Here is a 144,179-nt window from a genome sequence, read left to right on the forward strand (position 1 = left end):
GTTTTTGTTGTTATGTGTGTTGATTTTGTCTTTTGCAGAGACGGTTGGTTACAGACTACAATAAGCATCAGAAGTTAGGCCCAAGAACAGCCTCTCCCTGCTCAGTACCAACCCATCAGGCTACCCCTGCAGTCAATGTCTGGCAAGTGTGTGGGTTCAGTTTTAGTCTGTAAGTGTTTACATGTGCCAGTGTTTGTAACCACACTTTGCCCTTTCTTCATTTTTGTGTAAAATAGGATCCAGAAAGGAAGAGCCCAGGGATTCCTCCGCTTCTGCAAGGTTCTGCCTAATGCTGCCCTACTGTGTTCCCGACTCCTTGAAGTCTCCACTTTCCCTCGCTCTGCTGCTGCTCTAGGCCTTTCTCTTCCAGCCTAAGGCTCAGTGACGAACCTTCTTTGTTTCTGTTGTCCAGGACACTTGGTGTGATTTTGATTTGTATTTAATGTTTTCATTATTACAACCTCTACCCAACACATCTAAAATCTCTCAACACATGTCTGTTCCACCAGTGTTATTTCTAACTTAGATGTTGTGCATTATAAAAACCCTCCAAATTGGGAGTATGTTAATGAAGTCATTAGTTTTACAATAATAACAATAACAAAATACATTTATTAAGTACTTGCTTTGTGCCAGGCACTCTACCGCTTTTAATGAATTATCTCATTCTGTCACATCTAACTGCAAACTAAGCAAATGCTTAAATTTGCTGGTAGCACTTAAAATTAATTATTTAAAATTAGAATATTTTTGGTCATCTTTGAAAGAAAAGTCCCAATAGACTGAAGAAGTGAAATCCATAGAGTAAAATATTTTAAAGTCTTATAAAATGTACATTAAGTTATCACAGAGTACTCTTAAATTCATATTTCTACCATGGAAAATAAAGCTATGCCTGGTACATTGTACCCACTGTCTTTTTACCCTATTTCTTATACTTTTCTCAAATTTCTAGAAACCACAGCTTCTGTCAAATAAATACAATCAGATTCATACAATTAAATCTTCTATGAAAGTAATATATAAAGTGAATATTATGTTCTTGCATTAACTCTCAAATTGTTTTCCATAATAACAAACCAGCCTTACATAAATTGTGGCATGAGGGCTGAAAAATAACAGGAGATAGGATTTTTACTAATCCTTCACATTCCATTTTGAAGCTGTATGCTGTTCTTGATCAAAGCTTATTTATTAACAAGAATTACATTATTCTCTGAATGAACGAATTTTCCATTGGAGACAGGAAATGAAGGACTGCTAACACTGGGAATGTATTTTTCCTGCCTCAATATTCATACATTATATATATTCATATTAATAATAACTCTGAAAACTAGTTTCATTTCTTTGACACATAAGCAATAAACAGTATGTGCAAAAATATGAATACTAGCTGCAGTGATGTGACTATATAATATGGGGTTTCTTTTGAATGTACAGCCATTTCTAGTATTTCATTAGTGCATGTGTACAGGCAACTGTCACAGACGTCCATCAAAGCTGGCTTAGATGAAGACAAACAATGCAGGCTTTGAGGATAAACTGAAGCTGCAGCTCAAAAGTTTCCGTTTTCATCCAAGGGCACTATAGGACCATTGTCTTCCTCCTTTAGGCAAAAAGAATGAACCAATTATGTTACTGACGTTCCTCCGCAGTAGACTGAAGTCTTCTTACATTACAACAAGAGAACTGAAAACTAAAAATTTCTTTAGAGAATGTGGAAATTTCAAAAATATCCTACTTTTCTAATTTTTTTGTATTTCTAATGCTGGGGTATATTTTTCCAAATTACATTTCAAATAAGATGAATCATAATCAAACCTTCATGATTATGCCTCAAAGATATGATTCTGAAGGTAAAAGAGGACATTGTTTATGTATATATCTGATAATTATAACCCAACAAGTTATAAATCAATGACTAATGATCAAAATTGTAAAGCCATAGTATTTCAGAGCTAAAAGGAACCTAAGGTCACAATGTATGGATTTTCTGCCAAAGGAACATAACCTGGAGTCCCCGTTTTCCATGCAATTCTAAAAGTTGGTTAGAAAAATGAACACGTTTGAAAATTGTGGAAACTGTAAACATGTTTCTTTCATACAAAACCATCTCAGAGTCTCTAATATTCTGATACGCATTGTAAATCTCCAAAAGGAGGAGATTATATACAGGATTCTCCAAATTATGTGGACAGTCTCCTCTTGACTTAACAATCATCTTAATGAACCAAAGCTCTGCAGGATGCTTCTGGGAAAGGCTAGTCTAGAGGTAAATATTCCAAGTTCATTAAAGTTGTAAGAATGAATTTAAGAACATAGGTTGACCATTCTAAAATCAAGCTACCATGGTCCAAACCATCAACTAAACAAAAGTTGAGCAAATATGCAGTCTCCCTCATAAGAGGTCGTATCTTACCTCAAAGCATTTTAACATTGAACAAACATCCACAGTGCAACAGATGTATGTGCTCCTTGGTGTCTTGCTCATTTCTGAAGCTCTAAGGGTTTGAGTTAGAGGGTTCCCAATAAATGCCTAATGAATTCTAGTTTACCTAGTGTGGACTCTGCTGGTGAATTCAGGTACTCAACTGTGTTAAATTCTCCCTCACAGAAGAAATTAAAGATAATATCTTTTGCTTATTTAACATTTTCTCCTCTGTATCTTTCAAACAAAGAAAATGTCATCTCCCAGTGTCAAGGTACCCTTAACAATCTTTGTATCAGCTTCCCTGAAAGACAGATGTTTGACCTTGTTCATAGCAGATACCAGGTTACCTAGAAAAATGGTTCAATTGATCACAACCTGGGATAGTTTTGGAATCTGGGAAACCAAAGTTCTAACCTCAGCCACCAACTTGCTGTAAGATTTTAGGCAGTCTACTTGCCCCTTCTGATCCTCAGGTAACAATATTTACTTTGTAGTTTGTGTGAGAATATAATATGACAACAGATGTAATGTGACAAGAGTGTCTCCCAAGTGTGTTAACTACTAGTGACGATTTCAGTTGACTTTACAGACATCTCACTAGCTGAAAATTGAACTATAGATGACCTATTATTTTCCATAGTATCTGTTGGGAATTTGCTTTTCAGTATTTCATAGAAAGTTTTCATGGGATGGATTCTCTTCTGCACTGTGTTCCCAAGGTCAACCACAGCAAACATTCCAAGAAAACGTATGTGTGTGTGTGTGTATACACAAAGAAGTGTAACAAAGTCACTGTAGCAATTGCTATTTTTTAGTTAACTTTTTTTGTATCAAAATTATACATGCACATAATTTAAAGAGTTAAATAATTCTAAAAGGTTTGCTATAAAAACTATCAGACCCCCTGTTCTCCTATGTCATCAATTTCCTCCTCCTCAACTCTTGTAGCTTATTTTTCTTAACACCAAGGAGCTAAGCATGAATGTACTGCTTCTTTTCAATTTTCAATGTATTGTCTGTTCACTTTCCTTAAGAATGAAGATGTGACCCTCTTTCTTCCTGTCAGAGACCCACACACACCCATATACATACAAACCCACCCCTTCATTCATCCTCTCATCCTCCTAACATGGTTATATAGTAATTTTGGCTGAACCAATATTCAGTTTCTATTCTCATGAGGGTGTAAATATTATTCAGAGCTGTACTATGGGTATTAATGTGTCACTAATTTTCTTTTACTGCACAACAGTTTGCTCTGGTGTGAATAATTGTTTTTTTCCACCTTAGTTTTCTATGTACTCAATCCAAAACCACCTACCAACTGTCTGACTCACCTCTCAAGAAGTTAAGACATATATCGTGCAGTCTACCAATTTCATCTTCCTGGAGGAAGCCCTTCTAGAACCTTCTCATCCACTCACATCTGGATTCCTCTATCCCCACAACCTCACTTCACCATCAGTCTGAGAATCCCCTTTGCCATTCTCCTTTGCTGGAACTCCTGTTTCCTAAATTCCACATCTGTTTTTCCTGGCTTACTCCATTTTGGTGAAGCACATCGAGTAGCTTCCTGTGGAATAATTTTCAATGACCTTGATGTCTAAAAATGACTACTGAAAGTGGCTAAGTGAAGAATTCTAGAAGGCGAGGGTTGCAATTTTCCCTCAGAATTCTGAAAGGCATGCTTCACCGACTTAGCTTTCAGTACTGCTACTAAGGAGGCTAATACTCACAATCCAGGTTCTTTGGTTTTAGCTGGTTTGGTTGTTTTCTCCCTGTAATTTCTCCCTCAGTGTTCAGAAATTTCACAGTAGTAGTACCTTGCTGTGAGTGTATTTTGTTTCATCTACATCCTGGGAATTCAGTGTCCTTTTAATCTGTAAATTTATGTTCATGAGTTCTAGAAAAAATTCCTTAAAAATTTTTGTTACTGGGTTCCTCTCCTCCATTTTTTGTTTTCTCTAGTTTTCCTACTATTTAGACCTCCTAGACTGGTCCTCTAATTTTATTTTACTCTCTCCTCTTTTGGCTATACTTTCTGAGAACTTTCTTCAATTCCGCCTTCTAATTCTGCTACAAAACTTTTCATTTTTGCTATCATAGTTTCAATATCCAAAAGCTCTTGTTTCTAGAATATTCCTTTCTTAAATAGCATCCAATCCTGTTTCATGGTTGCAATTTCTGTCCTTACCTCTCTGAAGATACTTTTTCTGCTACAAAACTTTTCATTTCTGCTATCATAGTTTCAATATCCAAAAGCTCTTGTTTCTAGAATATTCCTTTCTTAAATAGCATCCAATCCTGTTTCATGGTTGCAATATACTTTTTTGTAGTTTTCCTTCCTTGTACCTTACTTTCTTCTGCTTATTTAGGCTCTAACACATTATAGGCTTTCTTCAAATACCCTTAATTGCTCACACCTAAGAATGGGAACTACAAAAAAAAACAAAGTGGAGGCTCTGAGCACACAGGGAGCACTTCTCTGTCATGCCCTCACCACAGTGTGAGCAGTGGGGCTATTTCATTAGAGAAATCTCTGGGGTTGTTCAGATTCTACAGAAAGATCCTTCCAGCCCTCTGTCTGGAGAGCAGAAGCCGACTTTGTCAGTGTATTGGAGGCCAAGTGGCTGAGGAGGGGAACATGAGGTGTAAGGTTGTTATTTAATCACCCTGCACCTTTATTTTCTGTGAGGTATTCCAGTCCTCAGTTGTGCCAATGTCCCCTCATAGACTTGCTCTTCATTATCTCCAGAGAGTAAGCATCTCTGGGCATCTACCAAATATTGGAAGAAGATTTGGAGATATAAGTGCTTCTCAAACAGTTTTTAACCTATACAAACGATTTTAGCCTCCTTTTATTCCAACTTCTAGAGATTTCTGTTGCCACCAATTCCTGAGACTGAGAGATTCTGTCACGTAAACTGGCTGATTCCTCACATCTGCTAAATGCATTACCATATGACCATCTGTTCCCAGCTTTCAAAATATTTTTGCTGCTGTCTGTTTTCTCGATCCTTGTAGTTTGTGCACTTAAAAAAATACCTTTCCTGTTATTTTAATGCAACTTGTGGTGGAAACAAAACTAACTGCCTATGTTCAATGCATTATCATTATTTGACAACAAACTTCCTTTTCATACATTTGTGTATTGTCTAAAATCTCTGCAATAACTATTCCTTGGTAATCAGAATACAAATTTATCTGGTAAAACAATCTAAAGAAAACATTGAATACACAAAAGTAAACCGGCATTCTCCTCTTAGGGCTTCCTCCAAATACCCATTATCTATGTATAAAAATAAGAAAGCTTAAGTGTAAAAGGAAATGCTCTATTATATAATGATCATTGTTTATAATGAGGTCTTGATGTATGGCCATATCTTAAGAAATCTTCTAAATCATCAGCTACTTCAATATACGTAACACATGCTCTCTTTCATGTGACTATTTCTGAACCTTTATCTTCTATGAAGAGATCTTAGGGAATGAGTGCAAATCAAATCACGATTGAAGAATTTCCTAAAATGCTCTACCAGAGATTAAAAAGCACGTGGCGCACACGTCCTTCTTCTCAGATGCCACTGCACATCCCAGCACTGACCTAAGTTCTGGTGAGTTTGGCTCAGCTAATGGATAACCTCCTAAGGCATCACTCTTTAGATAAGGTAATTCCCTGCAAAAATCTCCAAACCAAGAGTCTTTTAAGAAAAGTAATAAGCAGCCCCTAGAATACTACCATACACAAAACAGAAAGTTAAAAATAAATATCCTTCCATAACAAGCAAGAGCATTTATAGCCACCTTTTTTTTATAGCATACTAACTACAAACAGTGTAACATCATAAGGAAGGAAAATACAGAAAGAAGAAAGAGAAAAGAAGAAATCAAGAGGGTCAAATGCTTTTGAAGATTCAAAGGAAAGACAGTGGGAAAGATGCCACTGGATTTGGAAATACAAATCCAAGCATATCAGGTAAATAAGAAAGGGGAGCCAGAAATCTCTATTAACATTTAACATTATTCTGGAAGTACTATAAGGGGCAATAAAATAAGCATTAAAATTAGAAAAGAGGAAATAAAATTGTCACTATTTATAGATGTGATCACAGTCTACTTGGAAAATTCAGATCAACTAGTTATTGGAAATTTCAGTGAACGGTTAGTAAGAAAGCCAAGCACAAGCCTAAGTAATTAACTTTTCAATGAAATAATATTAACCAATAAGTGATACTAATCAAAATTGGGAATGATAGCAACAGTAACAGCTCACATTTATTGAAATGCTAACCCTCTGGTACACCCTGCACTATGCATTTTACTATATTTCATTTCATTCTCAGAATATTTCTAGGAGGTATGACTCTCAGTATCTCCACTTCACAGGTAAGAAAACTGAGGCTGAAAGCATACCAGTAATTTGCCTAAGTCACAGGGCAGGAAGTAGAGATGCTGTGTTGCCCATCGAGCCACAGCCCAGGCTGACTCCAGAACCCAAATACACATCCTGTAGTAAATTTAGCAAAAACAGAGAACTACCCAATTAATGAAGAACAGAAAAAAACTTCAATGAACACACACCTATGCACTGTGCCTTGAGAAAGATTCAGTATTATAAAGACATCAATGCTTATTAATATATTCACTGCAATCCAAATGAAAAATTCTAGCAAGACTCTTTTTTCTCTTTCACCCTCTCTGTCCTTATTCTTAATTTCAATCCTTCAAATAAAATGATCCTAACGTTTTTCTGGAAGAATTAAACATGTGAAAAGAGCCAGGAAAATTCTGCAAAAGGTCTTGTCCTACCCAACACTGAAATATACACTAATGTCACAAATTTTGTGGTTAATGCTCATGAAAAGCCAGGTTGCTGGAACAGAACATGGACTTAAGGAATAGAACCAAGTATTCACAGGGCTTAATACTATAACTATTTTTATCATTTTTAGTTAGACTGGCAGAGATGTGAACATTAAAAATACTTAATGTTGGCAAAGGAGAAAAGAACTGTGGTTAGTAGCAGGAACATAAACTGATACAAGTCTTGGGAAGAGCAAATTATATATTACAACTAAAACTCTGTAACTCAGGAATCTCCTAAGAATTTTTTAAGGAAACAGATTAATAAATTACCACAGTATTGTTGATTAAAGCAAAATACTGGAGATAACCTAAAGGTACAATAATAGAGGGACAGTTGAATAAAATTTTGGCACCTACTTAAAGGTAATTTATATATAATCATTTAAAAGTATGACATACTCTTATGACAGATTCAATGACATGAAAATATGTATCATCAAGCAAATTAAAAAATACCCTGTACAGTATAATCCCATGAGGAACAATATGTGTCTACCCATCTGTATGAGATCTATGCAGAGAGATCAAATGGACAAAAATCATGAAAGGTAACATTTATTGAATACTCACCTTCTGGACTAAAAACATGTCACACACTTTAATTACATAATCTTATTCTATCTTCACAACCACCTTATAAGGTAGGTACTACTATGGACTTTTTTAAATGGTGAAAAAAGAGACTTAGAGATATTAGTAACTTTCTCAAGGTCACACAAATAATTAGTGGTGGAGTTGGAATGGAACCAAGCCATCCCCCACTGTGCTAAGGGGCCCCCGTGATCGCCCAGAGCTGGCAGTGGCTGTCATTGACAGGAGGCTCTGAGAGCTTTGCTGCTTCTTCATTTTGTTCTGTATTGTTTGAGTTTCTGTCATGAAAGTGTATTATATTTAGAAACATGGGAATAAAGAACAAAAAGAGAAAGAAATCAAAGGTGACTCTTGTCACAGCAATTTCAACAGGTAGACAGAGATGAACGCATTTCAAGAAATTGAGTAAAAAGGAGATGAGAAAGAGGTGGAATGTAAACAGTGACTGATTTAAAAAAATGGCAAAACGCTTTCCACAAAATATTCGATCAATGGTTAATACATTAGCATAAACCCTTATAGAGGGCATTCTGGCAAAATGTTACCAAAAATGAAAACATTCATGTCCTTTACTCTCAAAAATCTCATTCCCAGGAATTTATCTAAAAGAAGGAGGCACAGATATACAAGGACTTCATGATGTTCTGCCTTTTCTTATTTGAAATGTGGTGTCCTGAAATTGCTCAGTTTGCAGTTAAACCTACCCAGGTTTGAATCTTTGCTTTGCACTTTTCTGGCTGTAACCTTGAACAAGTTACTCCACCCCTCTCAGTCTCAGTTCATCTCTAAAACGAAAATAAAAACACATGCCTCACAGGACTGTTGTGAGGACTGAATGAGATAAAATCCAGCAGTGTCTGAAATACAAAAAAAGCATTCATTCTTTTCCTCTCATTGCTTACTAATATGTGTAACAGAGTGAATACATAATCTTTAAGCAGAACTCTAGGATAAATTACACTGCATGGTAGTTCTATATTATTCTTCATCAAAGTATCATAAAATATTAAACTGAGTTTTATACTTTTTCAGAAATAAACCTATGTTATGATACTTTGACACTTTCTCAATCTCAATTAGCACTAAACTAATTAACAAAACTTTTATATACTACAGTGAATCACATTTTTCTTCCTTTTTCCCTAATCCCTGGTGTGTTGTTAGGGTGATTGAGTATGTAATTATTTCCTAATTGAATGCACATATTATACATTTTTCACTAGTTCAAGTTTAATGCTTTTAGTCCAGAAATCAAAGTCAATGAAATTAAGTTGAACTGGGATTTAGGCAACTATTATAATGAGAAAAGGTTTGTATTATGACTAATTATAAGTAAATGTGGACTTTAGCACTATTTCCTATGGAAATATTTCAGGTACAGGCATGTGCCATAAATGACTAATTTAGATGATAAATAAGATTTTTATTCTTATTTACAATCTCCTATTCCTCATTAGTGATTTTATTGCTGGGACCCACTAATATAATCATTCTTTAAAGGAAAGATACCATTAGAGAACCATTGGTTGTACCCATACTAAAATCAGAATAAGCATACATATCTGTGAAAAATTACATGAGTTTCTTTGCAGCATAAAGGTTATAGGAATTCTCACAGAGTGCACACAGAAGAAAAACATAAATCTTGGTGTACTAGGAATGTAACAGCTACATTAATCAAAAAAAATTATTTATGGCAAACCATAAAAATACTAATATCAAAATAGCATTCCAATTCAATTAATACTTTACAAAGAGTATTATTTCATGACCTTTTTTTCATTTTTGTATTATGCAGAAGTAAAAAAAAAAGACAACAAAGATTTGTTTGTTTGCTTGTTTCTATATATGGGGTGAAACCATGTAGAATCATTTTAGCTAAAGACTTCTTCAGGCAGAAGACTAAATAACTTTTTGAAGTCCAATGCAACTCCATGCCTCTAAGATGTTAGAGGTATGGGAATATTTTCTGTAGACAAGCCATGAAGACCTTTATGAGTTTCTAGCCACTAAAAATACAATGAGAATTCAGAAATTTTGAAGGGGTTTAATAAAGAAGCACTGTGATGGAAAACAGACCCATAAAAACCAATGTCACTTTATTGTTTTAATAAATCATTTGGAGAATCTGTTACCTAGTGGCAAATGTCTTGATTGGAGAAACATCCATATTATCCAATAAATATTTAGATTCTGCCCAAGATATTGGGTATTATCTAGATTGTTTTAGCTTTGTTATTAAAACAAGTTTTCCCTGAAATATTTAATTAAAACTGAAGGAGGCAAAGGAATAAGGCAAACTTATTTGTACTATCATATGTAATTATAGATATATTAACTATTGTACTGACAGTTGAATCTATAGTACAGATGGTACAGTTCTAGATTTCTCTGAGACTTATATAGTTAAATGAATAATTCTCTGGTATGGCATATTTTTATTGAAAATATTTTTAGAATGCAGTGTTTTTCACCCTTGTGAAGGTCGTGTCACTATCTATCCTTCCCTTACATGGTTCCTTCTCTAACTTACCCTTCCCCTTCTTCAGGAGAACAAATGAGGTCTGGGGTAAGCTCCTCCACACTACCAAGCCATAATCCTCTCCTCACCCTTATGCCATTTCATTTCTATGTGAACATTTCATATTTTGCTATATGAAAGCAATTTGCTGTATATAATCATCAGGACCATAACCATTACATAATAAAATAAAAATATTAAAATGAAGATAGATGAAGGAACTTCAGTAATTCCATTGTATTTCTGTATTTCCTTGATAATTGCTAACACCAAGCTACATATCAGTAGATTTAATGGAGATAAATTTTCCAAAGCCCATTTTCAAGACTTCACACCCCCATAGCTGAGACATTAAATCAGATGCACAGACCACCTTTCATTGCAGATGGCAACAACAAACTATGAAACCATCACCAACCTGCAATGGCAGATGCTGACTATTAGTCACGTCATTCTTTCCCACTGTGCTCAGATGGGGATTCAGCATCCTTCTCAACACTCTCAAGACAGCTCCTATTGATCAGTCAAAGCTGACCAACAAATTTGAGAGCTCCATGACATCCACATCATTTATTTTTATAAATCTTCAATGATCCTGTGTAGAAGATGGGGAGACACTCTTGCAAAAGTCTGGGTGAGAGATGATGCTGACATGACGGGCTTTGATGATGGAAATGGAGACACACAGATGGATCAGGGAGCTATCAGAAAGCAAATCTGCAGAACTGGATGATAAATTGGAAATGTGAGGTGAGGTGAGGAAGAGAGGTATCAAGTGTGACTCAAGAAAACTGGAAAAAAGGCATGTCTGTGAAGGAAGATCATGAATTCAATCTTGCATATATTGAGTCTGAAAGGCCTCTGTCTCATCCAAAACCAGTCACACAGACAATTGGGCATTTGATTCTAGAACTTAACAGAAAGCCCTGATCTGGGAATACAACTAAGTGGATCATTTGCATTTAGTGATAACAGAGGCTATGGGTGTAAATTAGTCACCCACAGAGAGAGTAGACCCTACGGCTGAGCTCTGAAGACCTCAAAACAAGTGGCCTTCTGGAAGGTCCATTTGAGTAATGAGCTTTCATAGTTCTCCAGCTCTGTGATGACTGCTTTCCTAAGTCTCTGTGAGCTTTATCATGGAAAAGAGAAACTAGAAAGAACAGACAGCAGATAAATGAAGAGGAAATTGAAATGAAGCCTGATTATGAATAAGGTTTTTTTAATAAATCTCCAAGTGGAAAAATAAAGTTAAAAATTGAGTTGAGGAAATTTCCAAAAATAAACATCCATGAGATAAAAAGGCATATTAGAACATGTTTAGATGAGATAGCCTGATCTCAGTGGTTTTCTTACAGCAATATGTTCTTTAGGTTTAGAATCATGGAACCTCCTAAATTTAAGGTATCAGAATATATTAACATTCAATGTACAGGTTTGCTCATAACTGCAAAATGTTATGTTTTCTTCTTCCCAAACACAATTTTGTTTGAATTCATGGGGGACAAAAAAACTAAACTAGGAATTTTTATCCACAATAAATTATTAACACTTCTAAGATATAAAAAGGAAAAAAGGGTAGATGATAAGGAAGCAGGGATTATTTTCCTTGTTCAGCAATCTTGAAGAAATGCCTAGACAGCTTTGATGCTTTTCATTCTTGGGTTAGTTACAATTTTTATATCATATAATCAAAACACAACAGATAGGTTGAACACCCCCCGGTATTTTGGCGTTTTCCTGAAATCATTTGGATTTGAAATCCATTCCATTTTCAAGAAATTCTGTATGATATAGTAAATAGAAAACTGCTATATCCATCAAGCTTTCATTTCTCACCCTAAGGCTGTGCATCATGTTAAACTATTAGAGTGAGGCAAGTCCACACTTGTTGACTGGAAATATGGCTTTGAGCTTTCCATTTATTAGGGAGGAATACTAACTTTTCCAACATGGTCATTCAGAGTTGACATTCTCCCTTTCCCTATGCAGCTCCCTCCTTTTTGCCAATGTCTTATCCTTTTCTAACCTAGAACTCTTTAAGGTTCTGGAAGAAAACTGATAGGAAATTAATGCTAGCTATAGCTTTATTAAAGCTAAGACAACATTATTAATTGCTCAAGTGTATGTGGGGAAGAGTTCAACACAGTAAAGGATGACTTCAAAGACCCAGAAAGAAAAATGAGGGCATCTGACAAAGGATCAGTCAGAGATGCTTGATTAATATTAACAATCCCCCTTTTTCCTTTTCCTTTTTTTCTGTTTTTCTTTTTCCTAATTTACTTGTGGCATACTAGTTTTCCCCCTTTGAAGCAGAAAAAAATTAAACAATGTAAAAAGCCTTGTGGCATTGGTATTTACAGAAAATAATTATGATTAATTATAATTTACTAAGTAAATTACTGTAAACATATACAGTTTAATAATATTTGAGTCACAGGAAACAGGCTCTGGATAGTCAGAATAGCTTTTATAAGTGAGCTAATACTTCATGAAACAAATAGGCAAATAATCATTTTGTCAGAAGATTAGTAACATTACTATGGTACCAAGAGCAACAAGTAAAGTGGACCTGATGATTGGTCTTGTTCTTTTGTGTGTTACTAAGATCTGGTTCTCCTATGTCACCGAAAAAATTTAGTGGGTAAGAGATCATTTTATGTCAATAGGCCACTAGAAATCTGAAGTAGCAATGCTGAACTAAAGAATTTCCAGCATCTGGGTGAGTTATATGCTTATTCTTTATATGAGTACAAAGCCATAATTCATACTTCTTAAATGGTAATATAAAAAGTCACAGATTATTCATGGGACTAATAAGGTCTTGGTTATCAAAGCCCTCCAGATGCCTAGACATGTCATGCAAAAAAAATGTCATTTAAAGTCCAAAAGCTAAAGTTATTTTAGTAAAACATAGCTAAAATAAATCTGAAGTATTTTAAACATTTTTTAGAGAACCACCAGATATTTCTTTTTCCCATCCAGTTCCAAGAGCTTAAATGAAACATTCATGCATTAAATTCAAAGTCTGACTGTCAAATCATTTCACTTTAATAAAAATTTGAATTACCTGCCTTAGGGCATTATTAAATATCAAATAAAAAGCACACATCCATAAATCTGATTTCCCAATATAATTTTATGTAGAACTATAACTAAATTTGTATTACACTTTTCAAGATAAAAGGATCAAAAATGTATTCATAAAAGGATGAAGTCAGAATTGGAGTTACCTTTAAAAGAATTCCTGAACCATTCTTTGGAATCTTGGAAAAAATTAGTCCCTTTAAGTTATCTCAGCCACCAAGGACACAAATCCATCCTCCTTTTAATATTCCTAAATTGTAGTTAATTGAAAACTTTGAAAAATTACACATTATCCTATTATAATGAATATGAAGTACTCAAAATATAAATACTAAATACTCCCATAAAAAATGTTTTAGTCTGTGTAAATAAGAAAGAGATGAAACAGTGATGGTTATATAGATATTCAGAGAGATCTAGGGTCAAATATGGATCAAAAACTCAAGGCAATAATCTCATTTCATAAAAAGTATCATCTTTAGTTACTGATATTCACAGAGAAATGTACTAAGCCTAGACTGGAAAAATTCATAAATTCACAGCAACCACACCCCACTGCACCTCACTACTTGCCCTTCCTGCTGGGCTGCTCCTGGAAGCCCACCCTTCACTCTGCCCCAATCCCCCATCTTCTCTGCTGCTCTCACCCCTCCTAGCTACTCCATTTTTCCTTGAATAATAGAAATAAGTCATGGAAACATGAAATCTATAAGCCACTACATCCTTCCTTCCCATTACAGCATAGAAAGTGTCTACTCTCTTAACAACTGTCTCCACATTTACTTAGAATTGCATCTCCTTTAACTTTTTAAAGCCTTCATTTGCTAGGATTAGCCCCTCTGAGGAACAGTGTCAGCCCCTCCCATCTACTGGCTCAATCTCCCCAGCATACAGAAAAGTTCCAGTATTCTCTTGTTTAAAAAGAAAAGCCTCCCTCAATCCCATTCCTCTCTTTTGCTCCCCTCCCACCCCAGCTTTGCAGAGCTACTATTCCAGGCATCTCGGCCTCCTCCCTTCGCACTCAACTTCAGCCTGAAGCCTACATGCACCCATGCACCCACCCATCAGCATCATGCCATCCTGACCTCGGCCATGTAGTGATTAAGAAAAGGGCTCCACCAGTCAGGTTGTCTGGGTCCAATTTCCAGCTCTGCTGCTCAATGACTGCATTACTTTGGGCAAATGATTGAGCTTCTCTGTTTTTCAGTTAATTCATCTGTAAAGACTCACATTAAATTTTGTGAGCACTTGATGAGGTAATCCCTATGTAGCATTAGAACATTACATACACACACAAGGTGTATATACATGTATTGTGTGTGTGTATATGTGTGTATATATAAACTCTATTCCAACAATTCCCATATTCAGTTCAGACGCCTTTTTCTGATCTCCACTCTAAATTCCAGCCACTTTCATGACAGGACCACAGTCGTGATTAACAGGCATCTCTCATTCAATGTGTTCCAACTCAGCTATCTTTCCATCCCGGAACCTCCTCCAGTTTCCCTGCTGTCATACAATGGCACCCTAGCCACACAGTTTCTAAAGTCCAAAATCCCAGGAGTTACCTTTGGTATTTCCATCACCCTCCACTCTCATGTGTCACTAAGTATCACGCTCCTGTCTATTTCACATGTGGTAACTTCTCTCCTCCACGGTTTCTATTCTAGAATCTGAGCCACATGGCTTTCACCCTGGCTCCCCAGCACACTTCCAGAACACCGTCCGACTCCTGCCCCAGCCCACTGAAACCTGACCCACTGTGATCTACTGAAAGCCTAGATCAGGCCGCTCCCCTGAGTAAAGGTCTTTACAGGTTCTCAATGCTGTACAAGCCCTCTAAGATCTGGGCCCTGCCTGACTGTACTCTTTGATTTCCACACCCAGACCTATGGGGCTTCTTTCAGGTACCTCAGTGCATCAAATCCTTGCCTCCTCCACAGGGAGTAACCCCTCGAGGTCTTTGCAAAAGATAATCTATCTGAAATCTCCTTCCCTACGTTTCTTTGTCCTTCTCATTCACGGAATGTATTACAATTTGCCATGGTCTATTTTTGAAGTGTTTATCTTCCCATTGTCAGGCTCCCCACCTCAGACTCCAAGTTCCACAAAGGCAGAGACTACATCTCTTCTCCTCACCTCTGTATGCCAGGAATCAAACACATCGTAGGTGCTCAATAATGATTTTTGATTGAGTTTATTGTTTTAATTCTTTAGCTCATCCATTATAAGGCTTAACTTAAAGCACTCTTGGATTTTCTCCAGTGTTACCTTGTATGAATTACTGGAAGTTTCTTCTCACTCCTACCAAGGCACATTTGCCTGGACCTCATCAACTCCAAAATTAGAAGAAGCAGGAGTAAACTGTACTGGCTAACTCAGAAACTGAGAATGAATGAATCATTAGAATATGGTTGACTGGTATACAACAGTTATAGTTCAAAGGATCTTCTAATTGGCCCAAAGACATTCAAAATACAGAGTATTACGTGTCATGATGAATTCGAAGTAAAAAAACATATTTTGATCCTTAAGAAGCTTAAAGCCTAACAGAGAAAATGAGAAATACACAAATAGCTAAGTGGGAGAGAGAATGTGAAATGAAACGTACCATTAAGAAAGAAGCAGAGAATTCATGTTGAGAGTAGTATTAGAGTTGGGTCTGCAGGGGACCTAGGATTTCAACAGGCAAACAGAGGGGCAGCAAGGACTGAATAAGCAAAGCACATTCCCAGAAGAAAGGACAATCTGGCTGGAGTATTGGGTACATCCAGTATAGTAATAAGAGAGAGGCAGGAAAACCGGATTAGGAAACATTTGGACAACATGATGGCCTTTGAAAATTCTGTGTGGACCTCATGAGACTGTGAGCTCTCTGAGGCCAGAGATCTCTATTCATCTGTGACTCCCAGTCCATTGTACCACTTATATAGTAGGTGAGTTCAGATTCACAATAGTCTGTTAAACAGAACAGTCAGAGCTCTGTCCTGTGTACTGAGGAAAGCGTTCAAGCAGATAGTGTCCCCTGTGGAAGCAGTGGTTTGCCAGCTATGTGCACTGACCTCCACATGCATGCTGTGGCAATAGACAGGGTAAAGAAATAATCCAACATACAGTCATTCATGTATATTTTGTCTTTCCCATGTTTTTGATATTTTATTTGGTAAGCTCCTTAACAGTAAGAAATACATATATTGAATTCAATATATTAAAATGTATAGATTATATTTCAATCAATAGAGAAATGTACCACATTCACGTAACTAGTATCTTGGCCTATCAAACAAAAATACTTCCAAAGGACAAGCATTTTAATTTATGCCAGATCTGCCCCCACCTACTCTAAGAAACAAGATGACCAGATCTGCATTAGATGATGAAGGCCAACTCTGAGGCTCACATATGCCTCTGGTCCCTTCCTTTATGCTGCTCAGTCATCAGCAGGTGACTGAAATAGTTTCAAGGGTGCCACATAGTAAAGTCCTCAAGAGGTACTTTACATTTTACCTCACATAAAGAGGTACCATTTCTGTGCATCAGAAAGAGTCAGGGTGCCTTACCTTATGAAAGCCAGTATTGAAGCAAAACTTGGATTTAGGGGCATTTCTAGTGGGAAAATTATACATTTTTTTAAACATTCCACTAATTTTTAAAGACCAGTTGACTTGTAATGGGGTTTGAGAATGTGTCATAAGTTTTATCAAAATGAAGGGTGCTGATATTGCTGAATTATCAGGATTCCCATGAGAATAACTGGTAGGACAGGTTTACATAACTGTAACTGCGTGCCCCATTTTCCTTACTGAATCTGCACATACCCAGATGAAGACAGACTTGCTCCTGTTCTCTCTGGCTACTGAAATGCAGCTCTAATGACTCTGTCACTAAGTGGCTGAGTGGGTCTAAAATTGTCTCCCAAAATCCCATCACAGCCTTCCACAAGTTCTGCCCCCTTAACATGTGTCCTCAGCCTTCGAAATTCTTCAATCTGAAAATAAAAGCAGAACAAAAGAGACGAATCATTTACGAGCCACAAGACTGAAGTTTCATAAATGACTTAAAATATGCATAAAGTGTAACAATTAAAAAAAGAAAATTAAAATTTAACTTCAAAGAGTAAGGCAGACTTCAGTGCCTCCCAAGTATATCCTAAATTCATGATGTTATTGTAGGTTAACACTGATGACATGCTAGATTTACTAAGAAGAGGTTTCCTTCAAAAGACTCTCTTTGCTGCCCTCCTAGCCACTTGGAGAGCACAAGTCCAAAGAATGCCTCTGATTTTCCAAAACATTAAGCCCACCTTCCTCCCTTAGCAATACCAATTTTCAGGTTCATCTCCCTTTCTGAGGTGGCCTCTCCAGATCCTGTGGCTTCCCCTTACATGTTAGGAGGTTCCCACAGTTCTGAGGATCTGTTTCCCCTCCTTGGCAGGTCTGCACCACCTAAGAACCGTTAGCATGCCATGACTCATATGAACTAGTTAAGCAATAAGCATTCGATGAATATTCACCAACCTCATCCCCATCTACTAGCTGATTTACCTACAGAGCTCACTGTCCTTTATTTCATTGAAAGGACACACAGTCACAGGACACATGCACCAAAAGGGAAACTGAGGCTGGAGAGGTTAAGAAAGTTTCCAAATCAGCTGGGTCTGATAAGTCTAAGCCATCTGCTCTTTTCCCAGCTCCACTGCCATCTCTTCAGAAATTCTACCCTGCATCTATCCCAGGATGGTAAATGTATATGACCTGAATGGCATCAATCCACCCAAAGTTCACCATCTGCATAACAGAGGGTTGTATCTACAAAGGTTCTTGATACAGCACAGCCATAGAGTTCTGCCATTCATAAAGTGAAATGAAATGCAAGAGATCAACTTACCTAGTTCAGGGGTTCTAGTAAAAGTCCAGAAATCCAGGGGCCCATGAAACCCCCGAATGATGTACAAAATTTTACATATGCAAAATTTCCTAAGGGGAGGTTCCCTGACCCCAAAAGAGTTGATGCTCATCAGATTCTAATTCAATCCATTCATATACATGTCAGGAAGCAGAATTGGGGAAAAATCAAATGGCTTGTTAGATTAGAAATGCCCCAGATTAGAAATTTGACTTCTAAGGTTTCATTTTTCCATGTCTCTAAATGTTATCTGAATTGCCTAAATGGAATACGTCTGGCCTAACTGGTATTATTTTATTTTTCTTACAATAGCTACATGCTGTATTTGTAAAGCTGTGCCAGGCAGATAAGCAATTAGCTGTTTAATCTACACAATGGTTTTTCAGTAGACCATCTCAGGGTCTTAGAGTGGGGCTCTGGGTAGCACCTACTGCTTGCTGCATCTAGAAAATTTCTAGAGCCAAGGCTGCATGAGAATCCCCTATAATTACGTGTGGAATGTATTTTTACTTAGTTTTCTTGAACATGGAATGGAAAGAAACTTGGCCCATCAGAAGATCCTATACTTTCCAAAAAGAAAAATAAGAAGGTGAAGGTCCATGCATTCTGCATCAAAAGGCCGTTTCTCATCCTGTTTATGACCCAAGACCCAAATGACCTAATTGTTTCACTGCTTTAAGCCTTCGTTTCACCACCTATACAACAGATATGATACTAACAGTATTTGCAAGGATAGTGTAAGAAGTAAATAAGTAAATCATGAAAATCACTCAGCAAAGTTCCCAGCACATAGGAAGTGTTTGACAGATACTAGCACAACTTCTTTAGAAATCAACCTTTAGCATTTTGAGGTAAATATTTAACTACAATTTTACTTGCAAAAAGTAGACTGGAAATAGTAAACCAACTGGCTGAGGAAGCAGAAAGTCAGCTCTCCTGCGTTCATCTTACATACAATCACACATAATAACGGCAACTAGAATCTATAAACCATTTTCAAGGTCACTGAAGAGCAATAGGGACTAGAAACTTTTACTGCCTAAACACATATTAAGAAATCTTCCATTTTTATTGACTTTGAAGCTCTTTTTAAAGTGAGGTTGATTTTCTGTTTACATATTCTAAACTAAAGATAAATCTTTCAAGCCTCAGGCCTCAGCCCAAAGCACATTCTGTCTGTGAAACAGCTTCATCTTGAAGACAAGATCTGAATCAACAGCCAGCCAGTTCCAAATCACTGTGTTCTTGGAGAAAACTATTTCATGAGGAATGTTTTTCTCTGATCATAGCAACACTTTGAAAACTTCAGACATCAACAGATATCGAGGGAAAACCACGTCTTTCTGAAATGCCAATTTTTCTGAAGTAAACACCCCTCAAAACCCTTTCAGTCACTTCAAGTGGGTTCAAGCGCATACTGTGCTATCGCAAACCGAGGGGGAGGGCAAGGAAGGAACTGGACTGCACGTCAGGATAAAAGCCCTCAGCAAAACTCAAATGTCACACCAGTACAGAGACTATCATGATCACACACATGCGGATGATTTCGTCAATTTTTAATGCTTCTCTACTTAAAGGATGGTATTTGTTTTTAACCAATTTAAAAGAGAGAGAGAGAGGGAACACAGGAACCTGACACTTCAGGGAGAAATTCTCGACTTTTGGGGATAGGACAGTGGAACAGCTCTGTCCTCTGAACCCAGGCTGCATTCCAGTTGGTCTAAAACATTTATTCCAGCCTTCACGAAGTCATGACCCAGATTATTCACTCAAGTTCAGTTTTAAAACTGCCTAATTAAGAGTGTATTTAAAGGGCTGATTTCAGAGTTTGAGGTTCAGCACTAATTACCTGAGGAGTTCGCACGTTCCTATACATAAGTTCCAACAGACTTATTTTGACTACATTGTATGTATCAATCATGTTAAAAGAGAAAAATAATACATGAAATTCAGTGTTCTCATTCTACTTTGTTTTGTCATCAGGCAATGACAATACATAAACTAGAATAATATAATTCCTTATAGAAACAATCAACTAACAAAGCTAACAGCAAACTGCACTTAAACAGTCCATACATATGTATATATGTATCTATGACTTTCCACCTTTCATGTACTGCAGCCATGTTTTTATTTCATATTCTTGTACCGTTTTCTCTAAAATCATTGCTCTGTCTTTCTTCCTGACCTCTCACCTATAAACCAGTTCTTATCCCTCGCTGACTCCTTAAGCAGACCTTTCTAATTTTCTTGAGGAACAGTTTAGGGAAGAGAATATCCTTTCCCCAGTAGCACCAATGTAAACTGTCTCCTGTTCCAATCCCCAGCCCTAGTCTCTGCCACTTTCTTCCCATTACCATTTTAGGATAGCTACTGATGAACCACACACATAGAAACTTACTCAAGAATTACAGATTACAGAGTTCAAGACCACAGGGGAAGCGCTCTCTATCATGGAAAACACCGAGGACGTGGGTACAAAATTTCCCACAGAAGCCTAAAAATAATACTTAAGGAAGGGAAGAGGGAATCTCCCAGGGAGACAATCCTGGAGCTGCACCATCCAGTAGAGCAGCCTCCAGCCCCGAGTGGCCCCTGAGCACCTGAAACGTGGCCAGTCTGAACTGAGATGTGCTGGAGGCACAGAAAACACAACGCAAGTCAGATTTAATATGAAAATAAAAATGTAAACAATCCCATCGAAGATTTTTTACATTGATTACATGTTAAAATGGTCTTCTGGATACACTGGGTTGAAATACACTACTTGAATTAATTTTGCCTGTTTAGACTTTGTTACTGTGGCTACTGGAAAGTTTAATCTTACAACATGATATACACATTTTCCACTGGACAGGGCTGGTCTAGTGCCACCCAGACACACTCTCCTGCAGAAACCTGGTATTCTGGTGTTAGAGTGCTGATCTAAATCATAAATGGAGATGCACACAGGCAAATAAGGAACAGCAGTTCTGAAAGTATGCTTCCTGGAAGAAGTCTCTACCCCAGACCTACTGATTCCGCAACGCTGGGGTGCAGTCCAGCAATCCAGGTTTAACAAGCCCTCCAGGGGATTCTGTTGCACACTAAGTTTGAGAATCATGGACAGAGAATAACACTCACAACAAATGCTTCAAATTGTCTGAAATGATCTTCAAACATGATCACTCTGTGGCCCCACAGCAACGTGGTCATTTAGATTAACAGGCCCACAGAACCCATATAGGGCACGGGGGCCAGGAAGGCATGCTATGGAGTCCTGGATGTGATCGACCTCCTCGGCCGCCCAGTGCCATAGGCTCCCGGACCCTGTGGGCCAAGCACACCCCACGGCCCAACACAGGCTGTCAGGGCCATGACGGGCCCCACTATCAGAACTACAGAATCAGGAAAGATGAAAAGGCAGTGAAACTGAGATGAAAAGAAAATGAAAAGTATTTTTCCAAGTTCTAACAGACATATCCACCCAGGGAGAAACAATAAACATTCATATCCCTTTGTTTCACCTGTATTACTTGAAGTTGAAAGCAAGGAACAAATCTAATTCGAGAAAACAGATAAGAAATAACAATAAGTAAGTAAAATAAGGGGAAACACAGAAAAAGAAAAAAGGAAAAGAGTAAAATTAAATGATCAATCATTTCTCTATGTATGTGTGTTTGTGTGTGCGCACATATTTGTATACATGCCATTACATCAAAATACCACGTTTTATCAATTCTGAGTATCATTCACATTTCAGTGTCTCTGTGAAATCAGGATGAGTCTTATCTCTGTGGGCAGAGTGAATGAAACTTAGCATTTTCATTCTGTTCTTGGAATCTCATTTCCAAACATAATAATCCACCTTAAAAAATTTTTTTTTTACTTCAGCTTCCTAATGCTTAGATCGCTGTTTACCTTAAAGTAATTTAATGGTTATAGATCATTTTAAAAAAAGAGAAAATCACACTCATTCAAATACATCCAATCACATGCTTCTTTTCCCTAGCACACGGTATGCTAACCAAGAATATGAAAAATTTGACTGTGCAGGAGCTTCCTCTTCAGTATTCTAGAATTCTCCGTACTCGGGAGATGTAAATGTCTCACAAAAGGCTTAACTGTCACCCCTACCCTTCAGCAGGAAGCTACTCCTCCTTGAATCCAGCTGCTGTGCCTGTCATGGGAAAGCACTATGATCTGGAGCTTTTCTTTAATGTTGTAGAGCAGATATCATTATCCTGTGGCAAATGATGTATTTCAAGATAACCAATTATTTCCATAATAATGCCCACCAGCTAAATTACGTATGTCAACCCTATGATATAAGAAACAGTTTTTTTCAATGCAACGTTCTCTGTTTCTCAATATAATAAGCTATAAAGACACCACCTATCATCAAGTATTCCTTTTATTATTTTACATATCAACCTCCCCGCTTTCTCTTCCTTATTAAAGACAATAATAAGAGGTTTCTCAATTTTTCTTGGTCTACCTTCTAGAACTCCATCCTCTCACTTTGGTTCCTCTCATTTTACTGCCTTCTTTAGACCTTTTCTATTTTTACTCCGTTTTCTCTGAAATTATATGAGCAGCAACAGTGAAACATTCAAGTCAAGGACAGACTGGTTTATATTCTAAGATTAAAAATTTTTTCTAAATTTATGAAAAAATTATTTAAAATTTAATTAAAATTAAATTTCATTTTAATATTCATGTGTGTGATTGTACATTTTAACATCGCTGCCCTCTGAACAGATGCTCAAAGGAGCTTTGTACCAACAGCACCTAAAGTTTTTTTTTTGAAAAGGTACAGCTAATTGGAAAGTCATCTATTTTCAAGAGCAACTGAGATTATTCCTTCCAAAGCACATTCCTTTAGCTTTGGCTCCCCATTAGGAAGATAACAGCCGATTTCCCAATAATCAAGGAGTATGACTTAATGACTTAGTGACTTTGTCACTGGCCTCACTCAGAGAGACAATACAAAGCAGGATGATTTGTCTACATTTTAGCGTAACACACTGGACAACATTATAGCTCATGTTTACGGAAGATCGGTGACATCAACAATATAGTGCAACACTCATGTACGCAGTGCCATGCAGCCAAGGGAAACCTCAGTGGAATCTAAGTGGAGTTGAAAATGTTCTTTTTTGTGCTTCAAAAAGGCTAATCCTAACTGGCTTTCCATAAGTAGAAAGTGGCTCTAGAGAAAACTTTTTTTTAAAGCTTCTTATATTTTTATTTACTTACTTATTTATTTATTTATTTATTTTGGACAGCCGAGACTCAGCTTTATTGTCTTCTCATCTTCAGGCTTAGCAGGATACCTGGTGCACAGTAGGTGCACATGAACTCTCAACGGATCTGTGTCTCTACTTACACAGCCACCTGTCAATGAGCTCTACCTAGCTTCGCCTCTATGGATGACACACACTGAAATTTTGTTGTTGTTGTTATCATTAATCTACAATTACATGAAGAACATTATGTTTACTAGGCTCTCCCCTTCACCAAGTCCCCCCACAAACCCCATTACAGTCACTGTCCATAAGCATAGTAAGATGTTGTAGAATCACTACTTGTCTTCTCTGTGTTGCACAGCCCTCCCCTTTCTCCCACCCCCCACATTATACATGCTAATCATAATACCCTCTTTATTTTTCCCCACCCTTATCCCTCCGTACCCTCCCATTCTCCCCAGTCCCTTTCGCTTTGGTAACTGTTAGTCCCTTCTTGGATTCTGTGATTCTGCCGCTGTTTTGTTCCTACAGTTTTTCTTTGTTCTTATACTCCACATATGAGTGAAATCATTTGGTATTTGTCTTTCTCTGCTTGGCTTATTTCACTGAGCATAATACCCTCTAGCTCCATCCATGTTGTTGCAAATGGTAGGATTTGTTTTCTTCTTATGGCTGAATAATATTTCATTCTGTATATGTACCACCTCTTCTTTATCCATTCATCTACTGATGGACACTTAGGTTGCTTCCATTTCTTGGCTATTGTAAATAGTGCTGCAATAAACATAGGCGTGCATCTGTCTTCTTCAAACTGGGCTGTTGCATTCTTAGGGTAAATTCCTAGAAGTGGAATTCCTGGGTCAAATGGTAAGTCTATTTTGAGCATTTTGAGAAACCTCCATATTACTTTTCACAATGGTTGAACTAATTTACACTCCCACCAACAGTGTAGGAGGGATCCCCTTTCTCCACAACCTCGCCAACATTTGTTGTTGTTTGTCTTTTGGATGGTAGCCATCCTTACTGGTGTGAGGTAATACCTCATTGTGGTTTTAATTTGCATTTCTCTGATACCTAGCGATGTGGAGCATCTTTTCATGTGTCCGTTGGCCATCTGAATTTCTTCTTAGGAGAACTGTCTGCTCAGCTCCTCTGCCCATTTTTTAATTGGATTATTTGCTTTTTGTTTGTTGAGGTGTGTGAGCTCTTTATATATTTTGGATGTCAAGCCTTTATCAGATCTGTCATTTATGAATATATTCTCCCACACTGTAGGGTACCTTTTTGTTCTACTGATGGTGTCCTTTGCTGTATAGAAGCTTTTCAGCTTGATGTAGTCCCACTTGTTCATTTTTGCTTTTGTTTTCCTTGCCCAGGGAGATATGTTCATGAAGAAGTTGCTAATGTTTATGTCCAAGACATTTTGTCTATGTTTTTTTCTAGGAGTTTTATGGTTTCGTGACTTACATTCAGGTCTTTGATCCATTTCAAATTTACTTTTGTGTATGTGGTTAGACAGTGATCCAGTTTCATTCTCTGACATGTAGCTGTCCAGTTTTGCCAGCACCATCTGTTGAAGAGACTGCCATTTCCCCATTGTATGTTCATGGCTCCTTTATCATATATTAATTGACCGTATATGTTTGGGTTAATGTCTGGAGTCTCTAATCTGTTCCACTGGTCTGTGGCTCTGTTCTTGTGCCAGTACCATATTGTCTTGATTACTATGGCTTTGTAGTAGAGCTTGAAGTTGGGGAGTGAGATTCCCCCCGCTTTACTCTTCTTTCTCAGGATTGCTTTGGCTATTCGGGGTCTTTGGTGTTTCCATATGAATTTTTGAACTATTTGTTCCAGTTCGTTGACGAATGTTGTTGGTAATTCGATAGGGATTGCATCAAATCTGTATATTGCTTTGGGCAGGATGGCCATTTTGACGATATTTATTCTTCCTAGCCAAGACCATGGGATGAGTTTCCATTTGTTAGTGTCCACTTTAATTTCTCTTAAGAGTGTCTCATAGTTTTCAGGGTATAGGTCTTTTACTTCTTTGTTTAGGTTTATTCCTAGGTATTTTATTATTTTTGATATAATTGTGAATGGAATTGTTTTCCTGATTTCTCTATTGGTTCATTGTTAGTGTATAGGAAAGCCACAGATTTCTGGGTGTTAACTTTGTATCCTGCAACTTTGCTGTATTCCGATATCAGTTATAGTAGTTTTGGAGTGGAGTCTTTAGGGTTTTTTATGTACAATATCATCTCATCTGCAAATAGTGACAGTTTGACTTCTTCCTCACTAGTCTGGATTCCTTGTATTTCTTTGTTTTGTCTGATTGCCATGGCTAGGACCTCCAGTACTATGCTGAATAACAGTGGGGAGAGTGGACATCCCTGTCTTGTTCCTGATCTTAGAGGAAAAACTTTCAGCTTCTCACTGTTAAGTATGATGTTGGCTGTGGGTTTGTCATATATGGCCTTTATTATGTTGAGGTACTTGCCCTCTATACCCATTTTGTTGAGAGTTTTTACCATGAATGGATGTTGAATTTTGTCGAATGCTTTTTCAGCATCTATGGAGATGACCATGTGGTTTTTGTCCTTCTTTTTGTTGATACGGTGGATGATGTTGATGGATTTTCAAATGTTGTACCATCCTTGCATCCCTGAGATGAATCCCACTTGATCATGGTGTATAAGCCTCTGATGTCTTTTTGAAAATCGGTTTGGTAATATTTTCAAAGTATTTTTGTATCTATGTTCATCAGGGATATTGGTCTGTAGTTTTCTTTTTTGGTGGGGTCTTTGCCTGGTTTTGGTATTAGGGTGATATTGGCTTCATAGAATGAGTTTGGGAGTATTCCCTCATCTTTTATTTTTTGAAAAACTTTAAGGAGAATGGGTATTATATCTTTTCTGTATGTCTGATAAAATTCTGAGGTAAATCCATCTGGCCTGGGGGTTTTGTTCTTGGGTAGTTTTTTGATCACTGCTTCAATTTCTTTGCTCGTAATTGGTTTGTTTAACTTTTGTGTTTCTTCCTTGGTCAGTCTTGGAAGGTTGTATTTTTCTAGGAAGTTATCCATTTCTTCTAGGTTTTCCAGCTTGTTAGCATATAGGTTTTCATAGTAGTCTTTAATAATTCTTTGTATTTCTGTGGAGTCTGTCATGATTTTTCCATTCTCATTTCTGATTCTGTTATGTGTGTTGATTCTCTTTTTCTCTTAATAAGTTTGAGTAGAGGCTTATCTATTTTGTTTATGTTCTCAAAGAATCAGCTCTTGGTTTCATTGGTTTTTTCTATTGTTTTTCTTCTCAATTTTGTTTATTTCTTCTCTGATCTTTATTATGTCCCTCCTTCTGCTGACTTTAGGCCTCATTTGTTCTTCTTTTTCTTGTTTCAATAATTCTGATGTTAGACTATTCATTTGGGATTGTTCTTCCTTCTTTAAGGATGCCTGGATTGCTATATACTTTCCTCTTAAGACTGCTTTCACTGCATCCCACAGAAGTTGGGACTTTGTATTGTTGTTGTCATTTGTTTCCATATATACCTTGGTCTCTATTTTAATTTGTTCATTGATCCATTGATTATTTAGGAGCATGTTGTTAAGCCTCCATGTGTTTGTGAGCCTTTTTGTTTTCTTTCTACAATTTATTTCTAGTTTTATTCCTTTGTGGTCTGAAAAGTTGGTTGGTAGACCTTCAATCTTTTGGAATTTACTGAGGCTCTTTTTGTAGCCTACTATGTGGTCTATTCTGGAGAATGTTCCATGTGCACTTGAGAAGAATGTGTATCCTGTTGCTTTGGGATGTAGAGTTCTGTAGATGTCTATTAGGTCTATCTGTTCTAGTGTGTTGTTCACTGCTTCCGTGTCCTTACTTATTTTCTGTCCAGTGAATCTATCCTTTGGGGTGAGAGGCATGTTGAAGTCTCCTAAAAGGATTGCATTGCATTCTATTTTCTCCTTTAGTTCTGTTAGTATTTGTTTCACATATGCTGGTGCTCCTGTGTTGGGTGCATATATATTTAGAATGGTTATATCCTCTTGTTGGACTGACCCCTTTAGCATTATGTAATGTCCTTTATCTCTTGTTACTTTCTTTGTTTTGAAGTCTATTTTATCTGATACTAGTACTGCAACACCTGCTTTTTTCTCCCTGTTGTTTGCATGAAATATCTTTTTCCATCCCTTGACTTTTAGTCTGTGCATGTCTTTGGGTTTGAGGTGAGTTTCTTGTAAGCAGCACATAGATGTGTCTTGCGTTTTTATCCATTCTATTACTCTGTGTCTTTTGATTAGTGCATTCAGTCCATTTACATTTAGGGTGACTATTGAGAGATATGTACTTATTGCCATTGCAGGCTTTAGATTCGTGTTTACCAAAGGTTCAAGGTTAGCTTCTTTAGTATCTTACTGTCTAACTTAACTTGCTTATTGAGCTGTTATAAACACTGTCTGGTGATTCTTTATTTCTCTCCCTTCTTATTCCTCCTCCTCCATTCTTTATATGTTGGTTGTTTTATTCTGTGCTCTTTTGTGTTTCCTTTAACTGCTTTTGTGGGTAGTTGATTTTATTTTTTGCCTTTAGTTAGTATTTGGTTGGTCTGCTTTCTTTGCTGTGATTTTATTTTCTCTGGGGACATCTGTTTAGTCTTAGGAGTACTCCCGTCTAGAACAGTCCCTCTAAAATACCCTGTAGAGGTGGTTTGTGGGAGGCAAATTCCCTCAACTGTTGCTTGTCTGGGAATTGTTTAATCCCTCTTTCATATTTAAATGATAATCATGCTGGAAACAGTATTCTTGGTTCAAGGCCGTTCTGTTTCATTGCATTGAATGTATCATGCCATTCTCTTCTGGCCTGTAAGGTTGTTGTTGAGAAGTTTGATGATAGCCTGATAGGTTTTCCTTTGTAGGTGACCTTTTTCCTCTCTCTAGCTTCCTTTAAAACTGTGTCCTTGTCCTTGATCTTTGCCATTTTAATTATTATGTGTCTTGGTGTTGTCCTCCTTGGGTCCCTTCTGTTGGGAGTTCTGTGTATTTCCGTGGTCTGTTCAATTATTTCCTTCCTCCAGTTTGGGGAAGTTTTCAGCAATTATTTCTTCAAAGACACTTTCTATCACTTTTTCTCTCTCTTCTTCTTCTGGTACCCCTATAATGCAGATACTGTTCCTTTTGGATTGGTCACACAGTTCTCTTAATATTGTTTCACTCCTGGAGATCCTTTTATCTCTCTCTGCTTCAGCTTCTATGCATTCCTGTTCTCTGGTTTCTATTCCATCAATGGCCTCTTGCATCTTATCCATTCTGCTTATAAATCCTTCCAGAGATTGTTTCATTTCTGTAATCTCCCTCCAGACATCATCCCTTAGCTCTTGTATATTTCTCTGCAGCTCCATCAGCATGGTCATGACCTTTATTTTGAATTCTTTTTCAGTAAGACTGATTAGGTCTACCTCCTTCTCAGGGGTTGACTCTGTGAATTTGGTCTGTATCAAATTTTCTGCCTTTTCATGGTGATAGAGATAGTTTGTGTGACAGCTGGGAGAACATCCCTTCTTGCTGGTTTGTGGCCTTCCTCTCCTGGGAGAACAGTGACCTCTAGTGGCTTGTGCTGGGCAGCTGCACACAGATGGGGCTTCTGATTCTTGCCTGGCCGCTATGGAGTTTAGCTCCATGGTTGCTGTGGGCTTGACCTGCCTCAGGCTGCTGCTCTGATATGGCAGAGCCACGTCAGAGGGGAAATGGCAAGGAGGCTGTTTATCTCCATGAGGGGCCTCCAAGCTGCGCTGCTACCCAGGGGGTTAGGGCACCCGGAGTTCCCCGAGATTTCCAGCTGCTGGGCTAAGTGTCCCGGAACTCTTCCGTCCAGCTGTGAGGTCACTGTACCTTTAAGACTTTCAAAAACACTTGCTTTTCTTTGTACTGGGGCGCCAGCTGCGGGGACCCACTCACAGGTCTTACTGTCCTGTTTCCCTAGTTTCCAGAACCCCACGCACGCATTGTGTCTGCGCTCTGGTGCAGATGGCTAGGGCTGGGTGTTTAGCAATCCTGGGCTCCCTCTCCCTCCCCGCTCTGACTCCTCTCCTCCAGCCTGGAGCTGGGGTGAGGGGCGCTCAGGTCCTGCCGGGCCGCAGCTTGTGTCTTTCCCCCTTCGCAAGGCACTGGGTTCTCGCAGGTGTGAATGTAGTCTGGCTTTTGTCCTGTGTCCTCTGGTCTCTCTTTTAGGAAGAGTTGTATTTGTTGTATTTTCAAAAATATATATGGTTTCGGGAGATTTCCACTGCTCTACTCACGCCACCATCTTGGCTCCGAGAAAAGTTTTATTTTGCACTACAAGGTCTGACCTCTTTTTAGAAAACTACCCCTAAATGCAGCAATGCTGAACAAATGGGACTACAGACCCTCAGCTTCTTCTGCTTCAGCTCCAAGTGAGACCCTCTCCTTGTGGCTAAACCCAATTAATACTTCTCAGTTTTTAACTGAATGTGTATGCAGAATCTGATGCTTTTCATCTCTCTGTTCCTGCCTTCTTGCAGTTCACATCTCCCTTGGTTTCCAGGCATGACATCAACCTCCTGACTTTTCCCTTTTCTTAAATCATCCCTTGGGACAACTCTCACTGCACACCCCTCATCAGTGTCACCCCCATGCTCTGCATCACTTCTTCTCTCTCCCTGAAGGGTCTCCTCTTCTCCACTTCCAGGTTCAACACTACCTACCTGTTACCCCTTCCTTGGATGTCTCACAGACATCTAGACTCTCGGTATTTACAACCATGATATTCTACATAAAGCCTGTTCTTCTATTTTATCCCCTATTACAGTGAAGAGCACTATCTTATAGTCACCTATCACCTGAGCCAAAATCCAGGGAATAATGTGAGGGTCCTTCCTCCCTAAGTCCCCCTCCCTGAACCCCCTCCTATGTTATCAGTTGCCAAATTCTCCTCATTCTGCTTCTTTATTATTTCTGAAGCCACTCTCTTCCTTTCATCTCACTACCAAAATCTTACCTCAGATCTACATCTTCATAGTGTAGCTTACACAGACATTTCTCAAATTCAAACTTGGACGTATCTTTCCCTTTCTCCCAACCTTCCAAGAATTCCTTGCTGCCTTCAGGAGAAAGTCCACCCTTCACAGCACAACATCAAGACTCTTTAATGAAGGTCAGGCCCCTGATACCCTCTCCAATCTCATCTCATGTCACGGCTCTTAACACTAACTGTGCATCCCTGAAGGTCATTTGCACACACCTCTTCCCGTGTTGGCAGTGCCCTCTAACACCCACACCACATCCCACTACTTGGCTTGGGGAAGATTTCCCAGATGACTAACCTCATCCAGGTGCCTTTCCCAGGTGCAGTCACAAGACCATATTCATGTCATACCATGTTCACATGAAATATTGTATTTTAAAGTGAATATACTTGCCATTAGCCCCCAAGAAGGTGAAGTCTTTGAAGACAAAACCATGTCTTATTGGTCCTCCACTTTTAGTACCTACTACAGTGCCTGGCACATAGAAAATGTCAAGTAATTACCAAATGAATCAATGAATGCATGAATTAATGAATGAATTATCCACATCCGTTTCAAGGGAGCAATTCCACCTGCAAACATTCTGCCTATGACAAGGATAAAGGAAGACAGGACTAGGATATATATAATCATATCAGTAAACTGCTTGTTTTAATAGGGTCAATGCCTACTGACCTATGAATGGTAAAGACCAATGAATGCATCCCCAGCATCTCAAAATATACTGTGTATTAAGCCTCAGTGCCTTGAAACCTAGTCATCTAAGCCATCTTTAAACCTGAGTCATTTATGCCACCTGCAGCAACAATAAGGAAATCTGTATCATTGTCTTAGGATCAAGTAGTAGGAAAAGTAAATGAAGAGAGATGTTTGCTCTTTGGTGTATGTCATTCACAGAACAAAAGCAACTGCACTATCCCAGCACAGGACAGCTCAGGTTGCAGTCTCTTACATCTGACCTAAACAGGGCAGCCAATAGCAAGCATGGCCTTCACATGCCCTCCTGCTAATCCCAGAACTTCTTCCCTTTTTCAGAAATACAGCATCAATGAGGGAAGTGACTCGGAGCAATCAGATGGCAAATGGATAGTAGTAAGTCCCATGGGACCCTGCTGGCTAAGAAGAGTTTTCTTAGAAAACAAAGGTTACCCTCAGGAAAATGACCCAGGAGATTGTCTTCTCCCATCTTCTCTGCTCCTCATTGTCCATACTCCTTTCTTGGGCATCACATTTGTTTGTGTCATTTGGCTCCTTTTATGCTGAGGATGCCTAAATCTGTACATCCACCTCAGCCTCTGAAGGTCTCATTTTGTGTTTTAACTATTTGGAAAAAACAAACTCCTCCACTCCAACTGGGGACACAAAACATATGCATGAAAAGACAGAAACCTCTAGCACTACTAAGATTGTCCTAAGAAGCCTTTTATAGAAAAAGGGTCTCAAAGGAACTACAGAGTTGTAAAGAGCAAAGACTGAAAGCAGGCAATGGCTAAGCACCTAGCACTCAGATCACACAAAACCAGGTTGGATCCCCACAACTACCCTTACTACATGTGTGGCCCAGGCAAAGTTTTCTTTCTCTCCCATCCCTCAGTCTCCCCATCTAAAACCTAGGACTAACAGCAATCCCTGTATCATGAGACTGACTGCTCCATTCTCTGGCTCCTTCTACTGTGCCCACAAAGTTTCTATTGTCTCCCAAATCTTAATTAAGAAAAGAAAATACTGCCATGTGATGGGAGAAGCATGTGATAGGAATAAAGAGGTACAAACTTCCCATTATAAATAGAAATTTCCAAGGATGAAAAAAGTACAGCAGAGTAAATTCAATAATATTATAAAATCTTTGTATGGTGGCAGATGATAACTACACTTACCATGGTGAGCATTTTATAGTTTACGTAATTGCCGAACCACTATGTTGTTCACCTGAAACCAACAATAAATCAACTATATTTCCATAAAAACAAAAAAAACAAACAAAAATAAAAAATAAAACACTTTGCTATTCTCTAACTATTGTCCCTAAATCCTTGCCTTTCCCATAAAACTTCTTGGAAGATAGTCTGTGGTCAGTATTTATCCTTGTTCCCCTTCTACTTTTAGCTCAACATTCTTTGGAAACTTCTCACTTTGGTTCATAGTGACCTAATTGTCAATTATAGTACCTGTTCATGCATCTTGTTTGCAATGATGAGGCAAATCTGCAAAGAAAGGTGGGCTTTTTCCCTGGTAGGAGCCTCAAGACAAACTGGCTGGATGGGCTAAGGTGTGTACTAGAGCAGCCAAAGCAGCATGATGGAAGGGATGGTGAAGGAATGGTAGTGGAGCGGGGAGCCAAAGATCAGTGGCAGAGGAGATGTACTAATATCAGGATCAAGCAGTGAACACACAGAGCTGAGAAAAACAAGAATAAAGGGCATGGACCCTGCAGTGGCATCTGGGCCCCTTTTTATTAGATGTGGTTATTTGCCACTTGGGGAGGTTGCACTTCTACTTACTTTCTCTGTAGCATTTGTCACTATTAACCTCCCTTCTCTACATCTTGGAAATACTCTCTCCGGGCCTGGATCCTGGGAGTCACTCCCCCTGGGCTCTCCTCCAAGGGGAGTCTGGTCCTTCTTAGCTCACGGTCCTCTCCTCCACCTGCACTGAGGTGTTGCAGTCAGCTGGGCTAACATGTCTCCTCCTCAACTTGAGCTGATCTGATCAACGAATTTACTTCTCCCTGGACATGATGCTAGAAAGTACTTTCCAGCCTCCCCTGCAATTAGATGTGGCCATGTGCCTGAGTTCTAGCCAACAGAAGGCAAGCACAGGTGTTGTTCACTATTTCTAGAACTTAAAAAATCCCCTCTGAGATCCTTCACACCCTTCCCCGCCCTGCTAACTACATGCCCACACCTAGAGCAACTTTGCCAACGAGACGTTAAGAGACAGCAGAGCACCTTTCAGCCTACCTCCCTGATGCCTGTACAGAGAAAAGCCTTCCCTGTGAATCAGAAATGCATTTATTGGATTTTATTTGAGCAAGAGATACCTTCTGCAGTAAGTCACTGAAATTTTTAGGATTATCTGTTACAGCCGCTACCACCTTTACCGTTAAATGCCGAACGTACATATCATTTCCAATCCTTTATTCTTAACATTAGATTCAAATTTCTAATTTCTTCCCTTTCCATTACAAGACTAATTCCTAATTATTTTTCACGAATTATTCCCTGGACTTCCCAGTCTGCGTTGGGTTTCTTTCCTGTGTGCTTCCAGAGCACCTCACTTATTAACATAACTATAATTAGCTGCCTCCCCAACTCTATGGTGAACATTTTAAAGGGAAAAAATGGGTTTTAATCTCTGGATCCTTTATCCCTGGCTGGCAGTCAGGAATAGTTTCTTGTAAAAACAATGGGATGAATGAATAAATAAAGGAATTTGGATTTGCCATATTAAATATGAAGGTCCAAAGGTACTGTGTTCAAAGTTTATAAAAAAATGAAACGATGAAGAAACTAAATGAGGAACTTTTAAAATTAATCCTCAGAAAAGACATATAAGAAGAAACTGTTAAAGGTTAAAAGAAGAATTTTTAAAGATTTGATTTTAATCCTTAAAGATTTAAGAACAAACAAAAGAAGGCTTTCTTGAGCACTCAGTATACTGAGACTTCTTATAAAATGATAGGAGGAATAATAAAAGTCTGTAAGAAGTTACTACAGGATACTTGGTTTATTTAGAGTATTGCCTGAGCTTTCTGAGCTTGATAGTGAAGAAAAGACATAGCCTTCTCGACATACCACTTAGATCCCTGGAGGGGAGGAGACCTTTTTTTTTTTAAAGCAACTCTTTTGTAATAATATCAAAATTGTTATTTGGCACTTTAGAGTGAGGCTTCCTCATGTTCCACCAGCTTACATCCTGGTGACAATTCAACTGCACGCCACAACCCACGGGACAGTGGCATTTGGAGTTCCTATGCAGAACCCAAGTGAGAGGTAGGTGACCAAATGTGGGGCTAGAGAACAAACCAGAACATCCCAGGGCATTTTTTTTACCTCCTTCACCCCTTTGCATACAGCATTTTCCTTGCAAGCCAAGGAAGAATTACTACAAAAGCCCACGTGTGACTTACAGAAATAACCAGCACTCTCATTTTGCTTTCAAGGCCTTTCTCCTCTCCATTCCTGGGAAAATTCCATAAAGGAGTAACTAGCTTACTCAAAAGACTATTTCAGTGACTTCTGTTTACTCTATAAAGGCTAACTTTTAAATTACAGATCATAAATGATAGCTAGATTTTGTTCATCCTTGACCTTTCCATTGCTTTCACTGGCTCAAGACATTTAACTTGCATCTGCAAAGATGTGACTGATCTAAAGGGAGCTGCAACATGAAACAGACATTTTCCTTTTACAGAAACAATATTTAACCTTTAACTCAGAACTTCATTCTGAAAGATGTAAAGTATCGCACTCACCTGGAGCTGCGATATAGTCAGAGGGTATCGGAATAATATCCAGGTAACACCTTCACTGCAAGGTGGAATAGTGAGAGAGCCTTCATATACCCAATAATCCCGCAGCAAAGGATCTGTGGACATGTCATGAAAAAGCCAGTTAATTAATAATCATTTTGCAGACTCCAGCAATAATTTTCACAATTACAAATTCTACAAACACTTCTCAGACTGAGACCATTTTAAACTAGAGCCTCACATATATGTATTCTTCAACTAATCATCATGAAGAAAATAACCAGTGGAAACCATGACAAACCCTCTTTCTATTACTTACAGTGATTTCTATCACCAGATTACTGCGCAATCCAAATATGGCTACATAAACTTGATAAATGTAAACTTTTAGAAGTGTATCCATATTTTTTTAATTTACTGAAGGCAGTACTTGACTTATTCGTATCTAATATTTATTGAATGCTTACTACATGTGAGGCTATTCTAAGCTACTATTCTAAGCATTTCACATTTTAACCTTCACAACAAGCCAATGAGATAGGTACTATTAGCCCCACTTCTCAGGTGGGGAGACTGAGTCACAGAAGGTTACATAATTTCTCAAGGTCACTCAGCTAATAACTGGCACAGGCAGGATTTGAACCCACACCATTTGACTTCAAAGTCTGTTTTTAACCATTCTGTTCTAGCTAACTCTATACTGACTGCCTCATCAACAGCAAAATATTAAAGTCATATTATGATGGGACGAAAGAAATCATTCCTATGGAATATTTTAGCTCTGCACCAGAGGAATTCATGATTAAATATGATGGGCAAATGTTCAACACATGGCAAAAACAGGCTTGTTGCAGAACAAATAAATGTAGAAAGTAGAAGATACAATGCATCAACTGTTTTTGTTTAAAGCACTAAAAAACAGCATATAATTTAGGCAGAGAAATGTGAAAAAACAAAATTTTGTACAAAACAACCTTTAACAACAAATTATATTCTGAATACTTTATACACAAGAGTTACCTTTTCAGGTATATCTAAATCATTAGAATATCTAAATAATAGTATCATTGCAGAGAGTCTAGGATTGATCAAATTCTTATTAATCTCCAGATGAAATATTCTGTATCTAATTATATAAGGTAGACTCTTGCATTATGTTGTTACACTTGTGCTTTACACAGAGGTAGCCAATTTTACAAATGAAAATCCAAAGGAAATTCTTCATGGATTAATGGAGGTTGGTGGCAAAATGTTCATTTTCAAAAGGTTTGCTCCCATTTTAGAGCAACCTGAAGCTGGCACCTACTACAGAGAATTTAAGTTGTAAAGAAACTTTATGAACTAATAATATATAGTTAGATATATTCTGAGAAAAACAATGCAGCCTATATCTATCCATTTTAACTGTATTACTCTTACCTGGTAATAAAGTGTTAGGATTAAAACAGGGTATTGTTTTGGACTTCCCCTGAAAAAAAAATTTATCCCATGTTAACATTTCTAAATTTTAGAATAAAAATTAATTATCTTTAGAAATTCAGGCTGAAGTCTTTTCTGAATGGCATCATCAGACCCCATAGATTTGTGGATGTCACATTCCATCTTCTCATTGGAGCAATGGTGGCTGGTTCCAACAAGATACTTCTGCTCTGCGTCTAGAGTTATTTTCTTTGCTACTGCAGTTCAAATTTCCCTGTAATTCCTGATGTGAGATTTACAATTGTCTGTCTAGCATGGGTCCCATGCCAGCTGCCTTTCCTGTTCCTAGCACACCTGTAAGGGAGATTTGGACCTTGGTGTAAAACATCCCATGCCTGGCTCAGGAATTCTTTAGAAATGACTTTCTCCTGCTTGCTTTCATCTCAACTCCTAACCTTCTCCACATTACAACCTGCCACCCAAATTCTTTGTCCCATTTGGTTTTGGTAACTTAGCTCTAGGATCAATTCTGGAAGCTCTCCTCCTCCAGAGAGGGAGATCTGACACTTGAATTAAAATACTCAATTTTAATTAACTTTTGTCAAAGCTAAATTTAAATTTCAGTAAGATACTTTGGACAGTATTCAACAATTCACAGTTGTGATCACTATTTTAAATAGTGCCATTTAAATTGCTCAGGTCTTAAAGGCAGACAGACCTGTCCTGGCAGTTGGATTCTCTTATAAAATTATTCTACTGATGCAGAATTAAGAGAGAAAGTTAAGGCATAACCTCTTAGTCTCTTCCTTACTTGTATGGACTATTTGACACACTGAAGAATCCAGTTTACTTGATTCCCATCATCTTCCTGATTCCATGAGTAACGTCATTTTAGCTGGAGCAATAAAGGAAAATATCTCAACTAATTTCCACTGGACAAATGTCAGTCAGAATTGTCCTTGCCCCCTTTCACCAGCTTCTTGGACTAGTCTGCTCTCCCTTGGTAGCCGGATTCATTCTGAGCCTGATGGTAGAGGTCCACACTGAGTTCAGGAAACCCTGGGCCTGTGCAAGCACACTGCTGATCACTCTTCATTCCAGACTGAGTTTAGGACTGGCCCTGGGTCTTTGGATGCCTGTGTTACATCTCCAGTAGCCATACAGGATTAAACTAGACCACCCCCAAGCTCACTCAGATTCAACAGACTCAGTCTAAATATAAATGTACTGTTTACTCTTTATAACTGAGCTTGGCTTCCCAGCAATGCTGGGCTGAATCACTATAGGGTCACACCAACCTAAGTCACTTTTTCTAGCATATATTTATTTATCTTATGGCTTATGTATACTTGTCCTTTTTTGCTCATTTGTTTTGTTTTTTACAGTAATGCTTTGAAGTATGGTTGCCACAATTTTTATTTCATTTATGCAACTTTCTAGTTGTCTATTATTTTATTTACATAGCTTTCCTATGGTCAATGGGTAGAAAAACTCAGTAGAGGCCTGGGTTGCTCAAAAAAAGTACTGAGAGTTCATCTCTGAGCTCATGGAATAGTTTGCCTGATAAGAATGTTTTTGCACACCTGAGGCCTTGGGCCCTGCTGTACCAGTTGGTACACACCTAATCACAATGTGATTTAGGTGAATGCTGGTCTTGCTCAGGGTCGGGGTGAGGGCTGGAATCAGAGTAGCTCAGTCACCCAGGCACTTCATGCTTCCATAACTGAGCCCTCACGACGTCCCTGCACACCAAGGTTCAGGAAGCTTTCCTGGTTGGTAACACTTCACACACGTTGTGACATATCATCACTGGGAGAAACAGATACATGCCAGACCAGTTCACCAGGAGGGACACCTGGAGGCTTGCAGCTGGTTTCTCCTAGGCTTCGCTCCCTGCCCCTTTTCACTGTGCTGATTTGTGCTCCATATCCCTCCCCTGTAATAAACCGCAATCATGAGAATAACAGTGAGTCCTTTCAGCCACTCATCAAGCCTGAGAGTGGTCTTGGGGACATCTCACACAACCAGTATTTTTATTTACTTTTATTAAATAATGACTTACCTTATACTGGATATCCTGGAGGATTTCAGTTACAGCCTTCAGGCCTACATGTTCTTTTCCTATCTGAAATATATAAAGCATACACCGTAACCACAAAACTTTTAAATACTTAGCTTTTACTCAAAATTTACTAACAGAAGTGAAGCTCAAGTCCACCTGTATATCCTTCTTGGGGAATAATTAAATAACCATTTTATTAATAACCAGGTCAACATCTACTAAAGGTAATTCAAGTTGGAACAGAAACTAGTAAAATAAAGTCTTAGATATGTTCTTAGACATTTCCAAGAATCCACTCTAAATTTACCTTCCTTAGTATAGGTATATAAAATGATACAATAGTATAATATAAACATTTCAAGACTAATTCTGAAATATGATTTATCACATGCCCAAAGCCTTCCATTCTCCTCGTTGGCATTTCTAGATCATTGTTACAAAGATGTTATCAAGGTTGAAAAAATTTTATTAACTAAGGAAAAGTGGGTATGTGACTTCATATGTTAAAATCACCAAATCAGGACATTTCTTGATTGTCACTGGATAGAATTCTATAATCACCTTTGTATTCTTCAGTAAGTCAGATTATGCTATATATAACTTTTTATTTTAAAGCATTACATATTGTTACATATTTTTGGTCTATAAAATGTTCCAGAGAATTTGAGACTTCAGAAACTTGATATTAGGTAACCTTGACTTTAACTTTAAAATTTATGAATGCATTCTGATTTCTACTTTTCTACTAGGTTTCAATGGTCCATGATGGTGGAGAAGAGCAAGAGCATGAGACAATTGATACCTCAGATACCCAATCACTGTTATCGTTTGCTTTTTCTCTTCCACATAAGTTTTTGGAAAACGGCCTACGAGGAGCTAGACTAGTGGTCAACATGTTCACATTCTCTGTCTCTCTGCCTATGAGCTAACTGAAATATACTCAGTGAGTGGGCAGCAGAGAGGAGAGAAAAGAGACAGGAAGCTTACATAGTTTAAGAGAGGCCAACCAGTTCAAAACAATCAAGACTTCATCTATTTTCCAAGTGTTTGCAATTCCTGAAACAGGCTGTAAAAACAGAAAATATATTCTCCGGAGTTCAAAAAAAAAAAATCTAAGGCAAATATACTCATGAGTGCAAAAGCCTGGACCACTAGGCAGAAAACTTCACCAGATCTCCAGGCAAATGGACCCCCTCTTGGTTGTATTTGTTTACTGGTGATGTAGCAACCAACAGTTGAGGTCTGTTTGCACTTCATGCATCTCCTGTCAGATTATGACTCTCTGAAGAGTCCACATCTGAATGCTGCAAGGCCACATAGTACGTAGTGGTTCAGGAGGAAGGTCCCATGGGTTGGATGCCTAGGTTCTGATCCTGACTCACTTTTCAGTCTTCAGCAAGTTTATTTACCCTGCATATCCCTCAGCTGCCTCATCTATACAGTGGGGGACACAAGTGGAAGGGTTCAAGGGAGGCTGAATCAAAGACCTTAGAACAGGGCCTTCACGGTGCATCAGAAACCAGTTAATGTCACCATTGTTATTCATACTCAGAATCCCATACAGCATCAAATACAGTGTTCACATAGGGGAGCACTTAATGACTATTTCTGGCTCCTTCTGTTTATAAAGATTCTTTGCTTTATGGGCAAAACTTTATATTCTGCCACAAATTCCAGCTGTTGCTCTACCTCCTTCTTTTCCTTGACAAATCTGTGTTTGCAGTGATGACACCACCAAAAGTTAGTAGAGATGATCCTTTGTGTCCCCCGCCCCTAAAATCCCACAGCAGTCAGCTGACAGCACAACCTGCTGCCAAGGGTCCACCAGGAGCCGTGAACTAGTTAACTTCTCACATCCCACCTTTGTGACTTCTCACTGCCAGCCACAATGCACACTTCTGACTAGTGTGTCCTCCTAGCACCTTAGCCCTGTGTGGCCCCAGGTTTCCACTTCTAACTCTAACCTGCCCTCATTTTCCGCTGTGCCTTCTTCCAAAACGGGTGATGCACCATCTTTGACAAGCTCTCCCACCACCTCCTGGACTGTGAGCCCCTAACGTCTGCTCTCCAGGCCTCCCAAGTGGACGCTGTGCAGTCTACCTCAGACACAGGACAATGAGCCGTGGTCAGCACCCTGCCGTCACCGTCAGATGGGTACTCTGACCCACATGCGCAGGGCCATCCTCCCGAGTGGACTCTCATGCTCTACTGTTGCAAAGGTAAACCACTGCAAAGCTGAAAAAAAAAGAAGGCTCTTCTTTCTGCCTTCACTCTGGAGGACTTCAGCATCCATGTGGGTGACCAGTCCCACCCTGGCCTGTCTCCTCACCCCTCAGTCCATGGCTTTCCATCCCATTCCACTTCAGCAAACCAATCCTGAGAATGCTCCCTGGGTTTGTTTTCACTCTGAGACTTCAACTCCCAAGACCATTGCCCCTGACCATTCCCCGCCATCCAGCCTGCCCTCCTTTTGCTTCCTCTCCCCACTCATGATCACAAGGAGCCAAGGGGCTCTCCTGGGTCGCATGGCTTTGTCACCTTCCGCTCCTGCCTATGCTGAATGGCATCCCTTCAACCACCTCAATTCTCTAAACCTGCCTTCCTCCTAAATCAGATGTTTTGCAATGAAGAATGCAACACTTGGCTAGAATTCTCTACTCCTCTACCTCCATAGAGAAAAACCCAATACACATTATCCTGTCTGATCTGTGATATCCAGTCACCAGTGGGGCGCCCATGCTGACTGTGAAATCTATTACCATACCCTTTATGGGCTATTTCAAAACCCAACCCCACACCCACATTTCCCTTGTCCTATAATTTTGCACGTATGTCTCAGAAATAATAAAGGTCATCAGGCACGAATTCCCCTACTTTCCTGCCTTTCTTCACCTTTCATTCATCCCTTCTGCACCTACCCTTTCCTCTGACTTCCTATTTCAGAGAAAGGGTGGGTTCCCTCCTATCCAAGGTTAGTCTGTCCACAAAAGTTCTCCATCCCATGCCTTCCTCTCTCCTCCAGGACTTACTGTATCAATTATCCCTTTGCTTTCCAGGATTTTAAAACTCTAAACCTGCTCTAGCTCTTTTTGCTCAGAATAAAAACACAGGCAGATCTCAGATCTCAAAACAAAACAAAACAAACAGAACTTCACCATACATCACCACTAGTTATTACCCCATGTTTCTTTCTTTGAGTCAAACTTCTAGAAAGGGATTTCCACGCCTCCAGCTTCCTCCCACTTCCCACTCCTCTTGCTCAAGTGCCAAGCCTCCGATGACTCTGCTTCAGCTAACACTCCTGATTAGTCCTTTCTTTCATGAAATTTTGCTCTCAGAAGTTATTATACTCTCTCCTGGAAGGCATTTTCAACAGATGACCTGATTTTTTTCCTTCCAGCAAACTCACGGAAAATTAGGTCAAGTGTGCATGCTTTCAAGCATCCCCTTGCTATCATGAGCAGTTACTGTAGATACTGACACTGATTCCAAGAATCCTGACTTGCTCTATTAGTTCACATTACCAGTGATGTACTAAGAATCAGCAGATGAAAATATTAAGTTATATTTAATTACATTCACAAATATTGAGTACTAACTCCAAAGATGAAAGTAACACATTTCCTTCCCATCTATATATGACCATTCAGTTATTTGCATTCTAATTTTTATTTTTTATTATTACTTCTATTCTTTTTTTAAATAAAAAGATATTTACTTCCACTTCTACTGCAACTTGTCAAATGTGTATACTTGAACATTTTTCAGCTTATGAAAAAAATGGACTTAAATTATTATTACCTCAGTATATAAAGATCACCAAAAGGTACTTGTACAACTAAATACATTTTTATCAATGTTTTGCATTGCAGTTATAAAATAAAAGGAAATGATGGCCACTATCCAAAAGACAATAGATAACAAGTGTTGGCAAGGATGTGGACAAAAGGGAACCTTCCTACACTGTTGGTGGGAATGTAAATTGGTGAAGCCACTGTGGAAAGCAGTACAGAAGTTCCTCAAAAAGCTAAAAATAGCAATATTATATGACCTAGTAATTCCACTTATAGAAATTTACCCAAAGAAAACAAAATCCCTGTTTCAGAAAGATGTATGTTCCACTATGTTTTTTGCCACATTATTTACAATAGCCAAGATATAGAAGCAACTAAAGTGTTCATCATTAGATGAATAGATAAAGAAGATGGGGTACATATACACAATGGAATATTACTTGCTATAAAAAAGAAAGAAATCCTGCCACTTGCAACAACATGGATGTACCTCGAGCATATTAAGCCAGGTGGAGAAGGACAAATACCATATTATTTCACTTATATGTGGACTATGTAAACAAAACAAAACAGAATGAACAGAACAGCAATAGACTCACAGACACTGAGAAGTGACTGGTAGTTACCACGAGGGAAGAGATGGGGGTGGGTGAAGTAGGTGAAGGGATAAAGAGGCATAAAACGCAATCATGATATAAATTGGTCATGAGGAGGAAAGTGCAGCATAGAGAATATAGTCATGATTCTGTAACATCTTTCTATGTTGACAGAAAGTAACTATACTAATTGAAGCGAGCATTTAATCATGTAGATAACTGTAAATCACTGTTTTTTTTACTTGAAACCAATGTAATATTTTTTTTGTTTTTTACTTGAAACCAATGTAATATTGTTTATCAACTGTACTTCAACTTAAAGGAAAGGTTTTAAGAACTCACTAGTGGAAAATAAAATAGAAGGAATATTAGGGTCCTGCCTATGGAAAAACCACAAATAGTGAGAAGAGGATTAATTTTAAAATGTAATGATATTTTTTTAAATTCTGCTATGTGTCATACTTTCAAGACACTGATATTAAAGTATTAAAAGATTAAAACCAGATGTCTACTTTCAAATATCAATAGAGAAATATTTTAGAAATAAATTTATAGTAGAAAATTATAATTAATACTACTATTGAAATATATGCCACAAAAAAAAGCAAGTCCAAAGGCCTCTTGTCTAACTCTCTTTAGAAAATTTAACTCAGTAAAGACCACTATGCTAACATTACTCCTCTAATCCCAGGTTATCCAAGAGGCAACCAGGCACTACACAGAGATGAACAATGGTTTCTGGTCTTGACTGGTGACATGAAATTCCTGGGTGACTGTAAACAATGACTTGACCTCTCTAGCCCTTGGTTTCTTCTGTAAGATGGGAGACAGGGGGCCCTAAAATTTCCAGGGTCTCCTTCACCTGTGAGTCTTTTATCACATCAAGCAGAAGATAAGACAAAGTTAAAAAGATTGGCCGTAGGAACTAGAATAAATTTTTACCTTTGAAAGTATATGGTCTGCTTTTGTATATTTCACCAAATTTAAATATACTGTCTGCCACAGAGCTCAACTCTAAACTCTATATTGACCATACTCACCAGTAACTTTGCCAGTCTTATTTTATCAGAATTTTCTATAAGGTGTTTCAAATCAACTTGCAGTGAAAATTACTAATAACATAGAGCTTAAGGAATCTACTACATAATTATATTATTGATTTCTCTTAGATTTCACAGTAAAGCCAGGGTCCAAAAACATTTTCTGAAATTCTTTTCCACTAATAAAATGAACTCTGCCTTCAGGAGACATTTTCTGAATCATTTCTCTGATTCTGAATGCCACTCTAAGGAAAATTTCTACTAAGTAAAAGAACCATTTCCTACCCATGAGTATGGGCTGCTCTGTCATGACCCACAAAGGTGAAGTTTTCTATTTTTAAATTTTCAATGTTCTCCGTGTATAAGTTTAGTGTCACCTCTAAGTAATAAAAGTGAGAGTGAACAAAAAATATTCGGCAAATGAATTAGAAATAAGCCACTCTGAACAATATGACAATCACTACAGGAGACCATTTACCTGAACAAACAAAGCAATGATGGCGATTCCATGCGGCTTCCCCACGGCCTCATCAATATTGCCAAACAAGGTGGAGTTCCAGTGGATCAGATGCAGCTGGGTGAGCAATGAGAGACAGGTCACCTCATCACCTAATGTACTTTTCTCTTCAGGAAAATGAAGATGTATCAACTTCTCCTTAACTGTTTCTGTACAGTAACATATGCAACAAGTGTGTCACAGACAGGCACAAACAAATGACTGCTTTAGTATAGGGTATCTGTAGGAATCTTTTATCTCTGGACGGAAGCACTGCTTAGTGGATCACTGCCTCTCAAGTTCTGCTTTAGTCCTGATCAGGAGCAAATCTAAAGGACTGGGAGAATTCACATTGATTCAGTTGCCTTTCCTTAAATGTCATCCCCCGGATTTCAATAGAATACAACTCTAGGTCTGGGCACAAACACTCATTCAAAGTATTAGTACCTGTATAATCAAATATGTGTCCCCCCTCTGGGTTCCCACCAAGAGGATAAGACAAAGCCAGTCTCAAGTTCTGGTAAATTATTTCACCTTTCCAAGGATATCCAGAGATAGCATCCTATAATGCTGCATCTTTTTAAAGCCACGGTAATATAATGAATTCTGATGTACAGTTCTAAAAGAAAGCTATTTCCTGCACTGGAGATAAAATTTTATCTGTGAAGGAATGACAAACAATGCTCTAGAGGGCTCCCTCACTCCTAGTCTCATAAAGCTTTGTAGCTTTCAAGTTTATCTAGAATATGCACTTGCTCCTACAGCACTGATAAAACACTTGCAAGAAGCCAAATTCAATTCCCTGCTTAAAATCAAATGGCCTCTGAAGTTCTTAGTTAAACAGCAGCTTGGTATAAATCTTCTGCCTAGAATGCTATCGTCATCAGTAAAGCTTTTGATCAAGTTGTAAGTACTTACCACCTTAAAACTGCCTCATTTAAATATTAGCTCTAATCCAAAAAGCATAGCTAAAATTCAATCACCATGCCATTTTAGCATTCATATTAAAATATTAAGGAAAATTATCATGAGGATTGCCACTCATTTGTTTTTTCTACTACCGAAATAGTCTAACTAGAATTTGAGATTATAAAGCTGACCACTAGGGGGAGGTAATGAAGTCCTCTGCATACAACAGAAATGGTAACCTAGGGAAAAAACTGTACCCAATGTCAGGCTCTGAAAAACCCACATGGCCTCTGACCACCCAGTGACTATATCTGTCAAGGCACTGCCTTTAAGAAAACAATGTTCTATAACCTTTTAATTAGTAACGAAAGACAGACAGACCAGTTTTAATGTTTCCTTTTCTGGCTGCAACAATAGCGTGAGTCCCAGAGGTACGGATAAGAACCAGTTGCCTTAGTTAAATCAACAAATAAGGGCCCAAGGTCAAAATCTATTTTTATTCAACAAATTACAAAGTTCAAATCAACATTTTTCTTACTCCTCATAGCAACATTATGGGGTATTTTTTCTGAAACAAAATAAAGCCAAAAAGCAGTCTTCTTTTTTTTCTACCCTTCATAGTGGTACATCATTACTGTCACCTTCGAAAGTTCTTCAAAAACTGCTTCACATGTTTTCGTATTTAAAAAACTGAGGGCCCCCACTCCTTCAGAGTATACCACACATGACGACTTCATTTCAGAGAACAGTACAGCAGAGCATGTTTACAGGAGAAACCCGACACATACTCCCTGAGCCAGGTGATTAAGGTCAACTCCAACAGCCATCAATCATGTGGATCGTCTGCACCTATGATATGCTGCAATGAAAATGACATTTCACCTCTGTCGTCTCCGTCCCAGTAGCCCACAAGCCCAGTTGAGTCATGAGAAAAATATCAGAAAAATAGGTTGGGTGTGGCCATTCTACAAAGTAACAAAGCTCAGTAGAGACCATTCTACAAAATACCTGACCAGGACTCCTCAAAGCTGTCAAGGTCATCAAAAACAAGGAAAACCTGAGAAAATGTCACAGCCAACTGGGGCCTAGGGAGACATGAGAACTCAGTGTAATGTGAAATCATAGGTAAGATCTTGGAACAGAAAAAGGGCATTAGTTTAAAATGAAGAAAATGGAATAAAATTAAAACTTAATGTATAGATTTTGGCCCACTGATTACAACCAATGTAACATGCTAATGTAAGATGCTAATAACAGGGGAAATGGTGTGGGTTATATGGGAATTTTCTGTGCTAACTCCATGATTTTCCTGAAAATCTAAAACTGCTCTAAAAAATACAGTCTATTAGAAAGGAAAAGAAAAATTAAGGGAAATGCTGGCACATCAGCCAACCCAAGCTAAAAAGGACAATGGAAGATCACTCCAACCCTGTGTGACTACATGGCAGGAAAGGAGCTAGAATCCCCCTACCACCTGCTGTTCATTCTGCTCTTCGGGTCTTCAGTGATCACCTGGAACTTGATTCAGCAGCAGAAGAGATTCTTCCCTCACAGACAACAAAGGACCCATGCTTTAAAAAGAAAGCTCTATCCCGGTACTTACTGAGAAAGCACCTTCTCTTGGAAGCTCTTCCTCTCACTTTAAGACCAAACAACACACCATTAGAGCTCCCCTTTCCACACCATTAGAGGAGAGTTCATTCAAGTACTAAGCAATCTCCAACACATTGTGGAAGCCAGCTGTATCTGAGTAGTAGTAACTCGGATGCACGGTCCACAAATACAACACTACATTTTCACTGCCTCTCACTTTTGTCTCACTCTTGAGTTCCCAGAGCCCTTCCTCACTACACCTGGATTAGTTTGCAGGGGACATAACAAAGTACCATAGGTTGTGTGTGCAAAGAACAGAAATTTACTGTCCGCAGTTCCAAAGGCTGTAAGTCCAAGATGAAGGTGCCAACAGGCTCAGCTGCTTCTGAGGCCGTCCTGCTTGCCCACAGAGGCCTGCCTTCTCCTGTGTGTCCCCACATCCTCCTTCCTCCATGCGTGGCTGTGTCCCAATTTCTGCTTCTTACAAGGACACCACCATTCACACCTGCCCTAATGATCTCATTTTAGCCTGATTACATCTGTAAAGATCCTGTCTCCAAACTTGGTCACATTCTGACATACCAGCACTTAAGACTTCAACATGAATGGGGGAGTCACGATTCAGCCTGTTTCACCATCCATCTCAGCCCTCTCCTTTCTCCCCAACTTAAAAGTTTTTCCAGATTTCAACAGCTGGAATTAGTCACACTTACTCCTGTTCTCCCGGACCCTTCTCTATTTTTACCATGTTATATTTTGCCTCATATTAGTATTGTTTTTGCTTCATGAAGCAAAGCCATAGAGACAGGAAAAGTATGAGTGCATTTGATGAATTAAGAGTCCCTTTGTGGGGAGCTAGAGTGTATGTAAGTCACACAGTGGCAGGAAAGCTGAGGCTGGGAAGCTGGAAGGGTTCAGACTGCACAGAGCTGTACACTGTATCATAACTGATTTGGGAGAACACTAAAGCAATATATTATTGTCACAAATGTTATTATTACTTATACTGCTTAGAGTCAAACTCCCCCATACTAATGACTTTCCTTCAAAAGTCCTTTCATATATATACATATATATCAAATGAGTGAGAGAGAGAATGGTGCATAACTGTAACTTATTAATAAATATGAACATATTAAGGATATGTGTTCCAAAACTTGTTTAGGAACAAATAGATTTGAATGGAAAGGCATATGGTATTAATGAATCATTTAGAAAATAGCGAAGCAGCCCATCAAGTCCAAAGGAGGCTTAGCTGAGGTCTGAGCAGACAGGTCACCTCAGTCAAGGGGACTCAGAAGACCAGCTTCAAAGCCTAACAGTGCAGGTGTGGCCGGGGTGTCTGCCTTCAAAGAGCACAGGCTAGAGCAGCAGAACACTGCACACTTTGGCGACTCTGGATAAATTCTCAGAGGCAACATGCTCTCATAAAGGTCCCTGAGCTGGGCGCCACAAGTCTTCATGATTCTTGTTTCGGCTCCAAGACTCTTGAGTTCTGTGAACTTGGCAAGTCACTAACTCCTCCAAGCATTAGTCTCTCTATGACAGGGAGCACTGTTATCTTAATAGCATGGCCTCCTCACTCCTTCTCTGCCCTTGCAGGGCACCCCGTATTCCGCTCTCCCTATCACATCTGCTGTCATTAGCATCAGCTGTATGCAGCCAGCAAAGGCACAGAGGCAGGGGGATGAACTCTGAGACTGGAGAACAGCAGACCAATTTAGAGCGAAGGCCAAGTATATGAACAGCTCCCACCATTTCTAAGGCATCTAGGGGTTTAGCAGTTCTAGACAGTGTTGTTACTACATCCGCTGCATAGACTCAGATGGTCCGACTCTGAGAGGTCACCTCACCCCTGCAGGGTCCCCTGGGACTAAAAATGACCGCAGGCAGGACTCAGCCTCACTCTACCGTCTGGAGCTAGACCATCTTTGCCTGTAAGCGCACAGTCCCACAGGTGGCAGAGGCACTGACTTCTGCAGTTTGAACCCAAACTCCAGTGTGATTATCAACAATAGTAGCTGAAAACTGAGGGGACGAGATTTCTTCAACTGAAACCAAGGGCAGTCCTCTGCTCTGCCCTCACTGACTCTCCCTCTAAAGGCAAACGCTGTTGGTTTTTGCCCAACTCAGCATGTCAGAGCTGAAGAAAGTGGTTTTCTGTAACAACCAAAGCTGAGCTTTCCTCACTTCTCACTGTTCTTCCCCACCCCCACCAAACCCCCACCACGCAAAGCTTCTACGTCTCTATGTATTAACAACACGTGTTGCAAAGAAATAAAAAAGCAAAGAGCCATTATTACTCTATCAGCATCATGACTATCATTACTTCTGATTAAAAATATCTGACCACAGGATATAAAAACTGTGAAGCATCTGCTTACAGTTTTAGAGAGAATCTTTGAGCTTTTGCTATAGTGCCCACAAATCTGAATTTCCTGCAACTGACGGCGCTTGCTATGCCATTAACACCTGTGAAATGTTCATCTTAATGTACTTAACTCACAGCACTAGACACATTTGTCCAAAGTCAGGAAGCTATGGCAAACCATAGCCTTCTAATCATTTATTTGTCACTGAGAAAAATAAGTTTGAAGATTTCATGGCAGCCTAACAGAAAGCTTTCCTCAAGATAAATAAGATTTATTATTAACATAAATAACATAACAACATTGGAGTACAAGAGAATGAATCGGGAGGAATGGAAAAAGCAGTAAAAGCTGAAAAGGCAATTATGACTCACAAATGTCTTTCCGCAGTTCCGTGCACTGACACAACTTCTGGGAAGTCTCCTACCTTCAAATGCTTAGTGGACATTTTCTTTCAAATGGCTTCATGTCACCCTAAGCTGAGTATTTCTGGAACTGACATCAATTCCCTTCTAAGGTGCCTGTTACTGTCTCTCCATGGAGCCCCCAAACTCCCAGGCTTGAGACCCAGGGCCCCCCACCTCTTTATCTCCAATTCACCCTGGCCTTTCCAGGTCCCTACTTGTTTGCAGTACAAAGCCCAAACAATCTCTCTTTAAAGCAGCTTTCACCACATCTCTGTTCAAAATGCCTCATTTCCATTACCTCCCACTCATAATCAGGCTTGAATTTCTCTAACCCCATCCCTCCCCATCCTAACCCTCCCCAAAATACTCAAGTGTGACTCCTGACCCCTTACAACACCCTGCCCATTCTGTTTACATTCTACTCATTCGGAAAGCCATTCCCCACCCTGTCCTGCCACTTACCCAAATTCTACCTATCCTCCTAGGCTTGACAGGCAAAATTTGAGATAGATGGATTAAGGAGGAAGATGATGGAGATGGACAGAGATATAACTTGGACCATGAGATATGAGAAAAAGGAATAAGTGGGGTTTCCATCCTAAATCACTTACCAAAAGGAAGAGCAGTTCAGTTTTAGAAAGCCGTTGGAAGTTGCAAAAGGAGAGTCAAGCTGGCGTCCATAAGCAAGAGACGCAGACCAGAAGGGGCTAAAGGTATAGACTGCAAATAGCCTTAATATCTAGAGACAGCCTTACAGAGTCAGCTCACCCACAGATCCCATCACGAGAGGCTGACAGAAGGGCAAGGACTGAGCTTTGGGGGAACGGTGAGAGAGGAAAAGGGAAATATCGAACACACAGGAGGAAACCCAGAAAATTCCAAAACCCTGCTTGGACAAACGAGAAAACACTTTCTGGCAGAAAGTGTGGCCAACAGTGTCAAGGCTCCACCTGCAACAGAGCCACAATAGCTTCAAAAAACAAACTAACAAAAGAAAATTAGAACAAAAAGAGATTTAGGGTCTACTCTTTAAAGAATTATTCAGAAGGCAATTGCCATGCAATGAAAGGAGCAGAGGCGGAATGTAAAGGCATCAGAACAAAACAAACTGGGCCAGGCCACTCATCCTAGAAGGCGGTCAGTGAACATCAGAAACAGCAAAAGGTAGCCGAAGTGAGTGTTCAGTGTTTGTTTTTTTTTAATAAGGAGAATAAGTATGCTTGAGTTGAAGCAAATTCACCTTTCACTTTTAATATACCTTTAATATAAATGCACAAAAGGAAAACTGGAAAGAATCACAGGCGGCTCTAAATCTTGATAAATTGGGAGTATTCAATACACCTATGAATTCAGATGTAACTGAACCTGAAAACCATTTTTCTGCCCAGCTTTGGTCATCAGAACTTTCCTCTGAGCCAAGTCACTATGTGGTATGTTACAGACCCATGGAAGAAAGGTGTCATCAAGAACAGGCCCTGGTTTCTTGGCCTGCCTTTGCTTAACTGCTTTCCTCAGTCCCGACGAAATTCATCTATGGAGAGCTACACCAGGAACCCAACCAGGTTCTGAGTTTCAGAAGCCAAGTAGCTCCCTCACTCAGGCTCACCACACCCAAAACATACATTCTCGGAGCCCACCGAAAGAGCAATGAAATCAGAAAAAGGAAAAAGTTAATGTCTCAATTTGCTTATGATGCTCAGGGTTGAAAAAAAGATATTAAGTATTGGAATTTTAAAAAAGGAAAGGAAACTGGAAGTGAAATGTTTGAGTAACATAATGGGAGCATTAAATAACTGAAAAGCAGCAGAGAAAGCACCCTCTCTCTCCAGATCCCCTCTTAATTACATGAAGCAGCCACTCATCTGTAAATAAATTGGGATTTAGTGTGTATTATTTCCAGGTGCTGCTGCACTTTTAGATGTCACTGTTAATATATTATGCAGCTATTATTCAGGGAAGGACATTCAAGGTGTAGACAGATATAACCGTGATAAAGCACTGTAAAGCATGGAATGGAAAATAAATTATTTGAAATTCTATCTCTAACTGTCACCTACTTGTTATGTTTGCCTAAACTTAATCATGTATTTTCTTATACGGGCAACAGAGAAATAGAGGAATGTGTCAGAGCACTTCAGAGCAACTTCATCTATTAATATGTTAACATCCAAAAGAATTTATAGTGTTATTAGGGTTCAGAATCCTCAATTCTAAAGGAACTAGAATTTATAAAAAGATTTTTTTCAAAGCAGAATGATTTCTTCTTTGAATGCTAATTTCTTTTTGTTTACCTTGATATTGCTACCTCTTACGAACAAGGCATTGTAATATTGTTAGGACTCTTCTCCCCCAAAAATGAAGCTTCCTTTAGGAAATTCACTATGAAAAGTTGGAAAAGACTTGTTTGAACAGTCATATGAAACAAAGAAGAAAGTACATCATTTCAAAATATTTTATATTTAATATAAGATCCAAAGATATTAAAACTTATTTTTTGACCTTGTTTTTTTGGTTTTCCAAGAAATAGCCCATCTTATTTTCTAAAAAAGAAAACCTGAATTGTGGGTTATGGCTGCAATTAAATTGCAGTCACTTGAATTCTCTATATTTCATTTGTTTTCCTCTAAAATAAAGAAGGTAGAGAGATTGTCAAAGGGTCTTGGTGTTATAGAATGTAAGTCATTCATAGACTGCATGTTCTCTCTGCACATGAACCAATGAATTAACGGCTGTACTCTGGCCTCCTCTGCCCCCAAATAGGAACCATATTTAACTAAAGAGTTCTAAAATAATGGCAGCATTCAATAAAACATTGTTTGAGCCTTATAATATCTGGGTTTTAGTATTCACTGCTATCCACATTGGAAATACAAAGACCTCCAATCTTTGTATAAAAGAATCCAGGGTGTGAAAAATAAAAATAACTTTAAAATAAGTAAATAAAAATATCAAAAGAATGGATACTTCAATTTCAAGAAAAAGTGGGAAAAGGGTTACTCTGAAATATAAATGATAGAGGATGCTTTGGGTATTCCTATTTCTTGAATGAACACTGGCTGCACTCTCCCACCAGGCACTGCTCTTCATAAACACCGCCTCCCTTGGCCCACCATCATCATGATAGTGGGAGACACTGAGCGTTACCAACACCACATCCTAACAAGAAGGCAGCGGGGGCACAGAAGGTGAACTGGCCTGCTCAGAATCGCACAGTTAACGAGTGAGAGCCAGGGTATAACCAGGCTGCTTGGCCCCACCACCTCTCTGCCAGCGCTCTACTCCAAACAGGGAGGGCAGAAGAAGACTGAAGAAGACTGATCAGGGTAGAATTCACAATTCACAGTGCCGATTTTCACACAACACGAGAGAAGCAACAAACAACATACCCTATGGGGACCAAAAAAAAAAAAAACAGGAACAGGGAAAATGGATGGAGTGTGCAATCCAAGAAAGAGCTAAACTAATCAGGCTGTGCCCAAGGCCAGAAGCACAAGTTGCTAAGGTGCAAGCTGATGGGAATGAGCACTGTACTCAATAGAACCTCCTGGGAAAATTACACAAGCCCTCAGAGTCTCCACTGTAAAAGAAAAGATCATACTATCTACCATGTAAGGTCATCACAAGGACAGGAGATACTATCTGGAAAGCTCCCGGAAAATATCAACAAAGTACTAGCTCAAGCCAATGAGAGCGGAGAGAAGCAGGTGGTGCCAGCAGAGGGTAGGCAGGCTTGTATTTAAGGCATCAGGTCTGTAGCAAAGGTGGGTACCTCTACCTTCAGTTCTGTTATTTTCTCACTATGCTGCCTGAACTCACCTATTTACTTTGCTAAACTTTAGAGATAACTAATACTGCTTTCCATTATGGAAAGCCAAATCTTCCATCAGACATGTGACTTCCATCAGAGTCAAAAGTCAAATGCCTCCAGGAACTGGGCTAGTAAATGGAAAAAGCAGGGGATGAGCAGGATGGGGAGGGCTGTGAGGCTCAGAAAATCAGCTCCCTGCCTGAAGGTGTTTCAGTTCCACAATTCAAAGAACATAGTGCCAGCTGGATCCATCCCTAAATCCAGCCGCACCAGTTTGCAACCCCTCACGAACATCCATAATATTCTAACACCAAGGTCTCCTGCCTCGAATGGAAAATCAAACTATCAGAAGGGAACTATCACTGCATCCTCCCGGGACCTCCGTGTCCTTTCCGGCCTCTTGTCCAGGAGTCAGCCTCTGCCTCTGCTCTATGTCAGGCTTCCTTCCCCTGCCCACTCAAGGGTCTTTTATCTATCAGTTCTCCCTTCTCCTGAGCCTTTGACCAGACACCTCCTTCTCTATTAACTCCTTCACATCATCCTTCAAGTATGCACAGATTTTTCTCATCTTTTTTTTTAAACACTTCTTCAGCCTTACATACCCTCCTCACCTGCACTCCCGGTCACCACCTACCTCCTCACCTGTTTCCTCCTAACCCACTGAAATCTGTTTCTCATCCCCATCAATTTCTTGAAGCTGCTCTCCCCAAGTTTACCAGGAACCTTCCGCTACACCTGCATTTCTGGCTTCAGCTTCCTTGACTGCTCTACAGCACCTGAGCCTCCTGCCCCTTCTCTGGAGCACCCCCTTCTTGTAGGTTCCATGGCATCCCTCTTCCTCAGCAGCTGTACTGCCTCAAGCTCCTTTCCTGGCTTCCTGCCCTGAGCCCTCTCAGCTGGTGATTTATCAGAGTTCACCCCCTCGCCTCCTATCCCACTGAGCACATTCTGGTTGGCAGACCTTACCCACTCCCTTGTTTTTATCCATCATATCCAGATGCCCATGATACCAAAATCAACATCTTGAACCAAAACTTGTGTTCCAGGCCCAGATCCCTTTACTAAACTGCCTACTGAAATATGTTAAAGTTACCATTTCATCACTGAAGCCCTCCACCACCCTCAGACCTATGTCTCTATCTCTGCACCTAACTCTGTAAATGGATCCGAGCCAGTATCTCTCCACCATCCTCTTCCTTTACAAACAACCAAGAGCTGTGCCTGCCATTTTCCACGTTCCTAAAATCTCCCAAATCCTATCCACTTGGCTTATTCCCACGAGCAATTCCTTCATTTAGATATTCATAATCTACTAGAATCATGGCCTGGGTTTCTCAACTAACTTCCATGCCTCCAAAGTTGGTTTCCAAATTCATTCTCCATCCTGCAGTTATAAGGTAGAACTCTGGTTATGTCCCCTCCTGAGAAGGCTCATCCGAACTTCTTGCCGCCCACAGAGTATAGTCCAAACTCCTTAACACACAATGCACTACAAGAATATGTCTTCCTATAATCTCTGAAAGTATATCAAATTTGGTTTATTATATATTAATTCTTTCAGGTAAATTGGTGATAATGATTATAGCAAAAAGCTCTATTTAGTAATAAGAACACATACAAAGCAATTTTAATTGGATTTAAAATTCAGCACTATTTCAGTCCTCTGTGAAATACCACTGTCAATTTTTCACACCCTAATTTTATATACCTAATACATTGCCTAACAACCTAATTTTCAGGAACAATAATTTTCAATCCAATCAAAATATTATGATTCACAATGCAAGATATTAATCTGAGAATGTTAAAATTCATTTTAATCCTCACTATACCTGAAAAGGCACTTGTCTATTAATACAGCATACTCAAGCTTTCACCTTTTGAATTGCAATTATTTAGAGGAAAAACCAGAACCATTTTATCAGAAATATAAGGTACATATTGTAGAGGGATAACAATGGTACTTGGTCTGAGTCTCAGCTGTGACTGATGTAACCTTGGGCAACTTAGCGCCTCTTGACCAGATTTATTCAGCTGAAAAAATACATATAACTTCTACCTCTAAGGAATATTTTAACGATTAAATAAGATATTATATGTGCCTGACACAGAGTCAGTCTTCATAAGTATTAACACTGTCCCCACAATTCCCTGAAGATTGTAGTAAAAGGAATCTAATTAACTCCATGGCCTTGAGAGAATGCAAGCGACATAAAAATTTCCAACAATATAAACATCCTGTATCTTCAAAATACTGTGAGAAGCCTGAAGTTTGACAGGCTAAACAAATCAATGTATACATAAAGACATATGGAACAAAATTTCCCCAAAAACATTCCCCATGGAATGGAGGCATCTTCCCTCCCTGCCCCAACTCAGTGCAAACTGAGGGCTGCCTGAATCTCAAAGACAAAAAGCTCTGTAAAAACCTACACCAATGCTTTTCCCACAAAGTATTTCCTTATTTATATAAGTTTGAATTTATTTTAAAATCATAACAAACTAACCCAACCCACTTGTTGCTCAAGAGAGTTGCACAAAGAACCATTCTTTAGCAAATTCACCGTAAAGCACTTAACTTTTAGTGCTAATTAAAGGGGACCACGCTTCCGGAGATTTGTGTAAGACTCTTTTGCTAACTAACACTAGTGTTGTAGGGAGCCAAATACAAATCAAAATTCAAAGGACATTCTAGAAAACTGGATTTTAACCTACCACTGACCTAAAATACGAAGTCCAAGTTTCTTTTCAATGCTGTGACGAGGTGAAGTATCACTTTGCTTGATTGAGGTAGAACTTGTACCAAAACAGCTTGGGTAAAAAAAAGTCAACTAGCAACAGGAAAGGCATCAATGGGTGTGAACCAGAAAAAGCACAATTCAGATAGGAAATTTAACCTACATTTATGTGGGCATGCACTTCAATTTTGTACAGCTCATACTGACTTAGGGGAAAATCACTTCTAAAACAAGATGATTATGTTTTGTACATAATCCATCAATGAAGACAAAAGTGCTTTAAATGTTCAGAGGGCAGACACAGGAACACCAATTAGGAAACGAAAACTTCACCTATGCCCAGTCTTGCCTACCACTGGGCTGCCTCCCCAGGACTGGCTGGAGTCTCTGCTTTGAAACACTTACTCCCCCGTGAGCATGGTCACTGCTGCCTAACTAGCACTGCTCAATGCCTTTATCACCTTGGCCATCCAAACCGTTCTCAAAAAACTGTGAAAATGCTAGCAATAGAAAAATATTGTTTTCTAAGTCTTTTATTATGGATAGTGTATTTGTTTCAGACAGATGAAATGTATCAATAAGCAAAACTGTGTTCTTACATGTCTTTGTGTTTACAGAGGCAAGCCTCTTGGAAAAGCAGAGACCTTCCTTGTTTGGCAACAACATAACCCAGAAGATTATTTTACTATCTAAAGTTATTCTAGAAGTGTACAGTTATTTTATTACCCTTGCTTTTATATATCACAATATGAGATATTTTGAATTAATTTACTTTAGGCCTTGAACAGGAATGAATGAAAGTTTAATAACATTATTCTTGTGGGAAAATGGTGACTACTTTATAGGAACGCTTCACAGCACATTTTCAATAAGGCATCATAATGAAGATAAACGTGAGGACTAGCTACACAGTACAAAGGTTGGGTTCAATTTATAATAGCAGGCCTAATGAAAATATGTCATTAAATGCAAATTAAAATGAGAAAAATATAATCATTATAGAAAATGTTTATTGAGCACTTACTTTACTTAGCTACCCTGAAACTAAAAGGTCTGGTAAATTTTCAAAATAATTTCAGAAGAGACATCCTGTGGACAAAAAGTTACTTTTTCAGAAGGGCATCTAACTGGTATAACTGGGTTTGTCTTCTTTCAGCTGACACAGTTGACTTCCACTCACCATCCATTGCCCCCCCCTTTCCTCCAGGTGAACAGACTTCCAACCGCATTTATGCATCAGCAGGCCAAGTACTTACAGAGGCTGAACCCCTCCTTAGCCCCACTGGATAAATCTTCATTAAGCTAAGACTGCGAGAGTCATGTCATCTCCCTTGATATGACTGTTTCAAGAACCTGCATGTACAAATACTCTGGCCAGTGATAAATGACAACTCTGCTGGAGGGTAGAAGACTTTTGGGGAAATGTTTCCTAGTTCTTAAAAAGAGATTCCTAAAACTGATTACAAGATTAGGACAACCACTTTAGGTAACCACTTGGCTGTATCTGCTAGAAATGAACTATGCCTTTCCTATCACCCAAGCTACACTCCTAAGTATATGTTCACCAAAAGGCTAGAATATTCACAGAGGCTCTATTTCTAAGACCAGATCTGAATGCAGTCCAAATGTCTATCAACAGCAGAGAAAAAATACTGTGAAAATTTCAAATAATGAAAATGAACAAACAGAAAGTACATGCCACAATGTAGATGAATCTCTAAACATAATGTGGAATGAAAAAGATCTAGACACAAAATAATACCTACTGGGCAGTTCGATTTATAAGAAATCCTCAAACAGGCAAAACTTATCTATAATATCCAAAGTCAAGATCTTGGTTATCCTTAGAGGAACCATGAAGGGAGCTTCTGAGATACTGGTCATGTGCTGTTTATTAATCTGAATGCTGGTTTCATAGGTATGTTTACTTTGTGAAAACACAACAAGTTGTACACTGGCGATTTTAGCGCTTTTCTCTATGAATGTCATTTATCTATAAAAATTTTTACTTTAAAAAATAGAGATGATACCAAAATCACAACCAGTAAGAGAAAAAAAAACTAATTAGTCTTAATTCAAGTAAAAAATGTTTTGATGTCTAGCAATACCATCAAAAAAAAGTGAAAGAACAACCCATAAAATGAGAGAAAATATTTGCAAATCATGTGTTTCATAAAGTACTTGTATCCAGAATAAAGAGCTCATACAGTTCAACAATAAAACAAATAACCCAATCTTTTAAATGAGCAAAGGATTTGAATAAGAAGATAAATGGCCAATAAGCATGTGACAAGATGCTCAATATGATTTTAATCATTAGGGAAATGCAAATAAAAACCACAATGAGATACCACTTTACACCACTAGAATGGTTAAAATCAGAAAGATAGACAATAACACATGTTTTATAGTATGCAGTTCATCCTTACAAACTGCTGCTGGGACTGTAAAAATTTGCAACCACTTTGGAAAACAAACAAGTGATTCCTAAAATACTAAAGAAAGAGTTACCATACACCCCAACAATTGTACATCTAGGTATATACCCAAGAGAAATGAAAACATATGTACACATTAAACTTGTACGAATGTTCATAGCCAAATTATCCATAAAAGCCAAAAAAATTGAAACAAACCAAAAAGCCATCAACTGATGAATGGATAAACAAAATGTGGAATGTCCATACAATAGAAAACAATCAAGCAATATAATGAAATGAACAGATGATATGTTACATCACGGAAGAATGAGCCTTGAAAACTTTAAGCTAAGTGAAGAAGGAAGTCAGAATAGACCATATATTGCAGGATTCCATTTATATGAGATGTCTAGAATAAGAAAGAGACGAAAACAAATCTATTATTGCCTCAGGCCTGGCGGGAGAGGGTGATGGGGAGTAACTTTCTTTCGGGGATGATGGAAGTGTTTTAAAAGTAGATTGTGGTGAAGGATGCACAACACTGTAAATATACCAAAGCCATTGACTTGTACACTTTAAATGGGAGAACCTGATGGTATATAAATTATATTTCAATAAAGCATTTTTTAAATGCAAGAGAAAAAGTCTCTCCTCTTATAACCTTTAACCATTCATTTATGAGGATTTGATGCTTAGGGGTGATAGTCATTTTACAACCATGAGTGAACAAATCAAAGGGAGAAAGCCAAATAGTTGAAATGGGTTAGCAGAAAAATATAGAAACTGGTCCTTGGAAACATGGCTGAGCAGCTAAATTAACCAACTGTGGAACTTCTGTATGTGGAAGAAAAATTTTTATTATTTCTTATTTGTGTCTTTCCATTAACTGCCCAAAACATTAGGATGCTAAGCAAAAGCACTCCCTCATTTTCTTTCATCAAATATTTTATATGCATGCATAACATAATAATAAATAAAAGAAAATTATTATAATTTGGGCCCCTGGTAGACAAAATGTAGTATTTCTTGAAAACAAAGAGTAAACAAAATGGATTGAGATTTTTGTTCTGATACAGAGATTTTCACAAATATATTCGAAGAGGCAAGTCCAGCATAAAGAATATAGTCAGTAGTTCTGTAACATCTTTCTGTGTTGACCAATAGTAACTACATTAGTAGGAGTGAGGATTTTATAATAATGTGTGTGTATGTATATATATATATACATACACACACATATATACATGTGTCAAGTCATTATGTTATATACTTGAAATTGTTATATACAATATAATATTGTATATCAACTATACTTCAATAAAAACATTGAAAAATATATTCTAAGAGGCATTTTTCTGTATCATCTTTTTGTAATACCTTGAAAAATAAAGACAAGAAGAATGTTAACCAGTCATCAATGGACATAAAATGTATCATTAGCTAAGGCAATTTTAGGAGTATAAATCTAATACTAATCTCTCATACTCACATTAGTATTTCTTAATGCAGTAAATTTATTATTAGTTTATTATTGACGTGAGTTGCTTAGTAACTTAGAGGAATGGATTAATTATTGATATGGATAAGGACAACATATGCTACTATTATTAACTACTATCATAAGTAAACTAAGAGCATAAAATAGCCATTATCTAGGATCAGGAATATAATTTCCTCTTGGTAAAATAGTGCATGATTAGACTTACTCCAGAACATTACATATTCCTGTGATACTTATAAGCAGTGGTGGTAGCACAGCAAATTAAAATTACAACTGCTATTCCATGACACTGGATGAGAAAAGATACTATGTGTTCTTTTATTAACTCATTTGCCTAGAGCCAGATTTACAGATATATAAGTAAATAATGTCAGCAGCTGCAATAAATCCTGGTCTGTGACCTCTCTTCTGAGTTTTAAATCTGCATTTCCAGTCCCTTCCTGGGCATTTCCACGTGGATGAATGGCAGCTGTGAAACTGAAAACATTTCAAAGTATACACCCCAGCTTTCCACCAAAACAAACCCCCTTTCCTGACACTTCCTTAAGAGCTCCACCATCTTCAAGTCACCTCAATCTTAGGGGCTCAATCTTAGGGGAATCACTCTTTTCCCCAGATCTCACAATAAACTATCAAAGCCCTTGGGAAGCTCTGACTGTTCTCTCCACATCTTGTCTGTAACACTCTCTTCTTTTTGTCAAGGCCATCATCCCAGTGACGTCATCTGAACACCATGTCTGGTTTTTAAATGACTTCCTGAAGAGCATCACCTCTTCTGAGCCATGAAATTGATTACATTGCACTGAAAGAAAAGTTTTACCAAGCAAGCCATTTTTGCATTTCATCGTTGGTACATTCCCAGCACCTAAAACTGCCTGGAACATACACAGCAGGTGCTCAATAATTATTTGGTGAATGAACAAAAAAAATCATAACTGAAATGCAGAACAGTGATCCCCACTGCTCTTAATAAAACACCGCATGTCCTACATCTGATCAAAGAAAAGCTTCTCAATGGAAACCTGACATTCAAGAGCTTCCATTCTTTCTACCCAACCTGACATTCTAAATTTATCTCTAGTTATTTAATTTTCAGATCCCCTAAACTCCAGCAAGAGCAGATTGCTATAAAATGGCTATATGTGTACTTATACATATACAGTATTTATTTATAAATAACTACATATATTTATATATTATTCGATTATTATGAAATGCTGTGGAGGAAAACACATTAGAGAAGGGAGACATGACAACAAGCAGGTTGAGGACAGTTAAGTTTAACCTCACTGATTATGCGACATTTGAATACAGACCCAAAGGTGGTGGGGGAGCAAGCCACGCGGCTGTCTGGCAGGGGAATATTCCAGACAGAACAGATTCCAAGGGCAAAGTCCCTCAGGTGAGAGAAAGACATTACTGTCTTATTTATGTCCTCAGCACCTGGCACTATGCCTAGAACTTTCCCAACTATTTTTTAACCCATCTGTTTATATTTATTTAAAGCTTCTATATGCTTTAAATAAATATAGAGAACTGAAATTCTTAGAGAACTGAAATTCTCTAAGAAGTCAAACTTCCAAACGTGAAAATTCCTAGAATTTATCTTTGAGTTTAAGTACATAGAAATCTCAACCCATCTCAGATTCAGCGTGACTACAGATGACCTTGACACCTTTCCTCCAATTTCCTCTCCCTCCTGGCGTCCCCATGGTTACTGAACAGCATGCAGTGCTCCCATGCCTCCCACTCAAAATCTCCATTCATTTTTGACAAGCATAACATATGTACATGCTTACTGAATATTAATCCCTCCCCTAAAATCACAGTATTTGGTTAGCCTAATTTTATACCTACTATCTTCCCCAGCCCCCACCAAAATAGAGTTGGGGAGAGAAAGGCAAAGTCATTACCATTATTTCAAATCTGTGTCCCCACAGGATTCAATATTTATTTAATAAGAAATGCAACTGAGATGTTTCTGAAATTAATCTCAAACAATCAGGGATAATTCTTCCTGTAAAGAGGGCTCAAATTTAACTGGAATCAAGAAGCAAGAGTCTAGTTCTCCAGAGGCTTTGAGCTCACCCAGATAGTAATGCCAGAAAAACAAATTCTAATAATATAAAATGAAATTGCATTGCTTGCACAAATATGGTTCTCACACCAAACTGAAAATAAAGTCTATGAAATTTAGATACATGTAAATATCCATGTAATTTGATGCATCTTCATTTATTGCTTTCAAGTCAGTATCTTTTTCTTTCTTTCTTTCCTTTTTAAATACAGAAACTTATGAGAGCCATCAGGCACACTGATAGGATATGGACATCTATGCTGAAAAACAACATGGGCCAAGGGAAGGACGTGGCAGAGGAAGAGAGACTCCAGGAACAGCAACTGACAACAGCAAGCTGCAGCAACGCCGAGGAGCGAGGGTATCAAGAAAAAGCTCCTCAGATGAACACACACACAAAAACCCTGAAACAAATTCAAATACAGAGAACAAACTGGATGCTGCCAGAGGGTAGAGGGGGTGGGGAGATAGATGAAACAGATGAAGGGGATCAAACTTCCAGTTATAAATATGTAACAAATGAGTCATGGGATCAAAGGCGCACACAGGGAATATAGTCAATAATATTGTGATAGTATTTGATATGGTCTGGTGATAGATGGCAACCACACTTACAGTGAACATGTCATAATGTACAAATGCCTGTGATCCTGTGAAAATCAATAAATTCAGACCACTAGATTTTGAAGCAGCCCCCTAGAGCTCAGCTAAGGAAAATGTTTCAAACTACTAATGATACAGTAGTTCGTAGCCTTTATTCCATATGACCCAAGTCACTGACCAAACACAGTCAATAGCAGTCAAGTTCTAGATCAGTTAGAAAGCAGCAAGATTGGGAACACCGTTAAAGCGTCTCAGAGCCAATAAGTTAATCAGGAACAATGCCCACTGATAAAAATCTCTAATATTTGTTCTCCATAACAAGGTAGCTAAGTGATATTTGTATTTAGAAATTATTGCAAGATATTTCCAGTGCTGTACAACCCAAATTCAGAAGAGGATTAGTAATTTAATCCTGGACCTGGGTCACAATTTTTGAAAAGTTAAACATCCATAAATCACTCTTAGTTATCTTTGGTTTAAACAATAATTGGCCCAAGTGGAGAAGGTGAATTGGGCAAAAATCCACCCAAGTAAAATAGGAAAAAAAAAAAGAAAAAGAAATCCTATGCATGCTTCAAAATCCTCGCTCAGTCCACCCCCTATTCCTTCTAGAAAGTGGGAAACTATATGACTGTATTAGGAACAACAAAGCAACAAGCAGAAAGGGATGTAGTCCCAGATGATTATAATGAGCAAACCTGCAATAAAAGGAAACAGGATTTCTTCACTGATTCCCAGATCTGGTTGGTCTCTTGCTGGTGTCTAGTGTCATAGAATTGTAAAGGGTACATGGGAAAATTTTGAAGAGTGGGTCTTAACAGGAAATGCCTCTTCCCTGTTCCTTGTTCCTATAAAGAGGGATTTTTCCCTAAACAAGGCTGGACTTGCTCTCCATCCACTCCATTCCTTCAACTAACTCCTCCTTTTTTTTTTCCTCTTTTAAGTTGCCCTTAGAGAGCAGGCTCAGAAACCCTACCTGGGAGCTCCCCGCTTCTGCTCCCCTCTCCTGCCCCCTACTGCCCTCACCATAACTGGGTGGGCAGACCCTTTTCTCTCTCAGCCTAAGCTATATCTGCAATGCAATTCTATCCACAATAGAAGTGATACGTATTCCTCATCTGATGACTCCAATAATGCCTTATTTCCTAATTTGTTCAGAACTCAGGCTGCAGAGAAGGAATCTCTTCATGGGATCTTCTCAGAGAACTCACCAATTTCTACAACTCACCAAGGAATATTCATAGAAAATACACTCATTCTAAAGGCAAATAAACTGGTTGCACTGAATAAACTCTCATCCACAGCTCTAAGTGATTAATTAAGCTGGGTTTAGAGAATGTACTTGCCTTAGAGTTCCCAAGTAAAAGCATTAATTGATTAAAAAATTCCATCTTTCATCATTTGTTAGGACTTACAAGCATAAATGTCTTCCTTCTGTACTCAATGTTTATATTCAACAGTTTAAAATCTGGGTTTCCTTTTTTTATTCATTTCAAGGCTTCTAAAAAAAAAACAACTATATAGTCCTAAGTTACAACATTTACATACATACAGCTAATGATGCCCTAAAAATACTTTAAGAAAGCACTTTAAGTTAACACCAGATTGTGTTTAATAACAGTATTTCCACCCCTATTATGAGATATTCAGTGTATGGTGCCTCCAATATTGCACCATTAATTTTTACAGCCTCTCCCTAGGTTTTCGCAAGTATCGGTACAATTGTATTATCCTTATATACCATGAGCTTAAAACAGCTACCCAGAAGTCCAACAGAAATACTACAGTGGACTGGAATCAGATGTAGCTCTACCTGAAGGATAGTTTATATCATGAAAGCAGGCTGCCTCCTAGGGAACCATGGCACAAAAAAAGTCCAGTTTTCCATAGGATTCTTGGTATGTGGTTCTAGGATTCCAGTGAGTTTCTATTGTGTGTAGCTGTAAGAAGCTAAAAAAAAAAAATGGTATTCAAGCACAAGCAGCAACCAGAGCACAAATATTTTACTAACATCACTGTGCCATTGTAAGCTGTCATTCTTAAAAAAAAAACAGAAAAACTCATAATTTTTATACTGGGTAAGATATTATGGAATAAAAATCTCTTACCATCCTTCTATTCAACTAGAAGTGCTATCATACTCTTACGCAACTATCTTACATAGGAAATATTTCTCTGATTTTCACTACAAAATAAGCTGAAAATATAAATTCTACTGTATAAACATGTATGATAATCATAAAAAGATGTGTCAAGGTGTGGGGGGGATCATGGGGAAGACAGTGTAGCACAGAGAAAGCAAATAGTTACTGTGTGGCATCTTACTGCACTGATGGACAGTGACTGCAGTGAGGAATGGGGGGACATGATAATATGGGTGAATGTAGTAACCACATTGTTTTTTCATGTGAAACCTTCATAAGAGTGTACATCAATAATACCTTAATAAAAAAATGAGAAAAAAAGATGTGTCAAGAAAAATGACCAATAAATGTCATAGTGACTAGACTTGTAAATTTAACATAGGAAAAAAAAAAAAAAGACTTCGAACTTTTTTTCTCCATTCCCTACATTTCTTATTTGTAGTAACAAAAAACTTTTGATTTCCCCCTCAGGATATTTTCATCATCACAGATTTTTATCATCACAACCACAACTGCCTCTTTGATGTCTCCACATCTCTTCTTACAATAAGAAATACATACTGAAGAGTTTACCCTTCACCAACCTCTGAGCTAGTTTGGAGCCTTTTCCACAAATAGGAACATCAAGGCTGGAAGAAGTTCACCAGCTTGCCCAAGGTTGCAGAGTTTGGATATAAATGCTGGTTTTTCTGACTTCCAAACCTATACTCTTACCAGTGACACCATTCTGATCCCTCCCACATGGTTTCACTGTTGAGGTGGCAGCCTGCTCCCCTGCTCTCTTGCAGCTTTCCAGAGCACAGACATTTCTTGACTTTTCTCACCATCAAAACTTTCCTATCCTGTGTCTCATTAATTCTGATTGTGTTAGGTTATCATAGGGCATACAACCCACAACAGCCTGTAACAGGGGTTATACCTAACAACAGTGCCGTTCACATACTACTTGATTAACATGTGGTTTGGTTGCCAATCATTTACATCTCAAATAATATATTTCCTTTCTAAAATGTGTCTTCAAAAATCTTCCTTTAATTAGCTTCTAATAGCCAGATTTGCATACTGCAGAGACAGGGTAGAGAGGATGAAGACCTTTAAATGCCACAATAACACTTAGTTACATCTTCTAAACACTCGTCAATTGAGGGAAAAAGGAAGGTAGACAAATCAGATACACTGCATTTGGACTCCCCAATGTAAAAAAATCTCCATGTGCTGTCTGTTGCCCTCATTGCTATACCTCTTTCAATTAGCTCAGGGCCTAAAGAGTAGGTTCCTAAAAAGTATTTGTTGCTCAGGTGGGTGTGGATGGATGGGTGGATGGGTGGATGGATGGATGGATGGATGGATGGATGGATGGATGGATGGATGGATGGATGAATAGAAGGATGGGTGGGTGAACAGATGGATGAATAGATGGAATGAGTTATTTTAAAGATGGCCACTTGGCTATGGACTATATATTTAAATAAGAGTCTATTTTATATCTGAAGGTATATACTAACAGGAGATGTATTTTACTATACAATTTAGATCTGTTAGAACGCACTTCAAAATATTTTCTACCTGCAGCAAGTCTATAACCACCTATAAATTAATTCTGTGTCATATTCATTTATAGGGGAATTAATTTTTCATTTTGTACATATTTGCTTACATCATAAAATCAGCTATAGTATCAGTGCTTCTTTCAAATTTAGTTTGCCAAAAAGCTTTTTATACATTTTCAAACAATGAGAAAGAATAATCTATTAAAAGAAATACTTCCAAATATAAAAGATAGGTTCAAAGCAACTACTCAAAGGTCACATTGGAGTTATGCACTTCTACTTTTAAGTGAGAATGGTGGACTGCCACATTTAGCTGTGGTACAGCTAAAAGAACATTTCTGTTTATTCAACACTATAATTTATTTTCTATTCAGTAAACTATGAGGTTTATGCACTAAATACATTTTAATAAATAAAAAAATAAATAGGCTGAATCAAAGCAGGAACCATGTTTTTTATGGAGTAAAAATACAAGTGTTCACTGGAGTTCAGGAAACATAAAATTTGTTTTTCTTTTTTTTTTACCCAGATGTGAGAGGGAGTTTCCACAATCATGAACCACTGACGAGACCATTACACATGGATCTAATTCCTGTTTAGAATTAGAACCTTGTTTAATTCTATTTATCCACGAGGCTCAATCTGCTAGCCCTGTGGGAGATTCCAGGACACCAAATGATAATAATTATCATCATCATCATCATTGTATTTAGAGAGAAGATGTTCCTTTTTCTGGCCAAAATAACAAAACTTTCCAGAAAAGTTGAACATTCAAATCTCAAATTGTTTCTTTTAGGATCAGTCTTACCTCCTCTTAATAGCAAGGTTTCCTTTTCTTCCCATAAAGCAAACTCAATCCAAGGTATTAACTACCGTTGCAAATAAAACACAAACTAGAGTTGATTTTCCTAGTTACAAATTGGCTTTGGGTGGTGAAACAAAAGCACTCTGTGTCATATTCATTTATAAGAATTAATTTTCTTATTAATTAACTGAAGAGCAGAAGTCAGTTCACAGGTCTTGCATGTCCCCTGCCATTTCTCAGGTGTGTGACACTGAGCAGTCACCTTCCCCACCAGGCCTCAGTGAACACCTCAGCAAAGCAAAGGAGACCAGATGACCCAAAAATCCACCCAGTTCTCAGCAGGCAGCACAGGTTCCACCTATGGATACTGCACTCCTATACCTTCACAAAGACACTCATATTTTTGTCTTCACAGCCTCCAATGCCAGGGCAGAAGCCAGAGCTTCATTCCCATCCTTCTACACAAGACTAAGACATGCCCAGCCCTCAGTGTGGGAGCATGCAGACATAAAAGCCCCTCACAGGCAATGGAAGCAGGCTCGAAGACCACTGTGTTGTCTGTCTCAGTCTAAACTGTTGATTCAACACTATAATTTATTTTCTATTCAGTAAACTGTGAGGTTTCTGCAATAGTAAAGGATAACTCTTTCTTAATCAGAATATTTCATTAACCAAAATGCACTCTTCTTCATGCAGACCATACAGTATGGTTTCCTAGAAGTTGCCCTGTGATCCTGAACCTTTTGAAGCCTCCTATTTCTCCTATGTTAAACAGGAGGTTGGACTAGGCGATCTCTTCAGTTCCTTTTAAAAACAATTTATTTAATTGTATACCTTACACGTCTAATCTTCCTCATTGTCTGTCCGCACTGTCACCCTCTTACATTCCTTTGAAACATCAGTGGAGGTCTATTTTGGAAGAGATTCATGAACTTGAAGTTCTACCTGAGAGACCTGTGGGAATAAAGTAACTTGCAAAAATCACCATTTCACTATTAATGAAGCAAAATCTTCCTGGTATCTCCTCAGATACAATAAATAAATAAAAATCAATGTCTTTCTGTCAGGTGAATATGCAAATGGCTTGTGAGGCAGCAACCCAAAAGGCCAGGTCATTTTTACGAGGAGAGCACGTATATGGGAGACACTGCTATCTGCCTGAAAGGGAAGAAGAAATGTAGGCTATCTGGAGACCTGGGACACAAGTGGGTGGGGAGGACAGAATATGTAGGATGAGCTCAGTGTTCTGAGTTTTATTCTCTCTGATGTGTTGTTGGCCTATTTTGCAACCAAGCCCTGGATTCTTTCCGATTAAAGAATCCTGCTCTACACAATGACCTCACTTTGTTTTTCTATTTTCCTAATGCACCAACTTTCCCTAAACAGCTGGTATGTGGCTCAGTGATCACTGAGCCCTTTCAGAGTACACAGAGCAATGGCTGCTCTTTAAATACCATATCAATAAAGATAAGAGTCCTCTCTACAATATGCTGTGCCTGTTTCTCAGTTATTCAGTCTCAAACCATAAAGTTTTAGGCAAGAGTCAGATACATGTTTCCCATGCATGCTCTCCTGCTGGTCTGCGGGCAGGACCAGTGCCCATTCTGACAAAACTATCCCTCTTCAGTAGTGAAATGAGACAAACAGACATAATGTAGCGATTTTTTGAAAAAGCTAAATCTATACAAATTATAGGTCCGTGTTTATTCTGAGATCATATCCTTCCTACATTTAGCTATTAAATTAAAGATCCTCTTCTTATAAAATGATGGGGACAGCAAAGTTAGTAATGTTCTTATTTGGAAAAAAGAGAACATGGCAATGCTATTGGTCTCCCTGTCCTTGATTGTTTTTTTCAATTTTTACTGCTCCAGCATAAAATCTCAGTCTGGGATGTACTCTCCCTTAGAAGTGTGAAAGTAACGATTTTATGTGTAAAGACTAATTGTAATTTATCAGGAGTTTTATAGACCACAGCCCTAGGCTACCTTGAAATAGAGAAGATGTGGTCTCCACAAGCAAATGAGAGAGACAAACATGCAGACTGACGTCGAATGTGAACCTAAATACCTAGAAGTTCCTCCATCAATTAGCTTTGTAACCAAAATTAGTATGATTGGAGTAAATAATTCTAGTGGTATGGTGGATGAAGGAAGAACACCTGTGTCAGCAAAATGGCAAAATTCATAGCATTAGAGCTGGACTTCAAGAGCTAGGAAGTCTAATGACATCTAAAAAAATGACACTTCTGCAGCCACCAGAAGGACAAACATACAGAAATTAATTTGAATGGATCTCAAACTTGATTTAAATCAACAACTTTCTACCCATGGTGCTGTCTTGATTTTATACAATCAAAATTGTATAAAATCTCCACACATTAAGTAAAAGAATTCCAGCTGGTAGGCATGACCCAGACATTTGTAAGACTTACCGTTAATACAGGCAAACCCATTATGTTTCTAGGTAACAGGGAGAAAAATGCAGCAATTTTTTTTCTTCTTGCTAAGGCACCATCAGTTAAAGCATAAAGTTATTATTATTAATAACAGAACTCAGGTTTACAAAATGAAAGCATAATAAGAAATGTCCAATAGCTGTGGAAGCATGTGTCTTTCTGAAAACGGAAAATCTCAAGAAAGAAAAACAGACACAGCCTGCTTTATCCATCTTAACAAAAGAGCCAAGTTTGAGTTGTTTAAAGTCACAAATTGTGTTAATTTTTGGAGTGCTGTTGGTGCTGGCTACTAGTGGTATCTAAATTATATTCAGGATTGTTTTTACATCTGTAATTATAATTTTTAAAATTCAAGCAGTTAAGTTGATGACTTTCTGTAAAGCCATTTCTGTGTTATAGGTAACAGACATGGTAAACATTTGTTTACAGTGTTTCACAAATAATCCATTTAAGTGAAATCAATAAAAAGGAAATATATATAAATATGTGATTTGGAGATTAAAGTTAGAAATATGTACAGATATGTGATTTGGAGATTAAAGTTGGTCTTAAAATGTAAGTAAAATATATAAAGTGTCCTAAAAATATATTTTTTAAATCATGCACCCAAAAAAGGTACCTGGTCCCCTCCCTCTCCACTGTCTGTTGGCTACATCCTTGGGTTCCAGGTGGCCCTTGAGGGGGGCAGTTCAGGACCGGGGTACCAGTGGCAGGTTACCCACCTACCTCCACATCAGCCATCCCATTCCCTCCTGGACTGTTCTATGTGGGGCCCCTCTCTCTTGTTTTGCTGAACACCACATATGCTCTCTCTTCTGAAAATCCAGCTCAGGGTATTATGCTAAGTGAAATAAGTTAGAGAAAGACAAATACCATATGATTTCACTTACATGTGGAATATAAAAATAAACAAGAAAACAAACAGAAACATTCATGCATGCAGAGAACAAGCTGGAGGCTGCCAGAGAGGAGGGAATGAAGAGATGAGTGAGACAGGTGAAGGGGATCAAAAGCGGCAAACTTCTTGTTATAAAATAAATAAGTGATGGGGATTAGAAGTACAGCATAGAGAATATAGTCTATAATACCGTTGTATCTTTGTATGATGACAGCTGATAACTATACTTATTGTGGTGAGCATTGAGTAATGCGTATAATTGCTGAATTCCTTTGTTATACCTGAAACCAACAGAATACTGCACATCAACTATAATTCAGTTAACAAAACAAATATGGTCATAAATAGAAATTTTAAAAAAAAAACAGCTCATGATTCACAACCTCCATTAAAAAAGCAAAAAGAAAGACCAAAACAAACCACCTGGCTTGCAGGTATCTCCCTCTAATTCTGCATACCCACCACATTGATGCACTTAATGGGATACAGTGCCAAACAGACATCAGATGACTGATACAAGTATTTTCTCTAGGATTGGACCAGGGATAATCTGGGATAACAAAAAGTATAAATATTATCCATAACCTATTTTGGAAAAATTACAGTGAGTAATTCCATTATCCTGAATATAAACACTTCTGCAGAAACAAAGCCTCCCTACCAGAATTTAATCTTCACTCAAAACAAACCATTACCTGTACTTAATGGACAGTAGCAGTTATGATACCATGTAACAGGACTAGTCTGAGGCTTTGGTCTGGAAATTCCATTTGACAGCAGAGCCATGACTACACATCACTGACTCCCCTAATCTAATTAAATGTTCCCAAGGCTATAAATTCTGTGTGTCGTAAGCAAAGCTACCAAATTTCCATCCAGAAATTGTTGCCTCTCCAATTATTCCCATTTCTCCCTAAATTTTTTATTATTGGAGTCTGTCTTTGAGGACTAGTTGAGATGAAATGACCTCTCAAACCAGGTCTGAGGCCCTGGCAGCCCAATGTCTCTCCTGCCCCTCACCCTGCCCTCCACCACCCAGTAGGTTTAATTGTTTTGAGCCATTTTGTGTCCTCTTTCCTCTTTGATGAGTTCCAGTGTGAACTCATCCTTCTCATGTTGGATGAGGTTAGGGCAGTAGATGGAGGTGACACAAAAACAGGGCAGAATCATTTCAAACAGTAGGAGAGAAGATGTCTGTGGACCTTGAAGAGCCAGCCTCCCCATCAAGGCCACAGTGACTGGAAATCTCTGCTGTATCATTTATACAGATAATATATGTCCCTTAAAGGATGAAGTCAGAGGAAGTATTTCTCAACATTAATTATAATTTTTAAAAATCCCTTTGGAAACGTAGGACATCTCTTTCATCAAAAAAGACTCAAGTCTTAAAAGTGAAAAATACTAAATGTTTTATAGATGGTGGGGGAAAAAACAACTGCAGTGTGCTGAAGAGTATATGAGGCATGGATGTGAGGCAGGACTGGACCATGAGAAGTTCCAAACTTAGTAAGTACATGTGCAGCTGAGAACGACAGAGAAGGATGCCGGGCATTCCAGCAGCCCCCAAACATACTATTACTTGCCACTGAAGGACTATTCCCTAGAGGGAAGCAAGGGTCCTTATAGAAAGAAATATAAATAAGGTGTGTACTAAGAGGGCCATCTCCCCAGTTTCACCAACACAGACTGTCTCTAAGGTACCTGGCAATGGACAAAATGATGGGAGTAAAAAGGGGTGGCGGATGAGACAGGAGCTGTCTTAGTCAGCTCTGGCTGCTAGGAAACATAACCTCAGACTGGGTGCTTAGATAACAAACTTTTACTTCTCATGTTCTGATGGCTGGGAAGTCCAGGATCAAGGTAACAGCATTTGGTGAGGGCCTGCTGCCTGACTTGCAGACAGATGGCTGTCTTCCTGGAGTGTCCTCGTATGGTGGGGAAGGGAGGAAACAGCTCTTTCAGGACTCTTCTATGGGCACGAATGCCACTCATGAGGGCACCACCCCCATGACCTCACCTGATCCCAATTACCTCTCTAAGGCCCCACCTTCTAATACCTGCACACTGGAGGGCAGAGTTTCAACATATGAATGGGAGGGGCGAACGAGGACACGGACACTTCAGTCCATGACAGGAGCCCACAATCAGTAAGAAAAAAACTTTAGACAATCAAGGGTGCAATCCATAGCCTCGGTGCCTCAGCAATAATCTATCATGTACACTGGGAGCACAGATGAGGAAGCAGTTCACCCTGCTTAGGGAAGGAACTCAGAAAAAGACCCATGGAAGGCATGATGCTGCGACTAGATACTGAAGGAAGAACAGAAGTCGACTAAGAAGAAAAGTGGGAGGGAATTCTTCAAACAAAAGAATGACTCTAAAAATCTCTCTCTCTTAATTTCTTGAGGTGAATAAAAACAACTTATTAATTTAAATCAGAGGTAAACTAGAACTTTAATTAGTGTTGAGATCTCTCCAAAAGTTATCTGTTTTCAGCTTAATCTATTCATGGCATCTACAAAAATCACCCACTAACTCTGCAGAGGTGACAGAATACTTAGCACAGTAACAACACAAGGATGAAACTTATTGGCACAGATTACCTCTGTGCCCACCCAAACCACTAACGTCAATGGAAGGCTTCATTTGCTGCCTCAAGTTTACATTACATTAAGCATTTTTTAATTTTAATATAAATTGATAAAATTCAAGAGCTATGTATCTGCTTTGAATCTAAACCATTTTCAGTAAATCGCTAAATACTTCACAGGAATGAGAGATTTAGGTGATGATTTGTTATTCTTACCTCCATGGGAAAAGCTTTGAAATTAACTGTGTGCTCAGAACCACGCTGGTTTTCTCTCCCCCAGTGAAATCTAACTTCATACAGTTCAAATTCATGCCCTTGAAGCAATGGACCTCCCGATAGAACTAAAAAAAGAAAAGAAATTCTATTTAATTACATATCAAACATATTCTTCAGCACAGCATTATAAATATTGGGGACATGTTTTGCCAGAAAGCTCCCATGAGCTCTGTAGATTAAATTCATACAGCCAAAATGAGAAATTCATCACAATTGTGAGATGAATATACACTATCACCTTGACACAGTAGAAATTAAAAAACTTTGAAATACTGGGTAATAATGTGCATATGTTGACATTTTGGGTTGTGGTATAGAGTAGACAAAGAAAACAAATGCAGTCGCTCTATTCCCTAGGACTTAAACACAGCACTCATGTAGGGACAACAATATGCTTTGAGTCTCAGACTAAAATAGTTTGCTACAGACCTATCAAAAAATTAAACCTTCTCTTCAGATCATCCATTTGTACTAGTATGTATTCCATTTACAGATTTATCCATCTATTAAGCCAATCTGATTTTCAACAATGAAATCACACTTAAAAAGCAATTTACCATTCAGTGTCACATATACACAAACAAAATAAATTGTGATAAAATACTAACAATACTTAAAATATTAACACTGGTTTTAAAGGTTCTGGTCTCTACTTTTCATTTCTGGATAAAACCCAGAACTTTGTCCCAAACAAGAGCATTCTAAAGCAAGATAAAAAATACTTTTGTATTTCTCAAGAACCTGTCTTCAAGCAATAAAATACTTTCTTAAGATAAAGACTCCCTGATAGCATATGGCAAAACTTGAAATAAAGTTTATTACAAATGACCAATTTTGACACAAATAAAGATCATTTGCAGGTCTCCTATAAAAAGTATTTATTCTAAATGGTGTCAGTTAGAATTATAGGTTACTTTTGGCCAGGGAGCTGCCAGAATTCACCCGCTGCCCCCAGCAGGGGTCCCTTGGAAAGAGATTAGCGGCTCCCCTGGAGGGGCGGTGGAGGAAGAAACAGTGCCCAGGGGAGCAGCTCTCACCTCCACCCTTCCTCTAAAACTCAAAGGAGAAGAAAGAGAACTGGTGCAGTGATATTTACTTACTTGGTTAGTTCTTCTTCGTCTAATAACTTGTTCAAAAACGAACTTAAGGCTGCTTACAACAAGGTACTTGTGATACAGCCAGACCAGGAATTAGAAAAAAGAGCAAAAGGGAAAACACAGGCAGAAAAGAGATAGACGAGATTACTGCACAAACGAATGCCATAAAGTCCTTGCTAAGTAAAGTGCTCTATAAATCTGGTCCTATGCTTTCCACCAACTCAAAGGAAGAAGAAAAAGCATCAGTAGCAAAAGGCGTTTTAGGACATAAACTTCACATCCAGAGGGAAAGGCCTTTAGGATAACATTGTCAGGGATGACTTGAATGTTTTCCTCACACTTGGTCTTATTTTAAGTTTCACAACACAACTGAGGGGTCAAAGATATCATCCCCATAGGCAGGGGAGAAAAATGCGGCTGAGGGGGGCTAAGTGTGACCTGCCCTGGTCACCCAGTCAGCCACTCCAGGAGCCTGGAGCTCTCATCTTCTGACCTGTGTGCCCATGCAAAACACAAATTCCAGCATTCGGGAGCACAAGCTAAAGCATAGAGTGTTCTTGCAGCCTAGATTCCCAAACAGAGGTCCCTCCTTTGTACTACACATCATCCTACTTCCCAGAATGATCCTGAAGAATGCAAATATGCGGTCACCAAGATTTACAGATTATCCAGAAGTGTGGTGCATGCTCACTGCCTCTGCAATAGCCTCCCGCGCGGTAGACTGAAGAGCGTGAACTGTTTTTATTTCAACCAGGGTACCACAGTCTCTGAATGCCCTCAAGACTCATTCCTTTCCCTTGGCTGTCCCAGCTTGTCTCAGGAAGAATGGGGAAGGAGTTCCAGCATCTACGCACCATGCACACCATCTCCCAAACACCCGTCCCTGTGGGCAGCTACACCTGGACCAGGGGCTCCTGGCAGGGGCTTCTGTAATACCCTACTTTTAAAAGAAGACAAAAATTCTCTTGGAGGAGGCTTGGCTCCACATTGCCAAGGATAAACAAAGAAGGGTATTGTGACATGAAGAGCATGTGAAATAAGAAAGATTAAAAAATCTTTCCCAAAATCTCTTAATCAGGTACACATTTCTGAAACAGTTACAGAAAGTCTCCCAGAACTTTCTTACAGAAAAGGAGGAAACTGATCTTCACAGTGATTTCACAGGAGACTCCTGCTTCCAAAATATACGCCACAAATCATCAATGTCCAGTATTTCTCTAACAGGGATGAAGCCTTAGTTTAAAACTTGGAGATAGAGCTGATATTCTAAATGCCCTGGAAATTTAAACCGCACAGCTCTTTGTCTTCATAGAGACACAACAGGCCCTCGGGGGTCCACTTACTCATACTTTCTACAAATAGTTTTTGATCACCTACATTGTACCAGGCACTGTATTAAGTCTTAAGATACACTGATTTTGACAAAACAGACACAATTCCCTGGCTTGTGGATCCTACATTCTATTAGGATGAAATGTAAATTCAGACATTTATGAAGATCAGACTTCCACTGAGTTATATTTGGTGACTACATGGCAGGTTTGTTAGCTGTGGAGTCACTGCGACCAATAAAATTATAATGAAACAAGATCCACATGGGTCTTACATTCTACTAGGTTGACGATGAACATAAAGAAGGGAAGCATGTTGCTCAGGCCTGGTCCCCGGGGAGAAGTGACAAAGAGGCAGCTTTCAGCCAGGAATCAGGCTCTGGGTACCTTTCACTGTTGCTGCAGATGAAAAATCCAAAGTTAAACCACACAAAAATTGCATGGCTGTGTAAAACCATAAAAATGACAAAATACTGAACTAGAGGTTTTATGAGGTGCCAGGTACAATATTACCTGTTCATCCCTCAAGAATTATTGTGTTTATGAAATAAAAATAAATAGAAGCTCTGTTTTACCCATTTGGCAACATCCTCTTAAGACATTATTCTCCCTTTCTACAGCTTTTTTTTTTAAGAAGGAAACTAGTCATATCAAAAGAAGTACACTTTTTCTGTATTTATGGCTATCCAATTTCGCTAAGTGATATTTTGTCACCAAATGGCAGGTTTATTAGCTGTGCTGTCATTATATTCAATAAAATTACAATGGAACAACATGAAACTCACACCGATGACATGCTGCATTTCCTTAGAATAACAAACTTGTGAAACAAATATAAAATAAACTGATGCCGCACTACTGTCTTCATTTTCTTTAATGGTCTTTGACATGACCATCATACTTATAGACATAAAAGAGCTCCTTTTGGAAGATTCTGCAAAATTTGAGAATACCATAAAGACATTACACACACACACACACACACACACACACACACACATATACATACACACACATTTATCTAAATCTATGTAAGCTTCCAAAATCTTTTGCTTAAAACAAATTTTCCAGATGATCCAAAAGCTATCACAGCTTGTTCCCCTTCATTTCATGTGAGTTTAGCATGCACACTTTGAGGTGGACTTCATACCAGCACTACCCTGACCACTGAGTATATACAAAGAAAGATAGTTTCGGTGCTGGCAAGGCATTCTCAGTGTTTAAGGAATTAAACTTAATAGTTTGAACAGGCTTCACCAGGAGCAGCAAGGGGAAAGTACACCAGGCATTCAGAGGGACCCAGCAAGGACCAAGCCACAATCAAGAGGGTATCAGATATCAGGGAGGACTTTCCAGAGGAGACAACAGCTCAGCAGAGTATTGAAGAGTTCACTAAGAGAAGAAATGAGAAGGTACATTCCAAGCGGAGGGCAGAGGCTGATATGCACCAGCCTGAATGTGTTCCAGAAGAATAGTTAGATGTCACCAATGGCCAAAGGCATTGTGAACATCAGGGGAGGACTTGCAGCCTATGCTTAGGGGCTGGGGTTATCATGGGGGAAATCATGATAGCTTTTAAGCAGGGGACTAAACTTTTGTACTTATGGTATTACTCTTATGTCTGCACAGACAGTGGACCAGCAAAGGGCACCCCTAACCAGCTAGAAAGCTGCTGTCATAGCCCAGGCAAAGCCAGCGAGGCCAGGAGACAGAGCATGCTGGAGCCACACCTCCAGCATGGAGGGAGACCAACACTAATGGTCCCTGACATGTCCCCCAAGGATCCAAAGGCCCGAATAGTTTATTATCAATAGGTTCAAAGATTTTATAACCTCAGGTTAGCTTTTAAGAATCCCAAATGTATTCATATAACATTCCCAAAAGAGTATTCAAAATCTTAAAAGCAAAAATGACTGTTTTTTACTGTCTTTAGCTTTTAATCTACAGCTTTATTTTAAGGAATAAATATCATCAGTTCTTAAGGGTAAAGATAACATCAAAAGAATGGAGAGGAGGCCAGTTAGGTGGGGTCTACATAAGCAAAATGAAGCAGACTACAGCAACTATCCAGGTAGTTCAAATCCCCCAAAGTTAGTAAATAATAAATACAGTCATAAAGAATTCAACCCTGACATTTCACATAAATAAATAACACAGAGCCTCTTCTTACATGAAAATAATTTTAAGATTTTTTTGACAATTTCATCTTTAAACCAGCAAGGTTGCTAGGAAGCATTATAAAAAGTTGTCACGTTTTTGGAAAAAGTATGACTCATAATCATAATAACTTAGCCTATATTTAATATTGAGAATTATAGAAGACCCAGATGTAAAATTTTCTAATTAAGGTTTCTATAATAAGATACAGTGAAGGGCACAAATGACCTGTCCTCATGAGCAATCTCTTGCATACTGATAGCCCATTAAAAATGTCACAGCCTTAGCACACTGCTTGTCATCAGATGGAATGACATTCTATTGCACGAGTATGGCCAGTCTTATACTTTTTCACAACTTAAATGTCAAACCACTCAGGCTAGAAATCTATAGTCATATTTTTGTACTTAAACCACACTTTACACCACTGTGTGTTCAATTTTAATTTGTCTGTGAATACCAAAATGTTAAAATTCCTGCAGTACAGTGATTCATGTGTTCAGCAGAGAAATTATATGGTGTATGTGGCAGCCTTTATAAAATTGTCCAAGCTCAAGGAGCGAACAGGACCAACAACCTGGTCAAGTAATACCTGGGAGGTAACTATTTGGCTCAACTCCACTCTAGGAAGGGCTCTGCCACCTTAAAATACGCTCACAGCAGAGGCTGAAGAACAGCAACAGGATCCAAAGTTGGTCCAGTCACAGCAGATCCACCCCAAGACCCCCCTCTGACGATTCCCTCCTTTCCTTGTTCCACGTTACCAATCACTGACATTCCACAGATGACACCTCAGAAACCTCTCATGTCATCCCTTCGTTTCCACTGACATGCCCAGACAACTAACTGCAGCTTAACTGAATCTCTTGCAAAATCTTCAAAGTGGCTGCCAATCCTTTCCCAATACCATCTTGTTCAGTGTGGCCAGATGACCTTTCCTAAAGCAACATGCTAATTATGACTTTATCATACAGGAAAAAAAAGGCTATACGTTTTAGACTTGGAGTCAAGACCCCTCATGAATTGGCTCCAACATGGCCTCTCCACTAAATTTTCTACTAACCTCATTTAACATGAATATGAATCTTTTCTTCCACATACACTTAAGGATTTGTTTTTCCTCATATGATCTCCAGACCTTTCCTATCCTATCTTTTTTGCCTCGTCTCTTTCCACACATCCCAATCTTCCCAATCCAAGTGCTATTTATTCACCCTTCAATGATCAATGCAAGTGCTACTTCCTCCCAAATCCTCCCCTAATAATTTCAGTGAAAAAATAATCTCTCCCTGTACAGCTACCTTTCTACAACTTACCATAAGGTAGTCAACCTTGAGGGCTTTGGGGTTCATTTATATTTACCTGATGCAAAGCATGTAACACCTTCATAAGGTAAAACAAAGACTGCCAACTGCACCTTACAGGCCAGATAACACCAGTCACTGTGTGTTTGACTCACAGGTCCACATCTCTAGCTTCCCCTGATATGTTGAACATCTGGCAAACCAGGCATGCTCTCTGCAGTTTGCTGATTGCCCACAGTCCCCACCAGTCCCTACTGCCTCCTGACACTGCAGATAAAGCATTGAGGCAATTGCTATTTACAAGTTTTGCTCTGCTGGCTGCCCTCATTTATAATATTTGGCTCTCAGAGACGAGTGAGTTTGCAGTTCCTACAACAAATAACCAGGAAGCATGTATTGGGGGATGATGGGTTATCATGAGGCATGCTAAAGGAACTAAGTATGTCTGAAAGGAGAAATGGCAACCTCATGATATGGTGATGGCAGTCAGTATTTTAAAGGATGCCACGTGAAAGTACTGTGTAAGTCCAGAATCCCAAAACAGAAGCAATGAGGAAGATCACAGAACTATAAACTTTAAAGAATTACTCAAAAGAAAAATGAATTTCCTCAGTAAGAAATGTATTTCCTTTCCTGAGCTGTTCAAGCTGAGGCTGTCCAGCCATTTGCCAGAGGGTCTGAGATGGGAGGCTTGACTGGCAGCCCTCCAGGGGCCCACGCTCTCAGTGAACCTGTGACTTTAGCCTCTTTCCTAAATGTATTTGCTGTCTTATTGGATAACAGGATGCTGAACAAAACAGCATACAGACTGTATGGGTGAACTGCTTATGGGGCACACATAGCACAAAAAGAAAAGAGGGTCGAGTTGGAAACCATGAGAAATCCCATTGTTTAAGGATAATGGAGAATGAAGAACTGGCAGGGAAAGCAAAGTTAAAAAGAAACATCAAGAGGTGAAATAACAAGACCAACGGAAGAGAGGGTTTCCAAAAATGCCACTGCAAATTAAAGTATTCTAAGAATTTTAAAGTGGCCATTAGCTAATGGGATGAGAAGATTATCAGTGACCTGGGTTTGGGACGTTTCAGCAAGGGTTAAGGATACAGGATTCATGCTCATGACATGCCTCAAATTTAAAACAAGGTAGTATCTTCACATGGGATTATATAGAGGAACTCTATCATTAGGATTATGTTAAAAGCTTTAGTAAGTATAAGCATTTAAATTAAACTACAATTGTTGTAAGTCTTTTCAGCACTTATTATCTTTTAATATAAACAAAGCAAAAAAAAAATCAAAGAAAGAAAGAAATAAAGGACCCCAGGATTCTGACAGCCTCTGTGATGCCTAAGGTTTCAGTAGAGTGGTATGAGCTATAATTTCTGTTAAAAAAAAAAAGTTCTCATTCTGTAAGATTTTTTGCAAAATGACAGCATTCAAGAAAACTTAAATGCATGGGGTAATATGCATAAATGAAAGAAGCCAATCTGAAAAGGCTACATAATGTATGATTTCAACTATATGATATTCTGAAAAAGGTAAAACTATGTAGAGAAGAAAAAGAGCAGTAATTGTCAGGGGTTGGGAAGACGAAGGGATGAAAAGGGGAGCACAGAGGATTTTTACGGCAGTGAAACCATTCTATGTGATACCATAATGGTGGGTCCATGTTTTTATATATTTGTCCAGATCCACAGAATGCACACCACCAGAAGCAAACTCTAACGTACACTATAGACTTGGGGTAACACTGATGTGTCCATTCCAGTTCATCAACTGTAACAAAGGTACAACTCTGGTTACACCTGTTTGTCTGTGGTCAACAACCAGAATGCGGACAGCCAGCTATGAGGCACCACACCCCTGCCCTCAGAGAAGCTGATAAACCTGCAAAGGCTCCTGCAATGCTAGGCCCTTACTGAATCAGGGTACTGGAATGCCCACCAGACTTCACTCTCTGCACACACACACACAGAGCTTCTAATCCGATTTTCAGGCCCATTCCTTAATACGGACAAAGGGCCAAAGATCACCAGACATTTGAGAAGAACTTCCAATATAAAAGAGAGAGACCAAAACAAATAGAAGAAGGAACCTAGAATAAATAGACACACAGAAAATGGGAAAAAAGCATTACAGAGAAGAATGGAGGAAGATCCATATTCATGAAAAAAATATTAGAAGCTGTTTCTTCACAACTCAAAAAAATTCATAGAATAAGAACAATATTTTAGAGATGAAAAATATAAGAACAGAAATTAAAAGCTTCATAGAAAGACTGAAAGATATAAGTTGAGGAAGTACCAGAAAGTAGAAGAAAAAGACAAAAAGAAAATAGAAGTTAGGAAAGAATGAAAGGAAAAATGGAAAATGTATCCATGAAATAATATAAGAAAAATTTCTGAGACATAAAAGACACCATTGCCCTGATTGAAGGGGCCCTCCCGGTAACCAGCACAGACACACACGAGGTGTCCATTTACTCTCACATGCCCTTCTCCTTGGGAAATCACTAGAAGATGAGCATAGGAGGGAATAAACCCAGAAACTCCCTGCGATGAAGGAACAACCTCAAAAGAGGATGTCACAGCATGCAAAAACACAGTACCAGACATGGAAGACAAGCAAAGGGACTTTCTTATGGTGCAGGGAGTTGCATGTGATGGCTACGCGGCAGGCCTTGATAGCACACTGTCCAGACCCCAGGAGAAGGGAAGAGAGGCCTCCAAGGGGTGTAAGGAAGGGCTTCCTGATGCATCTGAATGAGGTCTACCATCGGTCAGAGAATTAGGAAATGAAATGATGAAAAATAAATAAAAACTGAATAAACAAAAAATGATTAGACATTAACTCCAGGGCAAGAACCCGCATTGTTCAATAAAGGAAACAAAATACAGTTTCAGTTAGAAAAATATAGTTGCGGTTAACATCACCATAATAAAAACATGAGGGCTAATTTAAATAAAATTGTAATTTAAGTATACAGGAGCAATAGGGGGACAAAACCATGATGTGGGGGGGCAGTCAGAGAAGGAGCCTCATCTTGCCGATTAGGGAGTTCACTGATATCTTAAATTATCAAAGCAAGACAATATTAACATGTTTTATAAAGAAACAAAGAGGATGCCATAGGGGAGGGGGCTAGAGGGAGGGGCAAAATAAGATGAAGGGGATAAAGAGATACAAACTTCCAATTATTAAAAAATTAAGTCATGGTGATGAAAGTACAACATAGGAAATTCAGTCTAATATCACAGTTATCTTTGTGTGGTGACAGATGGTAGCTATACTTATGATGGTGAGCATTTCATGTGTGTAACTGTCAAATCACTACACTGAATGCCTGAAACCAATATAAAATTGTGTATCAACTATACTGCAGTTTAAACAAAAGGAAAGAAAGAAAAATGAAGGTGACAGCAGGATTAACAGCTAAGAGTTCAAAGTGGTTGTCATAAGGGCAAAAAGTTTTAGGTGGGGAGGGAGTAGGTATAACCACAGGCAAAGAGGAATTAGGCAGTAGTCAACTATGTAAAGTATATTTATATTCTATTTCGATAAAGATAAGACTGGAATTCAATAAACGAATGGCAGGGCATCCTGGGCTTGCAAACTATCGCTTTGAGAAACAAATATCCTACAAAGAAAATAGTAATAAACCTGGGTCCAGACATGACAGTTTTTGTTACCTTTTTTTAAGTTTGGAGAGATACTGAAAGGAAAGAAACATGAAGAAGAAATTATCTTAGTGGCAGAAGGGACATAGAGCATCTCAAGGAGCAAGACCTCTGAGGAGGCAGAAGGATGGGGTTGGAAGCAAGTGTATCTGAATTAGGCCTAGACAGCAATACAGACAGCTCTTCTCCGTGGTCAGGGCTAGGGATGGAGAACATAAGGACAGCAAAAGCTAACACAACTGGTGGTTAGGGATTCTAAACATTGCTTAACAGTCTCCATTTGAGGTGAAGTAAGGGGTCAAGGAGAGTTGTGAGTGTTTGAGAAGTGACCAGAAAAAAAAAACATTAAATGCAATTTGATCAAGTAAATTTGCCCCTAGAGCAGGAATGGACACACACAGTCTTAATTGACAGTATTTGAACTCAGTCATTCCTCTGAGCTCTCATAATACTTTATAACATTTACCATACCATATTAACACTAATACTTAAAAGGACTGTGTTTTCACTAAACTGTGAATTGTCAAGAAGAGTCTTATCGATTGTATACAACCAACATGCACTCGCCATGATGTTTAACATGAAGTGTTCATTAAAATGTTCATTTAACAAAATGTTTAAACATCTTTTATAGATACATAAATGTTTATTTCCAGAAGTACAAAGAATGTCAACAATACCAATACATATGTATGAACTTAAAAAGTTTTTATATGCCAGGATAGTCAGCATTCAATACTTTTACAGTGTATTTTAAAAATAACAATGTCCCATCAAAGATAACTCCCCAGAAAAATTTGATTTAAGTTTAAATTGATATCTGAAACTGTCTCTTTGAATATACATCTTAACACCTAGAATCTGTTTTGAGTGATGCCCATACTTTGACTGAACTCAGAACAGTAGGAAAATTACAAGACTCTATGGATGCTAAACTAAAGTTCAAGAATATTCACACTGAATTTAAAAATCCATAGATGGACATCAATACCTGCCCTGCCTAATATTAAATCCAAGAGTTTATGGTTTGAAATACTAAATTTACCAATTTGGAATTAATTTGAGTTCAGTTGGTCTTGGTTTATTAAATACCTCCTAGTATTTCAACATACTCTAATTTTACATTCTTCCCAAGAAGGAAATACAGTTATTATTCACTATGAAAATCATGGTATTAATGCTAACTTTAAAAAATTATTTCCCCTCCACTACATTTAGCTAAGCTTTGGTACTTATCCAACACCTTTTCCACAAAACACTTCAGATCACTTCCAAATAGGTTCAGAGGAGCGTAGAGGACTTTAAAAATACATAAGTGAAAGCAAGAATTTTGTTTGCCTTTTAAATCTTTTGCTGAGTTTAGAGGGTTTTGATCACTATTAGTTAAAAGTTGTGTCATATTGATATACTGAAGAAAATTATTTTGAAAAGTCTATCATGAATGTCAAATTATGTCCATAAATCCTAATCTTTAGTTTCACACCACAGTAAAATTTATAATTACCTAAATGATTTCACCATATCAACAATTTACGCACAATACAGATTGGTACACCTGCATTTACCTTTCCTCAAATTCCATTAAGTATAAGCTGACCAGGTATGGTTGTTCCAGTAACATCATACAACATAAAACAACCAAACTGCCATCTCATAATCTCTTCCTTTTAGCCTCCCCAGAATGTTTCAGAAAGTAATTCCAAACAACGTATTCTATAACATAGAAAGGTATCCTGACAATAAAGGTTAGTTCTACCTTTAAGGTCATATAAAATAAATGAGAGTTCAACAGCGCTGGGATGACTTCTAGTTTACAAGAACACAAAGAAGCATCTTCTAAAATACCTGATTTTGACTTCAGGATAACCTGAATGGTATGCCCGTCGTTGGTGACTTCACAGTCTCGGCAGACCACGTAATTTGGGGAGAGGCGTACATCCAGCAGTGAGGGGTCATATCTAGCTTCTCTTGAGTTTAAGTTAATGGGAGACTGGTATTCCCCATTAGCATCAGGAAACACCAAGCCCCACTCAACGCCTAGGGACAAAATGAAGCAAATGCAGAACAGGTTAAAAAATAATAATAATAAGTTACAGTAAAATGTAACATGTAAAAAAACTAATTTCAACCCTGTTCATGATGCTTGACATTAAGAAGGTTATGACTACTGTTTCTTCACAGATGAAGTACGGCAAATGCATGTGAATTTTTGCATTTGTATTTTGCATCATCTAATATTATCAAATACCACATACAAAATTCTGGACTAACAAAATATTCTATCAGTATTTGTCCACACAGACCTAATAGTTTATGACTAAAAAATTTTGCTCATCTGTGATTAGAAAACAAAATAATACCACAAAAAACTGTCTCTGCTCATTGGTTCAATTATGTGCAGTATCTGGGAAATCTCCGTAACTCTCAACGTGCTTGGTGAGAGCCAAAAACCATAAATCTGCTAGTGAATAAATGCCTCTTATCAGAAATGTAAGTACAGTATTTTGAGGTGTGCATATGTGCATACAAATAGCTATATGTTCATACATTTATATTCTTTCCATATTTTTATAATTAAACTTATAAATTCTATATTTGTTTCCACTTACGTAGTCAACAACAGCCCTACATCCTCAGGGATAACTGTAGGAAACTAAACTTTTCCAAAAGTCAACCCCCATCTAGCCAAGCCACTAATTCGGCTTGAAATTGAGGACTTGAATGTTGAGCATTGCTAGTATTCTTCACGAAAAGAGCAGTGGCAGAAATACTTTCTCCCTCTGGGTCTTCACAGCCAGCAAGAACCTATTCGTTTGCCAACACTGTTCCCGAGGAGATGAGTCAAGTGTAACGCCGCTCTTGGCTCCTCCAGGGGCCGACTGCTAAGAGCCGCAGCTTTAAAGCTCGCGCCGCGGACGGCGGCAGGTGCCAACCGCGGCGCTGCAGGAAGGCCAGGCTCGCCCCTGCGAACGCCTGCGGCCCCAGAGCGGGCCAGAGCCGCGGGAAAGCCCGCGGACCCACGTGGGAGAGAGGGGTGCGCAGGGGACCACGTGGGAAGGGGGCGCGCGCTGTTCCGCCGCGCCGCGCAGCCCCAGGGCGCCGGACCCCGCACGCGCGCCGGTTACCTTCTTCGTAGCCCCACTCCACGCCCTCCTCCTCCTCATCATCATCCTCCTCCTTCTCGGGGAAGGCGACGGCATCCTCGATGAAGCTCAGGTCAGCCATGGGAAGGCGCGGGTCCGCTCGGCGCTCTCGCCGGCTGCGCCTGCACCTCCGCCGGTGGGCAGGGGCGAAGCGCCCCGCAGAGGGAGCGGGAGCGCGCGGCGGTCGGCAGTGCGGGCGGGAGCGCGCGGGCGGGCCGGGCCGGCCTGAAGTCTGGGGCTGCCCCGCTAGGTGCGAGCGCGCGAGGAGCCGCGGCTCCGGGAGCCCCGGCAAGCGACTTATAAACCCGGCGGGGCGTGTCTGGCACGGGAGGATCCGCCCCCTTCGCTCTGCGGCCCCCGCGTCGGGGTGAGGGCGAGGATGAGGGTGGGGGGTGGACAGCAGGAGAAAGTCTGGGGCCACCGGGCCGAAACGATACCCCCTGGCCCTAACCGCTGGGCGGTGGGCGGCTGGGCGGCTGGGCATCGGTCTCCACCCGCGGCTCTCGCTCGGCCTCCCGCGCTCACCTCCCACAACCCGCCAGGCACCCAGCCTCCGCTCTGGGGACCTTTGTGCGCAGGGCCTAGACTTCCTTACCCTTTTCAATTTGCATCTTTACTGCAGGTTATTCCGAAAGGGAAGAAAGGGAATCGAGAAGCGGAGAGAGGAGTTGCTTTGGATAGGAGAAAACGGAGGGCCGGGAGACCCCAAAACAAAATTAAAAGTTTACCACTCTTAATCTGTATTATTTAGTATTTACTTTTTAATTCGTCCTTAAAGCACAGTGGAAACGAGTACGGAAATTTTTGCAGGACACTTGTAGCTACTAAAAACATTTAAGAAAAAAATAGTTTAATCTAGAGAAGTAGGTATCATTTGGGGAAATTTTTCCGTGAAAAATTATGACTTTGAAGGAAGGAGCAGGGAATGAAGATGAGGAAAGGTGTTCAGATTGAGTTTCAGAGTCTGGGGTGCTGCCCCAGGAGCTGTGTACACAGCTCCCAAACGCCGAACGAACTCGTGTAAATAATGGAGTGCACACATTGCGAAACAAACAGGAACTTTCCTGATCCAGAGAGGTCGCATTGTTACCTCTTAACAAGTTTCCCAATGACTTAATGACTTTGACCCTGTTCCAGTGCCTTTCAAAAGCTGGAGCCAATAACCCCAGAGTAGGTTTACTCCACATATTCAGGTGTAATAAACTCAGCTTTGGACCTTAAGTAAAGTTTGTTTTTATATGGTCTATGCACGCACCAAAATGTCTGCTAGTGGTGTGAATAGCCAGCTCCTAAATAATACCATCCTTACGTGATGTTTAATTCCTCATCTAAGGTTGGAGATGATCATTTGGGGGATTTTTAGTTCTGTGGCCCTGGCCTTCACTGCTTGCTCATCTCTCCATTCTTTAAAAAAAGCCACTTCACAGGTATTAGAAATTACTCTGGAAAGTGGATTGGGACCAAAGGAAAGGGGGGAAAGTCAGTTCTCACACTTTCAAGAACTTTTAGCAAAATAGGTGAAAACTGTTGGTCAACTTTAGCTCTGAGGATTTCAGGCATTCTTATAATTTCTCTGTTCTTTTAATATACCCTTCCAAGGACTGAGCTAACTGCGTCCTTTAGGGGACTCTCTCTCCTCCACAGTTTATTAAGTCTGGATTGACAGAAGTGGAAGTCTCCCCTAAAGCTACAGCCTTTAAAAATAATAAGCACTGCCCAAAATATCAACCTTTGGAAAGGTTAATTTTCAGTTCTTCTGAAAGGAACATTTCCTTTCTTTTTCCATTTTTGAAAACTTTTTCACAACCTTGAAAGTTTCATTAAAGTTTCTTTTCAGAAGTAGCTTTATACATTAATCATGATGCAGCTAAAGCAACCTGCGGAAGACCCCAATAATGAAATCATTTTGCCACTCTGAGCTCAGCAATGTCCATTGTACTCTGCCCCAAACGTATAGGTGCTAAACTGTAACCATGGTGCAACCACCAATTTCATTGAAAGTGTGGCATGAATTGTAGAGGTATTTGTTTACCAAACCAGAGAACAGCTAAACCACCATGGAAAAAAAAAAAAAAACAGACCTGTTTTCTATGAGGAAATGGTGTGCCATATTTATAGCAGACAGGCTGAAAGACTGATTTGTTACTATGGAATTTTGCAGCTAATAGGCAATTTGGCATATAGCCAACAACATATTACCATTCATAAAATCCAGTTGACTACTAAACAGATGTTTACCCTATTTGTCCTTTCTGAATTTTTCAATATTATGTGTCTAACTCCTGAAATCCTAGGATACAATGCCCAGCAACATATGAGCTATTCCACTGTACATCCAGATATTCAATTAATAACCTTAATTGCTTTGAGACTGTGTGCATTAGACTTATGCTAATTACCACCACCTTAAGACCTGCTCTTCTCAGAAACCTGTACTATATTATCACTAAAGATGGAATTTCTATTTCTAGTTATTATAAGGTATCTGTCACCATAAAACCTAAACACACAGACCAAAGATATAGGGCAATTCTTTGATTTACAAAATAGAACAAGCACACCTAAACCTAATATCAGAGAATCTAAAAATACTCATGCTCTATATTATGAACATAAGTACTCCACATATTCCTCTATATAATTTTTAAAACACTTCAACCTAAGATTGTATTAAGATTCCTTAAATTATTTTACTGTTCACTTTTAGCATTTGCATAACTGAGATCAAACTACATTAGTAGAACAGTTTCTTAAAACAAAGACCTATATAACTAATTACCCTTAAAAATAAAAATTGAAATACCTAACAGGGACAAACTAATCTAGATGTCACAGGAAGAAAGAGATGCTGAGATTGCTTCACCACACCCTGTACTTAACAGCCCTGTCCTCCCAATCTTTCTTCACCTTTTATCTACCTTACCAAGGCTTTCTTCTTGTATTGGTGAGCTGGGGCCCTAGAGTAGTTCTTAACAACTACCTTCTTCTTGTGTCCATCTTATGTTCTGGGAACACCTCAGGAATAATGCTAACATGTGTATGCCAAATGGCTTCTAACCAGATTATAAATTTCTGAATTTCAACACCAGAGAACTGTGTTCCTTCATGTGTACTGTTCTGCACTGGACACTATGGGAGGACCCAGAATGAATAAAGCACTGTGTTTGAAGTACATATTTTACCATCTCCTCCAACAGATAGCAAGCTCCCCAAGACCAAGCAGTCATCTTACTCCTTTTTTGTACCCCCCCCCATGATAGGCACTTAAGAATTGGTTTCCCTGTGCTACCAGCCACACAGTGGCCCAATTAGCCTTTATAAATACATTAGTGCAATAAAAGTTAAGATTACAAAGGTGAAAGTTTTCAGGGTACAGTGGAAAGCAAAGATTGAAGTGACTGAGTTCACTTGGTGGCAGCTGTGTCAATAGGGGCTTCATAAAGGAAGTGACACATGAACTGGGTCTTGAAAGATAAATAAGTGATCTTTTGCCCACAGAAAAGAGGTGGAAAGAAAAAAGAACATACCAGTTAAAAGGGAAAACAAACTCAAGTTCAGAAGCCAACATAGCTTAAGCTTTTTGATCAAGTTTATTATCTTTTAACGGTGTTAGTAAGTTTTTTATGGTGTTATAAAAGTGCAAAATGACACATTTAAATAGCATGTCTATGTTTTAATAATTTCATTTAAAAAGAGAGTCTCAAAGTAATATCATGACATGAAATATAATGCACAGCAGATGATACGCTTGAATTACATAGTACTGACAGAACAATATTGAAAATACATGAAGCCCCAGTGAAATAAGCCTGGCAGAGAAGGACAAGCACCAATTTTTGGAGTATAACAACAAAGCAAAAACTGAAGGAACAAAACAGAAGCAGACTCACAGACACCAAGAAGGGACTGGCAGTTACCAAAGGGAAAGTGGGTGGGGAGGGCAGGAGGGAAAGGAGGGAGGAGATTAAGGGGTATTATGATTAGCACACATAATGTTGGGGGGTCATGGGGAAGGCAGTATTACACACAGAAGACAAGTAGTGACTCTATAGCATCTTACTACGCTGATGGAAAGTGACTGTAATGGGGTATGTGGGGGGGGCTTGATAAACTTGATAATAGGGGGGAATGTAGTAACCACAATGTTGCTCATGTGAAACCTTCATAAGATTCTATATCAATGATGCCTTCATTTAAAAAAATTTATTTGATAGCAAAAAAAAAATAGCTTTTCCTACTGTGGGTGAGATCCAAGGAACATAGAAAGCCTTGAAAGGAAAGCCAGAGGCCAGAAAGGGTGTTACAAAATGATAGCCTTAACTGTGACCTGTCAAAGTTCAAGCTAGTCTAAATTATTCTGTAATTTGGATCTGTGAGAATTGCTTGCATTTTCAAAATATGAATGTTGTGTATGTCTCACAGGCCAAACATTTTAATAAATGAAAGGTCAGTTTCAAAACAAGAAAAAATACATGGAGCCCTTTTCAACAATCAGAGAAGATGCAATGGCCAAGATAGAAGAGCCTCTTGGCCACACCTATAGTTCAGTTCCCACAACAATGGAGACACCGCAGTCTGCTTTACAACATGCTGTTGGCTCTAGGAGATGCAAGTGTGCCCCTTATGCAAGATGACAAACCAATCACAGGAAAAGAATTTGAGCACTGTACTTGTCTCCAAAGTTGGCACCATAATTCTTGCCCACCTCTAGGCGTATGCTGCTCTTCCCTTTGAGGGGGGAAGCTGTTTCCCTTTCCTTTGTATCAGGACTGGCTTTGTGACTTACCTTGTCTACTAGACTGTGGTCACTATACAGTGACCCTGTGCAGTTTGGGGCTCAGTCTTTAAGAGGGCTAGCCAATTCCTCTTTCACTCTTGGAAACCAATTGTCATGTAAGAAACCCCACTACCTGACCCCACCGTGCTGTGAGGAAGCCCAAGCCAGCTGCATGATGACTCATGGAGGAGCACGGAGGCACAGGTATATGAGTAAAGCCCTCTCAGATCTTCCAGCCCAGCTTGGCTACCAGCTGACAGCAGCCAAGTCAGCGACCCCAGCCAACAACATGTGGAGCAGAAAATTGCTCATATGAGTCCTACCTGAATTTCTGCATCACAGAATTGAGAAATCACAAATCATTGTTTTAATCCACTAAACTATGGAGTAATAACTGAAACCAGTACTGTGTACCAGATACTTTGCGATACACTTCCCATAGATTATTTCCTTTAATTGTCATAAGAGTTTCAGTAACATTCCATTTTCCTATGAGAAAACCAATGCTCAGATTTGTCTGTGGCCACAGACAGAGACAGTGGGAGACCCAAGGTCTGTCTCTCTCCAGAACCTGTGCTCTGAATCACGAAACTCACTGCCTTCAAATTCAACAGAATCGCTCCACCTCCACCATAGGACAACACGGTTGTGACAGGAGCCAAACAGCAACTTAAATGCACACTGCAGCCTTATTGCATCCTGCCTCTGGGCAACTGGGAGGTTTGCTGGACCCGTTTTGGCAGCTGGGATTAGGAGGGTCAGAAAGAGAAAGAAAAAAGAAGCTAAGAAAGGAAGCTTGGAGAAAGAAAAGTACAACTGAAATCTCTTTTTTTAATTAATAGACTTTTGAGCAGTTTTTTGTTCTAATACAATTGAACAGAAAATACAATTACCATGTACTCCTTCGCCTCGGCCCAGTTTCCCCTATTATTAGCACCTTGCATTTCCCCACATGGTATATATTTGTTAAAATTGACAAGCCAATGATAATGATACATTACTATTAACTTAAGTCCATAGTTTACATTAGGGTTCAATTTTTGTGTTGTACATTCTAAGTATAACTTTAGTATTTTGCTTAGGTCTCGAAAAAAGAATCAGTGGCTGGAATCCCATGTTGAAGAGGTTCGCTCTAGCTCTGAGTCTGGGGTCACGCAGCTCCCAGGTGGTGACATGTCTTCAGGTTCAGGCTTGCCCTGCTCAGTCTAACAATCCAGGATTTGATGTCTCTTAATGGACTGCAGAGTCCTCTCTAATTGGCTGGTGATTTAGTAATTATCTGTTATATACTCTGTATGCAATGTGATTTAGCTCATTGATTTATAATGATAAGAAGGTTTTTCTATAGATGAAAAACTGAAACTCATTTAAGTGCTGTACCCTTGATCATACAGCTTACCAATGGAGGAGTTAAAATTTGAATCAGTTCTAACCAGCTCTATGGTCAATACTTATTCCATAATCCTTTCCCACCTCTCACCTCAGAGTCAGGTTTTAGCCATAATTGTAGCCCCCCCAAAAAAACCATTCAAAGTGTCATTAGTTATTCATCCATCACATTTACAACCAGTTCTCAATGGGATATGAATTAAGTGCCTACTTAGTGATCTAAAAATGCTACTCCTCAAAAACAGAGAGCATTCAAGATGTTTTATAGTAAATATTTCTATTTCATAGAGTTTGTGAAATGAGAGAAACCAGGGACACAAATGAAATACATTAAACAATAAACACTTCTGAAACTAATGGAGCACAGCATGTTTACATTATGGCTGGAACCCCATTGACGAGGCTTCCCCGCATATTACTTTTAGCCTAATTGTCAATGATAGACGACAAAGTCTAGCTTGGTACTGAGCACATACTAAGCATTAAACAAGATCGACTTTGTGAGTTTCAACTAGGCCTTATTTACTTCAAGGGCAGTAGCCTGCAACATTTTAGCTTGATATTCCTCACCTTGAGAAAAGACATAACAGAAAAATAGACTAAAACTACAACATGAGAGATTTAGGTAAGACACAATAATTATCAGATATTAAGAACTATTTGAAGTAGTCCTCTTCAAAAGTCTGAAGGAAACATTTATTAAATGCATTATTACATTAGCATAATACAATATGTTGAAAGGCAGTATTGTATAATAAAGTACAATGGCTTTATCACTTACTAAGCTTTGATCTTGATCAAGTTATCTAACCTCTGCCTCAATTCCTTCCTCAATAAAATGGGAATAATAATAGAACTAAACCAAAGAGGTTTGGAAGGATTAAAAAAGTAAGTTAATATAGATAATACCCCTAAACTAAGAACAGTTCTACTAGAATGCTTATTTTGAAAATGCAAATTTGTTCCCAAGCAATTGATAGATGAGGAACAGTTTGAGCCCAACAAGACTTGCCGGTCTACTTATGTCATTTGTCTGTGAGAAACATGAAACAAAACCAGAAAAGTGCATACTGTGGAAGTGAATCATCTAGGGAATACACAAAATGCACACACATGCACCCCTCGGGCATCCACGAGCTACCTCAGATCACCCTTTGTTAGGGCCCAAGCCATCCTCCTCTGATGGGACAACCGTCCACGAGACTCAGGCAGCCTTCCTTGCAACCTTTACAGTAACTCACGATCTGCAGCCTTTCTAACACCTACTTCCACAGGCAAACATCAGGTCATTTCCAAGTTAAAATGCCATCCTTAATTTAGCTTTTATGCAGTTCTTAATCTTTGAACATGTGTAAAAAACTACTACTATTTTATAAGTGTCCTTTATTTTTTTTAATGTGTCACTAATGAAGGTGTTTTGGGGTTTTTTTCTCTTTTACTGATGAAGTTTTTGAGTTTTGTGCCCTTAAATCCATTTTTCCCATAAGCCCTATGACTATTATTGTCAGTTTTGCATAGCACAGTGGTTTTTAAGAATGCATGTTTCACAGTATAGCAAGACTGACTATATCTGGCATGCAATAAGCACTAAAATAATGTAATTTTTATTATGGTAATTAAAAGAAACTGATGTTCAGTGTATATGATCTGGATATTTTCTTAGATCATTTTATGTTTCAGTTAATTTGATTATTATTAGTTTGGATACCGTCTATGTTATTATCATTATTTTATTCATACTCAGGAATATGATTTGCACATTTATGAGATTGTTCAAAGTACATAAAAATACGGGAACCATCTATCACTTAAGGATTTCAAAAGTATTCCATGTCCTAGGAACTTGACCATGTCCCTCTGAGACCACAGATAGAAACAGGACCTTCTGGTAATCAGTAAGTAACTCTAGGTATTTGATTCAAGATAGTTTGGTTTCAGACAACCACATGTATTCTGTACTAATGATCCATAAGCCTCTCTCACCAATGATCACAAAATAGGTGAATGACATTTACACTTTGGCCTTTGGGCAGTAATCAGCAAGTTCAGTAGAGGGGCTGAGATTTTGGAAACAAGGCAAGATGATCGTTTGAGATGTGTATATTTTGCACACTTTCTGTCCTACTTGTTATGCACTTTCAAAGCCCAAGTCCATGTGAACTACCCGCAAGAACACTATGAGAATACAAACACCAAGTCCTCAGCCTCTTCCAGTCAGTCCATCAGCACTGCAATTATGCTGCTCTGCCTAAGCTTCGATGGCATGAACGTGCTCACACACATATTGCCTAATCCACAGGTATACATTAATGATGTTGACAAGAGTAGCACTGTTTTCTGTGTGAAAGGTAAAATTATGATACCACAAAAATATCAACTCAAAATTGTAAAAAACATACAAGTTAACACACAGGAAGATTCTTGAAAACTGTAAATAACTGTGAAGTCAAATGTAAATTTGCTTCTTAATCATTGGCTTTTCAATTACTTCTCAAATTCTATCTAAAACTACTTTCATTCCCAACTCACCCACTTGCCCTCACACCTCACTTTTCTTATGTTCCTAAGGAAGCCACTATTCCTCTAACGTAGACAGCTTGGAATCTTCCTGCACTACATCCCTTCTCATATCTCCAATTTTCCTCTCTAATTCAGTCCTGTTTATTCTATTCAAAACATGTCTCCCAACTCTACATTCCTTTACAACCCTACAACTACTGTCCTAGTTCAAAAATGTGTCAGCTTTCACCCAGACAACCCTGTCCCCACTCTCTCTTCTATTGCTCATCTTCCATGTCAGTGGTGGAGGTAACATCCTGCTTAAAAATTCCTACTGACTTCATGCCTCATATAGTATATAAGATCCACCTCTTTAAGAAGGAATACAAGGCCCTTAAAGAGCTGGCCAAATTTTACCACCTAGCTTCATTAAATTCATTCTCTATAACAACCCCCAAACTCTAACCACACAAAACTTGTCATTAACTACAAAATACTCACTGTTCTTTTCATGCCCACCATGCCTTTCTATGTAACATTCCTTCTTTGACCTATTGCCCATTCCTAGGGGGATCTGAGGTTGGGGGAGTGGGTAGAGGCACAGATAAAGGGTGACTTGTATCGGGAGTGTAGATGCCTCTTCTTCCAGGCTAGAAACTGACTGAAAACCTGTCTCATCTCTCTGTCTTTGCCCTGCTAGGATCTAGTTGGTTCCCAGCCTATAGTAGCAGCTTAATAAATTTATGAATTAATTGATTATTAATTAATTAATTAATTAACTTTAAGCCTTACTTTCTAACCCTACAGAGTTACAAAAAAATATTAGCCTTAGACTTAGAGCCCCAAAAAATCAGGCTATCCTGGGAAGGCCCCTGGGACTATGCCCAGATTTCCACTGAAAAGACAGAACCTCCTGCTCATTTCTAATGTTTCTCATGACTTTTCCTGGCAGAAGAGATCCTGCAGATCCCTTAATTTAAAAGGCAAAGTTCAAAAAGGTCATGTGATTTTTCCAGGTTTACTCCCTTAGGTAACAGAAAGACTAGAACCAAGTTTCAGGTCTTACTCTGATGCTAGACATGCTTTCCACTCTCCATAAAGTCTATCAGCCTTTCTCATCAGCTAGAAATTCCCAGCCTAGACCTCTAACGAGCTTCTATTTTCTCTAAATTGATGTTTTCTGGGTTTCCAAGTTTTGCTAACAACACAGTCTTGGATTATCTTAGTAGGGGCTCTGTCAGAGTTCCCTCATAATTGGTGGGATTCTCCTAGAGATTAATAACGCAAGGAAAAATCCAAACACAGAAATTACTCTAGCAGTTTTGCCATTTTTCTAATAGCCTCATGTATTACTAACACCTAAAGAGCTGAGTTTGTCCTACTATAATTCTAATCTATACCAATTCTTAAACTTGTCTCAAGTGAACAAAAAAAAATCCTAGGTCATTCTGTGATCCTGAAAGGGACTCTCTCACAATAAACTGAACTTAGGTATAAGATGCTGGGAAAAGTTTTTGACTTTTGTGCCCCTAAATCCATTTTTCCCATAAGCTCTATGATTTTTATTGTCAGTTTTGCATGGCGCAGTGGTTTTTAAGAATGCATGTTTCACAGTATAGCAAGACTGACTATATCTGGCATGCAATAAGCACTAAAATAATGTAATTTTTATTATGGTAATTAAAAGAAACTGATGTTTGGTGGATATGATCTGGATATTTTCTTAGGTCATTTTATGTTTCAGTTAATTTGATTATTATTATTAGTTTGGATACTGTCTATGTTATTATCATTATTTACTTAAGTATCATTTAAATTATCATCATGACTCTGTGGATTCAATATTCATTATGCAAGAACATCCTTGTGGACCTCATTCAGAATATCTATGACTAATATGGTCTGTAAAAAACTTAAATAATGGCCCCAAATCAGCTTGATCTTCAAACTTTTGAAAGAATTAATGGCAGTGGTTCTAAGCTGTGGAAGATGGTGAGATCCAAGAATCATAATTTGTAAAAGCTCCACCAATTAATATATTATACGGGAAGGCTAACAACCACTGGACTAGAGCAAATCTCAGTTAAACCAATCCACAGGTGTCTCCAGTTTCTCCAAAGATGCCACAAAATTCTAGAGGTTATTTAAAGAAGTTCAATGGTAAGCCTATAAACAGAGATGGGGCAGGAGCAGTAATGAACACATCTTGAGCACCCAGTATGAGTCAAATACTAGACTTATTACTCATTTAATTCTCATGACGACTCTAAGAGGTTAAATATTATTATCTCTATTTTACAGATGAGGAAGCTGAGGCTCAGAGAGCTTATGTAATTTACCCAACATGACAGAAACAATAAGCAGTGAAATTAGAATATGCATATGATTTGTTAGCTTCAAGGATGGTTGGCTTCCATTACTCCAGCAAGAGTTTTGTAACTCCAGAAACATGTTGGGCAATCAATAAATAGCTGCTGACTGTTGACAAACTAAAGATCTGTTTTTCAAAAATGCATTTGATATTCAAAATGTATTAGATCCCTACTGATATGCACAGTAATAATCACTATGCTGGCTAATTAGACCTCATCATTTTTCACCCTGGTTGTTGCAACAGCCTACTAGCTGTACGCCCTTCTTCTAGATTCCCTCCATCTTGAATATCACATGCTCTCAAAACTCCCATGCACTTGCCATACATGAGCTATCTCAATCGGGTTGCACCAACCTCTTCTATAACTCCAATACCAAACACTTCCTGGTCCCAGATATACCATGTATTTCCAATATGTGCACTGCATATGATGTTCCCTCCACCCAAATGGAGAACTGCTCTCACTTCTGCTCCCGTTCCCTATACCCCCAGCCCTCCTTAGCTCCCTCAGCCTGGGAAACCCTGCTCAATTTCTTTCTCCCTGTGAAGACTTCCCCAACTCCCATTTTTTGCAAAAGCAGCTGCTGTTCTCCAAGTATTCGCACCATAATCGTTGCTTACATGCCTTTCTCTAGCACTTGAGTATAAGTTTCAAAGTCAAAGGTTACGTTTTTCTCATCTTTGAATGCCCAAGACCTAGAAAAAATCAGACTCATACAGGTATTCAAAATAAATGCTTGCTGACTAATTCACATGACAGGATTTTAATCTTTTTAAAAAACAACCTGTAACAAATGTTCTGTAAACTCATTAGTTTAATATGAAAATTCTGGGTATGCTGAGAATGATTTAGACATTTCTAAGCAAATAACTGAAATATGCATTGTTTCATATGCTACATACTCTTAAGGTAAAATCCCTATTCTTGACATCTCTGAGCCATAATACATCTAAATGAAATCTTTTTTTTTGGAAAGCTTCATAAAATTTTAATTTACATTTTGAAACTAACTATATTTTATATTTTTAAACCATTGATATTTGTCTTCTTTGCCCCAGCATGAATATGCATCCTCCCTGTAACAGAAGCCTGATGGGAACCTGGTGTTCCCAACCAGCAAGCACATCTGAACCCATCTGTATTTGGAATTGATGGAAACCGTGTGTATTTGTAATTACTGTGAGAAAGTGTCCCCTGCTGTATTCTGACACTTCATAAGAAGAACATTTGTTTCTTGGTTACATGAAAATAAAGATCTGTGTTTCTTTATATTTACTGAGAAGAAACTCTTGTCTTCTTCTGCCAAAAACATCAAGGTCTGTGTTCTTTCCCAATACACTGTAATGCAATTTCCCTTCCTTTTTTTTTCTTTTTGTAACTGCTTTCATATTATCTGGTTAATTTTCAGTGGCCAAACCAAAAAAATTGTGCAAGAAATGTGGATTTTGATAGTGTAAGCTGAAAAGGGAAATCCTATAGCTATAGATGGATACAACCAATGGATGAGCACCAATGGGTAAGACCCAAACTAAATTTCCCAAGAGATATTTAGACTCATTCTAGTTTGGAAGAGAGGTGGTATCAATAAATTAGATATGTACATGTTTACCAAATCGGGGAATAACAACATTAAGAAAGCTCCTCTGGGAAATTAAGAGAGATAGTTTTAGGAAAAATTAAAAGAAGTCCTACTTTACAGAATTAATAAGCTTCAAAAAATTGTGAAATACTTACTTTCAAGAAATGTATACTTTCAAGAAAGATTTAGGTAAATTCATGAGTTCAATAGCCTATGGATATGTTATTTATATATAAAAACAGGGATATTTATGTCTCATGGGTTCTGCACATTGGGAAATCATGTCCCATAACTGAATGCCCTTTCTAAGAATACAATAATCTTAAACTCCACCTTTTTCCTCAAAAAACTAAAAATAGAAATACCATTTGACCCAGGAATTCCATTCCTAGGAATTTAACCTAAGAAAACAAGATCCCAGTTTCAAAAAGACATATGCATCCCTATGTCTATCGCAGCACTATTTACAATAGCCAAGAAATGGAAGCAACCTGAGTGTCCATCAGTAGATGAATGGATAAAGAAGAGGTGGTACATATACACAAAGGAATATTATTCAGCCATAAGAAGAAAACAAAACCTACCATTTGCAACAGCATGGATGGAGCTAGAGGGTATTATGCTCAGTGAAATAAGCAGGTGGAGAAAGACAAATGCCAAATGATTTCCCGCATTTATGGAGTATAACAAAAGCAAAACTGAAGGAACAAAACAGCAGCAGACTCACAAACTCCAAGAGGAGACCAGATGTTACCAAAGGGAAGAGAGTGGTGAGGGTGGGCAGGGAGGGAGGGAGAAGGGTATTAAGGGGCATTATGATTAGCACACATAATGTAAGGGTCATGCAAAAGGCAGTATAGCACAGAAGACAAGTAGTGATTCTATAGCATCTTACTATGCTGATGGACAGTGACTGCAGTGGGGTATGTGGGGGGGACTTGACAATATGGGTGAAGGTTGTAACCACAATGTTGCTCATGTGACATCTTCATAAGATTGTATATAAATATTTTTAATTAAAAAATAAATTTAATAAAAATCCGCATTTTTTGCATCTCTTCAATTAAAAAAGACTCTACCTTAACTTGCTCTTCTGTTAATATTTAGATATTCTCATTGAAATTTGCTGAAGTACTTCTGTTGAAAGTCCAATGCATATAAAACATGAGGAACTCAAGAATTATAATCATAAAATGAGGTAACTTCTAGGAAAGACTGAGAAAGGCAGAATCATTTTGGAGCTAACCCAGAAAGCTTCAGTTTCATTGCAGAAAGGCCTTAATCTCACAAAAATAAGTGACAAATGTCCAAAACCCATACACATTGTCAAGAGAAGGATCGCTCCCCTGTATGTAAAGGTCTTAGGTCTATGTAAACCAATGGTTTTGAAAGTGTGGTCCTTGAACAAGCAGTATCAGCTCCACCTGAGAAATTAGAAATGCAAATTCCTGGGCTCCACTCCAGACTCATAATAAGAACTGGAGCAGGGGTGGGGAGCCCTTCAATCACGTTTAAACATGTCCTCTGGGCTAAAGTTAGAGAGCCAGTGGTGTAGCCCTGTGCTGTCCAATAAAATAATTGCTAGCTACATGTTACTACTGGACATTGGAAGTGTGACTAGTCCAAACTGAGTTGTGCTGGTAAATGTAAAATACACAATGGAATCCAAAAACAGTACCAAAAAGAAAAATTTTCATTCATGTTTTTATATTGATTACACTTTGAAATAATAATGAGTTGAATATATCAGGTTAAACAAAGTATATTAGTCAGTTTCTTTTTATTTAATCAGTTTCTTTTTCTTTTTTAGTCTGGCTGCTAGAAAATTTTTAATTTTATATGAGTTATGTTATATTTCTAAAGGACATCACTGCTCTAGACCAAACTTCTTAAAAATGTAAAAACTGGCTCTATGAAATTCCTAAAGAAAATTATGTAACTTTTGCTTGAATATTTTCAATAGCAAGGACCGTACACATCAGCACCTTCATTTCTGAACAGGTCTTTCACATAATGAATTAAGATCTGCTTCACTATAACTTCCTGTTTTGTTTCGTTTTACTTTTCCTTTACTCTGCTTCTGACCTCTGAAACCATACAGAATAAGGGTAACCTTTTGACAATTCTCCAGGATTGTCAAATACTAGAATCACTGTCAACAATGTATCTTGTCTTTTCCAGGGTGGAAATATCCCCAGTACCTTCATTTCTCCACTTAATGCATGATTTTAAAAGTTTCTGCGTTTGTGGTTACTCTCCATTAAACATCCTCCTCTGTGACAATATCCTCATGTAGGGAAAATTGTCCAAGTCTTGGAAATGGGCCAAAGTAATTTCTGGTGTCCTTTCAGTGGAGCTCAGGGCCTTTTTACCAGACCCTCTTGGGTTGTCTAATTCCACAGGGGTGTGCCTTGCCAACTGCCTTTGAATGACTAAGCTATTTTACATATCTCTAGGGATAGACTTCAAGTTATAGAAAATGGATGATAACAGTGCAAATGTTGTAAGCCCATAGCAATCTGAATGATTCCTGCTCAGAGCAATGGAATATAAATCTCTGTGAGACAAACTCTCCTTTAAGTGGATTTTAACTAATAAAGTAAATAAAATAGTTGATGCCCATTCATTTGATTTTGGTGATTTTACATTCTAAAAAATCATGCTTCAACACTAATGAAGTAGGATTCCCAGAACACGGTATGAGGCACTAGATGTGGTCTGAGCAGAGTGGACTTATCTATGGCTCCCTTGATGACTCCTCTCATTACTCCAGAGCTTTCTAACTTCTTCAGCACCACTGACACCCTAAGTTTATGGTGAAACAAAACAGTTATTTCCTTTACAGATGGTACTCCAGCCAAGTTTCCCCTATCCTGCACCTGTTGTTTTATAACCCAAACACCAGAAATTTTTTTTTACATTTATACCTTTTAAAACTAATAATGTTGAGTATTTGGATACATTATTCCAGCCTGAGAAGTCATTGTCACTCCATTTGTGACTTTATCAAAGTACAAACCAGATGCCAAAACCACTCAAACTCAGGGAGACTTTGAGTTCGCACGTTCTACCTTCAGGGCTTGGATGGGAAAGAGGAAGGTGGAAGAGGATTTCTCTCTAGAAGCATGTCAAGCAGGCAGCTACAGCCTTTGTGGTGCCTGAAACATACAAATTGGGGGTGGGGGACCTTCTTCAGGAAGAATAATGCAAAATTGTCCACTCCAGTTTATTTAATGTTAAACTTCAATAAAATTACTCTCCTCAAAACATACAAAATTAAGAATCTAAAATTGCTAGAGCTCCTCCAAGGGCCTTGCAAGGGGCCTCATGAAAGCGAGAGGCCCTGAGCCCAGGCCTCTTTAGCTTTCGCACAAGTCGGCTCTGACGGTCAGCTCCCTTGCTGGGTTGGAGAGTGGCCTCAGGACACGGAGTGCTGATTTCATGCACGTGTCAAATGTCTGTGTCATTCAGTTCTGTAACTCCTTACTTCTACAAAAGATATGTACAAGACTCCATTCACCTATTTTGTACAATAGTTTAAAATTTTTTCTGAGGTTATCCTATTTTTCCTTTTAACTGTCTTGTAGAGAGCTATTTTCAAGTGCCTGCAGTTTACTTGGGTTTTTTACAGAGTAAAATAATGGGGAAATTGCTCTGAATTCAACAGGTAAATGAAATTGAGGCTCAAATTAATGAAAACAAGATGTCTTATTTTTGTATTAAAGCATTAGCAAATATTTCCAAAAGAAAAAGATTCAGGGCCCTCTGAGGCCAGTAGCAATGTCCTAGCTCCCTGGGCAATTATATTCCCAGGCAACATTTGCAGCGGTGATGAGCCCAGCAAACTCAATTTCTCATCCTGTCCTTCCTATTTGCATCTTCTAATTCAACATTTTAAAACACATTAAAAGAAATGTCCAAACCCTGAAAGTAAAAACAGGTCACAAAAGACAGACCAGAGAGGGTAATGACGGGGAAATTTTCCCTCTGCCTCCATGGAGGAAGGGAATCAAAGTTCCATGTGCTGCAGTGCACATTTACTCTCTTTTTGCAACATGAGGGAAAACCTCCTCCTGCAGCCCCTTTCCACCTACTATGGTCCCATTGCTTCTTCATGAATGCTTGCTCTCCATGGGCTCTGTTGCTTCCTAAGACCTAGAATGCAAGGCTTCCAGTCCATCTCTGTGTTTTTTTCCCAGGAGCTGAAGAGAATGGTCTTACTGTTGTGCATGTGTGTGTTGTTGATTACTTGGGGAGGTCTTATAATCATTGCCTTAGAGTGAATGGAAGGCTGGGTGATCTCAACACGCAGGAATCCATGTTTCACCTTAGCTCAGTTCTGGAATGTTTTATGACTCAAATAAGCAACCTCTTCCAAGTCCAGTCCCCAACCTCATACCAAAGGAAGTGCCCTGTATAAGTCCACAGAATTTTAATGGCACCAATATTTAATAATCAGAGTATTCATCAGTAACAATGTAATGTGGACAATCCCTGCCCTTTGCTCCTGCTGTACATTGTAGCCAGTAGTATTCGGGGCCAGATTCTGGCTCCACAATTTGCTAGCTCTGGAACCTTGGCAAATTACTTAAACTTTCTAAGTCTCACTTTCCCCATCTGTAAAATGCTATAAAATGGGGGTGAGTGTCACCTTTACCTGATGTGTGATAAATAATGGAGATAATGTATCCAAAGAATTTCGTGCACTGCCCAGAACACCCTCGGTGCTTGGAAAATGGTTAGCTGTTGTCATATAACATTTTTCATTAATCATTTTGTACTATAATGACTTTTCAGTGATTATATTGGAATATAACTTACCTAACATGATGTTTACCTATTTAAAGTGTGTGATTCAATGTTTTTAGCACTTATAGAGTTGTGCAAGCATCACCATAATCTGAGAACACTTTTATCATCTCAAAAGGAAACCATGCACACAATAGCAGCTACTCCAATTTCCCTTCCCTTTCCTGGAAGAGCCTCGAGTACATGTTGAATACAAGTGGTGAGAGTAGACATCCTTGTCTTGTCCCTGGTCTCAAGAAGAAAACATTCAAGTCTTTCACCATTTAGTACAATCCTTGTTGACTGGTGTTTGCAGATTCTCTTTATCAATGGGGTATCCCTACTTTGTTGAGTGTTTTTATCATGAAAGGGTAGTGGATTTTGTCAAATATTTTCAGAGGCAGTCCAAAAGATGCAGTAAGGAAGTATTAGGTGAGAATGTGAAGAAATTGGTCAAATTGGCTTGGTAATTATTCTGTAAATTTACTGTTAAAATGAGTTATAGAACTTTTTGATTACTTACACTGAGCTTTAGAAAAATTTAACCAAATTGTATGTGACACTTTATGGCTATGTGTCAATTAATCACTGCTCTGTCTTCTACAATTATTAATTCAGTTAGAATCCAGCGGTGTAGTACTATTATCATTCCCATTTTATGGATGAAGAAATTGAGTCTCTGAGAAGTTAAGAAAGTTGTATGATTCAGACTATAAGTGGTGGAGACAGGAATTGGACCTGGGCATTCCAGCTTCAGATTCCCTGCTGTTACTGCTAAGCCACACTGTTCTAAGAACTTGAGTTTTAGCCTAATGCATTTCTCAGGAAGTGCTTCTAAAACCTTAATGTATCCACAGATTCCTAGGAATCTTGTTAAAAAGAAGAGTCAAGTTTAGCAGGTCTGTTTTGAGGTCTGATATTCTGCATTTCTAACAAGCTCTTTGTTGATGCCAGTGCTGGTGGTCCAAGGACCACACATTGAGTCAAGAGTACAGGATCAGTGGTAGTTTTTCTTTTCATATAACATACTCATTCATAGATCTCTTTTCTCCATGTCTACTCCTGTGTTTGTGGGAAAATTATGCACACACTTCACATTCTCATCACCAGCATGAGTGCATGTGGCTCCAAACAACACCCTCCAGCACCCGCGTGTCCTGTATAAAGCGGATGACTGGGGCAAGGGAGTGGGCAGGGGAAAAGACAGGGTAGAGTCAAGGGAGGTAGCAAGCAGCATGTCAAGGGAGTACAGGTAGAATCAGGAAAGCAGGAAGGAAGAAAGAAGTCTGAGAGCAGATGGACCCAAGCCTCTCATAAAAGTCGTGATGTGTATGTGTGTGCGTGTGTGTGTGTGTTTGTATGCATATGTATACATCCCTTTGGAGGATTTAATTCCAAAACAGACTAGTTTCAGGCCTTAACCAAGCATTCTATACATACATGATCCTTAGTCCACTGAAAACTACTGCTCCTAGTAACATATGTGAGATGAGGTCATTGTCAATATCTACGCCCACCACTGGGTATGTACTTGTCTCCTCTACGTGGAATACTGAAATTTAAGTCACATTCTCCTTTGACTAACAAAACAGACTTTGCCACATGCCTCATTTATTTTACAAACTGCATTTCTTTACAAGTTCCATAAATGATCCTATAGTGTCCTCATCTCACATCTTTAGGCAATTCCTCTTTTCTTAAAAGTAATTCAGGACTTAATCCCTTTGCATTTTTGAATGCAAATGACTTCTAAAGGCTTTGCAGAGAGAGGTCTTACTTCTATTGAGGAATCTGTCATGACCACCCATAAGAATCCAGGATATGCTAGAGAGTTATTTCGCAACTCACAGTAAGTTCCAAACATTTAAACTAGACAAAGTAGTCCACACTCAAAAAAGCATTTTGATCTTTAAAAATGATTGCTTCATGCTATAAGAAAAAAACAGATCCTACCATTTGCAACAACATGGATGGAGCTAGAGGGTATTATGCTCAGTGAAATAAGCCAGGTGGAGAAAGACAAGTACCAAATGATTTCACTCATATGTGGAGTATAAGAACAAAAGAAAACTGAAGGAACAAAACAGCAGCAGAGGCACAGAACCCAAGAATGGACTAACAGGTACCAAAGGGAAAGAGACTGGGGAGGATGGGTGGGAAGGGAGGGATAAGGGTGGGGAAAAAGAAAGGGGGCATTACGATTAACATGTATAGTGTGGGGGGGCACAGGGAGTGTGCAACACAGAGAAGACAAGTAGTGATTTTACAGCATCTTACGATGTTGATGGACAGTGACTGTGAACAGGTATGTGGGGGGAACTTGGTGAAGGGGAGATCCTAGTAAACATAATGTTCTTCATGTAACTGTAGATTAATGATACCAAAATAAAATTAATAAAAAAATAAAATAAAATAAAAATTATTGCTTCGTATTTGTGCCAACTGATATTGTGATATGGTAGGTGAGGTGCACCACCTGCTCACTCAGAGCCAGGAGCTACTGTAAGCACTTTGCACACATTCCCTGCCTCATTCCCCTGCACCCACGGTACTGTCCTCCATGAATTCCTGGTTATTTGGCAGTCTAAAGCAGCTAACTAACTCTAGTCCTTATAAATAAGGGATACATGTTCATTGGTGCACAGTAACAGTTATTATTATGATCCAATTTTTGAGAAAATGGATGCACAGTGAGGCGAAGCAAATTGCCCAAGGTTGCACAGCTAGCAAATGTGTGAGCCAGAACCTGAAGCCAGGATGTAAAGATCCAGAGCCAAGCTCTGAATCACCAGGTTTTGTTGTCTCTTAACAAAACCAGAGAAGAGCTCTTATCAGAAAGAGAAATGGTGGCTTCACGTATAGCTAAGCTGTGCTGTAAAAGCAACAAAGGGAAATGTTAATGAGTTAGTCAAATGTTGTAGTGGTCAGCTGCAGGAAATGGAACCACCGCTTTTCAAACACTGGTAAGAGCAAAAGCGCCACATGCCTGGCCCCAGCCTCTGACTCAAAGGAAGGGATGTAGAAGGACTGGGGTTTCCTGTGGAAAAGCTAGATGAGGTGTCCCATCACTGAAGAGCAGCTCTGTAAGAAATGGAAGCAGGTGCATTTGAGGGCTCTAAAGAGAGTCTTCACAAAGACAGCAGGAGCTGTAGTGTTGGAGGTTTTAGGCAGCAAGTAAGACAAGGTCTACCCTGCGTAAATCTGCTGAGATGAAGGCTCTCTTGCATATAAGTCCTCTCACTGGTCATTTCCCTCATGCACGTGTTTGAATTCCTGCCCTCCTTCTAAGCAGTAGGCATTTGATTAATGTTGTTCAATGACAGCCAGTTACAGGATTTTGCTTTAGTCATGGCTGAGACGTAGGGAAGCCAGTCCATGAACCCTGCAAGGGGACTGAAATGGTGCTTGTCTGTTATCTATTGTGTGACAAATTACTCCAAAATTTAGGGGCTTTAAAAAACATTTATTGTCTCGTGTTTTCTGTGGGTCAGGAGTCTTGGACTCCGGGATGGGTGCATCTTGGATGCCCACCTGTGGTTCTCACAAGGCTGCAGTCAGGATGTGGGATGGGGCTGCTGTCATCTGAAAGCTAGACTGGGGCAGGATCTGCTTCCTAACTCACCACATGGCTGTTGACCGCCTCAGTGCATCATAACCATTGGCCAGAGACATCAGTCCCTTTCCATGTGGGCCTTCCCATAGGGCAGCTCATAACAGGGCTGCAGTTTCAGAGAGAAACAGACAGACAGAGAGAACCAAGATGAACCCAGAGACTTTTTATAACAGTCTTCAAAGAGGCATCCCACAGGCTTGCCCCATTTATTTGCCAGAAGTGTGTCATAAAATCCAGCCCACACTCAAGAGAAGAGAAGGACAGAAGGGTATCAATCCCATTGGGGCTTAGAGGCACAGGGAGACAGAGATGGAGAGAGACATTTGATGAGGGAAAAGTCTTACCTAACTTTAAGATTATGATTTTTAATACAAAAACACCTCTACATATCTAAGCTGCAAGAAAGCTATCAATCAAGTTATACAATATATAAGAAAAATGCAGTGACATTGTCTTCCTTTCTGTCCAAGTCATCTGCAAACCCTCAGCAATTTCCTTCCCTGGTTGCACCACGTGACCTCTTAGAGTCCCAGGACTGGTGCTCTATCATTAGTTATGCTACCAGCATTTGGGATACATGCATAGGGTAACAATTTATCATCCATATAGGGACACATTTATAGTGAAGGGACACTATTTCTAATTACACTGGTACAAGGGACAAACCAGGATGCATAGTCGCTCTCCTCTTAGGCTAAGTCAGTCCTGTAAGGAGGACCCTTCTCCCTTCCTCTCTCCCTCACCCTCCATTTCCCTCTACTCACTGTCCATTCTCTCTCCATACCACTGTCTTTAAAAGCAAGCTGGAGACAGGCATCCTCCATAAGCAGCCTGGTTTGCACTGCCATGTTGCTCTCCCCTCTCCTGGGAACCCTTTTCTATAGCTGTCTTCCAGGTCAGAAGCAGCATGCACTCCTGCCAGCACTTGTTTTCCAAACTCCACTCAGTCCTTCCACTGTTGCATTTACCTGATGCAGTTGTCCCTGCAGGGCGTTTACTCCTTGTCCACTGTCAACAATGAAGGGGCGTGTGTTTGCGTCTGCCCACCCTGTGTGTGCGTGTGTGTCTGTGGCGGGTGATGGTGGAGGTCGGTCAGTTTATAAGAGATTGGAAAGGATTAAGTGCAATACTCTCAGTATGGATGGATTAATTTTTTATTTTTATAAAGCATTTCTTAAGCACCTCTGTGTGCAGAATGCCTATTAACTAATGTACCATCATCTTACAATATTTTTTAAATAATGCATTGAGAAGTTAACATATTGAAAATACATACTGTGGTGTTTACCCCTAACCCAGGAGTTTAGTAACAAAAGTTACCAAAACCAAATATAAAGATGATGAACCACTGATGTCACTTAACCAATGTGTCCAAGTCTCGTCCCTCTCAAAGGAAGCAAATTGTTGTAATCTCTAACTGTCACCAATGGATAGACATTAGCCAGATAGTTGTTAGATGAAATTTAGGAAACTACATCCATGAGTTGAATTATTCATTAAAATAATACTGCTTTCCATTGATTCAGTTACTCTTCCATCTTTCTCAATAAACCTCCTTTAACTCCTTTTAAGAAAGCATGTATATAAACAGAAAAATATTTTATTAAAACTAAAAAATGTCTTAGGATCTTAATAGCAATCATTTCTGGATCATCAATTCAAGAGCAGTCCACACTGAAATTAACAGTTACAGATTCTAATGATCTGGAGAAACCATATGTCTTTTTAGCTATTCAGTTACTCAGGACAAATGAGCACAAAAGTGAATTTTTTTTTTGAGAGGGCATCTTTCATATTTATTGATCAAATGGTTGTTAACAACAATAAAATTCAGTATAGGGGGGTCAATGCTCAATGTACAATCATTAATCCATCTCAAGCCTAATTCTCGTCAGTCTCCAATCTTCTGAAGCATAACAAACAAGTTCTTACATGGTGAAAGAATTCTTACATAGTGAATAAATTCTTACATGGTGAACAGTACAAGGGCAGTCATCACAGAAACTTTCGGTTTTGATCACGCATTATGACCTATAAACAATCAGGTCAAATATGAATATTCGTTTGATTTTTATACTTGATTTATATGTTGATCCCACATTTCTCCCTTTATTATTATTATTATTTTTATTTTTAATAAAATGCTGAAGTGGTAGGTAGATGCAAGATAAAGGTAGAAAACATAGTTTAGTGCTGTAAGAGGGCAAATGTAGATGATCAGGTGTGTGCCTATGGACCAAGTATTAATCCAGGCTAGACAAGGGCAGCAAAACATCCACGGATGCAGAAGATTTCTCTCAAAGCAGGGGGAATGAGGTTTTGAGCCTCACCTCTGTTGATCCCCAATTTCTCACCTGATGGCCCCCCTGCGACTGTGCCTGTCTTAGGTTGTTCCTCCCTTGAGGAATCTTACCCGTCTCTGGCTAACCAGTCATCTTCCGGGGCCATGCAGGGAAATGTAAAGTTGGTAAGTGAGAGAGAAGCCATATTGTTTGAAAAGGTTAGCTTTTTACTTCTTTGCAGATTTATGTCCTGTGGCTTCTATGCCCAGCACTTGTCCCGAGGTATCTTTACCACCTGGAGGAATTATGATACTAGGTAAATTCGATATGAGGCATGAATTCTATTTAAGGGTTGTAATTAGGAAGGAACAAGAAAAGCTATAGAGGTAGCATATGGAAGAAAACATGGGAGGATTGATTATTTCTTTGACATATCTTCTTGTAGAGTACCTTAAGTATGTATAGGTTTTAAACTACTAACTAATTTGCACACACATATTAACATAATAGGAGTACGGTGACATAAACAAAGCAAATCTATAATTACCATCCATCTCCAGTGAGGCCAAGAAAATCATTTAGGCACCCTAGGCATTTGTGAAAATTTGTCTATGATATGATGGATGTTGTCCTACTGTAGATGAACAGTCTTGAGAAAAATCAGACAAATTAAAGCAGCCCATTTCTGGGATCTGTTCACATCCCATATGTTCTTTTAACCGTAGATAGTCTATAGTCATAAGATTTTGGAGTGCTACACCTTGCACCCCTCCCAACTCCTGGTTGAGTTCCAACAGTACAGATCTGGTCAAATTCGTTGTCTCACTGTATGCACATGCCAGCCTAGACATCTCCCTCCTCATTCCAATGGCAAGTCCAGGAAACGGTGGGGTGGACGCAGCCACAACCGCAGCATCGCCCGGATCCCTGTGGAGACTTTTTGATGATCATCCCCCTGCACAAGTCCTCCAGAGAGTGCTGATGCCAGAAGCTCCTCCTCATATCATATCTTAGTTCATTTTCTGGGTATCCAAGCTAGGCCTTGATCTTCTGCATAGAAACAAACAGACCCTTTGCCCACACTTTGACATGCCCTCTATACCACTGTGCAGAACTCATTGGAGGTCAGCACACAGGGACTGCCTTTTTTTTTTTTTTTATTAAAAGAAAGGAATATTATCAGAAAAGAGTACCTCCATAGCTGATCATCTGACACCCTTTAAGTGATCAACATTAAGGATATTTAAAGCATGCTTTGATCTTTGATTTACCAATAGTTTTATCCTATGAAGGAGTAATCCCCCTTTTCTTTCTTTCTTTCTTTCTTTTTTTTTTTAATCTTTAATCTACACTTACATGAAGAGTACTATGTTTACAAAAGTGAATTTTTATCTTTTCCTCAACTTATCCAAATTCAATTGGCAACAAATACAAAATCATTTTTCAGAGCTACTCCACAGTACATGTACAGTTTTATCAAATATAGCCTAGACTGCTGTTCATTTTATAGCAAAGGAATATTTCTATCATATGGTCCTTATCAAGAAAATTAAATACAAGGATTGATAAATAGCAGGTAGATAGTATTCTCTCATAAGCTAACTTTTGAATGGGTCACATTGTTCTCCATTTCATTGGAAGCTGAAAACAGATGTTTGTGAAAAATAGCATATTACCTGGAACTGACTGGTAGGAGTGGAGTGGGCAGTATATTTCTTTATAAATTAAGCCCCTAGCAGAACCGTGAAGTATTAAAATCAGACAGGGGCTGTATAGATAATCTATTCCAAGCCCCTCATTTTTCATCTAAGGAAACAGACATCCAGAAATATTAAAAGACTAAAGTAAAACAACTGTTTAGGATCAGAATTATAATTTCAGCTGTAAAAATTCCTGCTTCCACGTAGTATATTATATGTCATTTTTTTCTGAGTAAAGAGAGAGTAGAGAAAAAGAGAATTTACTCTTAGATTACTTTCTGTAGTAAATTATCCTTTATATAGATTTTACCCCTTGATGAGCTTTGACTATAATATAAATTGAAACAGAGAAAAACAAGGCAGAACAACAATTCGTCCCACAAATAAAATGGTAACAGCCCTTTTCTTCCCATTCTCAATAAAACAGACACGGACTCTACAGTGGTGTAGGGCAAGCCTGGCCTGCAGGCTACCCCACAATTGTCTCTTTCAAGTGGACCCAGAGGGAACTGTGGCCTCAGCTTCAGCCGCTTCAATCTGCCTGAAGTCAGACTTTAAGGAACAGAGAAAAGAATCAGGGGAGGCCGTTCTCTCCCTGCCGCAAAGGGGCCAGTATTAATCTCCCTGTTCTTGCCTTCCCAGAACCATGGTGACAATCAAGGACATCCAGTCTGAAGCCAGACAGCAAGAGCGACTTTTGAAGATCAGATTTCCCCTAGTACCAGATTGCCTTTGATCTCTGGCCACTCACCTTTTACTAAATACATTACAGGTTGTATTTTGTGTATTTCAGGTTTGCCTGGGGTCTGAAAGTGAAAGTTTTGTGTCCACAACACATTAAATCAAGTTCCAATTTAGAACTACCTTTTTCCTGTCTCCTGCTTGCTGCTAAGAGCTATTTTGAAATTCAGGAAAACAAACAGTTGGAAGGCTAAGCAATTAGTATTTTTTTTGTGTGTGTGTACTTTATCTCCTACATTCCAGCTCAAGGACATACAGGGAGGCTCTGGGCTCTGCTAAATTAGTAGCTAGTGGAAGTCCCTTGATAAATTAAAAAGAGATGAATTAATATCAGTGTTCTGTAAAGTGAGCCTGGAGCACCTCTGGCAGGGATAACTTAGGATGACCCACTTATGATTACAATGAAGGGCCAAATAGGTTGATACTCCCAGTAGAATTTTAAAAATTAAAAGGTTGTGCAGTAATGGTAACCCACATATAAACACTAGCTAAAATTTATGGAGCACTAACTGTCTGGCAGACACTATGCTAAGCTATTTACAAAACATTATCTCTTTTATCCTCATAACACACCTAGGAAGTAAGTTCAATTATTATCTCCATTTTAAAAATGGTGAAGCAGAATCTTGAAAAGGTTTAGTAACTTGCCGGAGGTCACACAACCAGGAAAGAGTAGAGTCAGGTTTTGAATCCACACCATTTGACTCCAGAACCCCCAGTATTAACTGCTATTCTATAACTATGGTAAGGAAAACATTTATCAAGTTATGATGGATCCAAGCATTTTTATTATATATGCACATAATTAAAGATCAGCATCCAAAGCATTGTAAAAGCTCCAGAGTTGAAATGAAGGGGGTTTGCATAAATGGGCCAAGACAGAGAGAGACACAAGAGAAAGGAGAAAAATGCATGCAAAGCCAGAGAGGATGCTATTGTTAGATTGCTTAGGAAAGAAAGAAGCAAGTACAATACTCTGTGTTTTATCATTCTCAGAGAGCACAGAGTGAGTTTTCCTTTCCCCAGATGGCCCTAATACCAAGTTAATAAGTAAACCTAAATAAATTCATACAACTAGCTCTCATAGCATTTCAAAATCGTTATTCTTGTCTTGAAAAATAGAAGAAGTGCTTAAAAAGGAATTGGAAGGGGAGTTCTGTGGCAGTCCCCCTCCAGAATACAAAACTTGTGCTGGGCTGTAGAAAATCTCCACTCGGGACCTGCAGTTTTTCACTAGAGTAAAGAAGTCTTGAGTCTTTGGTTTGCAAAAATGTTCCAAAGATGTGGTGCAGCCAGGAGATAGACTGGTGAACAAATACCAAGAACCAATAGCAACCTTAAATTAAAATGAACCAAATTGTAACTTACTAAAAAAGTCAACTATTTTATTTCCATGAAAAGGCTTATTTTAAAGAAGGATAACAGTCTTTCCCCCAGCTCATGTCTCTCATGTTATTTAATCTTGGTTTCGCACATCTGAGAGGTTCTAAGATTTAGTGTTATTTTATGTAAACAGTTTCTAAACCTAGGTAATAGCCTTTTGCTGTGGCTGAGAAGATGGAATTCCCCACATCCATGCCTTTCAGGTGATGTGCTCCCAAGAACCATTTTCCTCTGCAGAACAGCGATTTCATTTATGCAGCAGTATTTGGACTAAAGAATTTTGCCAACTCTTGTACTGAATACTGACAGCTTTATTATAAATTGCAAAATTAGAAACCACAGGTATAAATTTCACACATTTCTAACTTACTTAGGTTAGCATATGAGAGTCTTCAGTTCGCTCTAATTCCTTGTTTTTATATGAGGAGAAGTTACAGGAATATACATTGAATTACAAGTTGCTTTCCAGTGATCCCTTTGTCAAAGGTAAAGTTACTACATTGGAAATGTACCCTTTGTTCATTTGTGGACCTTCCTTTTAATCATACATTGTGGCTTTTGCTGACTTACGAGAGGCCAAGTCCTTACATAAGTTCAATCTCGCCTGGTAATCTTCCAGAGCATTTCTTAAGTCATTAATACACTGCCTGAACTATGCTTTAGAGGAAGTGAGCTGGACTTGGACAACAATAATATTATTTCATTTCCAAAAGCACTTGACAGATTGGAAAGGTTAATTCAAAAATACAGTTTGACCCAAATGAAAAACTATTTATTAACTTGAATGCACTATGAAAAAAATTGCAGAGGGATAAAACAAAAATAAATACATATTCAAGGCCTTCTGAGGGTGAGGCGCTCTTCAGTGATTTGGACACTGGGTACCAAACTCTCAGGAGAATTTCAGACAACTCCCCCTCTTGGAGTTTACAGTTTCTCTGAGGGATGAGGTGGCAGCAGAGGGGGGCAGACAGACAATTAAGCCATCAGTGGCAAGGATCTGGGTTAAGTATTGTCTCCCAAGAAGCAGAGACCTGCACAAAATGTGTGCACAGCAGAAAAGGGTAAGGGAGAGGGAGTCGGGGGGAAGGAAGAGGAGGCAGTGCCTGCCTCAGCTTGTAGTGTGGAGGAGATATGCAGGCTCTGTATAGGTTTTGTTAATACAACCACACACAATGAGTTCAGGGTGCTATGAGCAATCTTAGCAAGGAGAGACTGATGGCAGTTGTGGGAATCAGGAGTTTCTTCAAAGAAATGATATTTGAATCGGCCCTTAAAGAATGGGTAGGCTTTCAGGAGGCAGGATGACAGGGGAGGATTTCCTACAGAGCAAAGGCTTGGAAGCAGTAAGAAGCAAGGAGAATTTAGGGCACAGCAGATGGCACATTGGAGAGCAGCGAGCATGCGAAGAAGCAGACCTCTTAAGACCGTTGCACAAGATTCTCAGAAGGATGTTGGAAGCCCAACAAACGTAAAGCTAAGTTTTCCCTAAAGCAAAGATGTAGGTTCCTCACATGACTTAGCTCAGTCTTAAATTGCTAGTTCCATATGAGAGCAATTAATTACTTTGCTCCTGAAATCTCTAAAATCAGAGGCCCTCAAAGGCACAGGTAGTATTTGGAAAATACCTGCGGCCATTCCCATTCTCTTTAATGTTCCATTTGCCCATGGATTATGTGTTAGCCATCAGAATTCAGTGTTCTCTTCTAGTTACCTGGGGTAAAAAAACATGTAGACCTCTCTTCTGCCATTAGTTTGCGATATATTACAAGATGATCATTTTCATAGAAAATAGAAGTTTTGTCATGCATTATAGTACACAATACCCCAAATCAATATAAGAGGTCAATATAAGATGTCTCTCCAAGGCCATCATATAGAGATTTGCTTATCTGTGGGTCATTTTAATAAAGTTCAAAATACAAGTCGGGGCAGTTTCATAAATCCTGTGGGGGCTTATCCCTAATAAGTAACCTTTATCTGGATGCTAAATTTCCAGATAATTCCTTACCTTGTTTAAGGATTCCTTTTCTTTGTTGAAATTACACTGCTGTCAAGAATAGATTTCTCAAAAACAAGACTTTGATATAGTCACCATCTTGACAAATACAGGCATTAAAAATATATGTTCTTATGTTTTCCTGGCTATGGAATTGGTCTTTTGTAGACCAGTGGCTTCTGTGAAAGGTCATTTTGTTGTTTTCTTTCAAACACATTGGTCTTTTCAAGTACTTTCTATAAGATTTTAACTAATTATTATGAGATACTGTGACTTGATAAAAGGTAATAATGTTCTTATTATATCTTAATAATTGAGATACATTTGACCGAAAAGATAGAAGAAGTACAGTTTTAAGGAAAATCAGCCTCTCACTTGCAGCACTTTGCATGAGCCTTGGACCTTTTCTAATTGATTCCTGTGATGTTGTTTCAGTGTGGTTAAAACTGACCTTCAGTAATTAACAATTATTAACTGTCTAAAGACAATCTAAAGTTTAAGTCAAAACCTATTTCTACTAGGACTAAAACTGCATTTATCCAGTTTAGCAGCTCAACAAGTGAAAAGTTAGAATTCTAAAGAAGCTATTCTAAGAGTGAATCTAAGGGCCCTTTGCTGTAGACTGGAGCCAACACCTGGAGGTGCCCCAGGGCAGGCTCTGGCGAAGACGGGAGCTTTCATAGTGTCCTTCTCATCAATGCCAGTTAGACACTCTACACGTCAACAGTTAGGTGGGTCTTGGTAAGTGGAAGTCCGTGCTGTTGGCCCCTGCACAGTCACCATGGCAACTGCATGGCTGGGCTTTTCCTGTCAGTTCTAAGGTGATTAATAATGGGGGCTGGCAGGGCCATTCCGCCTACTCAGCTGTTTAATGCCTTTTCTCTGGATACTCTCTCGTGGACGTTAACATGTAACACACAGGTCTTCACATTCAGGCCCACTCCATATGTCCATCCACATACATCTATGGCCTTCCAGTCTTCTTCCTTCTACACCCAGACCAGCCAGCTAAGCCATTCATTATTTCCCACAATTTTCATTACCTCTTAACCATGGGCCATTTGTCTTTCATTATAAAGTGGCTGACCAGGTGCACCACCCCCTGTGGGTTTCTCCCCGTACTCTATCAAGGCTGCCTCTGAATAAGCCTGCAGCACGGCTGCCATCCATCTGCAGTTTGACCCCCACATAACAAGCTCACCTTCTGTAAAGCCAGTTTGGGATTCTCCTTCTCTGGTAGGATCTCTGTACACCTATAGGCCTAAGCAAAGGGACTGTACATCAGCTGTGGGCACCTTGGGATCTGAACTGCTGTCCATGCCGTGTGTTTGTGCGCACTCATGTTGCTCAGGCTCCATCCTGGTGTACCTGTTTTGTCTTACGGTGGGTTGTCACTGAGCCAGCCTGACCTTATGATTTACTGGGTCTGCTCTTGATGGACAGTTTCAGCTGAAAGGTCACTCTGTGTTCCGTGGTCAGTCATCCTGACCCCACCAGAGCTCAGTAACACACCAGGAACAGCTCTCAAAAAGCATGTAATCTATGCTGGTGGTGAAATGGCATTGCTCCAGAACTCCAGGAGCCTGCTTGGTCATTCTCCCACTAGGGCTTGCCACAAATTCCACCAAGCATCTTTTCCTACCACTGGTACATCCAACACCTGTTGTGGAGACCTATCCTACTCTGGCCACATTCAAACCTGGCAGGCAGCCTTTTGCTCCACTCAGTATTGGAGCTGGAGCACTATTCCCAGCTGTGGAATACACTGCTTCTAGAACCCACAAAAGCCCAAGTGGCATTGTGATTACTTCTTTGCAGTGTAAAAGGCAAGATGCAATACTGCACTTGGAAGGGACGTCCTGGCCATACCTGCTCACCAGACCCCTAAAAATTTTACAATATGACAACTGCTCCATCTGGTGTAGTCCATGAAGTGCCTGTAAAATTTACATCCCATTGTAGAACTGGCTTTTTTCAGAGAATATCTAGAAGTTCTTGTCTATCCTCCATGCCAATGGTCCTCAAACTATTGAATTCATAAGAATACATTTGAATGCTGAAATAAAAATTATCAGGCCCTCCCAGAGAGATGCTGTTTCTAAATATATCTGCATGAGCCCAAGAATTTACATTTTGAGAAAGTATACTACACACACACACATACACACACCATGTTTCTGATGGACTTTGAGAAGCTCTGCTTTTGCCTTTGAACATGCCAGTCACTGCCTGTGGTGCCGTTCTTTCTTCTCCACCTGGCCAACTCCTATTCATTCCGCTACACTCAGCTCCAACAATGTCACTGCTTTTGTGAAGCTTTTCCTAACTCTTCCTAAGCTGGAGTTGGTCCATCATGATACCCCAGCAATTTTCAGGCCTCATTTAATTTCCATAGTTGTTTATGTGAGTCTTGTCTTCCCATAAGGCTGTAAACTTCTTCAGCACAGAGATATCCATTCACGTTTCATCTCCAATGGCTACCCCAATGCCAGGTACATGGTAGGCACTCACCATACACTTCAGGCACAAACCCTGGAGATATAAGCAGGCAAACAGTCACTGTGAATTGGTTGAGTTCCACATTATAAAAATTCATATATCAACATTCATTACTTTCATTTTCTCACTAAATGAATTGTGTATGTTTCTCTGGAAATTTCATCATACAGTTTCCTTAATCCCTTTATAGAGCAACAAAATAAGGCCCTAATCCCTCAAGGACTCACATCTGTCAGAGCAGCGCTTTTTACCTAGATTGTTCCAGGAACACTTTCTTATGAATTTCCCATTCGCTTCAATGGCAAACTTCTTTTGCTAATTAATTATTAATTTGCTTGACCTGACCCATTTTTGAAGTGCTGCAAATTTAATCCTCTGTGGATATGTGTCTTTAATAAACCACAGCATGACTAGGAGATACACCTTCACTCCACTTCTGCTCTGTGAAGTCCCACAAAGATGAAATTACTTCAAGATGAGATAGAGCAGGGAAATGGGACAAGGGTCATGCCATTGTAAAATCTACTTAGCCAGCGAAAAAGGCCCACTCTATTCTTTAACTTAATCTATATTCTGTTCTTCTTCTTCTTCCAGCTCCTTAATTAATTAAGTAACTCTAACTAGGAGGAGACACAGACTTCCCAACCAGAACTCTGGAGTGTAAATGAGCCTATGTGGGTAGAAAACGCTGAAATCTGGATTAACACCATCACCTAAGAAACCCTATCCTTAAGACAAAACTTCAAAGAAATTATTAATCACCTGTATACATCATGCCTTATGCCAACCCCCAACCAAGAGGCCCTATAAAATCCCAGACCCCTAAACCCTTAAGTGTGCCTCCTCTCTGAGACTGCCCACGCTCCCACCTGAGTGTGTACTGTCTTACCAAATAAACTTTCTTGTTGCATAAGCTGACTGCACTGGTCTCTGAACACTTTTTCATGATAAAGACAAGAACTCACTGACCTCCACCTCCAATGGTAAATGTCTTTGTCACTTCGCTATTTCATTCAGCTTCCTAGTCTTAACACAGTTCTTTTTCCCTCTGCCTGTTTTATTTCAGACCAGTAAGTGGAAGTTCTCAGAACATAATCTCACTACATCCAGTGCTCTGCAGCTCCCTCAAATTCAGGAGTGGTCAGGATATAATTCCCATGTTGTAAAGATTCAAGCAGACACTGGATGCCAGGGGACCCTGGCTTTAGGAGTTGGCAAGGGATCAGCCCTGTGCTGAGCTTTCCTTCCCTCCCTCTGTTCCTCCTTGCTCTCTACTGCTGCAGAGCTGCTGACATGCACTTCTACTTTTTGCTTTAATGAAGTCCATTCTTGCTAGCACTTGTTCGACCTTGTTGAGAATTCTTTCTCAATCAGAGTCAAGAGCCCTCCCCTGTCCGGGTTGAGGTTTCGCCTAGTGTAGAGGGTGAGCCCTCCCCAGATACAGCTGCCTGGCAACACAACCCAAACAAGAATCAAGTTGTTGATAACGGTGGCGGTGGTGGTGATGTCCTTTCTACATGCTATGATCCTTTTTAGAAAACAAGAGAATGCCATGGTGTTAACAGAACTCTACACAGTGAATGCTTAGGTATCTGGAGAGAATGAATTAAAGAAGTAAAACATCAGAGAAATTAAATGAATTCATCAGAAAAAGCCTAAGAAATTAAGAACCTCTGGCCAGAGTTTTGGTCTTATTGTGTATTATTTATTACCTTATCTGGATTTTAGCTACTAAATTGTACGAGTAGGTAAACTCAACAAAAGCTACAAAGTACATTCTCTTTTGTGGCACTGAAATATTTTCTCAAATGATGAAGAATCCTTATAGCTTAACCCACCCAAAAAGAAGCTCCTGGTACATTGAAATAAAAGAAGTAATTAAAAACTGGGCAATAAAAAAAAGAAAATATACATGGGGTTTTTCTAAACAATACATGCTAACAATTGTCCTAAAAGAATATTGTCCTAAAATTACTTTTAATTATCTTTAAGAGTTTATCCTCCAAACAAAATTAAAAGCAAAAACACATGAAATGTTTTCTGTAAATTTGAATGTATACTGCCTATTACGCAAGAGATAAAATAAAATTTTCCTTTTAATAAAGACACATAATATAATTTAAAAGATATGTACTGTTAAATCACACTTGACAAGCTCTTGTTTATTTGAATATCATTGCTGTCATTGCCTTTTACCTTTTAAGAGTAGATATTTATACCAAAAAAGAAATTAGAATTCTGAAAGACCAGTAAGTGCTGGAGTGTAAATAGAGAATCAGATACATTTATCTTGTTAATTACTTTTAAAATCCTGTATGTTCTACTAGTGACTAAGAATTGTAGTATGGAAATATATCCAGTAAAATCAAACAGAAATTTGCTGAAATGAACCATGATTTTTTATAACCATGCAAGAAAACAGTGTGGTTTTGGGGGTTTTTGGTTTTTGGTTTTTGGTTTTTTAGGAGAGCAAAGGCAGAGGCTTTTATTTAGAGATAAAGCAAAAAGACAGAGCTCCTGGCTCAGGCCAAGAGGGGACAAGAGAGTCCCGAAGAAAACAGTGTTTTTAATAGTAATCAAACTTTTACAGCTTCTCAGTTCTGGTCCTGTGATAGTAGGAGAATGGATGGCATATACAGAAACATAGATAAAAAAGAAATAAATCTTTCACCAACCATATGGCTGTTTACACTGACAATCTGTTAGATTAATCAGCAATCCCTTTGGCCAGATTTTTAAAAACTCTGTTACAGAAATATATTCTTCTACTCTTGATTCTGACATTTCTCATCCTCTTACCACCAAAATAAATATACATCTCCCTCTCTATAAACATACACACACATGCATATGACAATAACAGTGAGGCACACACTGAAAATTTTAATTACTTTTTGTTAGGGACATCCTCTTGTGGGCCTACTTTAAAATTAAAATAGAAGGAGTAACATATATGATCATCTCACTGAAGATTTGTATATTGGCTCCATCTTCTCTGTGACTCAGTTTGCAAGAGACGAAAGGGGAAGGACAGAAAGTGAAGGAAGTGTGCAAGAAGGGAAGTGGGAGCCCCAAAGACACACAGCCTACCATGCACTTTGCTAGCCTGACAGCCAGCATTCGGATTGCTTGCCAATGCACAGCTGAGTTTTACTGCAAGCCCAGCTCCCAGAGTAAATACCTTTTGTTGCCACCACCAGCTACTCAGAAAACAAAGGAAAGATCAAATTCTTGTCCTTGTGACAAATTTGGAGATGCATAAATGAAAATGGGGCACAATAAAAGTTTCCTTGGTGAAAAGGAAGAATGTTGCACTTCACCATCTGGTTTGTTCAGATCCCACAGAGAAATTTTGAGGTGACATACAAACCACAAGGAATGGTTTATGGGATCTAATTCATTTCACACTAACACCATGGGAGCCCCAGTTGAGTGGGCTTCTTTTTTGCTAGATGTAAACACATATCCTGTCCTAGGAATGGATCATTAATTACTCTCTCAGCAGAAAGAGCCGTGTGGTGATGGTGCACTGGCATTCTCGAGGCACAGTGGTCACCACAAATGCCATCACATACTGACGACACCGTGGTTGCATCTCTCTCCATGAGATGAAAGTGGATACATGCAGCTGCAGATACAGTCTTTCTGTACTAAACGTTCCTGTTCATCACTACGAAGACCTTACCCAGTGGAGCTCGACCCTGCAGCAGCCACACCTGCAATAGTCACTTTTTTTTTAAGTGTTCCCAGCTTCAGAAGAGTATAATTTGGGAAGCTGGCCAGTTAAAGGAGAGGTAGCAGGTTCTGAGCAGAAAATCAGTACAAGGTGTTCAAAAGTCACTGTCCCATGAGAGCCACTCTTCCAGGTAAATTCAAGTATGCATCCGAAGTCAGGGGCTTGCAATGGAGAAAAACAGGCCCCTTCTGACAGCTCCCAAACAAGCAGAGCTGTCCACATACCTACATTCAGTCTGGTTCTGGCTGACCCTTATCTCTCTGCCATCCGCACTTTAAAATGGGGTGGTTTTTCTTCTAAAACACTGTCCTTGAAGTTTATTTCTCCAAGCCTCACCCTGCCTGTCCACCATACCACTAATACATCAGCTGGCATGCAGGAAATTCAGTTAAAGAGTAAAAGATGTTTGAATGGCAACCAATATTTACACTGCAGCTGGGTATGAGTCTTCCAAAGGCCTCAAAAAATGTGCAATTTGTTGATTTACCAATTTCATTCCTAATAAGTTTTCCAAAGAAAATAACTGGAGATTTGAGCAAGGATTTAGCTACAAGACTTCTTACTGTAGAGTTGTTTTATAACATAAACAAGAAGCAAGAAACTTAAATACACGGCTATATAAAATCTTCAAATAATTGGTGGTAAACCTATGCACTAGAATATTTTGCTATCATTTCACGGTATTAACTATAGCCAGCCAAATGGGCAACTATGTATAGTATAATTTTAAGTGAAAGGGCTTGGAATGCAACATTTTATACTCAATAAACTGTAATGGAGAAAACACTGAAAGGACACAGCCAAACACTAAGAGGGGTTTTAATGAGTGGGGGACCAACATCTGCCTTCTACAGTCTTCTCCTTGCTTTTCTGTGGTTTCCAAGTGATCTACAATAACTGTGTATTTGCCCTATAGTCAGGAAACAAAAGGTGTTTTCTGAAATAATAAAGTACATTTGGGGGTGCAGACGGCAGTCTTCAGAGCACTGGGATAGCAAAGGCCTCCCAAACATGTGTGCCCATTTTGTCATGCGTGTGTCAAGTTGGCACGTGCTAGAGACAGACGTGTTCTGTTGTTACCTTTGTGTGGACCAATAATAATGCTTCAATTACCTTAAGTGGTTGAAAGTAGGTTTGTTTTCTCAGGAAGCTTTGCGTGAGTATTTAACGTTGCTGGGTTATAAAGCATCAGCCCCAATCCCAAGCAGACAGGAAATGAGACATGTCAGACTCTAAGGGGAAGAAATGGCTGGGTAGAAAATATCCACAACAGAAGATTGGAAGGAGCAAAAGAAGGTTTTTGGAGGCTGCATATGATAGAAGTTGTCACGCTGAACCGAGTGGAATCCCAGCACTGCCACGTATACACACAGAGCCTTCAGCCTCGGGCTCTTGGCCTCAGCTCCCTCACATACAAAATGGAGATATCAGGTTATTCTCATATTCACAGTAGTTACAGTCTACAGAGGTCACTGCAAACACTGAATTAGGGCACACTGGACCATTGCCCCTACAGGAAACACAGGATTAGGTTCCTGGAAGCCTCTGGTCACAATGTTTTTCTCAGCCCAAGAGTACATAACCTTGTTTTATGTTTGTCTCTGTTTAAAGACACCTTTTCATATGTATTTATTGTGACTCAGCAACTGAACTCAGAGCCAGCAAACACCGCTGTAACTCCTGCCCAAACAATGCTTGCTTGGGACACCCATTATCTCCGTACAGCACATCACAGCCTTCTTAGTCTTGGGAACAGTAGGCAGCATGTCAGCACTGTGCTTGGGAGCCATTCTAGGCAACTTATCACCGACATAAGCACGAAAATGAAAAAGAAAAACAGCACTCCACAGCAAAACGACATGTTCTCAGTATGAGAGCTAACCTCCACCTCGCCTGAGAATGTGTGTGACAAGTAGCTCAAATTCCTGCCTGCTCTGCACCTGTGCGGGACCACAAATGACCACAAAAGTGTTGCAAGTATTGATCTGGGGTTAGAAATAAATGGTAGCAAGTAGGTGAATTTTCAAACACAGAGGACCCAAATAACAAAGATTGATGGTAATATTAGTACCTACTACAGCACGTGCTGTAGAGAGAAATGAAATGATTCATGTCAAGTTTTTAACACAGCATTTGGTACCTATATGCCAAATACGTGCTGAAAGATAACAGTTTTTATAAAATATTTGAAGCCCCTGCCTAGGGGCTGAACACATTCCTATAGGCTAGAAATAAATACTCTAGAAAGGATTACAAAAACCTAATGTTCAAATTACTTGATAAACCAGCACAATTTTTTGCTTTTTTCAAATGAGCTTTAAAAATCACGTAAAATAAAATGATATCTATGTCTTCCATAGCAAGTTTGTCCAGTTATAATTAAGACCTCTGAGAGACCTGGAAATGATGGGGGAGTGGGAGAGAAAAATTAATTGTTTTGCAATAAAACCTGTCCTGATAGAGATAAGTAACCTTTCCCCAGAAGTGAATAGTGCTATTTCCTCAACAAAATAATTAATAAGACTCAAGAAAGCATGCTTAGATGTGATGTTCTTTAATTTTAAGAACCACCTCATTTGGCATTTATTTTTACGTAGTTGTAAGAGCAAGCACAAGGGATCCTCTTTATTTGGCATAGAAGTTCCTTGCCAGAAAGCAAATATTTGATGGTTATGTAAGGAGCTATAAACACAATTTCCTGAGAGATTTCCTAGGAAAAAGTTTACCTGGCTGAGCAAAACAGGCTGAGATTATTTAAAAGCTAACTTTCCTTCCACATGTGCTGAGGTGGGTTTCTTCCTCTAGTGCATTCTTCACTCTGTATGGCACTTGACCCCAGTTCTTTCTTTAGGTTTGAAGCTTGGCTGCACTCCTGCCGTGGTTGCCACTGCCTGACATACTGGCAAAGCTCTCCCTGCTGCACCCATAACGCCTCTCTCAAGGGCCTTACCTGCCAAGCCCCTCCTCCTGCATTCCTGGTCTCTGTTGATGGCGTCACCATTCTGGCGGTTGCCCAGGTGCGTCTCCTTTTCCTTCCTTCTCTTCGTTGCCACGTGCCAATCCCGTCCGATTACTTCATGAGCCCACATCTGCAGTATCTGCACATCCGTCCCCAACTCTCCATTCCCATTGTGCTTTTCCTGCTTCAATTTCCTTTGCCTGAACCCTCCCTCTCCATGTCCTCCCCTCAAGCCACCCCACCCACAACTACATAATTCATTTTGACAAATGACTATTTTGTTATCATACTCTTGCTCAGAATTCTTCAATGCCCGCAAAATGAGGTGCTAACTAACTCTGCTTTGCTTGGCAGGGAGAACCTTCAGGGGCCCATCCACAGTCCCCCTCTACAGCCACATGTCTCACAACTGCCTCTCAAGAATGACACGTGCGCCAGGCCCAAATATCCTCTGGCAGCTCTCAGTCCTCCACACATGGATCCTGACTTTGGTCCTCTCCTGCTACATTCCTTCTGCTGATACTTTTCTTTCCCCTAGCTCTTGGGGGCCCCGCTGCTAAAAATCATCTCAGACCCACGTTCTCCCTGACACCTCTCCTCACCGAGGCTACTGTAGTCAACCTCCCTTCCGTGGTCACTCTGCAGGCTCTGAACCACGCTGCAGCCTTGCTGTGCTGTATGTAATACTGGCAGTTTCACACATGGTTCTTCAACAGGATGAACGAGATGTCTGTCTACAATGTGGAAGGGAAATGGGAAAACTGAAACATTTAAAAGGAGTAAAATTTGAGGTGGAGAAACACCGAGCATATCCCAAGAGTATTGTGAGGAGTTAAAATAGAGGGACTTTTCTTGAGTAATCACCTTCAAACCTTTTTTTTTTCCAAGCAACCACTTTATGTAAAAGAAGTGAAGAACGATGCCCCCAACTCCTTTGAAAGGCATTTCTTTTATCCATAGAAGGGGGATCCATACTTACCTAAAATTTTAGATAAAATGAAAGCTGTTTTAGCTCTGAAAACACCACGGTTACAAAGCTTCTGGATTCCTGATGACAGGGTTCATGGGTCAGTATTTGATGTAAAAGGTCCTCTCTGTTCAAGCAGGGAAACAGCACATGGCTACAACATGGGACCGAAAGTGCTGCAAGGTGAGGTGACCTTGTGGATTTGGAAGAACTGAAACTCCCATTACTGCCTAGCGAGCAATGCATTCTATACAAAAGGACAAGGTGAAGAAAGAATTAAAAGAGGAAGCAACATGTTTGAGAGGTACTGGATGATGTTTGTGTCCCCAAAATACGTATGTTGAAATCCTAACCCCCAAGGGTGATGATGTCAGTAGGCGGGGCCTTTCGCAGGTGCTTGGAAGGGTGGGGCCCTCAGAAAGGGATTAGTGCCTTATAAAACAGGCTCCAGAGAGAGTCCTGGCCCCTTCCTCCATGTAGGGACACAGAGAGAAGGCGCTGGCTACGGACCAGAAAGAGAGCCCTCACTGACCATGCTGGCACCTTGATCCCAGACTGCCTGCCTCCACAACTGTGAGAAATAAATGTCTGTTGCTTATAAACTACCTAATCTGTGGTATTTTGTTACAACAACCCAAGGGGACTAAGATTAAGAGGTATTTTTCCATTTTTAGCTAATGGCTTCAGATAAGAATCATGTTCAGAAATAGAACAAATTATATAAGAGAAACTTTCTATCTGTACCCCTTATTTGGTTACAGAAACTAATTCTTCACATTGTTTTAGACAGATAAGGACCACAGAGCAATGGTCATATGGTTATTCTTTTGGGGTAACAGAATCATGGTTTATTTGTTTGTTTTTGTCTGACTGTAGTTTTTCACGTTATCAAACAATTACTGTTATCCTCTAAGACAGTTTCTCAATCCTATTTACACTCTATAATCACCTCAGAAACTTTTTTTAAATGCCTGGGGCCCACCCATAGGGATTTGATTAGTCTGTGGTAGGACCCAGATACCAATATTTTTTAAGCTCCTCTAATGAGCAGGCTGGGATGAACACTCTGCTCTAGGCACTCTTTCCTCCCTATCTCACTCCTTTTGTCCTGTGTAAGAAGGAAGATTGTTCAGGTTTCAGAGATGTGGACAAGGGTGTTTAAATGAGCCTAAAAGAAGCAAATCTGCCCTCTGCCCTTTCCCCTGGCTGGCATGGTGGATCCTTGTTTCATTGACATGCAAGGCTTGTATGTTCACAGTGGAACAAGTCGAACAGGCAAAGTGTGCCTGGTTTCAGGTGGGTCATAGTGCCCAGCCTCAGGAAGCTATGCCCTCCAAGCAGTACAGCCCAGCTCCTGCTATTCTGTGGTGGTGTTTGGGGCTGAAGCCCTGCTAAAGAGAATGAATTCCTTACAAACTGACATACCCATTATTCCCTGGGATTAAATCTCTCCCAGTAACCTCAGGAGTAAAGAAGGTAGCTAGATCAACGAAGGATTCAGGAATGTGTGTCCCTTAGTCAAACATTGGTTCTCCCTGCTATCCAAAAGTTTTCCTTACACCACTTTGCTTTTTACAGAAGACCTACACTATACGTATTCTCACCAACAGAAAGAAATCCAAGAAATATTTTTGATTTAATGAAATGATAGTTGCTTCTTCACTTTATGCCATTTCAGCCTGAAGACAAAACGTCTAGGGAACTACATTTGTCTTCTCCTCACCCCATTACTCAGGGTGGCCCTACAGGCTTGAGGTGGTCATACTGTGAGGTTCACCAAAGTCAGCCATCCTACAGGATATCCTTGAGATCAGATGACTTAGATAGATGGTGACGGTGGAGAGAAGAAACTCATTGCTCCATAGATTTCATCATTTGCCTCTGAAAACTAAGATCCAAAAGGTAAAGTAGTAAAGACATTAAGAGGAGAAGACAGAGACTTCAGGCCTTCAAGTAACTACAACCTCTCTCTTTCCACCCACATCTAGAGTGAAGGAGTCAGTGAAGCCTAGAGGGTTGTTATGATTTGATATTGTTATTTTTATTTAGTGGTGGTGGTGATTATTTTGGAAATCCTCTAGATGATAATGAAAACGATGACAGCTATGAACAAAATATAGAAAACATTATGTTGTTCTTCAATTTCTATTTTAAAAATATATCTTTCATCCCAAATGAGGTTTTGATACAATTCTATAAAAATAAGTATGGTTAAGTTGAGAAGCATGTATCAGAAAAAGGAGACTCTGTTGTCAGCCCCTGAATGTCTGAATTACAACAAAAAATGATTTGGACATGAATTCAAAAGAAGGTTATAATGTTCAGGGAAAGTAGTTCTGTAATAATGCAGGGCAGGCCTAAAACCCTGCTTCCGAAAGAGTTTATTTTTCTTTTGGTGCAAAGTTAAAAGAGGAGTTGATGAAATTCTATGACTTACTACACTGAGAAAAAATTCAGACTCAACAGTTCTTCCCATTTTCTTCTAAACTAAATTGGGTGCTCTGATGTGCTCTGATGTGTGCAATAATTTTTTTACTTCTAGAATATTTTTTTAAAACTGTAAGTGTATATAGTAAAAACAAAGACTCCAGGCAGATCTCTGTTTTCCATGCTTGGTGGGCAATTTTTATATCTATTTATTTTCAATCACTGCTCTGAATTGAAGCATTCCATCCAGCTTCACTACATTGCAAATTCCCCACAGTGCAAAAGTAGAAAAATAGCAAAACCTGTCCGTGATTCAAAATCCTCTTTGAAAAGTCATATTAAGAACACTGTATCATTTCATAAATAGAGATGAAATACAATAATTTCCATGTAGCTCCCCAAAGTCAAAGTACAACTAACTTGACTCTTGGGTTCACTTGAAAATTTTACAGACAGCACATTTCAGCTCTCTATTGCCCCTCCTCAAGGCTGAATCATTATATCTCTAATACTAAGTACAGAAAAGGGGAAACAGGACCTATTTATTTGGGAATCTGGGCAAAGGGACAAAGAGAAATCGTCCCTCCCCTAGCCTCCTAATGCTGGCCCTCAGATGAAAGAGGTCATGACCTGAGACTTCCTGCTCAGTACAGATACGACTGGAAACACCCTGGAAAGTTATGCTCACTGATTCTCTTTTTTGGTCGATTCCTGACCAGGGAGACATATTTAGTTTCTTGGCTTGTTCTTTCGGGGAGGTCTTAGCATCTAGTTGGATCCCAAACAGAATGTGAGCAAGTCGGATGTGCAAGGAAAAAGCCTCACCTTCTGACCACCCTTGTAAGTCTTCTTACAGTGTATCATCCCAGCCGGTGTCTCTGCCACACTCCCAACTCCTGTCCAACAAAGCAACATTAACTTTCCGTTTGTCTTTGTCTCCTAAGGCAGAAAGCTTTCCTGTATATACTTGGGAAGAAAACATTTGGTAATAGTGGGAATCAAAATATTTCTCTAGCCAGTACAGAATTATCTGTAATCCATTGTACTGCTGTCAGCCAAAGAATACTTGTTTAAAAAGCCCTGTGCTTCTCTTTTTCATTGTGCGAGGGAAAATAAAACACTATTCTCTACTGGTAAAACTTTACGCACAGTCTGACAATTGCTGCATCTTTTTCTTCCCAGCTCCCAAGCTTAGATAATAACCAATTAGAACGTTTACATCTATTTACCTGTAACATTTGCCAAACATGTTATGATCCCTTTTAGTTCTTTTATTCATCAGTTTATAGCTCAAGACATACCTTTCCTGTGTCTGATGTATTTTGTGCTTGCAATATAAGACTATATAAAGTGTCTCTTAAGTCTACTAGGTTCTATTTCTCTCTGAGACCAAGTGTTGACAACTCTTATTTATTTCTTAATATGACCACATTAATATAAGCAATCAGCATAACCAGAATGTTTTCTATCATCCCCAAATGTAGAGGAAAAAGTAAAAGTTTCAGTACCATAATAGGAAGGCTAAACTAGCATAAAGCTCCATCAGGAATTCTCTTTTAATTTACATTTGATTTTTGTGGCAAAGGTAAATAAACCATGCAAAGTTGAGCCCACTACTACTCACAATAGTTGGTAATTAAAAGTAAGAGATAGTTGAGGTGGGCATGAATTTCAGAATAAAAGGTGTTAAGAGAATGTGGGGAGTACATAAAAGAGGTCATTTATCACTAATATGTTGTCACAGTGGGGAAAAATCAAGAACACGATACTTCCACACTAGAATTCAGAGACTTGTCAGTTTGATAAGTATGAATATGCCTTTTTGGACTCTTGATTTCTTAACCGAACCTGAATGCCTAAGTCTTCTCACTATTGCTTCTTGGGGAAATTATTGCTAACTACTTTTTCCATTCACAAAATGATAGTCAAACAGTACCCGTTGAAAGAAATGTCAGACACCAAGACCAGCCTTGTCCCCGGGTCGCCCTTCACCTCCTCACTGCTCTTATCCCTTCACTTCCATTTTTCTTTCAATTGCCGTGTTCAATTCAATCTTGAAGAGATGGTGTATTTTATGCTTTAATTCATTTCCATGCATTAATCCCATTTCTGAAAATTAAATAACTCAGTGAGTGAGAGAAAATAAATCACAGCCCTAGCAAGACAGATATCTAAACATTTACACACAGACTATCACATAACTTTGTATTGGTTATCTATTTATTGATGCATAATGAATTCACTTAAAACTTAGTGACTTAAAGTAATAATCATTTATTAATCTCTCATGGTGTCTACTGCATCAGAAAATCAGGCAGGGCATGGCAGATGTGCCTATTTCTCCTCCACAATGCCTGGGTCCTCAGGTAGAAGACTCAAAGGCTGGGGACTGGAATCAGTTGAGAATTCAGTCACATGTCTGATGGTTGATGCTGGCCACTGGTCATACATCTAACAGAGTCCTAGGCTCCCATACAATGCAGCTCTGGGTTCCCAAGATAAGCATCATGGGTGGGGTGGAGATTGAGTTGGGGGAACTATCACCTTTGTATGACCTAGACTCAGAAGTCACATGGAATCCCATAGCCATATTCTGTTGGGGAAGTTAGGACAGTCACAAACCCTGCCCTGATTTAAGATAGACTCTAACCACCGACAATACCTCTTTCAATGAGAGAAGTGTCATGTGGGATGGGATCAATACATAGGAGCAGCTACCAAAGAGAAATACAATTTCTCACAACCTTACACTCTGATAAATAACGAGGGTGAGATCTGGATTTAGTCAACACTAGGAAACATGTCTCATATCAGGGCTGTACAGGGAGAGAAGGGAAAGATAAGAAATCATTTCTGATTTGAGCTCGTCAGGCTTCATACAAGAAGTATTTGAATCTTACTCTGGTTGAGCAGGATTTTGATTCATCTATTCACCAAGTGCTGACTTGATGTGTGGATGGGCATGCTAGGTAGAGAACATAATAGAAAATTCTACTTCCAAAGGCACAGGCTTGAAGGTGATATCTAGAGACTTTCTTGATGTTAAACTATTCATTAGTGACCTTGCATCTCTTCTTTCACTCTAATGTTCTTTCTAGCATTTCTGGAAGTTTATAGTACTGCTGAGATCATGAGTCATACACTTGGCTTCCCTTTAGTCTCTATTCCAGCAGATAAAGGGGACCACGGGAGACATATCACTAAGAAATTGGGGAGCCAAGCTAGAAACTGTTTTATATTTCTAAGGAGAAAAAAATTCTATAAAACACACTGAATGGAACAAAACAGTGTATTTGTAGACCACTGAGTTGCCAGTTCTTAAATATTCAAAGAAACTAAATTTCTTGTGAGTGAATTCAATGACTTAAAATGTAAAGAAGAAAATATTTTTATAATTTCCATTTTCTGTTTTATTTCAATCTTTTCCATTCCTTATCTCTTCCTGCCCATGTGACTCTACATGGAATAGAGATCAAAAGTTTTTACTCCTTGATGAGGAAATGCACAAGAAAATCTAAAAGACATTTATAGTAATTAATAATTAAACCAAAGAAACTAGGAGTGTCAAAATCATGTGTGTGATTTTTAAATCCCATCATTCTGTCTCTGACCAAGTGAAACTTTCAACTGTACTAGGGCATTGTTTTTTTAATAGCTTCAAGTTTATATTTTATTATAGAACAACTTCCTAAAGTAGGACATACCCCAGATTTATACACCAGCAGTTCAGCAAAAAATATTCACTGTTTTTAAACCCATACACATTTAAAGAACTGATGTGAAGACCTCAGAGTAAATTCCAAGCCTCTTCTCTGATGGAAACATTCACCATGACTCAACTGTGATTCTTTCTTCATATATATGATTAGTTTATAACTTTAGGCTTATCTTAAAAATAGATCATCAAATACCTTTATAGGTAAGAACTTTGTAAACTTTACTTCTAATAGAGGATCAAAGCCTGGTTATTTTAAAACATACTGATTTTAAAAGGCTAAGAATTGTGTAAGGTCAGGGCATTAATATTCTAAGTTGGAGAATTTCTTTTTTAACAAAGAAATGGAATAATCCTAAACTCCCTTTTCTCCCTTCTGAAGCTCTTTAGAACTGGCTTGAAGATAAAGTTCAAATATAATAAAATCTAGATAAACCAACTAATCACTTTAAGCAGATTCAGAGGCCTCCTCACTGTGAGAAGAATCCTACATAGTCTGTTCTGTTATCTTCCCTCTGCTTCAAAAGCAGTTTTCTATGATTCACATCATGATTTGAAAATACAGAATGATTTCTAGGTATAATCTAAGAGCCCAAGAAGCCACATATTTATTCATATAGTGATATTTAGGGTAACAACATACTCTACTCAAAAGAATATAAGACTCTACAATATAACTAATTCATAAGAATCCCAAAATATGAGAAGTGGAAATAAACTGTCAACACTGATAAGACCCATTTGGTATCTGCTTTCATGCAAGAGAAGGTAGAAAGAGGAAAATGGGACTTCTGAGTGCCCTGAGAACAGGAGAATCCAAAATCATCAACAGTTACTCCCTAAGCATAACAAGACTGTAAAGAGATTCTGCAAATTCTGATTCACAGGTGAGAGCAAAGGGACTTGTGGAAGGGTCAGCAGGTGTTTAAATCGTCTTCCTATGAATTCTCAAGAACTTGCAATCCTGGGCTCACTTCTAAAGCAAACCTCTTACTAAGTAGCAATTGATAAGAGTAGAATCTGAATTGAGCAGGACAAAGACATTGGGGTAAAGAAAAGAGAAATCCAGATAAATTTGGGGAAAGAGCAGAGGAGACAAGAGTCAGAAAATAGGCCATGTTGTAATCATTTCTTAAAGACAATAGATGAAAAAGCTCTAGAGCTATGAAGCTGGAAAAGATATCCTGGCCCACCTCTGTCTCTTAAAACTATGGAAACTATGGGAAAACTCATTTCACTCAAAAATGAGCAACAGAAAAGAATCATCAACTTCTATACAATGTAATTATTACAAGGGAAGGAAAGAAGGAAGGAATGAAGACTATTCTTCCAAGAAATAAGAACACACCAGAAGAACATGTCCACAGAGCAAATAAAACTATTACCTAATATTTTAATAAGAACTAAAACAGACATAGTTGTAAAAGGAATTAAAGAATAACATAAATCAGAATGAAAAAAATTTGGAAATAAAGTGGAGAAAAGGAATATTTGGAAAAGGTTATGGAATTCAAAATAGAAATCAAAATAAAGAAAATCATGCCAACTTGAATAAACACAATATGAAATGGCCTAAAGAAAGTTATAAGATTGAAAGAACAAATATTTTTAAACCAAAAAAATGTAATTTTTGAGAGCAAAAAGATCTGATGAATATATTTGAGTCTCCCAAAAAGTAAACAAAATAATGAAAAAGAACATATAAATCTATTTTAAGAAAATTTTCTTGAATTAAAAAAGACTTGAACCTACCTTGTGTACTTGAAAAAATTCACCCAGAACTGTCAAAACTGAGATATATTCCAGGAAAACAGTCTTTAAAAAAGGAAAAAGAAAACCTTTGTGCATTCATAAAAAATACCAAGTCACCAGTAAAGAAAATGAATTGTCAGCTCAATTTTCAGAAGCAGCCACCATAGACCAGAAGACAGTGGAATGATATTTTTAAAAATGCAAAAGATGAAAATGCATGCCAAAGATTTTGTATTCTGCTAAACTCATCTTCAAGTTTAAGAAACATAGACTAATGGCTCTGAATTCCAGGAATATGGTTCACATAAATTCTCCCTAAAAATCTACTATAAAATGAGCTTCAGAAAACTGAAAAGAAAGATGTTATTGTAATACTAGATAATACTAGAGTGTATAGTATTTAGTAATATAATCTGATAATATATGTCATAACACAATTATCAAAACTTGTTGGAGGAATGGTAAGATTAAAAAAGTAGTAGAAAGTAGATTAATCTCACTTATAAGCATTAATTAGTAAAAGGATATTACATCAACTCAGATGATGGAGAGATGAATGTGGATGGGAAATAAGAGGACACTGGTTAATTTCAATATTGCTCATAGTGGGAAAAAATAGACAGTAGAAAAGAGCACTAAAGGTGTTATATAAAGTATTAGTATAAAGGTAACCACGAGAACAAAAACAGAAACCTTCCTACATAACATATTCACTTATACATTTAAAAAAGAAAGAAAGAAAAAATGTAAATGGTTACTGAAGAATGAAGGATAGAGTAAGTTAATAGGATTATGTTAGTCCTTTTTTGAATATACCTTGTTCTGTATATTTGACTTTGGACCCATTAAATATTTTGTATAATTTTAAAGCAAAATTAAAAATTTTAAAAGCAGTCTCTGGAGTTCCACTTCTGGGATGAAAGCGTGAGAACCTCTATGGACTCAAACCCCAGTGAAACAAAAAACACTCATGAAAACTGTTTTTTAAAAATTTAAAGTCTCCTAGTAGATTTTCTTAAATAAATGATTCTTTGTTTACTAGATATCTTTAGGAAATTTAAAGGCATACAAAGAATCATTTATTCAACAAACTACTAAAACTTGTAGGAAAAATGAGAATGTACACTTGAGCTGAAACCCATTCCCCCAGCTCTCTGCCAGCTAAGCTTGACAGAAACTCTTCTCTAGGTAGGCCAAGAGTACAGGGCGGTCTCCTTCTCTCCTTAGCTCCCAGTCAAGGATTACAGTACCTCACCAGTAGAGGCAGTCTGCCAGCATTTCTCATTCCCACAAACTATAATAAGAAGCTAAATTCCTGGTGGAATTTAGCTCCCTTCCTCTACCCAGTCCCTACCCACAGGGCAGAGACTGCATTCCAGTCATGGCACGTCAAAAAATATTGGAGCCCTGACCATCCTCATCCCAATTCACTTGCAGGGTAGTGTTTTCTCTCCAGGAGGCAAGTTGAAAACATGCCCAGCACCTAGAGTGTGGTAAGAAATTTTTCACAGGGGAAGATATGGTTTATAAGCAAATAGAGCTCCAAAGCTCTCCCAGAAGGAACTTGATGTTATTTGAAATAGATGGTGGAGGAGCTCAAGACTAAGGGTGCTCCCCAAAACAACAGTTCCTCTTAATGAAGGGCAACAAGCTAAACCATAAGTTCACCAGACAAAATGTGGAAAGAAGCAATTAAGAAGAGGCTTCCTGGAATCAGAACAAACCTCAAGGAATGGCCTTAAAAACTACTAATGTGTGAATTTAATTGGACCAGACTGCTAAGTAATTTATGCCCTAGGGCATTGTCAAAAACAGTAAAGAAATCAGTTGGTAATTAATGGAGTATAACACCAAATGAGGCAACCAACTTAGTAGAGAGATCAGGTAAAGAGATAGCCAAGGAGATCCCTGCTGAAACCACTGCCACACCGAAGTCTAGGCTATCTGTGTAGTTACATTGATTAACACTAAGGGGGAAGCAGCCTTCATTTAAAAATTCAGCTAAGTTACAAAAAAAGTAGGTAAACAACAACAACAACAAAAAACAAGCCCTAAAGAGAGGGTAAGATAATCAGTATCTGGAGTTGCAACAATATATTACTTAAAATGTCCAATTTTCAACAAGCAAAATCACATGACATGTAAAGAAAGAACATATGAGCCATACGCAGGAAGAAGAGCAGGCAAAATAAACTGCTAGATCTCAATTTCAAAGGATAAAGACTTAAAACAAGCCATATGATTAAAGAACTAAAGGAAACTCCAAAAAAAGCGGTAAACTACGGTATTCAGACAATGTCTCATTAAATAGAGAATATCAATAAAGTGATAGAAACTATTAAGAGCAAAGTGAAAATTATGGAGTTGGAAAGTACAATAACCAAAATAAGAAATTCATCAGAGAAACTCAAAGGTAGATTTGAACTGGTATAGAAAGAATCAATGAATTTGAATATAGATAAAAAGAGATCATGCAATCCAAAAAGCAGGGAAAAAAATTAAGAAAAGTGAACAGTCCCAGAGAATAATTAAACATCTTTAATTACACCAGCATAGGAGTACTAGAAGGAGGGGAAAAAAAGGAGGCAAAAAATTATCCAAAGAAATAATAGTTGAAAACTTCCCAAGTTTGATGGAAAACAGTAATCTACACATTCAAGAAGCTCAATGAAGTCTAAGGTAGATAAACTCAAAGACATCCAGACCCAGGCATGTCACAGTAGAGGTGCTCAGACAAAATCAAGGATAAAATCTTGAAAGCAACAAGAGAACTATAGCTCCTCATACACAAGAGAACCCCAGTTAGATTAACAGCTGACTTCTCTTGAGAAACAATATAGATAGGAAGACAGTGGGATGTCATTCAAAGTGGTGAAAGAAATATAGTTAACCAAGAACCTCACATCCAGCAAAAATAACCTACAAAAATTAAGTAAAAATAAATTTCTAGATAAAATCTATTTTGTTGTTAGCCGACTCACCTTATGAAAAATATTATATCAAGTTCTTCAGAGCAAAACCAATACATCTCAGAGAGGAACAGTTAAGATAATGTAATTATAAAAGACTACCCATATTTCTTCTTCTATTAACTGATTTTGAAACCAGTTATATAAAACAATATGTATATAATTGTATGGTTGAGTCTATAACAGGTAGATATGTAATGCAATATACTTGATATTAATAGCACAAAGGAGGCAGTTGGAATCAGTTGTATTGGAGTTAGGAAATTATACCAGATGGTAATTCAAACACAAGAATGATTTAAGTGAGGCAGATGATACATGAGAAGGTAAATAAGAAATAATAAATAACAAACTTTAAATATATATTTACTCTCCTTTCTCATCTTCTTTAACAGATTAAAAAATGGAGTAGAAACTGGGAGGTGAGTGCTGTGTACCCACCTCTTACCTTCTTGTCATGCTCAGCTGATCCCTGCCCAAGTGGCCTCAGCTGAGACCTGTGTAACCTGTGCTCTCCCACCCACTCTTCACCCCAAAGGGACCCACTGTGCCTTCTGCCATCCGCATACATAGTCATGCTGCAAAGCTTTTCTTACTAGCACTGGGCTAGGGATGTATTATTTTATGTATTCTTTAAATTATATTAGGAAATCCATATGGGGTTTCCAGAGCCAAGAAGTTTTAAGACACCTGGATTTGGAGGAATGCAGAGAGCAGGGAGACAGGAGAGCAAGATCTCAGTTAAAGAGGCAGAGCCCCCCACCCTGAGGACCACCAATACTGCTTCAATCAAAAAGTCTCCACCCCTATCTATTCTACGACTTTGGGTTTCATAGGAGATTTCTTTCACAGAAAGTATTTTCTTGCTTTAAAAAGGAAGTCCAAAAACCTCTGACCAAAAGAATGGATATGTTTCATTGCAATAAAAGAGGCAACACAAAATTAATAGTTAGTGATGTTAAGGAAGAAAACTAGCTCCAGAGCTGATGGCTACACTCCCTGTTCACTTAACTCCACTCCCTCTAATTCATGCAGGTACCTCCTGCAACAACCCCCTCATCTTACACCATCCAATAAACACATACACACAGAAATCATATGATTCTAGAGTAGATTTGGGATTCTGGTTTATATAACTATTCTGTATACCAGAAATACACAATAATAGGAATAAAAGGAAATGCAGTTTGACAATCTAAGACTTCTTGACTGGAGTATCATTCCATGCAGAAAGTGGCTCAGCTTCTTCTGGTCACTAACAGACCAAACAGTACAGCAGCTCTGTCTCCCCATCAATTCTCTGGCGCTCTCCAAGGACCAAGCCTCCTGAATAACTAATTTCAATCTAAAAGCTGTGTCTCCTAATTCTGGCCTTGAATGTGTTCTGGGATATGTATCAATCTTTTTCTGTCTCTCCAAGGTCATGTGCTTGGTCTTCCCACAAATCTTCTTTTACCGATCCCCTTCCCTGCACCTTAACCGTAATACCACCTCTTCCCATTTCTGCACCAGGTTCTATCTCCTGTTGATAAGACATGCCTAAGTGTCAACTGTATCCATCATTTATTTTGCATTGTGCCAACCTCATTTCTTAACTTAGTAGTCTTTACAAGTCCAAATACTCAGACTGAAACATTAGTCAGCAGTAGCACTTTTTCAGAAGACTTCACAGGAGAAATGGAAGAGAATGATAAATCCCACACTGCAAAATAAACTACTTTAAAACTCTTCATTAAAATTCTTCATACAGATCTATCTCCAAAGTTCAATCCTCCCACCAGGCTACCCCTAACGATAATTTTTCTGCACCATTCCCCTACTCAGGACCCAACCTCAGATGCCTCCCACTTTATTGTGCAGACCAGAGCATCCTTGCCCCATCTCCATCTTCTACTTTCAAACATAATCTTCACAATGTTTAGCAAACAAAGTGCTTTCTGGAACCCAAGATCAGCCTTCTCTGTCTCACATAAACTGTGGGATTATAAATTATTTTTTAAGTCAGCTTCTGGGATAGGATTTGGAATACCACATTTTGAGGGACATGATATGAATACTGATTGATCTAAATCTTGTGTAGCAATAAGTTACAAACTGTTATAATTAGTGGATTTGTCCTACATCAAATATATAATGTTTTCTTATTAAAGATGAATTTATTATAGATAACTACACAGAATTCCTGACAAATTCCAACTGTAAAAGAATTACTAACTGAGCAGTTAACAGATGGACTTTTAGAGACAATATATTACCAGCTAATATTCCACTGATATGTCTGTTTCTTTAAATAACACTCAACAGCTTCCATTATTTAAATAGTGTCATCAGAATCCTTTCACTGGCACAGAGGATTGAAAGAAACCCAAAAGATTACTGAATGACTGCATTCCTTTACTTTCAGGTAACTTGTCACCCGAATGGCCCAAACAGGTCTCAGTTGCTTCCCAGGACATCCTAAGGAAGAGATTCAATAGTGTCCTTCAGTGTCCCATACAGTACTGTGTTAGCTCTGTTGCTATTTGAGTAAATAGTCTGTTGCCCTTTTACAGAGAGAGCCTGGCTACCCTGAGCTCACAGCAATGCTGACAAGCATGTTTAAATACAGAAGAGGAACTCTCCAGCCTTTGAACATTCTAGACTTGTGTTGGGGAAATAAATAACTGGATGGGGCCATCACCAAAGATTTCAACATTGAAAGAGTAAAATTAAAACCATTAGTTTTAAATAGTAATGACAACTTAATTACTTTCTCTGAGAAGGAGAACCAGTTGAGACCATCAGAAAGCAAGTGAGTTAATAATTCAGCAAGAACTTTCATTACGCAGATGCTAAGAATATCTGGCAGATGTGCTCAACCTCTGCCTGTTGTCCTCTAAAATTATAATTAAAATAACATGCCAAAGTCCTTTATATGGCATCTGGGACTCATTTACAAATGATTCTAAATAAACAGATTCTTTTTCTGAAAAGCTGGGCTTCTGGCACTACTTATACATGTGCATGACCTTCACATCAGAGTTTGAGAACTGTAAGGACCCTCAACAACTTAAATATCACAATGGATGAAAAGTCAGCAAGTTGATTTACAAAACTTTAATGCCAGAAAAGGGCCTGACCACATGTTGAGGGACATTGCAGTGGGTGTATTTGACCAACATCAGTCCTACAATGCAGGGCCACGTCCCTATTAGCACTTTGGACGATGATCTAGATGCAGGTGGATTCGAATAATGGCTCAAATTTGTCCACAGAGATGGGTTTATAATCTGCAGTTAAAGCTTCAAAATGAGATGAAGTTTTCTGTCAGGGAGAACTGATTGTGGAGCTTAAGCTCTTACTGGGGAAAAGAACTGTGTCTCTTCTGACATGGATACCCAGTCAGATTTCGAGTAGTAGCATCTGAGTCCCAGGGACAAGGGGCTGAAAAGGGAAGGCGAAAGGAAATGTGACCCCCAAATCTCCACAGGCCTTGGCAGCACTCTTGGCCCTGACAAGTGTACAGTTAGGCGTGTGGGCTTGTATGGACTCAGTATGTGGGGGCAGCGGTGGAGGGGGCCTTCAGGGAGCATACCAGGGAATCCAGCCCACAGCAGGGTGTGAGGCCCACAGCAGCACACTCAAGGATGCCTCCCTCCGCCTCACCGGCAGGGAGGCCTGGGTCTTGGGTTCCCACAGAGAGGTGACTGGTTAAAGGGAGAAACTTAGGAAATAGCACTCCCGCCACCAGGGCAGGTAAAGGAAAGGCTCAGGCACTCTACTCACATGCCTCTTGAGAAGAACTGAACTTGAATTGATTGGGATTCTCAATATAGAGGCAAGAAAGGTGTCTTGTGCTTTGGCTACTGTTAGTGGTTGGTGGGATCCCACCGTGTTGTCAGTACTGAAAAAATAGACACGAGGTCTCAGTAGAGGATAAACAGAAGGCAGGAAAAAGTAAATGAAGGAGGGGAGAAGGTAGGTTGTTGAGCATTACAGTCAATGACACATTAGAAGAAATGAGAAGTCAAAACTGAGGACTGCCTGCCCTAGCATAGAACTTCTGTCTCCTCAGCTCTAGAATGGTTTTAAACCAAGTAATAAAAATTCTAAGTTCTAGTCTCAGGGTATTTCTTCTCTCCCAGGGCCAGACCACTCCCGACCTCCCCTGCGTTGGCCCTGTGTCCCAGACTGGGAAAGATTCACATTTTCCTCCACCGCCCTTTCTTTCACATCCCCTCTCAGGCAAGCTGACAGGTTAGTCCACATACACTGGCAGGGAAGCCAAACCTCACAGTTTTATCTTCAGACTTACCTGCGCTCTAACGAAGAACTCCTAAAAATGTAAAACAAGGGTAAGTTTAAATCATGGCATTTCAGTGTTTTCAGCAGGTTGGTGAAGATAGAGTTTCCCTCAAAATTCATCATGGATGGCTTACTCCATTGGTAGTGTACTTTTGTGTCCTTAGGCCACCCCAATTTGGGGGTTAAAATAAAGCTGTCCAAACAATAATGATGTGTATACCCATACTGCCTTCCATCTGTAATCATTGCACCTCCCATTGAAATACCCCAGTTATTTCTGGAAGATTTTTTTAGTGAAACCTTCAATAAAAGTTTATCAAAAGGAGGCAGGATGACTCATATCCTGTCTGCTATCACCCAGAACCTTCACCTTATTGTTCTCCTGCTCCCATTCCCTCCAGGGAAGGCCACACTCGCTGCCTGCCAAGCTGCTGAGAGCCCCACCCACACCATGAACACTGGAGTTACCTCTTGCCACGGGGAGTGCGCCCTATTTGATGTAGTCCCACTTGTTCATTTTTGCTTTTGTTTCCCTTGCCCAGGGAGATATATTCATGAAGAATCACTCATGTTTATGTCCAACAGATTTTTCTCTTAAATGACAACAACAAAAATGTAATTAGTCCCGTGCTGTTTCTTAATTTGCACAGTATCTGGTTCCAAAGGATCTTAAATTCGAAAATCTGTACAACGAAAACAAGGTTATGAGTAGAACTGAGTTTATAGAAACACAATGGCAAAATGATAAAAAAGAAAGCTATAGATGAAATTAGTACATAAAACACATGCCGCAAAATCATGTACACACACTTGAAGTGGCCTGAAAAATCTGAGTGTCTAGCAGCCACTGTAAGGGAATCATAAGCAAAACGGACTTTATTCTCAGGATGTGAAATCCAAGAGAGATGTCCCTTATGGATTGATCTTTATAAAAAAGTTTCTCTTTAAGTTAGTACCCTGTATCTTCACCAATATTCTTATAGTAGACATAAGAATATTCATAAGGTCATTTGTAATATTCCCTCAAGGTGTATCTATGGAGTGTTGTATAAACCGAGTTCAGCTAAAGTAATCTCAGTGTAGGAAAAGAGAAACAATGTGGGTTAGGTTTGATGCAGAAATAAAAGTGAGAGTATCTAGAAAATGCACTGCGTAGTTTCCAGGCACACCTCCATAAAGACTGTGTTAGAGTGCCCCGGGATCAGAGCAACCCTTCTTGACAAGTACTTAGAAGTGCAAGTTTCCTGCGTGGACATTTAAAAGTGACACATACACTTCCACAGTCAGCTGAGTGAAGGGGAAGGTTAACAGGTTCTTATAAAAACTGAACACTTTACATACCTTTTCTAAACACCTAAAAAAAGGTTGCATACTTGAAGAAAGGTCACTACTCCTGCTCAGAGGCAAGCTGGGAGTACGGGGGGACACAGATAAGATTTTCTACTCCACTCCATAGAGAAATGAACAGCTGAGTCTTGAAGTTCTGCTATTGAGAACATAAACACAATCATCTTGATATGAAAAATTATTAACCAAAATGTCATCATAAAAAATATATATCTCATGGAAGCATCTAATGAGCATCCAACTTTAAGCAGTGTAACTACTTTCTGAACCCCTGACATAATTGACTGAATTGGCCCTAACATAATTAACTGGATTTGCCTGTTTTTCAGGGCTAACTATTGGCCAGTGAGAGCCTGTTAAAAATTAAGAAATTGTTATTTCTGAAGTCCTTCTTTCCAGAAATACTTGCAAAGGACAGTCAGTTGTCAGTTAAAGTCACTTTTTGTTAATTGAACTAAAACATGTGATCTGCTTATAATAAAATGATAATATTTATTTTTAGGGACTGAGGATGGGAATTTCATAGAGTCCTTTTCAATTTTGGTATGTTTAACTAAAAATAAGCCTTTATGCTTCTATCCAAACTTTAAAAAATGGAGACCCCTTCCAAAACCAATAAAAAGTCTACTTTTATTAAAGGTGCACATTAATAATTCAAATGTAAAATTTTCACATTAAAAAAATAATAAATCCCATTAGAAGGTGCTAGTCAGATATTGTAGTTTGACTCTGAATTCAAGAAAGCAAAAGAACAAACCAGTTCCTCAGGAGCAAGAGGCCAATCTTCTTCAGAAGGACTCAGAGCTAAGATGATCTGCAAATAGACCACTGTCTCCTCAAGTTCATCAAATCAGAGATGTGGTAAGGACCCCCAGGTCTTAAATTAAAGGACTTAACCTTTAATTATGAACTTGCTAACCTGTTTGTGAACTAGTTATGTCAACTTTACATTATTTGGTCCATTTCACCATCTGTCTTTCTTTACCAGTACAAAATAGGATGCCTATTTATTCATTATAAATTCCTATTTATTTTAAATTTCTTAGAAACAGTATCCAGGAAGATATAAAATAGAAAAGATGGGAATTGACCATCTATCTGTGTTTCACACCTGCAAACTTTCCTTCTGGTATCAATTCTGGAGCCAGATTTCTATTCATCCTACACAGGCCTACCATAATGTCAGTATCACTTATTATATGATTACTAAAGCCAGATATTTTGGATTATGAAACTTTGTTTCCATAATAAATGATTTCAACATCATTTGCAGGTTATGGCTTAGGGAAAGGAAATCACATAATTCAGTTTCACCCTGACTGTCCAAGCACTGTAGCTAGAATCCTATGCTTTACAATAAAGATGTTAAGAGGAAATTCAGACCCTTTTCCAGACCTTCAAAGAGGGAAAATATTTCCCAAAAAAATCAAGAACAAGGCCACCAAAATGGTCCAAAAACATTGGAGACACAGTGACAAAATAGAAAATAGTATTGTTCCTCAGAAAAACCAAATTGTAGAGCTATAAAATCAAATTAATAGTTTAATATTGCTACTATAGCATGTGTTTATAAGATGAAATAATAATATTGGCTGAAAATATGAATGAGAACTGGACATGTGATCAACACTTGATATTTTGAAAGTCATTTAGACCACAGCATTCTGGAAACTCTAACTTCCAATTCATGTCCTGTAATTAAGAATCTGTGACAGTGAGAGTGAGACCAACATCAGACGTCACTACCAGCGTCAGATTGATGTTTAAAATCCACAGCTCTCATCCTTCCTTCTCTGATACACCCCATGTTGAAGGAATAGATGTCAAGAGAGCTGAAGACCCTCCAACTAGATAGAACACTGTGTTAGAATGAAAATTAGGGGAATTTGATTCTGACATGACCCCATCAAATCCCAAACCTCATTTTGCTGATAGAGATCGGAGGAAAAAGCAAAAAGGTTGAATCTACACTTGTGTGCCAGTAAAAATT

General features: G+C 38.9%; 1 protein-coding gene across 4 annotated transcripts; it reads right to left on the reverse strand.

Annotated features, from left to right (window-relative positions):
* Positions 1-592: 592 nt before the first annotated feature.
* Positions 593-86,703, reverse strand: CA8 (carbonic anhydrase 8). 4 transcript variants are annotated; one of them, XM_036998193.2, is made up of 9 exons: positions 86,392-86,702; positions 85,112-85,303; positions 73,641-73,765; positions 44,537-44,632; positions 38,629-38,691; positions 36,567-36,615; positions 35,151-35,263; positions 17,321-17,490; positions 593-1,609 (listed from the first exon to the last, which is right to left on the reverse strand). In XM_036998193.2, exons 1-8 carry the CDS (start codon positions 86,489-86,491, stop codon positions 17,356-17,358), a joined length of 873 nt encoding a protein of 290 aa, XP_036854088.1. In that variant the 5' UTR covers positions 86,492-86,702; the 3' UTR covers positions 593-1,609; positions 17,321-17,355. The 4 variants fall into 4 exon arrangements, with proteins under 4 accessions (XP_036854088.1, XP_036854089.1, XP_073085672.1 ...); XM_036998194.2 differs by lacking the exon at positions 17,321-17,490 and having other exon boundaries at positions 86,392-86,703; XM_073229571.1 differs by lacking the exon at positions 593-1,609 and having other exon boundaries at positions 16,626-17,490.
* Positions 86,704-144,179: the final 57,476 nt, after the last annotated feature.

This window comes from Manis javanica, chromosome 2, assembly GCF_040802235.1.
Source record: "Manis javanica isolate MJ-LG chromosome 2, MJ_LKY, whole genome shotgun sequence".
NCBI lineage: Eukaryota > Metazoa > Chordata > Mammalia > Pholidota > Manidae > Manis > Manis javanica.

What these genes read in the sequence shown, in the direction of transcription:
- CA8 (XM_036998193.2), bottom strand. Translation starts at nt 86,491, where the DNA reads ATGGCTGACCTGAGCTTCATCGAGGATGCCGTCGCCTTCCCCGAGAAG. An exon ending in TATCCTGAAGTCAAAATCAG is followed by an intron (nt 73,766 to 85,111) that starts GTATTTTAGAAG and finishes TTCTTTTTTTAG; the next exon opens with TTCTATCGGGAGGTCCATTG. An exon ending in TCCTAACACTTTATTACCAG is followed by an intron (nt 35,264 to 36,566) that starts GTAAGAGTAATA and finishes ACATGTCCACAG; the next exon opens with ATCCTTTGCTGCGGGATTAT.